Source organism: Panthera leo, chromosome F2 (genome assembly GCF_018350215.1).
Source record: "Panthera leo isolate Ple1 chromosome F2, P.leo_Ple1_pat1.1, whole genome shotgun sequence".
NCBI lineage: Eukaryota > Metazoa > Chordata > Mammalia > Carnivora > Felidae > Panthera > Panthera leo.
In genome coordinates, this window is record NC_056695.1 from 60,535,495 (window position 1) to 60,679,673 (window position 144,179).

Genomic DNA, 144,179 nt, shown 5'->3' on the forward strand with positions numbered 1-144,179 from the left:
TCCTTCGCCTTCAAAGTGCAACCCCCGCCTCTCTTGAGAAGTCTTGGCTGAGCTGGGCTGAACGGATGGTTGACTGTAAACACTGTAGCACTCAAACTCCTAAGCTGAGTCCCAGCCTTGAGACTGACCAGCTGTGTGGCCATAGGCGAGTCACTTCACTCCTCTGTGGCTCAGTTTCCTCATCTGCTTGATTCAGTTTAAATACTGACGACTAAGCCAAAGAACATCACAGCCCTCTGGACCCAATAACGTAACAATGCCTACCTCACAGGGTTGTTTTAAGAAATAACTGTGCTACCCTCTGTGGAGAGCTCAGAACAGAGCTGGTGAGTAGTGAGCGTCACTGAAATGTGTGCTATTATGTGCAGTTACCTTAGCTTCTAAAAACTGTCCTAATTAGCTCTGTCTTTCCAGATAGACTTGAATGAAGTCCTAGAGGGAGGGATTCTGTGTGTCTTACTCATCTTCATATCCCTAGCTCCTTGCTTGGTACGGAGTAGGTTTCTGGGAAATATCTCACGTCTGCTAGTTGTTTTGAGGCTCACTCAGCCTCTCCCGCTGTCCCACACTTGGGCTGGCTCCACCAGCCTCCTGGGGAAACAGAACATGTCAGACCCCTTTGAGGTATGACAGACCATGCTGATCTGATGACAGCTAACCCACCCAGGCACAGTCTTCCCTTCTGGAGACAAATCATCACCCTGCTACTTTAGCAGCTCCTGGGTGGATCACGTTTGCCGTGGTGCTGCAGAGGCCAGGAACAAAACACATTAGAGTGCACCAGGACAGATGAGGACAGTGGCAAGCAAGCAAATGTGTGCCTGACCGAAGAAGGTAGCTCCTGCTCACCTCCAGCTCATCACTGCCAGAAATGTCTCCTGGTCTGATGGTGCCACATCCTCTGAGGTTTCAAGAGAAGCCACATGCTTATGGGCCATCTCCTGATGTTTAAATACTTGTGACAAGGTCCAAAGGTTTAAAAGTATTTTGGAGATCAAATAACACACATCTAGAAAAAAATATATAAATATGTGAGATGATAGATGTGTTCATTAACTAGATGGAGGGAATCCTTTTACCATATATATGTATATCAAATCACCACAATGTATGCTTTAAATGTCTTACAATTATATTTGTCAATTATACTTCAGTAAAGTTGGAAAAAAATAACACACATCTGCACCAGTTAGCAATTTGTGATTTAATGGCAGTAGCTACCAACCAGCCCTAGGTACAATCTGAGTCCACAGCACCTACTTCGTAGCACAGGACCCGACCTCAGGTCCAGAGATAACAGTTTGATAAGCTAGTTCTGAAAATAGCTTGGTTCTGCACTCAAGGTGCTTATTCTGTTCTGTGGCATATAGCCCCTCCCAGAAAACCCCAATGATTTTATTTACCTTTGTTCACAGCCCCATTTTTCTCTCACTCTTTATTTTGCTAAGTATTTACTGAGCAACTACTATGTCCTAGATTTTAGAAACTAGGGATGTAGCACTGTACATGACAGATGATCTCTTCCCTCAGAGAGCTTACACTTCCAAATATTAGTGTCAAATTCCTGATTTTTAAATGTTGATAACTCAATAAAAAAGATTAAAAGCACTCTATGAACCCAATATATTTGTTCAAATCTACAATCTCAAAAATATTTCCTGAAATCCTAATACATGAAAAAGGTGGGAAGATAGATTTTTCCATGGAAGATATAATCATAAACATCCTGGAGCTTCTTGCGATAGGGTAGCATAAAAACCCACGAAAAGGGTTATAGAAACAAAATAGGTTTTGCTTTGTTTAATCCAATATTTCCCATTTACTTCTCCAAGGAACTCTTCTTCCCTTGAATGCCAGTTAATTTTTGATGCATATCAATTCATCCCTGAAGTGACGTTTTATTTTCTTAATTTTAATTTTAGTATATTTTTTTAAGAATTCTTTTTTAATTTTATTTATTTTAGAGAGAGAGAGTGAGCAGGGGAGAGGGGCAGAGGGAGAGAAAGAGAATCTTAAGCAAGCTCTGTGCTCAGCACAGAGCCCAAAGAGGGGCTCAATTCCATGACCCTGGGACCATGACCTGAGCCAAAATCAAGAGTCCGATGTTCAACCGACTGAGACATCCTAGTGCCCCGAAGTGACATTAAAAAAAATTTTTTTTTAATGTTTACTTATTTTTGAGAGACAGTGAGAGACAGAGCGCAAGGTGGGCAGGGGCAGAGAGAGAAAGAGACACAGAATCTAAAGCAGGCTCCAGGATCTGAGCAAGAGTTCAGCACAGAGCCTGATGCAGGGCTTAAACCCACGAACTGTGAGATCATGACCTGAGCTGAAGTCGGACACTTAACTGACTGAGCCACCCAGGCGCCTCACCAAAGTGACATTTTAGACAAATATTTATTTATTTTGAGAGAAAGAAAGAGGGAGATGGGGGCAGGGAGAGAGAGGGAGAGAGAGAATCCCAAGCAGCCCTGCCTTGTCAGCACAGGGCCAGATGCAGGGCTTGATCTAACCAACTGCAAGATCATGACCTGAGCCAAAATCAAGAGTCAGACCCATCCAGACATCCCCTGAAGCATCATTTTTAAATAATAACCATTGATTTGGTTGGTGATTCTGCACATCAATAATTTGGGCTAGGCCTACATGGATGGTTCCCATCTCACTTGAGCTTGTTCATGGGACTGTGGTTACCTGCCAGGTGGGCAGGTGGCTGGTTGATCTAGGATGGCCTCAGTGGGAACAACTTTTCTTTCCTCCATGTGATCTCTCATCTCCTAGGAAGCTAGTGCCAGTGACTGGACAGGGTTCCATAGAGCACGTGGAAGCGTGACAGGCCTCTTGAGACATAAGCTCAAGACTGGGACAGTATCACTTCTTCTGCATTCTAGGGACCACAAAGCGAAGCAGAAGGCCGGTCGGTGCAAGTTCAAAGCAGGGAAAAATGCATTTTCATCTCTTGATGGCAGAAGCTGCAAAGTCACATTGCAAAGGACATGATACAGGGAGGAGTAAAGAATTATGGCCGTGTTTACCCTCTACTATATCACACCATATGTGTAAACAGGTCTTGACATTTTGTGGAACCCATATTGGGAAACCCTCATCTAACTCATTTTCAAATGAAGTTTTGATATATAACTATTCTGCTTGGGGCCAGTAGTTTTCAACCACACCCAATAACAGCTTAAATATTCTTCCACCCTATCTGCTCTAAAACACATGTGAAATAACCCTGTGCACAAAAGAAATACATAATCCTCAATTCTTTTCTGTTGGAAAACATTTTGGTCTGGCTGATAGCATTCCAAATAAGCAGACGTATAACTAAGGGAAGATGCAGTGAAGAAACATAAGAGCTTATTTTCACATTGTGCTTATTTAAAAAAAAAATTAATGGAACACAGCTCAGGTTCGTTATTGTATCATTTCTCTCAAAGGTTTTATCCAAATTTAATATATGATCTGAAAATCGAGGAAAGTATAACTCTGACTCAGGAGGAAGGGAAACGATATAACATGTACTGACTGCTAGATATGTACAGCCATATGTCTATAATCTCCCTTGATCCTCAACAACTGTGAGAGTAAGATACTATTGCCTTCATTTTACCAATGAGGAGTCAAGGTCATGGAGGCTAGGTAACCCCACAGTGACACAGCTCCTAATCTCACTACTGCATACTCCTGCCCCAGTACAGACCACAAGGCACCAGCCATGCATGTGCCATGTCCTAGGCCACAACTGTCCTCAGGGTGGTAAGCCTCATGGATACCTGCTAGCTGCCTGTGGTCAACCATGCTGATACTCAAAAGCATCTGATGCTCTTCTTGGAGGACTATTTATTTCCTTGCCCCACTGGCAGCAGCCTTGGCCATGGGAATTGATTTTTGCCAGACAAACATGAGCAGAAGGGATGTGTGACACTTCCAAGCAGAAAAATCAGCTTAGAGTTCACCATGCTCTGCTTCTCTTACATTACAAACAACACAACTCTCAAGGTCGAGGCTGTGCCATCAGCCTGGGTCATGGAGTGATGCCAACCACAATGAACATGCAGCATGACTGCAAGATAAACCGCTAGCTCATAGGTCACCAAGCTGGGGTCACTCGTCACTATGGCATGACCTAGCCTATTCAGGCCTCTGAAACTCCAGTGGGCAGATCCATCGCCTGACATGGGACAGTATCACTGACATTTGTGATGTTTTTAAATGTCTGATAAATCCTAGAGCGGGCCAAAGGTCTGCATTCAGGTTGAGTTGGGTTGGAATCCTGACCTTGCCATCCTTGCCCTGCGCCATTTTGGCAAGCGGTGTAGCCTTTCTTAGCCTTCATTCGCCCATGTCATATAAATGAGAGTAATAAAGCCTGCCACATGTATATTTGAGGTGAAGTCTAAGTGAGATAACAGAGGTAGAGGCCCTTGCTCTGTCTCTGGTACTCCATAAACATCCCCTCAACCTTGCTCCATCTCTAAGTGCAACCCCAACACACAAACATGTGTGTGCACACCCTGGTTCTCACAGCACCTCCCCATCCTGGTGAGCACTTACTCCCCAGCATATCCTAATGACCAGTGCACAGACCATCCCCATCTTCCTCTCCCCTGCATGCTTTCTCTCGGGTAGACTCTCTCTTTCCTAGCACTTCGCAGACCCCTGCATGCACACCCAGACACTCATCTTCCTTCTGACACCTTCCCTTTCTCCCTCCTCCGGCAACAACTGTCTTACTTGAGAGCCTCGACCTCCTTCCCTGCATCTGTAATCATCAGTGAAATGCTGAGCACAGCTGGATTTTCAAAGCCAATGGTTAATTGCAGGGAGCTGAGGGTGACCCAACGGCAGTTTCAAGTATTTGGAGTGTGAAATAATGAAGACGCTGGTGAGCAGACGGCCTGAAAATCAGCGTATGACCCCCCCTGAACAACTTCCAAGGGCTCTGATGAAAACGCCTCTCCCCAGCTGGTAAGGCTTGTGCTTGAGCTGGGAGGCAGGCAAGAGCCAGAAACCACCCGGGAGAGATGCGCAGCAGGAGAGTACATCCTCAGCCCTGCAGATTTTGATAACGTCCCAGTTACCATGGCAGCTGGGCTCAGAAAGGATTACACAGGAACTAAGCAGCAAAATCTTTAATGAGGTGGTGACCTTAAGGCCTAGGTGTCCCCCAGCCACAACAGTGATCTCTTGACCCCCATCACTGTTAACGGGCGACCCTCACTAATAAATACCCTCACACAAAGAACAGGCCTGTGACCACGTCATCGATGACGAGGGAAGCCATGTCATTACCTCGGCTCAGTACTCTCAAACCCATGAGGACAGTCAGTCTTTGTACCCCATCATGTATCTTTCTTTGCCCAGTCCACAATCCAGATGACAGTGGGTACATAAATACCCAAGAAACCACTCTACAGGCCATCATGTGGTCCCATGGGTTTGTACACACAGATAGAATTTCCTGAAGAGTCTTCAACTTCTAAAATAAAGCATTTTTTTTTTAAGTATTCACTTTGTGCCAGCACTGGGGACAAAGCAATGAAAAACTCTAGGTCCCTGTTTTCAAGGGGTTTATAGTCAGAGGGGGAGAAACACAAAGCAACCAGCAATTTTAATAGTGAGGTAAGGCCTGGGTGTTGGGAGAGTGGAGAGGCAAAAAGTGCTGATCATAAGATAGAATCAACATACCAGGAACCTCCTACCAGAGGACACTTGTACCTGCTGCCCCTCTGTCTGGAACATTCTTCCCATACCTGTGTATGGGCTTCCCACTGTTGCTTTACCAACTCCTAGAAGGGCCACCTATATGCCCATCCTCACATCACTGCAACGTCTTACTTTGGTCATAATATCTCCTACTACTGACTCTGACCTTTTTATCTCCCTCTTATAAGCATCCTTGTGATGCCTTGGGCCCACTAAGAGAATCCAAAGTAATTTGCCCATTGCAAATCTTTAATATAATCACACCTGCAAAGTCCCTTTATCATGTAAGGAAATAGTCACAGATTGCAGAAATTAGGATGTAGACATATCTGGGGGGCGGGGCATTATTAGGTATATAGCAACCCTCAGGACTCCTGTCCTGAAATTCTTTGCTTAGACACTACTTATTTCTCAGGACTTCTTGGCCAATGTAGCATAAAATACAGGTACACCACCGATTCGTCTGGCATTCCCAGTCTTCCCCACCTTGATTTATTTTTCTCCACTCTTATATCCCCATCTGAAGTACTATTATTTGCTCATTTCTTTATTTTCGCCCCTCACTTCCCCCCAACCAGATTGTAAGTTCCATGAAGGTGGACACTGGACTGGCTTTATGTTACCAGAGCCTAGAACAGTGCCTGGCATTTAAGAACATAACCTACAGATGTAATGGCATTGGTGAGAAGTCAGCTGGGCAAAGTGGTTGTAAAGCAAAAAAGGGGATGGGGAGGGTTCCAGGCAGAGAAAACATGAACATGCAAGAAACACAGTTCCAGAAACTGAGATTCAGTATCACTCTGAGGTTGGACACTTTTGGTTGCCCAACCACCATCCATTTCTCCACTCCCCTTCTACTCGAAGCCCAATTTTGAGCACATGAACACCACTCACGTACACACACACCCAATGCAACTCAACCCAACACTGACCCTATGCTTTGTCTTTATCACACAGGCCCTGACCCCTGGAGGCTGCATTTCCCAGGTTCCCACGTCAACCACCGCTTTGACCAATGGGAGGTCCTGGTAGGGGATAGGAAGTGTTATGGACTGAAGTTTTTCCCATCAAAATTCAGATATTGAAGCCCTAACCCCCAGTGTGATTGTATCCGGAGACAGAGCCTTTAAAAGGTAATTAAGGTTAACTGAGATCAAAAGGGCAGGACCTTAATTTGAAAGAACTGGTGATCTCATAGGAGGAAGAGACACCAAGAGCGCGCACTCTCTCTCTCTCTCTCTCTCTCTCTCCATGCACAGGGGAAAGGCCAGGTGATCTTGGACATCCAGCCTCCGGGACTGTGAGAAATAAATGTCTGTTGTTTAAGCTACCCAGTCTGTGGTATTGTTATGGCAGCCTGAGCTAACCAAAACAGGAAAGAAGGAGAAAGAAAAATCCAGAATATTTCTCTCTCTCATTCTCTGACTTAGGCAGCTCTGTCTCATCAATGACTTCTGCAGGAAAGGCCTACATGATCCCTGCCTCTGCCAGGTGACCAAGGCCCCATTTGTGGCCTTTGTCTCTACACCTATGCCTTTCTGTTTGCTAATCTGACAGCCACATCAACACCTGTTGTCTTCTCAGCCCCCCTTTACCTGGCTAATTCCCTGCATTCAATCCCTTCTGTTGTGAGCACTCACAGAGTTACTATTTTCCTGATTGGACCCTGCTTGCTACCTCATATGGTGCAGAAGGTGTGCCTGAGGGAAGCAGCACAAGATGTTGAAGGGTATCTCAGGGGCCAGTTCTCAAAGTTCCTTGCCTACCAAATTGCAGGGGGGCAAAGTCAGAGCTCAAAGTGGGGCATATCCAGAGGGCAGTAGGGAGTTGACAGAACATCTTCAGCAGTGGGAGGGTTATTTTGAGGGCTCCATTTCAGAAAGATCACGTCATAAAAGGCATCTACCTGCACCACCTAGAGAATTATTCTGTGGGGCTTACATTTTCCATATGGTTTCTCTATTGGTTCAGAGACACTACCTAAGACTTGTCTTCCAGAAGGAATGGTAGTAGGAAGGGGAAAAGAGACAACAAAGTGAACGGAGGTAAGAGCTGGCCCACCTATCCTCTCTGGATCGAGACTCTATCTAAACCACCATTTACATGGTGGGGTGAGCCACAGAAACCACGATGGCCCCACACTCACCCTCCTTCCCCTTACAAACCCCGGACTTTTGTTCTTCTAAGCCAAGTAGGCGCTGAGAAAATGCAAGCCAGAAACACCCCAGTCAGCACTTTAAATACAGAATTTATCTGTTCCAAATAAGGGTGTCATATGGGTGATGCAGCGAGTGCCAGCTGGTAGCTGTAACTCAAAAGGCCAGCATCTTGGTCTGCACAATCAATCATATACAGCAAGAGGAGGCCTATTTGTTCTTTGTCATTCTTCAGCAAACTTCTCTCTTTCTCTCCCTCTCTCTCTTACTTGGTTTGCTTTTCTTCCTTTCTTCCCTCTTCCCTTTCATTCTTTTTTCTTTTTAAAATATTCTTGGAAACCCTTTTCTGCCAATCACTGTCAGCGGCTACTCAGGCCTGGGTAAAGCAAGAGCAGATGCACAGTGAAATGCACAGACTTGGAAACAAGCTATGGAGGGAGTGTGGGAGGGAGTATTCCTCTCATGAGAGAGAGCAGATAAAACACTAGACGTTAATACAGCCTAAGACAGATTGTAATCTAATAAGAATCATTCTTCAGGTGCACAGACTGGCAGAAAACCGAATTGAACGCTTCACCACACAGAGCCGATTTAAGTAATATTAAAAATGTTATTCTCCCATGAGAAGGGTGCTGAGAGTTATACATGGTGGTAATATATTTAAGGCAGAGGTGGAAAAGACAAAGTCTCCAACAGGGGCACGGAAGCTAAATGGAAACAACGTCAGCACTCAAGATACGTCTCCTGTCCTGAAAAGCCTGGAATCATCAGAGACACTCTTATGACAGGTGTCCTTGATTATCCAGGTCAGAGGGTCCAGCTGGGGCAGTCAGGTGAAGGGAAACAGGTTTTAAGGACACTAGCCTATTTTAGAAGTCAGTTAAGGTTTCTAGTGTTTAAGAAAAGTGATAGATTTCAGGGAAAGGCTCATAGAAAAGTCAGGAGATCTAGATCTCTCCTGGCCCCTCTCACTCAACATCGACCTGCATGAATCTGTGTTGGTGCACACAAGCCATCCTCTGTCATCTCCATGACCTGCACAGAGCCACCCACACACAGAAATTTCAGTAGAGCCTATGGCTAGGAGGCAGTGTGGGGTGTCCCATCAACCTCATGTTTAGACTCTTGCTGTCCATCTCCAAACATTCAAGTGACATATTGTGCACTTGAGATGCACTCACAGGACTAATTTTATAACCTGTTTTAGCATTTCACCATTTTCCAATACAGTGGAGATGACTGGGACCTCTCCTCAACATTGAGATGTCCTTGGTATCAGTGGCCTGATAAATTCTTTATCAATAAAGCCAGTATTCCCAATCCTCCAAGAAGTAGATAAACCCTGACTTCTTTGAAACTTGATGTAAAAAGTCTCAGTTGGGTCTTCTTAAGAACGTATGCATGGTGGGGAAGGGGCCAGTTCTTCGTCCCAGAAAAAAATACAACCATTGAATCCCAAAGGAAAGAACATCAGGAAAGAATATAAATGATCCTTTTTTAAGGCCCCAGATTTTTTTAATGTTTATTTTAGATAGAAAAAGAGAGAGAGAGAGAGAGAGAGAGAGCGAGCGAGCAGGGGAAGAATAGAGAGGAAGACAGAGAATCCCAAGCAGGCTCTGTACTGTAAGCACAGAGGCCAAAGTGGGGCTTGATCTCACGAACCGTGTGATCATGACCCGAGCCAAGATCAAGAGTTGGATGCTTAACCAACTGAGCCACCCAGGTGTCCCAATCCCCCAGAATTTCTATGACAATTTGCTAGACATCAACTCTATGATCTCTCTGTTTCTCCCTGGAATGCTCCTGCCTCTCATTCTGTCTGGAATATGCCTCCAGCCTCTCTTCACCTGGCCCAACCCTGCTTGTCTTTCTAACATCAGCCCCAAGAAATCCCTTCCTCCAGGATGGCTTCCCAACCTTTCATAATGGCAGGCTCTATGTGATACCATCGTGTGGCCTCCTGTAGTTCCCTTCCATGGCTCTAATCACAACTGCAAGTCATTCATTGTTTACGTGATTATTTAATACCTATCTCCCGCTCCAAACTGTAAACTCCATGAAGGCAGTGTGGTGGCCCTAAAAATTTGCCACTCAGGTCTCCTGCTGCCCAGGGCGGGGCCTGGGTGTAAGTGACAACTGGTGCCAGCTCCTGTGCCCTTAACCCACCAAAGTGATGTGCTAAGTCCTTGCTTCCCATAGGCTATTCCCAGCCACTAACCTAGGATAAGCACTGAATGCAGATCATTCCTGCCAGATGTGGGGCTCCTCCCACAGGCCAAAACTTTCTTAGAACAGGGCCGCTGTCTGAGACTCTCGCTACCTATGTTCCTCCCTACTCTCTCTCCTTCGCAGGGCCATCTGAAGGTTCTCTCCGCCTCCCTCCACCCCAGGTCCCTCCGCTTTTTCTCCCAAAGGGCATCCGCTTCCCTGAGGACCCAGAGGACTCAGGCTGATGTGGACAGTAATTCCCACTTATTCCCCACTGCTTCTCCTGGGCCTGTCACAAGGCCTGGTGTGTAAGAGGTACTCAATTAATATGCATAAAATGAATATATGCTTGCAGACATGCAAGAGAGTGTGGATGAAGCAGAGCAAATCTAACTCAACTTCTGGAAAATCAACTCTGAGAACATACCCTACAGAATCAGTATCAATGTCCCATTCCTCAGAGCCTTTGTATTTTAGGTAACCATGCCAATGGCTGAAGGAAAAACTGTTCTCAACACTGCAACATCAGTATCAACATGGCTACTTTTTATGGAGTACCTTGTACATGTAAGGCATTGGCTATATAATTTATAAGCATTAATTTATTGAATTCTCACAATAGCTGTATGAGGTTAATCTTACTCCATTCTAAGATGAGGATATTGAAACTTAGTAAGTCAGGACAGTTTAAGTTTTGCTGTGGTGACAAAAAACCCTAAGTCTTGGTGGCTTAAAACTAGTGTATGTAAATAGGAGTTTTGCACCTCCTTCTAACCTTTCAAAGAAAGTCAAAACAACCTTTGAACAGCGCCAGATGCTAAGTGTGACCTTGACATGTAGAGCTGGTGAGGCCCTGCCTCTTGGACCTCACACCACCCAGGAACATCTATGACTTATTTACTTGCTGGAGTTAAGCTTCGGGGACCTTAGGTCCCAGCAGCAGGTCTGCTCTGACATTTCCAGCTCTCACCAGGTCTGGCCAACCCAAGTCAGTTGGCTTTCCAAGCACAATGCAAAGCCTACTCACTAACCAGTCTTGTCACTGATGAAAGCTGGGACGGTCCCCTTTCAAAGACACAGCACTTTATTATTTTCAGTCTTCACATTATTGCTGTGACTGTGTCCAGAATCCCCAGCTCTGGGCTGGTCGTCTCAGCCAGGCAACTAGAAAAGAGTCTATTTTTGTCTCCTTCTTTTTCCTTAATAAACATTAAAATCTCCCAGTCTTCCCAACAATTTTTAGAATGACTGCTTACCCCAAGTGGCCAAGAAAATGTGAATGAGCTTCCCTTTTGGTAGTTCACTTAGACAAATGCCAAGATGGGCAAACTACAAAACCAACAGATTCTCTTTTTATCACATCCAAGGTATAAAAGTAAACTCTAGTATTAAATAAGCTCATTCAAACGATGCCTAACACTCCCAACCTCCCAACCCCCAGGGCCACTTTGGGAGGTTCTAGTTCGCCCTCAGGCTTGACCACCACCACGACTGGGTGAAAGAGTGAGACATCTTGCTCCACCTCTGCACGTGCTCAGTAAAACTCAAAGTGGCAGATGACATCACAACCATCTAGGCAGGAATCCACTTTGCTTCCAGGATAGGTCTCCACCGAGAGGCAACCTCGATATGGGCCACTCAGGGGACATTAGAAAGCAGCTAGCGAAAGGAAGAAGAGAGGCCCTGTTTGCACATGTCCTGCACGTCCCTGACAGACTGCAGCCTAGGACTCACAGCTTGGATGCTGCCAGAGCTCTCTGGCCCTGAAGCCACATCTGGTTTCCTGATTCAAGCCTCTCCTTTGTCAAAACAGGTTCTCTCCCGGCAGGGTCTCCACTTGAGCCCCTCTAATATTTCGTAAGCCTAATTGGAGATGGGGGTCTGAGAAGCCTCAGCCATTCTTGAAAGTCAGGGAGTCCCAGGGAGGGAGACCTTGGTCTCATTCCTAGGACCTGCCAGTTGTGTTGGCCAGAGTCCTACATCCAGCTAGTTGTGATCTGAGCCAATCCCATAACCAATTTCAGTACCTCAGTTTCCCCACCCATAAAACTTAGCTCTGGGACTTGGGAGCCTTAATGAGCATTGGCCTTTCCTGGATAAATTAACCAGGTGCCGGAAACATCTGTGGCTAGAGGCAGAGTCTGCTGTATAAACAGAATATAGTATTCGTATATACAAGACTGTAGCTAAAGCTCAAATACCAACTAAGCCTGACTTCATCCTAAGTCCTATTCAGTTAGTATCTTGGGAAAAGTCAATCTCTTCTCTGGACTAACATTATATTTGAAGAACTCACCTTCTCATTTACCTTGCTCTATTCTTCTCAGGGCAAAGGGTTTTCTGTAAAAGGTGAATAATCAACAATTCTTATAGCACTTAAATCCTAACAATGTTCCAAAAATAAATACCCAAGAAGAATATATGCTTCACATGGACACGGGCAATATCTGTCTTATTCACAAACATGTAAGTACTGATCCACAGAGGATACTAAAAAAGAGCTTATTGAACAGATGAATAAATGAACAGATAATAGCCTTAGAAAAATGCTATATGGTTGCGTAAGTTTCAAACTGCCTTTATGGCATCTCCTTCCATGCTATTCTTAGTTTATAACTCTATCAGAGCACAAAATACAAAGCCACTTGATAAACCAGGTAAGACTCAAAAAAGTCAACTTCACAGGCAGTAGCAGATCTGGAAACAAAACCTAGGTCTCCAAATACCCAAGTCAGTCTTATCTTTACAACTCACTGTTTTCCTTCGTCTAAAGTAAGTCAGAAAACTACAGCCCATGGGCCAAATACAGACCTTCACCAGAGTCTTATAAATAAAGTTTTAGTGGAACACAAGCCACACCCATTTACTTACATACTGTCTGTGGCTGTTTTTCCACTGGAACAGCAGGGCGGAATAGTTGCTAGAGACCTTATGGTCCACAAAGCCGTAAGTATTTACTACGTGGCTCTTTGTAGAAAAAAGCTTGCTGACCCTAGCTCTTTAGCCACACTCCCTGGAATCCCATAACCGTCCAGGAGCTACTGCTAGAGACAAGGGCTTGTTGGTCATTGTTTGGGTCACATAGTCTACACAACCACCAGCTTGCTACTTTGAGTGCAGAAAGTTTTACACACGTCACCTTATTAAATTCTCCCCACAATCATATAAGGTGGACATTATTATACACACATGGTGTGTTAATGGAATTAGGCTGAACCATATAAAATTGCCATTTATTGTAGGTCAAATCCTAGAAATTTCTATTTTAAAGATATGAAAACATCAACACAGTTAAGTGAAGGTACTCAGATGCTACCCAGCTGTAGCTGTAGGGCAGCCACTGCTGCTTAAAACTTTATACTTCGCTTTAGGTATTAAAGGTTGTGCAAATCTTGAGGAGCCCAATCTAATGCTGTTAAAGCAAACTTTTCCCGAGGTTATGTGGTCAGGAAAGTTTTTGGGGTTCTTCCCCACCCCAAGTAGCACCTATAAATATCCCACAAAACTAGTCTTCCTTGGGACCCATTTGGGAAACACTTCAGTCCCTCCATCCCCACCTGAGAGGTTGCAACACTTCACAGGCACTGCAGTCCCCCGTTTCCCTGACTGCCACCATCTCCTGTCCCCTCCAAACGGCCACACAACTGCTCTGGGCATGCCCAATTTGAGACTCACTGTACCTTGCTACATGGACAAATGAAACTCCATTTTCGCTAAAATAACCTGAATAGTCCATGCTGCTGCTGCAGGCTAATTCCATTTACAGGAATAATGAAACTCCATCCTTACATGGCACTGGATGTTCATTTAATACACGTTAACCATCCCATACCTCCCATTTGTAATGCAAATAAACTGCGTCTCCCATCAGAACTGCTCACTCTCCCTCTAAGTCAAAGTTCTTAGGATTTATGTGCCGAATCAGTCGCAGGCTCTTTTCCAATAGTAGTATCCAAAATCTGAGGCTGCCTTTTTTTTTTTTTTTTTTTAAGTCCAGGTCAATTAAGCAATGTGCTTGGCTGTTTTCCCTCCCTGCACCGCCCCCCACCCCCCCCTTTAAAGAGAATAATTGCTAGTATATGTAAAGTTTACAGTCAGGGCCTCATTTATTACAAATTTTCTCCAGGAATAATATTTAAGTCCACAACTTGTCATAAGCATCCTCCCCTAACCCCTCCTAAAATATTAACTTGGTAGGGAGGTTAGAAATCTATCATAACCAATGACAGACATCCATGCACAAAAATAGCAAGTCTCAAGTTTAATATTTTATTGCCATATTTTGAAACAACTGGTTAGGCAGCTGCTACTGTTATCTTCCAATTATTTCTCATTTTTCCAGAGTTTTAAATGCAAGCTGTAACAAATTAAATCTAAATTTCTATATGCTTCTTAAAAAAAAAAAAAAAAAAAAAAAAAAAAAGCATTTCAGAAAACACTACCAAAAAAAAATTGAAGTAGAGAGGAAGAAAGGGAATATTGGCAGTAAGAAAGAGAACTCTATTTTTAATGTCTCCAATGATTTGTTTCGATTGCCTCCAGGTATGCGGATATGGCTTCCCCCAGGCGGTCCATGCAGCCTCTACTCTGAATCTCAGGCTGAGATCCTGCAGTTTGCTAAAAATGCACTTCTCCCTGCCAATTTTGTAAAGGTGCTCAAGAAACCCCTTCTCTGAATGCCGAACATTTTGCATGCTCTGGTCTAACACTACCAATGGTGCTCAATGCACAAGAAACTTCTCCAAAGATTAAATGGGTCCTACTTTGGAGATAACAGTTCAAACAGAATTGCATGTGATTTCGATTGAATACAAAGGCAGAGAACAGTGTGGTGATTTTATTCCAACATCAATATACTTTTCACCATAAATTACAGGTCTTGTGTTTAACAATTACATTTTTGCTAAAGAAGAAATAGTAACAATACATATTTGAACCTTTTCTTTTTTTCCTTTTTAAAAAATCCGGCTCCTTGACCCTAGTTAGGGGAAGCTGAGGGTGAAGGTAGGAGGCAGATTGTCACAATTCCTCTCCATCCTGCTGCCGAGATTCAACACAGATTTCATGTCACTAAGGCTTTGTTTGGTGCAACGCTATGAAGCGGCCCACTCTTGCTGTCCTTTCTGTTGTAGTACATGACACCGCGGCTTGCAGGTGGCTGCTGCAATCACAGTTGGGTAAACAAAGCCCCGCTATTGAATCAGGCTCCCTGCACACCTGGTCTGCCCTGCTGGGAGCCAGAGACTCCCTCTCACCCCCCACCGCCCCGACATGGCACACAAGTCCCTGGACCTGTGGCTCCATCCAGCCTTTGCTTCCTCCTCGGCAAGCCTGGGTTCTCTTGGCTCTGTTGGAATGCCTTTCCTTCTCCACGACCTATTACTCCTAATTTCTAATAAAAGTGGTCACTTGATTGCGACGCCTTCCCAAAATCATCTCTGGCAACTTAAAAAACAAACAAAAACAGAAAAACAAAAGATTCCCGGGCCTTATTTCACGATCTAACTTTTCAAAAACTCTCCAGGCATTAATGACACAGAGCCAGATCCAGGAACCACTATTCCAGAACAAACCAGCAAGCACAGGAATCACCCAGGGTGGCTGTTAAAGCGCAGGTTGTGAGGCACCAACCAAGAAGCTCCTTATTTGGTGTGTCTGGGTCGAGGCCTGAGAATCTGCATTTCCAACAAGCTCAGGGTGATTCTACCCCAGGGGCCACACTTAGAGAACCACTGCCCTTGGGTAAGCCCCTTGAGGGTCAGGGCTTAGTGCACTTTCATTCCCAGTATTGAACACGGTATTTGGCACATTTATCTGCTGAATGAACACCCTTTCGAAAGTGTTAAGTTTATGTTCTACTTTCATCCCACAATGATTCTCCATTTGCAGAGCTAAAACCCAGTTGCCGACTTCGACACAGAGACTCAAAAGTGCTAAACCAACAGGGTAAGTAGCACTCAGTTCTCTTTAAGGAAAAATGCCACTCTTACTGGTTGGCTGGTAGGTTGGTTGACTTTTCTTCTGAAAGGTAATGAGAGGCAAGCATCTAGTACTAGAGAACATCAGGAGAAAATCATCTTTTTGTCCAAGTGCACTTTCAATCGGGAGCAATGATTTACTGCTAACACTGAATTTATTCAGAATCCGTGGAGGATTTGCATGGCCAAGCTCTAATCACTTTCAGAAGAGCGCCCCACAGTTGCCACAGTCCGTTGAAACAAGATGAGAGATTGTCATCTGAGATTTGCCACATCAGGGCTTTGTCAAAAAACAAAATCAACACCTTCCCTTTCTTCCTCTCCTACCAGAGATGATTTCTCAATTTCTGTACATTTGTGAATTCACAGAAGCATGAACAGGATGACGTGAACATCACAGATGCAAATGTCTTTGTTCCTAACAAATTGCTCTTGCTTCCCTCCTTCTCTAAGTTTGGGAGTGGGAGGGAATGGACTCTACACAGCATTCTATCTCAAGTTTAGAAGGCAGAGGCAAAGGTGAGTTATACTTTTCCAAAGTGTTCTGTTAAGAGTAGCTGTTAAAAACACATACACACAAACACCCTCAACTATTTTTTTTTTTTGCAATGCTGCTTTATACTTTAATAAAACTGACATCTGCATCTCTAAAGAAGTAACTTTACTGTCAAAAGAATCTAGCTTAGTTTCACTTGCCTGAAATGTTTTCATCTCGGACCAAATTTAGAATACCCCACCACCTGCTGACACCACCAATCTCCAGCAAAGAAGCAAAAACTCACCTCTTCCATCCACTTCCCAGATGGAACAGTCAAGATGACCCAGATATCCAAGAGGTTTTTAATTAGCCCTTAACTCCTTGTTCCTTCTTGAGAATGTGCAACCTTTGTGCTCCAAATGTTGTAGAAAACACACCTCAACTCCATGGTGTCATCAGAGAGCATCTCCCTACCAGAAAGATTCAGTGTATACTGGGCGGCATTTGAGCTCTTTAAGAAATGCTGACGGGGGTTGCAGGGTGAGCAAAAATGGGTATAAGAAATCCTAAAGTTATAAACTTCCAGTTATTAGTCATGGGGATGTAATGTGCAGCGGGGTAGCTATCGTTCAGACTATATTGCATATTCCAAAGATGCTGAAGAGTGGATCTTCAAAGTCTTCATCACAAGAAAAAGATTCTGTTAACTAGACTTACTGTGGTGATCGTTTTGCAACACATACAAATATCAAATCAAGAAAGAAAAAATACTGACACATAGAATAACACTAAAAAGGAGTCAACAATCTAGGCTATTTTGGAAACAATAGTGAAAGCTCTTGGAGCCTGTTCCCACATCTCTGGATGTGAGGTTTGTGGTGGCCGTGACATCAGGCTAGGTGCCCTCCTGCTCTAAAATTCTATTAATGTATTTGCCAAGTTACTTTTATTCTCCTGTTACCTCTTAAGTTTGTGTCTTCTCAAATCGGTTAGGCCTAATAGCAAACAAGCCTTGGCATATACATGACTTGGGTTAGGTATTTTTGAGGTTGAAAGCAACAGAAACCAACTCTAAGGTGCTGAAGAAACAAAAAGGCAGTGTTAGTAAGAAGATTCAAATATGCTTTTTGAGACCCAAGGGCAGGAATGCAAACAGGGACAGAAAGGGACTGCAAACAGAAAACCCAAGTGTTAAGGACATGGAAGCATGCTTTCATTTTTGCTCCTCTCGGCTTCTTCCCCTACACTCTGCTCTGCTACTCAGCCTTATAACACAAATGGTTACAAGAGGTTAGATATGCTCTACTCGAGAAATGAGCCTGAATGGACACTGGAACCCCTGATTCTCATTGTCTTGTACATAATCAGAAAGGGTTCAATTACAAACATGGACACTGGGAGCCTATAAATTTAGGGGGTGTGGTGAATTACCGCAGTAGAGGGTGAAACAGTTCCCTGAAAGTGGTGAGGGGAGGGAGGGGAGTGGTTCACCACAGAGGGGAACCCATGTTGAAATGAGAACTACTTTCCTTGAGCTGTGTTGAGAAGGCAAGTTATACCAAGCACTTGCCACCTAGGAGCTGGTCTGCTTTAGTCAGTCACCTTTTCGGTTTGGTTTTATCATCTTTAAGCAGGAATTATATTATGTTTCTCAGTCCCTTAGTATTTTCAGATTCTCAGTACCAAGTACATTGGCTTCATAATGCGTCCTCCTTTCCCATGCTAAATGAGAAAATATACAAGTACTTTGTGGACTGTAAAATAATATATTAATGTAAGAGATCATCCTTAAAAGCTATTTCAAATGCAGTGTAATTAGTCTATTCACTTTCTTCAAGTATCTGAGTCTTTTGCCTCCATAATAAAGGTCCCCGTCGGCAAATATGGACTAAACACCAAAACAATACCACCCGTCCATTAAGACCAGACTAGATATTCTACGTAGGCAGCACATGCATTTTGTATTTCTTTGGCCCATTGCCTCCTGAGAGTGCATTTCTGTTATAGTACAGTGGGCTAGAAGTGGAAATCATCAGCTGCAATTCCTCTCTGTATCTCATTAGAGGTCTAGTTTCCCCTTAATGCACATGAAGACCTTTCATTACCAATAATGGGAGCTGCACGCATCAAAGAGAAAAATAGACCCTCACCACTGTGATGTAGGAGATGAGGTTACAGGGACACTTGCCTGCCTGATTGGAGGATTATAACATTCAGAGATACATGATCAGATCAAGGAAAAATTAAAATCTTTGTGACTATTTTAAAAAATAAAATGCAATTTAAAAACCTCAAACTGGAGAAGGGCAAGAATCAAAACTAACAAATCATAGGCAGATTGAATCTAGGAATGAGTTAAGCAAGTGAAAGCCAAATGACAAGATAAACAAAGGTGGGGAAAGATTACTCGGGGGATCTGACAAAATAAGAGCTGTTTCCAATACATACAAAGTAAAACATTGGCAACAGAGACTACAGTCCGAGAAGAAAAGGCAAGGACCATTTACCGTCAGAAGCGGTAAACACTGCTGAAAAGTTAAACAAATCCTTTGCCTCCATGTTCACAAAGGAAGATGGAAGGTGCCAGAAATGGCTGTGCCCTGGAAAGGGGTCAATGAAAAAAAATATTACTGAAGGAAATAGAAGTGACACCTGAGTTTATGTCTTGCGGTTGACACAGATGCCAGAAGCAATATTTTCCTACTGCAATCAACTAAACTTTAAATAGGGAGAAACAGGCCACCCTGTATTGTTACGAGTCTGATGAACAAGTGCTAGAGTCCTTCACTTTCGTCCAAATGTAGAAACAGTAATTTGGGGATTAAAAGAGAACATCATTTTTACCTTTTTTATAGTATAACACCAGTGGATGAGAATTTTCTTATAGTTTGTTTTTTTTTTTTCTCCCTGAAGGGGAAGATACACTTAGAAACAAAACTAAGTATGTATCTGCAACCTACTGAAAAGGGCTTCCAGCAAACCCTACTGTAAGGATGGATTCAGTACCCCATCTACTATCCCCTCAATTCACGAATGTTCCAGGAGATATTTAAGTTAGTAAGACTCTGAGGCTACATCCTATCTTTAGTAGACTGCTTGCCATCAATTCAATCAAAGAATTGAAAATGGGTTGCCTAACCCACAGTTGTAAGAAAATCCAAATATTAACATCAGTCGTACTGAATCAAATTGTGACGCTAATAAACTAATCATGTGACAGCAGATGTGAGGGCTTAACAGCCTCTGAGAATAAGAATACAGGTAATCAAAGAATTGTCTAGGACAGCTCAAACCCCTATGGATTGGCCCAAACTCCCCAAACTGGTAGCGGTGGCTCTTGGAAACCATTTCTGCTTGCAGGATTTTTATCCCTAAAATCACTACTGAACTTTTGGTATAGCCATTATGTATGTATTCTACTGTAAGGCCAACCAGGCTTTTTTTTTTTTTTTTTTTTCTATGTAAAAAGAAAGCTCAAGTCAACGGGTATCAGGCCACAGCTGTCTGCTCCAGCAAACTGTAATTTCCCGGTAGCTCTGGCTCCCCAGTCTCTCCCTCCCTGTCTCAAGAATCTGGAATATCCCTGTTCCAATCCATGCAAAGAGGTTCAGATTCTAATTTGGAAGTCACCACACAGTAAGCCACTTCTAACTTTCCCACTGCGCAGTCTTAGACTACGGGATGCAGAAACCACCCACTGCTTTTCTCTCATCTTTGTAAACATTAATTTAAGAGGCTCAGGATCTTCATTCTTCCCCTACTTATCTACTAACCACTGTCACAACAGAAGGAATCCTCTGTTGAGAAGGACCAAAGCACTGTCCAAGGCACTGACGACTTGATCATGCTTTCTACAGATGGGCACTTGAGTCATTTGCTAAAATAAGCCCTACAACTATCTGGCTTGACCCCAGTTTAGTATTTTCTCTTTAAACACCCTTGCCCCATTTCTATGATAGATCATAGAAAAAGAGGCCCAATGAGATTAAGGGAAAAAATTAATAAATGGTATACATCTAATATGAATGAGAAAATGTTTACTATAAAATGGAGTTTAAAATTCAAATAATTCTCTCACAACACTCCAATATCCACTCCAGCATTCAGTGCCAGTATGGTTTGAAATGAAGGTTTCAATTAGGTTTTCCAAAGACTGTGTTACAAAAACACAGTGTGAACAACGTAGAAACATTTTAGAAAACATTAAAATTTGAAATTAAAACAAAAATAATTAAGTTAACATTAGATAACCACATCCGAATTTCCAAGTTTCCAAAAATGGAGGAAAGGTTATTTTCGTTTACCTCGGTATTTTAAAAAACAAGGTATCTGGGGTAGGCTAAAGACTCATTCTCTCAGGTATTTTCAATTAAAAATAGTCCTACATCTACTTGAACCTTACAAAGCATTATCAATGATTATGGGGTCAAATTCAGGTATATTTTACTTTTTTGATTTGTCACATTTAATTTTCCATTAGATTAACATGCTAGCTTTTTCTGTCTTTTTGTTCTTGGGTAAGTGAGTGATTTATTAGACCCGGTACTCAGTTTATAAGCTTTTCTCATTTCAACGTGAAGAAACTGCAAATATTTATAGAAGATGAACCATACGTATTTGTTCCTGAAAAATGTCAGAATATAGCACTCAAATCAAACACCGAACAGAAGCTCTTCCTTAACACTACATACTGTGCAGATTTAATTTCCATTGACATGTTTCCCTAAACAGTTTTTCCCAATACAGTAATTCCTAACCCGAAAACTACTGAAATCTTCCATTAAGTGTGTTACTCTGAGTTATGTGTTACTCTCAGTTATGTGTATTGAAATAATCATATGGAATGTAAGAAATAACCACACCTTTAAAGAATATAATTGAATCATGTTACATTAATCTTACACCATGAAGAAAACAGTAATTAAGTTTACGTTTGAAAGGACTTTCCTTTTAGTTTGCTCTTTGACACTTCAAGGGTGCTTTGTTTAACTCACAATAGAATTCCAAATCTAGGCAACTCGAATGCAAGGAAATAAACCAACAGAGTATACAATCCACAAGGACGGAGACCAGGACCAGTTTTGTTTATCAATACCTCTCCTCTACCTAATATGACCACACTCAAGCACGGGTTGACTCCAATCATCAGGCAGCAGCATGGGCAGGAGTGCAAACTGCTTGAAGGTAATTTGGCAATACAGTTAAAAAGCCTTAGAATTTTTATATAATCTTTGACCAGCAGGTCCACTTCTAGGAATTTATCCTAGAAAAATTAATTCATGTGAGCAAGTACCTGAATTCGAGAATGTTCAAGGGCCACAGCTTTTTAAAAGCAAGAGCTTGCTAACAACCCAACATCCCAGAGAACTTGAGAGTATGTCCGTCATCACAGTCCATACTGAGCCTCCACTACGTACCAACCACTGAACATTCTGTGCACTTCACCCGAATCTTCGATAAATTTCTTCAGTATTCACACCCGCCCACAGGGCAATATGCCTGTCCCCTTTTCACATCTTGTTTGGATGAGGAAAGTGAAGCACATGGAGGTTAAGCAACTTGTTTAAGTACACCCCAGAGGGAAAAAGGTCAGGTTTCCATCCAGCTGCCTGCTCCCAGAGCCTCAGCAGTACCTCCAGAACAATGCTGCCAGGGGAAAAAAAAAGACTTCTCAACTCTCCTTATCCCTAACCCGTTCTCTCTGATCATCTTCCGATGGGCCATGTCTTCAAGATGAAAATCACTAAATAGAGTCTCACAGGCACACTTCCGCCAGTTGTACCCCTCACGGATTTTGGTGTTACACACAGCAGGATTTCTGATTATCTTTCAAATCTGAGATTAAAAGCCCCCCTCCCCCCATGGAGTACTGTTCTTCCAATTCTTCTTTCCCCACTTATAAAACACCATGTCAGCAGAATTATACTTCATGGTATGGAAAGATAAACATGAAGTCCTAAATAAAAAATAAATACACAGAATGAATTTCTTTTTCATACGAAATACGGTTCCTTTGGTGATTTTTTTTTTTTTTCCCTTAATTCTAGTGGCCAATTAATGACCTGGCATTAATGGTACTGGCAGACCATCACCTGTGGAAACGAAACAACAGACCAATAAGAAGCACGCCCAGCAGTTTGAGGCTTGGGGATGCGGGCTGCCTGGGCAAGCACACAAGGCCTGGCCTTCCAGGGGCACCAATTTGGTAGAACGAAGCACAAGAATTCACAGTGTGCCAGGGCCTCTGGGTCAGGAGTTGGGACAAGCAGCACTGGACTCTATGTTGAAATGTGGCACCTCAGAGGTAGTAGAAAAGGTGACGGAGCCTGCAGGTCTGAGCCTGATGAAGCTTCTGATCAAATCTGTTTTATCTTTTGGAGACAAACAGCATAAGCAAAACAAAAATAAAAGGCTAGATGTGTCTAAAATCAAATGAGCAGGCAGTCAAGGTTGTTTTATTATTTTATTATTAGCTGGAAAGACTTCAATATGCAAGTGTATTTCTTCCAAGAAGTGGCCCAATGTGATCTCAAGAGTCCAGGTTAACTCCTTTTCTGGAAACTTTCTTTTCTCAGTTGTTGTATTCCTGAAGAGCCTGGGCCATGAAGAGTTTGCCTAAATTTTGGGCAGTGAACTCCTTGATGTTCTGGCAGTAAGTGTTAATCTGGCCTGTGCATTTGGGAAAGTGAGAAAGAGAGTCACAATGTTCCATAAATTATAATGACCTAAAACACTAGTCAAGCAAGAAAATCAGAATGCAGGATCATCAGAGTTTTGTTTTGTTTTGTTCTGAATCAAGAGTTTATAAGAATCAATTCCATTTGTCCATATCCTTATAATGAAGAATGTAAGTTCTTTTGAAAATAGGCTATCTTCCACTCCTGGTTGCACGGAGAATGAAGAAAAACAGCAGTTAAGTACATATTAGCTATCAATCAAAAGGTAATGACTATGTTGATCAGACGCACGTTGTACTAAGACAAGTGAGAAAACAGCACTGGCTCTTCTTAGCCAGGCACAAAAGAGATCCAGATACCAAATCACAGAACTGCAAACTAAATGGACCTACCTGACCCAGATATGAACAAGTACAGTAGTTTTCAGTCTGTGCTCTGGAAATACTAAGGGTTTCTTCCTCTTCTAACCCAAGATAGAGCAGAAGCAGAGAGTCCATGTGAAGAAAGAAATACATCACTGCTCTTTAAGTCTTAGAATTAATGATCTAATCTAATGCAACATTTGTGCAATGTGCTTTGAAAATATAATAAATACAACTCTGCTTGAATTGGACCTTAAGTAAGGAAAACGTGTCCCAGTTTCCCAAATTTAACTTATATGTATTCTAGAAAATCTTAAGGAATTTGGAATTCTCCCCCCACACTGAAAATGTACCAACAGAATTAATAAATTGTGGAAGATCATCTTTTGAGTAGGATTTTTACTCAAATATATCTCACAGGCAACTAGCTGATCGAATCAAACAGTATTTAACAGCATTTACACAGAAATCAGGTTATCATGGCTAAATAAGAGCACAATCAAGTCGTAGCAAAGGACACAAGACTCCACCAACCACTGAAAGGCAGTGTTAAATGGTAAGTACATCCACACAAAGTACATCCAGAATTGCATTCATGTTGCTACAACAGAAGTCAAAGTTAAGGGAAATCCTTTTCAATTCAAACACCCACAAACAGACATGGGCTCAGTGCTGGACTGGAACATGAAAAGTAAGCAGCTCGAGTTAAATGATCTTCTGCATTATGAGAAGGTAAACATTTTTTTCTTGGTTTCTATGAAAGATGACTCAAATAAAACCTTTCCACTTTAGAAAGTTTATAATGCCATCTCAAAAAATGCTTAAACAAGGAGTGAAGTGCAGAAAGAAACTTAGAAATAACAAAGACTGACATGTTCATAAGTTTCAGAGAGTATATGTGCTAGATTCAAATTCATCATTCAACCATTTTAAATACACTAGCTTTTATGATGTATTTTTCTGTTGATAGATCTTTCCTTGTCTCCTGCTTCCTAAGGAAGAGAGAAGAGTAGCCATGTTTTGCACCAGCTGACAGTACCTGCAATGAGCAGAGAATCCATCCTGGCTGGCGGCTGGGGTGGCTTAAAGAGCTTGGACAGATCCTCCTCAGGCAGTGGGGGCTCCCCTCGACTCTGGCGCTGCATGTTCTCCTGCTGGCGACGCTGCTGATACTAAAATTCAGAGGAGAAATTATTTGGTTATTTGTCCCTACCTGAGGAGAAATACAGACCCATTGTCAATTACGCGATCAGCAAAACTCCATTGCTCTGAATTCAAACTTCAGTTTTAAAAATGGTAACCCATGGTAACTCCTGCTTCTAAGAAGCTAATGAATATGGCAATAAAGAAAATGCCTTTGTTGGAAACTCAAGTGTCGCTCTGAGAGTCTATAATGATATGCAAAAAGCAAACTGGTTATGTAGGAAACCGGGGGCTTAAAAGATAAAGAAGTTCATAATTGGTGAGTGAAGGGGAGTGATTTTACCATTTATGACAATAGGGTAAATGACGGCGTTACAAGTAACATTTATCTTAACTGTAGTAAGTAAAGGAATCAACGATCACATTGGGGAATTTTTTCAACTTTACCCCTACTGACCAAAACAACAATAATGCTGATGATGTTAATACTGTAACATCATCACTGCTATTATTACAGTAGTAAGCACTTCTCCTGATCAGCTGTGCTTTTAGCCCTATAGCTAAGAATGAATATTAGCTTAGATAACGCTTCAGAAACTTTCCAAACGAAGATTCCCGTGATTCTCTGAAGAGAAGGTGAAGATACATCTAAAGGTATGGCTTGACTACAAACTCACAGAGCAAATTATAATCAAGAGGTAACACTTGTGGGTTGCTTACAACAGCAGAGCGAAAATATCCCACACGTAGCCCTTAAAATGTCAGGTAATGAGAAACCAAGGTGGGCCAGTAAAAAGTTTAGGTCGTTGGATTCTTAAAAAGGGGGAGTACCTTCCTTTGCAAAGATTTCTATACTCATTAGGGGATTTGAGAGAAGTCAGACAAATCTAAAAAGGGTTATGAATGGTGGTGGTGGTACAAATAAGCATCATGTGCAAAGTTTTAAGACATATTAGAATTGTAAAAAATATCTGTAAGACTGGTTTCCAGAACCAACGGTCTCACAATTTGATACTCCAGGCTGCAACCTTCACCTACAGGAAGCAGCAGCAGGAGGACAGAATCATGCTTGGTCTTTTCTGCTGTCGTCGTCCCCTGCTACCCTTTATAAGTGTTTCACCATCGCCATTTTTACTACCCATCATCTTTTCTTTTAAAAGGTATATACTTTATAGATTTATATGTGTTTTTAAAATTCTAAGTACAATAGAAACACAAAGTACTTAAATTTCACTATATACGAACAACTGATATTAAAAAAAAGTTTGAGTGTAATATTCTCAGAACCCCTTAGTTATACTTGTGCTGAGAATTATACAGTTAACAACACCTAGTTTCAAGTGCATTTTAATGAAAACACAGTAGTCACATACAAACACTTTCACAGATGAACATTCTGGAATCAACTTATCTATGAATCTATAATTCTATAATCTTATAATTATCTATAAGAACTCCTCAGAACAATACAGTCCTAAAAACAATATTCCAGGAACTGTGAGAATCATGTGGCCTTCAAGCAACACTAATAAAGAAAAGGCTAAATGGCCATAGCAGTGTGTATGTGCATGTGAGAATATTCAGGTAGTTCTAGGGTTTTTATCTGTATTATACTATCTATTTCACAGCGGTTGGTCTATTATTTCCTATCAAAATTGCTTGCTCTTAATCACAATTGCTCAGTTTTTCAAATGAACTGAAGATTGCTAACTATGCTGCAATGAGCCACTACCAAACCAATTACAGTTAGTAAAGAAATGAGCTGTGACACTCCAGAATCTCTTCTGCCTCTGATTTTCTCAATAAATGTATCTCTTATTTGCATAACGCTGTCATCACAATCTGAGCTTAATACACCAGCATTCTTTAAGACAGGTATTTTAAAGTACAACTTAGAAATAATATGTGAGGAACATACTATATAAAGAATAACCTTTTTAAATATGATATAGTTACCAGCTAATAGTCAATGCGTTATCAAATATAATTTCGATAGTTTTGAATATAACTCTTAAAGCACCATACTTAGGAATGAATTCCATGTCTGTTGAATTTTTCCATAACACCAACCTGATGTTTCTGCTGCTGCTGTTTACTCGTGTTCCTCATGTATGTGTTATATTTAACTATATCTTGGCTCATTTCATCCACTCTGTCCATCAGCAACTGTAGATTCTTCCCCAAATGATTGCTGAAATGTAAAGTAAATATACTGGCATGTCATACTTTAAAGTTATAGCTCTGCCACTACTCTAAACACTTCTGAGATATTAAACTGAGCTGCTATTTGCTAAAAGAATGAGAGCACACATACACATAACAAGGGTCCAGGAAAGAATGTGAATCAGATTGTTATTAAACTTTTCATATTGAACTCACACTGTAACCACCAGAGCACCTGAAATAGCTCAGTTTCTTACTGTCAGAGCATACATACATCAGAGTAGAAGCTGTTAAACATATCTAGCAGGATATCTATAATGTTTATTTCCTGAACAACCAAGTTTAACCTAAGCTCAGCACTCCTGCACCTTTTCCCTTAGCACCACCCCCTTCCCAACTGTGTTCCAGAGCATTTAAATCAGGACGCATGGAAAGGAAGAACCATGCAAACACACTAAGACTTCTGGTACACGATTTCTCTATCCAGCAGGTTCTAAAAGAACAACAGCATTTATTCTGTAAAGCTACATGAGGAAAGGAAGAGGGCTCCTTTCCCCTTGCCCTCCCTAGAATGTGTAGTACAGTCATTCACACTTCTTTTCCTCTCCAGAAATTTCTACTGCAGCTAATTTACCAAAATCATCTTAGAAAATGATGCTCATGATTTGTAAAATGACCACCATATTCATTGATTTCTGCCTGCAACTAACTCCTACCATGGTAAAGCCTACTACTGCATACACGTACTCTAAAAATAACTAGTTAACAAATAGTATTCACTCATTCATTTCAAACAAGTATTTACTAAACATCTATTATGTTCCGACTTCAGTGTTAGCAAATAGAGACAATGATGAATGAGACATTCACGGTCTCTATCTTCACTGAGCCTACAAATGATTAGGTGTGGGGAAGCGGGGAAGGGAAGGTAGAGACACTTTGGACAGTATGGTTGCACTATCCCTCTGAGGAGATGACAGGCTGAAAGCAAACGATCAGAAGGAATCAGCCAAACAAAAGTCTTCCTGGAGAAGACAGCATCAGTGCTGAATGCCTGTGATGCACAAGAACGAGGCCAACAAAAAGAGGAGGTCTCGGCCATGGCTGGAACACAGAGGTCAGACAAGCCCACATGGGAAGTCATCGGCTGCACCACAAAACACTAATGACAGTTAAAGTGAATGAGACCCCTCAACACCAATTAAATGATGCCCTTGAGTTGTTCATGTTTGTGGTATATTTTGCCTTAAATCTTAAAATGACCACTCTGGCTGCTATGCAGAGAACAGACTGGAGGGTACAAACCAGGAGATTAGTTAAAGAGTCTATTTTGGTGTGTTGACAAAGATGTAGAGAAACTGGAACACCCATAGACTGTGGTGGGAAGGTAAAGTGGTACAGCTGCTATGGGAAACAGTTTGGTGGTTCCTCAAAGAGTTAAAAGTTACCATATGACCCAGCAATTCCACTCATATTTATTCAAGAGAACTAAAAACATAGGCTCACACGAAGACTGTGCACGTATGTTAATAGTTGTATTATTCATAAAAGCCAAAAGGTGGGAAAAAAACCAAATGTCTATCAAAATATGAATGGATAAGTTGTGGTATGTCCATACAATGGAATAGTATTGAGCCATAAAATGAATGAAGTCCAGATACATGCATAAACCTTAAAAACAATATACCATGTAAAAGAACCTAGATACAAAAGGCCTCTCGCTATATGGTTCCATTTATATGAAATGTACAGAATAAAGAAATCCATAGAGACAGAAAATAATGAGTGGCTGCCAGAGCATGGGAAAAGGAGGGATGACATGACTGCTTAATGGATACTATTTGGGGTGATGAAAATGATTTGGAATTAGTAGTAAATGTTTGCACAACATGGCGAATATAGCAAAAGCCATGATATATTGAATTCTTTTTACCAAGTTTTGGCTCTTTCCTAAATGAAAGAACACAGAACTGGTGTGTGTGTGTGTGTGTGTGTGTGTGTGTGTGTGTGTAAATAAATTTACCTTCTAATCTCAGGTCTGGAACTACCTACATAACCTTAGCCCAGTTGACCTAATGACGCTTTTTCAAAACATTCAAATGTTTCGCTTTTTTGCAAAAGTGTTTTTATCAAATTAAATTTTATTTCATATTTATCTTAGCCCATTTTAATTTCGTGAATCATTTTTAACTTTAAAATATTTCTTATTCTTTGGAAACAAGATAAGTATTTGTTTCTGTTTTCTTCTAATTACTTAACAGCTTGATTCTAAGTCACCTCTAATTAAATGTCTAGGCCAATGGTCAAGATGAGTAATTAATTCATTTTTTCCTCCGAGTACTTAGTCCACATCCACTGATTATACAGTCACACTGTGTTCCAAATACAGTCAAGATTAAAATTTAACAATACTCTGTCATCTAAATGTACTCTTTCAATACACACTTTTGAGTACATATTTTGCCAGTCACCCTGTCAGATGCTGTGTATTGAACTGTAAAAGACATTGTTGCTCTCCACCCATCCTAGTGAGAAGACAGGAATGTAAACAGATAAACACAACACAGGGATGTAACAGAAGCATACAAGATAGTCTGGTAGGAGGAGATGAGACTTTCCAGATAATGTGACAATTGAATTTTGAATTTTGAATTTTTGAAGAGGAGTTGGAGACAAGGAAGGCAGGAAGGGACATTGAAGATACTGGGCACAGGCAACATGTTCAGACACTCTGGCATGAAAAGCATGATGCCTTTGAAGAACTGCACTGAGGGCAAGATTGGGAAAAGAGAGCAGTGAAACTAAGAGGCAGACAAGGGTCACAGCACAGTCTTGGAAGCAAGGACTGTATGTTTGGATTCTATTCTAAGGCCAATGGGGAACCAGCCAGAAAGTTAAGCAAAGGAGTAATACGAAAGTACAATTTGCATTTAGCAAGATTACTACAATGAAAGAGGAATAGGAAGTTTTGCAGGAAGTTAAGAGACTGCGAAAGTAATCAGGAATAGAAATAATGAGGCCCTGGCCTAAGGTAGCAAAAGACGCAGAAATAAAATGAAATCACCCCAGGAGTGCCCAAAGGGGAAGACAGACCCTGAAGAACACTGAAATTAAGGGATGAGCAAAGAGGGCTCACTGTGGAGAATGAGAAGTAACCAAAACAGTTGTAGTTTTAGAGGCTCCAAAGAAAGTATTTCAGGAAGAAGGGGGGACATCAACATACAAAAGACTTAAGTGTCCACAATCTCCAGTAATACAGTGATGAAGTCCTCTGTGACTTCAGTGAGAGCTTTGACAACAAAGAACAGATGGAACACTAAGTATGACTATAGAAACAAGTGAGTATGAAGCAACAGGTGAAAGGAAATGGATAATAGTGGTATGACGTCAAAAAGCATTCTTTTTGTAATTTTGTTTCTTAAGATAATGGAGACTTAGGGGCACCTGGGTGGCTCAGTCGGTTAAGCGTCCAACTTCGGCTCAGGTCATGATCTCACAGTTTGTGGGTTCCAGCCTGGAGTTGGGCTCTGTGCTGACAGCTCAGAGACTGGAGCCTGCTTCAGATTCTGCGTCTCCCTCTCTGTCTGTCCCTGCCCCACTCATACTCTCTGTCTTTCAAAAATGAATAAATGTTAAAAAAAAATTTTTTTTTTTTAATTTAAAAAAAAAAAAGATGATGGAGACTTAAACAAGTTTAAACGTCCTTTTTAGGAGATGTATGTTCAAATATTTAGGGGTTAAAAGTCATGCCAGCAATTCTTTATTTAAAAAAATTTTTTTAATGTTTATTTATTTTTTTTGAGAGAGACAGAGTGTGAGCAGGGGAGGGGCAGAGAGAGAGAGGGAGACACAGAATCTGAAGCAGACTCCAGGCTCTGAGCTGTGAGCACAGAGCCCGATGTGGGGCTCAAACCCACAAGCTGTGAGATCATGGCCTGAGCCAAAGTCCGATGCTCAGCTGACTGAGCCACCCAGGTGCCCTGCCAGCAATTCTTTCAAATGGTTCAGGAAAACAAAAAAACAAACAACAAACAACAAGCCATGCATTTATGTACATAGATAAAAAGAGAGCAGGTGCAAATGTGGGAGGATATACCACTGGTAAATCCAGGTGAAAAGTTTATGTGTGTTCATCAGATTTAACTCTTTCCATTTTTCTGAGGACTTGAACATCGTCAATTTTTTTTTTTAATGGGAAAAACAAGTCAATAAATAAATAAATAACAGAAAACAATACACAGAGCAACTGAAGAATGGAGTCAGATCCCCAGAAGGCAGGAGGGACAGGGATGGGACAGCCCTCAGGAAGAGGGCACTGACCCTTCCATTTTCACCAATGAAAAGAACTGAGGCCCAAAGAGCTAGAACAAATACAAGAAATGCTACAATCAACTATGCAAATAGTTGTTAAAAAAAAAAAAGTCATTTATACGCTAAGTGCAAAAGGAATTCAGAGAAGAGAAAGATCACCACAAACCCTATTAACTGGGTGATGGTGGGAAGGGTAATGACACTGGAGAAAACCATAAGGGAGAGTTATTGCCATATGAAGAGAGATCTATTATTTGTTCCCACACCTTGAATCTTGAAGAATGACTACACTGATTTGAGCAATTCTACTGGAATAGACTCGCCCTCTCTACCCCAAAAGGTCTTTAATATAAAGCACTAATGTTACGTATTGTTAAGTATATGTAATTCGTGAAAGAACACAAGCACAGATCTGTGGCCTCTAAACATTTGATATCATTTATATTACTACAATGTTCTTCAGAAATATATCCAATAAGAAATACTCAAAAATCTGCACAACAGGTCTTGAAGGGCAAAAGGAATTAAAATAATATCTAACTATTTCACAGATAACATTCACAGGAAATCAGGTCCATTACCAAGAGCAACTGTACAGGGATTTCTTCAGTACCAGTTCAACTAGAATACTGAACCAGGGAGGTATTATTAGGAAATTCAATAATATAGCCTTTTCTTTTATTGTCAAGGTAAACAAAGAACTGAAAACAGCTCACTTAAACAGATGTGAACCAACACATGCAGAGATATGCTGTAGTCTGCTCTGGCTGTAGTATCAATTTATCTTTATCCTTAATGTATAATGCCCACCTTAGTTTACTTTTTTAAAGAGGAAATAACATAATTACCTTTTCAAGAGTGAAAAGCTGAAGGCTTGTGTAACACATTTTTAAAAATTAATGAAGGCTGTTATGAAGCAGCTATTACCAGAACTTCCATCCAATAAAATTAAAATTAAAAATCAGAATTGTTTTAAATGAAAGGAAATGCAGTATGTTTTATTCACAGCCTAGAACCAATTTATCAGGTAAACCAAAGAAGTGGTATCCACATATGGGTTGTGAAAAGCAAGACCACGCAAAATGTTTGAGGAGCTGCTAGAGCATGATTTCTGATGTGGTTTCTTAGAAAAAATTTCATGGCGACTGACCTGATTATCATCAGCATGCTATTAATGTTAGAAATTAAAATCTGAGGGGCGCCTGGGTGGCTCAGTCGGTTAAGCGTCCGACTTCAGCTCAGGTCATGATCCCGTGGTTCATGATTTCGAGCCCCGCATCAGGCTCTGTGCTAATAGCTAGGAGCCTGGAGCCTGCTTTGGATTCTGAGTCTCCTTCTCTGTCTGCCCCTCCCCTGCTCATGCTCTGTCTCTCTCTGTCTCAAAAATAAATAAAAACATTTAAAAAAAAAAAAAAGAAAAGAAATTAAAATTTGAGATGTACGAAGGTTATAGTTCAGTCTGTTAAAATAGTATTATCAGTTTGGGTGAATATAACAGTCCATTAGTACAGGTACTGCTCAGGGTTGCTTCATTTTTTTCCCTTCCAACAGGAACACAAATTTACCTTTTAAATAATTTCACATTTAAAGAAAAGGACCTCTCTTTCTATTTCACATAAAATACAGAAGATAAAACTATAATAAAATATTTGTCTAGAACTTAGTTGCTATGGCAAACTGGGAGCATTTTCTTGGCTATTATAAATGCTGTTCTGGATAAATAAGCATTACAGACCAACTCACTGGTAATGTTAAAGCACAAAAGGGCTATATTTGTTTTGTATGCTCAATAAGCTTGAGAAAGGGTGAAGGCATAAATTATATGAGCAAACGCTTTCACATAATAAATTTAAAATTATTGTGTAACTACATATATACTTAATGTATCAAATTGTAACCTTGCATGCTAAAGAATGTTCTTGGCGCAATGCTTTAAATACAGGTGTGCTGAATGTGTTTGTAAAAGTAATAAAGAAAAGTATGACCTTCTAAAAGAGACAAATTAAAGGACTATTATGAATATATGTTTGCAGTCCACAGTAACTCTTTAGTGCCAAATTAGCCTTGTAAGCTGGCTATACACTCCGTTTACCACGCAGTTTCCATCTCCTTCCTCTGTACAGGCTTTCTAGTGGCCTCTATGATGGATTCATCCAATAGAAGTGGCCGTTCAACCACAGTCCTATCCATTCCAGAGCATGGAGAATACTGGGTTCTCTGGTCCTCCCGGGTTTATCCCACTCGTCTTATAACAAAGAAGTACAAGGTCTGTATGTTCTTTTGTGCAAGCCTCTACTGGAGGTTATAGAAATATGACAAATAACTGAGCTTCGGTTCCAAACTGTGTGCTTAAGAAAACACACTTCGTGGTCATTCAACAAATACATACTGATTGAGTACCTACTCGGCCTATTTAATTTCTACAGGTCTGCTGCTAGCACCCTTCCACCACAAAACAATCACCAACATCAAGCTTAAAGGGCATTTAAGAGGAGCTACATAGACGATTCCGCTTATATTTCTGTTAAGAGCAATAAATGACAGGAAAAGAAACATTAATTCCATAAAGGAAATAATGTGTTTGGAACACCTCAGTGAGTACTTTACCAACACAATAAATACCTAGCAACTAGATAGCTAAAGGAGTCACAATGGAGGAGATGATGTCACCACTGTCTAAGACAGCAAAAGCCAGGGTCATGTTTGGAAAATTCTAATTTTAGTTGAAAATCCACACTGGAAATTCACTACTAATACAGTCTGTATCTGAACAAGGGCAAGTGCCACCAGTAAAACAAATAAGCATTTTTGTTTTTCTCCTGAGTATTATTAAATATCCAGACATAATACCATAAGCCTCTAAGGACAGTGTACAATAAATAAAGCTAAGCCCCAAAAGAAACAAACAGACAAACAAACTCCTCTCTCATGGGCATTTACCATATCAAAGCAAAAATGATACAGCAAAGGCATCAGAGCATTCTTATAATAGGAATTATTAGTATTCAAACATTTTCATTTGATCAGTTTGGCCTTTTTCCTGGGATCTTAGCAGGGCTGGATAAATACTACATGTTGTTATGTCTTAAGAACCTCAAAGTGTGCTTGGGTAATTTTTTTCTTGATTCATGGATTTAATTCTGAGTGAAAGAATCTTTTGCAGAAAGTGATAAAAAGGGACTTTTCATGAGACAGGGCCACTTACCTGCTAGCAAGACTGAGCAATTCATGTTTATCTGCTACAGCTGACTTCTTCTCAAGCTCCCACATTAGGACGTTGATCAGATGTGAATTTTTAATTACAATCGGCACTTCTTCAAACATGTGCTCAAAGGTGATATTTCCCTTTTTCAATCTGTGAAGCATGTTAAAAATACTTTAATCTGGTGGTCAGAAGTAAGTGTTAAATTGACTATTTCATACATTTTCCCTAATTACAGGCCCTCTCCAGGATCTCTGTTTCATTAGCACTCTTTTAAAAAAGGAGAGAAACGAGTTTCACAGAGTCCAGCATAAGTCGAATGATTTGAATAACACTGAAAACGATCCAAGTTTGAGTTATAAAGCTCAGAAAACAAGATTCATGGCAAAATAAACTATTCTTTCTCCGTAATCAAGTATCTTCAAAATTTCATTGATACTAAAATGTAAATGCCATAGGAAGTAAAGCTATATAATCTATATCTAAAACAATTCCCTAGAAAAGGGAAATACTCTAGTTGCTGGAAAGTTCATTTTAAAAGCCGACTGAACAACTAAATTCACTACTAGCAGAACACTCACAGGATATCCTATATACAATGGTTCAGAACACAGCAAAAATGCCATTTCTCATAATTTAGTTATAACCACCACTCCCAGGAATTGTTCATGAGTTAGCTTTGAACATTTTTTGCCTTAATTTCTTTAGAAGCTATTAGGAAACCAGCAAAAAAAAACCTACCTGTGCTAAATGAAGTTAAAGCTACTAACTTTAATAAGAAATCAAAATTCCCATAATTAATAGGAAATGAAAGAATTCTGAATTTTTTTAATTTTAATGTAAATATTCCAATGCCATTATGTAAGATCATAAAACAGCTGTACTAATTAATTCTGTTCATACCATCAACCATAAAATTTCCAAAAACCCACATTCCTTATGGATACCTTAAACTGTTTGTATCTTCCCCACCCCCAAACCCCAGCCCCACAAAACAGGAGTTCAGAAAGTAAGACCTACATCTCACAGTCCGCCTGACACAGAGCTCATACTCTGACAGCCGCCGGTCACTCATCTAACCTCCCTTTATTAATCATTTATTTCCTCAAATCCAGTAGCTAATTAATTCCCACTCCAAATGAATTCACCCATAGTGAGAACAGACGGGACATTCCATACAGAACAGTTTAAACATGGAAAGGGAGAGATCAAGTGGCACTCGGCCATGCAAAAGACGTCTACCGTCCACACGGCAGAAGCATTACCACGCCACCACCACCATGGATTCAATAAATGTGGCAAACTAAAACCTTAAAAGAAAAAACAGCCAATGCTTTACCATATGCCTCACAGGCCCCCAAACACTTACGCTTCAGGAGAAAAATCCTTCTCTTTACAAACTTCCATCAGTTTAGGAGTCAGTCGGTATGCTTTCAGCGAGAGAGACCCTTGGGCAGTTTTTATGGGATCTCAAATAAGGAAAAGAGAAAGAAATTTACTAGAAATTTTGTTACTACCAGTGCTGGAATGACAATGGTTCTAGGCACATTGTCACTTATCATACAATCTTTGCAAAATGAAGATCAAAATAAATGATCAGAACGCAACATGAAGCAGATTGGAACCAGCAAATAGTTAAGTGAAAATGTAGGAACCCTATCGTCCTACTTGTAATTGGTAGAGGAACTTCCTCCCTGAAGTAAAAATAAAGGATTCAAAATGAAGCGATTCTCATATCTATTCCTCAGCTTGAACAAATATTCTTGATGAAAAGTTGAACTTTTCAAGAAGAATACTTGAACAAGTATTCTTGATGAAAACATCTCATATGTTCTAAACCTTACATTCATCCCGTATGACAAGAAAAATACTAATGAATATTAAATATGAAAATACACTGCATGCACTTGTGCAGTTCAGTCGACTACTTTAAATGAATAACCCTGCAAACGAAATGTATCCATCCTAAGAATCACTGCCCAAGTTTAGTAAAACAGATTCTAAAAACAAAACAACAAGAAAGTGCTATCACAAAAGTGTCTTTTTAGTTTCAGAGAAACTAATTTTGTCAAAAACTAGCTGCTTAAATACTCCCTGAGTAAGGGAGCTTAGCACTTGCTGCATGATAACGGCTCCGGCACGCCAATATTCGCCTAAAACCTGTGTTAACATTCATGTTGTCTGAAACTTAACACAGTGAAACTTTTAGCAATAGGTGATAAAATGAAAACCAAAATAGATTGAAACAAGTGGAAAATTCATCAAGGTCTGATGATGCAATGTTTCCAGCCAATATAAGTACACTTTAACAACTTGTTCTTTACTGTAATCCAATTGTTAACATACTGAAACAATTTTGGGGCAGCTCATAAGATTGATCGTATTCATTAGTATTTTTTCTGACAGATACTCAGGACGTTACATTTACTTCTCAGCTGGAAACTATATGCAAGTCTGCCAGATATGGCAAACTGTGAGTGTTTGGGGAGGGGGAAGGCTATAAAGCTGTTAAATTGCCTACAGTTCTGATACAGCACAGAACATCTGGTCTGGAGAGCTTGAGGAAACACCATTAAATAGGCCGAAAAGAAAAAAATCTTTGTGCTAAGAAACAGTCCAGGTTTTGTACGCTGCTGTCAGAGGTATAAAAAAAAACTTGGCACACTGTGTTAGGATTGGTCAGTCACGTACAGAGCCAGACACTCTAGCAATTGGGGTTTGTTAGACATCTGGTCGAGTTCCACCAGCCCCTTCAAATGAGGGAGGGGAGACGGAGGAATAAAAATGAAGCAGCTACTCCAGCATTCCAAAATGTACACATCAGGGCTCTGATAGCAAGAAAAATAAACAGAGAGAAGGAAACCCTGTCTAGACTTAGCTGCTGCTGAGGCTGCTGCAGAAACAGGGTTGGTATTTACTTGAGAAGGCCTGCCAGGCTGCTCTTAGAGGCAAAAAGACAGAAAGCAAAAATAGTAGTAATAACATTAAGGGAAGAAAAGAATAATAAAGGAAACTCCTACTAACCGTAAATGAGAACGACAGATTCCTCAATGGCATGCTGGTAACTGAACTGAGAATCCAGGAGTGCTCGGGTGACGAACGAGCCATAGTATGTGGACTGATACCAGCCCACGTGGAGATGATCGATGTTGACATGGCGAAGGCTGCGCATCATTTCCATCTGATATTGGACTAGACGATACAGAGAGGAGGGGGTAAAAGAAAATCTATTTAATGACGCCACAAATATTAAAAACAAGCCTTTTTGGAAATGAGTTGTTACACAACAACTTATTAGCTACAGGGAACAGGTTTCCAGATTTAAAATTCATTCAGTTCACATATAAAGAAAATGAATTTAAGCTTTCAAATCATTTCAAATCCCCGAAGCTTTCTTTTTTTCATTGATGAAATAACATGTTGTAGAAAAGTTACTAAAAACACAATAATAATGCCTTGTTATAAAAATGAAATTCTTTATTAAATGTGGTTTCCACTCCCTTCTCAAAACTCTTAACAATAGTCAATGTTTAAGAAAACAATTTGTGTATTTGCTATACTGGTTGGTTTTAAGAAATTTCATTTGAATTAGTGAGAATAGTTATCAATGTCTTCTTCAACACAGATTTTAGAACTGAGAAGTTAAGATCATCAGGAAAATGAATGGGGAAACAATTAACTACCACATTATTTAAATACGAACAGAATACAAGCTGTAGCTGATTTAAAATATAAGAATTCATTTTTGCCTTCATTTGGTGCCCCCTGCTGCATATGCTAAATTTTAAAAAGAACTCTTTTCTTGTGTGTTCTTTTGTGTTAACTAATAGATATTAATTTTTCATTAGAGTTATAAGTTAATCACCATGTGTAGAATGAAAAGGTTGAAAGACTTTTACTCCCTTCAAATTAATAACTATAATGTGCATTATTAACTTAAAGCAGTATCATTAGAAAAATAGGTGCAAACTGAGAATATAATAAATAAAAGATTAAAACCTTTAAAAGCAATATAGCCCAAAAATGAGTAGCAAATAGGTAATACAGGAGAAAATTTTATAGTCAACCTACTATCCAGGCTATTTCTATTATAATGAATGCACAACTATGTGGAATAAATATATTTGCTTAACTCAGAATCTAGTCATTTCATTTTTAAAACTCTTAATCAGGTTTTAGCAAATGTAAAGTTATATGTTTGTCATTTCCTTGGTTATAGCACTATGGTTTTATAAAGCAAACAGGATTCAGGATCATAAAATACAAAAGAACCTTCCTCAGATGGGCACAATCTTACTTTTCAACATTTGTTACTAGGCAAAGAAATTACAAATCTGCTTAATTTCAAAGAAAGTTCTATTTCTCATGATAAAATATGGCTGTCAACTTGTAATTATTCAAGAATTATATGTTTTTTAGTTTTTCTTTTTACATACAATATGATGGCCTCAAGAAGAAGTATGAAATATGACAATCTTATATCAATTTATCTTTTATCTTAAATTTTTGTATCTCTGGCACATAACAGACTTCCTTCCCAGCTAGTTTAACAGATTCGTATCAAACACATAAATATGGCATAGAATCACTGCGATGGTCTCTCTCTGCTTTAAAATTCCCTCTTTTAAATTAAAATAAAATCACTAACTTGGCAAATGAGATTTAATCACAGTTAAAAGTTCTAATATCACAAACAAAATAGGAGCCAGACTAAATTTACCATTCATTTTAAAGGGACAAGGAGAAGATGGGGAGAGAGTAACAAGCAATTGACAATTGTCAACACATGACTGGATAGGATGATTTCTTTAAGTCAGTACTTCCAAAGTATCGGTCAATGTACAATTTAGCTATAATATAAGGAGAAATTAGATTCAATTGGCAACAATAGAAAAAGAGAAAAGACTTGGAATCTTGAGATCTAGGTTCTCATACCAGTGCTTCGCTTTTTCCCATGGGGAGTCCTGCCATCCAGGTAATGACTTTTTTCTGATGCTTAACTTTCCCATCTCCAGAAAGATCTAAGAGCTCATCACAGTGAAAATGTTGTGACTCCACATTGTTCACTGAATATGCTAATTATAAGTAATAATTTTTCTATAGACTAAAGCATAGCCTCCAGCATGCATTAATACTTAAAAATGAATTTCTCTGAAAAGCAGTCTGTAATCTTACTAAGTCTCTCCCCAAATAGCCTGAATACAATAGCTTTTATAATAGTATTTTCAGGATGCAGGAGGTAAAACAAAACAAAACAAAAAAAAAAACCTCTATGAACAGTAGTGAGCCTGCAAATTCCTTCTTCATCCGGAATCTTACGCACTTCAAGCCCCTTGGACAAAAATGAAAATAAGTGTTCCTTTTAGCTAGGAAGAGACTGAGGAATAGGCGGCTTGTAGCCCTATAGAGTTAACACTGCTCCAATGTATTTTATTCTGAGAACTGAGAAGTGGAGAGACAGCTTCTGTGCTGGTAGAACTTGGGGCAGGGGGAGAGTTGGTGGGTGAGGAGACCACTTCCACTTTGCCATTCTATAGCTTAGAAAATCATGACACACAAGATTTTGCAAAGCTCTAATAAAAACTTATTTTTTTACAAGTATTTATTTATTTTGAGACTGAGAAAGAGTGCACGCATTGAAGGGGCAGATAGAAAGGGAGAGAGAATCACAAGCTGACTTCGCACCATCAGCGTGGATCCCAATGAGGGGCTCAAACTCACGAACCCTGAGATCGTGACCTGGACCAAAATCAAGAGTTGTATACTTAATCAACTGAGCCACCCAGGAGCCCCTAATAAAAACGTATTTTTAAAGTCATAAGCGTTTTCACATGACCTAAATATGGCAAATAAATATTAAAATGTAAGGGGTATGAACAAGACAGGTAAGTTGATAAAATTGCTGTTCAAAATCTACAAGGCACCGGAATTTCACTATTATACAAAAAATATATTCTGGGCCTATTCTGTGTGAAATTTCTGGATAGTCTCTATTTTGGTTTGGACTTACTACCCCAACTTTAAAAATTAAAAACCACAACTTAAAGAATGTCCTCCTGGAGGTGTCACACCCAGAAAGAAAGATCTAAAAGGACTGCAAGGGATCCGTGAAAAGAGGAGCACAGGGGTGGTGCTGGGGCTTCCAAGTAAAGCTGGGTACACTGAGGCCTAGTCCTCACCAGGACTACTCACATGAGCCTGCAGTACACAAAGAGGTACATTGGATTCAATAGAAAGAATGTTTAAGTGACATTTTTTCTATTATATACAAGCTGAGGAACAAGAAAAAACTCACAGCCAGCCAAGTGAATTGCTTTCTCTGCAGACTTTTAGATCTGTGTCCTCCCTCTAATGTTGACACAGACACGTGACTCTTATCTCCCTTCACCCACGCAGTGTTTCCTTTCCTCTTCCTCCCACCCACATTTTCAAAAAGCACAAAACCAAACCCTGCAGAAGTACCCTGGTAAACTTAAGTAGGGATAAGAAATGCAAGCAGACCGTCCTTTAAATGGTCTCAAAACCATGCTCCTGGCAGCTACCACCACTCAACTGATCTGAGCTGCCACACCAGCTCACACCTTTCACCCCTCTGGACTACGAAAGACACGAGGGAAAAAATCGTGAAAAGGTGACGTGCGAGGGAATTCTACACAGGAAATAAAGAATGGTCCCGGCAGATGCTCACCTTCCAGGTGAATGCCATCATTGCTTTTGTGGCTATGCTAGTTTCTCTAGGGAGTCATAACAAGGTGGGTGCTTAAGGCACACGCAAGAGACCCAATGTAGCTACAACACAAAGGTAACAGGGAAGGGGAGGAAGCTCATGCTTTCGGGAAGTGGCTGTGATGATGCCTTGTTCCAGCCCACAGACTCTGGGTGAGTGGGAGGTAGAACTATGTTTGCCTTCTTATGCCCAGCTGGACTCACTTTACTGGGCTGGAGTTTTAACAGGAGAGCATACAAGATATGCCCAGGCAGAGATAAAGTTCACTCCTATTTAAGGAGTGCCTCACACCTCAGAACAAAGAGAATCACAACAAAAGAAACAAAAGGAAAAAAAGAGAAGGAAAAGAAAAAAAATAAGGCTCCTTGATACCACAAACTCCTTACTGCAGAGTTAATGCAGGTCAATGAAATAAGAAACAAGCATTTAAAGGCATCTTTGTAGAATTGGTCCAAAGTTAGGCACGCTCTCACTTTTGTTCTAAAATTCTCTTATTTAACAGAAAGAAGCCCAAGTAGCAATTTGATCCAATGATACTCACTTCTGAGTTAATATAACCAAATATTCCTCGGGTAGTTCCCAAAGATGAATAGAAAGAGGAAAACTGTTTTGGAGGCGGGGACTATTTTTAAATCATGGTAATATCCAACAGAAAGCTCAGAATTGTATAGTGAAAAGTTTAAGAAAGAACTTTTTAAGCATTCTTAGCTTAAAAAGCAAACACTTTACAGAATGAGGAGATACAGAGCACAGCAAATGAATTTCGAAAACAAACTGATAGCTACCATTAAGCCAACTCCCATTACTAATACAAAAGCTATACGTAAAATGCAGTTGAGGTAGTGCTACAAAATTTGGAAGGATTATCAAAATGAGCTGAAGTTTTATAGTCTCTTCAATCTTTACAAGTGTCTTAATTGGTTAAGCCTCTCCCAAGCAAAGGAGAGCCTGGTTTACAATACTGAATAACTGTTCAAAGTCTGGCACCAGGATATTCATATTCACTTTTTCCAGATATCCTCTTTGCAAAACAGTCGATTTTAAATTGCCTAGAGCTAAAACTATCTTAACTGAGGCAGGCTGCCCAATAACTATTCCTTTCAAAAATCCACCACATTTGCTAGGCTTTCTCTTGTTTTTATCTCCAAGTATGAAAACACTGAAAATAATATGTTGTTTTATATTTAAATGCTGTATCTGGAGTTATGCCGGCAAACAACAAACAAGCTTGAGATATGAGTTCTCCTGAAGATCACTGAGAAGGACAATGAATGGATTAGAAGCTTTTTAGTTCAGTAGAATAAGTAGCCAGCATTCTTTCCCCTTCAATTCCTCACCCTTGTCTTTAAAATCATCTTTTTTATTTTATTATTTGAAGTGAACCCTATTAAAAGATAACTTCTCGGTGAAAAACAAGAACAAAGAAGTACCACAGTTGGCTAGTTGGGATGACTGAAAGCAGAAAGTTAAATCTGTAGCATAGTTTAATGTCTGTCAGATTAAGGGGGAAAAAAGTGTTTTATAGATGTCTTATTAACTTTGAAAAGACAAAATAACCTAATTTAAACTTTAGAAATTAAAGACAACTTAATGGACATACTGTCTCGTTTAGTGACTTAATACTATATCGAATGAATCCAAATTATTTTAAAATATATTGTCACAGAATTATATTAAAAATATCCATATATATAGGCTGGAGGGAAAGGGCAGAGCCAAACCCCAGGAGAGAAACTAGCACTTAGTGAGCACTTATTATGTCAGACTTCCCACTAAGTGGTCCACATATGTTCTCTGACCATATTCCTCACAGGAACTCTAATGAGCTAATCACCATTACTGAAATCCTCTTAGAAAAACTATAAAGTGGCAGGACTCAATCTGACTTCAGACTCTGCGACTCCAAAGCCCAGGCAACCACCCACTTACAGAATTTCATCTCTTCTTATTCATAAAGTGTAAATTATTTCTGAGCCAATAAAGCACAACACACAAAACACAACAGAAATACTCAACTTCTAGGTTTTGAGAAAACAGTTCATACATGTCTGACCACTAAATCAACCAATAATTTAGCAATACCAGTAAGATGTTAAGTGATAAAACTACCTTCAAAGGTTTTTAAATGTCAAAGTCTGTAGTTATCACAAATACATAATCAAACTCCTAAAAACACTGCATTCTATGTCACTATTTGAAACTTATGCCAATGCTACTTTGTAACTAAGAGGTGGCTTGGATCAAAGATGACTCACACAGCACAAGTAGGGGGACACAGACCAGATGCAGCACATGCTCTTGGCAGCAAAGAAAACTACTAAGCTCAATCAAGAGATACAAATGGCTTTAAAGCAAGCAAGCAAACAAAAGCCCACAGCTCTGTACAGCAGAGCTCAATGATTTCAACAAACATGACAGGGAAGTGGAATACATCAAAACTTCCTATCTGTTTTAGCATGAGGGCTAACCTAAGTAGGACTTTTAAGAAAATAATTATAAGCCTCTTTCCCAGCAGCACCATGGGACACCAGTAAGCACTGACAAGCTATGAACTCTGAAGGTATTTACCTCAGTATTTAATAAGACCAACTACTCTGTGCTTTCCTCTGCATATCAGACTTTCTGCCAAGCTGCACATACGTTGCAGGAAGTGTTCGAAGCCAGTAGCAGATGCAGATTTAAGCAAACAGAATGTGCATTTGAAAAAAGACTTAAATAGAGTCGACTCTGGGTGGAGAGAACTATGGGGTACATGTGTCTTAAAACTTCCATATTCTCTTCACCCAAGTCTGTATCATATATTAATTCTCTTTTTTTTTTTTTTTTTTTTTTCAGTTAAAACATCTGTTATTAAGGCCACCCCTGTGAATGCTTAAGGGTTTTGGTAACAGTTCGTTTTTCACATTAAGTGCCTGATATATATTCTACTCTACTTAAAAACTAATCTGTTTTATTTTTAAAAGAAATAAGAAAAATACTGCCTTTCTTTATAATCTTACAGAAATGTTTTTTAAATAGTTCATTTGCCTTGGGTGGTTTAATTTCTTCTTTAGAGTATTTATGAATTCTGACCAAGAATTCCTTCTAAATGCCAACCTGAAGATAAGGGAAGTGGTGGGCGGGGGGTGACTCTTTTAAAACTAGTAAGAGCTTTGAAAATTAGGGGAAATCAGGTTTTTTGAGGTTTTAATATGTCTCAAAAAGTCTTTTATGAAATAAACTGGACTCTTTACAGAAAATAACGTGTACATCCTGTAACAATTTCATATAGTTACCCTCCTAACCAAATCATGAAACACAGCCAAGAGATCCTATTTCTTTGAGGTTATGAGAATTTATATATATACGTACATATATATATATATACACATATACATATACATGCATAGATACACATACATGTATGCATGGAAATATATATATATACACATACACACACACGTATGCATGGAAATATATATATGCATGCCCTTGGTCATGAAAACACATGCAGGTAAGCAGGTAATAGAGAGCACAAGTTCACTGTATGTCATCTAAGATCTATTTATACCAAGTGAATTCACCTCGACAGGACCAAAGGCTATAGACCTTCTCATCCGACACCATGAAGAATTCTCTCTTGAAGAACAGCCTATTGGCCAATGCTACCTCTTCTACAATTAAGAGCATGATATGTTAGAAGATCAAAGGAGATTTAGAAAATCATGTATTTCATTCTAGGTTACAGGCTTTTTCATAAGGACAGGGAACACCCCTGTCATATTTACAGCAATACATCAGGCACTACTTTAATGCCAGCCCAAAGTTACGTCCTCACTCAACGTATTCAGGGGGAAAAAATGGAATATTTCAAAAACATGATTGCTGTTAATGTACTAGAAAGGTCACAATTATTAGGAAATTATAGATATATATCTTACTATGGATCACAAAGGACAGGAAGTAGCCTGCTTTAAAACACAAAAAATCATCAGTAAATCGGGACTAGGCAAAGTATAAATTGGAATATAGAAAGAAGAAATTGCAGGTGAGGCAGAGACCTGAACAAAATAAAGCAAGCCATAGATATTTTTATTAAAATACACAAATTTGGCTCTGAGAATCCTGACAATCAAAGCAACAAGGCAAACATGGTTATTTATATTATCCAAAGGGAGAAAAACATCAGATCTCATAGTAGGTTAAGACTTTCTCTAGTACTTAACCCTAATATAAAGTTTTCATGTAAGGTTTCAAAGCAAAATTCCTATGTAATTTTTTGAGAAACAGGAGACATTTCCATAATAGAATAATCACACTTGATTTATCTTTCCTATAAATCTACATTTTTAAGGTAAAACAAAGAAAGAATGGCCTCATGAGTGTTTTTTATAACACACAAAATAGTCTGTACAAGTTATCAAAAAAAAGAAGGGCTGCCAAAATGAATAAAAATTTCATCCCCTATCAATTCAAACTCCAGTTGTTCAGAAATTAGAATGAGATGCATTAGCAGTAGGCAGTAAATATTCAAAATAGAGAACAAATTTGGGGAGGTACTATTTGCAGTGTACAAACAAAACTGTTCGTTCTGAAACCATTTGCTGAGAACCACCTGTGCTGGGAGCCTCAACAAGTTATAGTGACACCATCTTCTAAAAAGTGGCCTCTTCAATATGGCTGCCCAACAAGCTGGTGGTAGTTAATACATTCATCTCTCTGAGCTTTAATTTCCCCAGCTGGAAAATGGTGATTTCCACTTCCAACCATATGATGATGGCAATTTAAAAAATTTACCTTCCATCCACATGGCTCTGTGCTTACTGAGCATTTTCAGGGGAAAGGCCCATAGATACTACACACTATAAAGGTATACACTGGCTTTATCCATCCCGCCCTCAAACCCTACTACTTGTATGTTTCCTCCCTATATGGGGCACTTTGAGTCATCTTCCACACTCAACTCACAGTCATCTATCTACGTTCTGAACTGGTCTCAAATTTATTTTCCCCAAGGCATTTAGAATGCTTCTAAAAAATCTCTAAATGGCATGGGAAAATGCTCATGAGATGCTACTAAAAAAAGCAGATATATAAAACTATAAACCATATAAACGCCAATATGTAAACAACCTGGGTTGCTTCCTCTTTGTAAGGAGAAAGACTAGAAAGAAATATGCTAAAATGGTAATGGCAATAGTTCTCCAGGGAGTGATACTGTGTATGACTTGTTTTCTTACCTATGCTTGCCCTTGTTTTCCATGATTTTTGGCAAAAGAAGTGTGCAATAAATATAATCTTAAAGAAATGTGTACATACATATCAATAGAATGTTCTACTGATACTAACTTGCCGGCATTTGCCATGGTCACCAAATAACCTAGATACCAGCACTCCTGGGAGCAGGGAACAGAACACGGTACCAGGCTATCAGAATCTGAAGTAGCCAATCTGGTCTGAATACCATTTGCTATAGACTGATTATGACCCACCCCAATTCTTATGTTAAAGCCCTAACCCCAAATGTTACGGTATTTAGAGATGAGGCCTTTGGAAAGTAATTAGATTCAGTTGAGGCCATGAGAGTAGGGTCTTCACGATGAGATTAGTGCCCTTTAGACACCACATAAGAAGAGATATCGCAGAGCCTGCTTCTATGTGCTCACGCGCACTCTCACTCTTTCTCTCTCTCCATCCACAGGCAGTACTGAGTACTTTGGGCCATGTAAAGACACAGTGAAAAGTGCCAACCCTGCTGGTACCTTAATCTTGGACTTCTAGTCTCCAAAACTGGGAGAAATAAATTCCTGTTGTTAAACCACCCAGTCTACTGTGTTTTGTTACGGCAGCCCAAGCCAAGATACCATCTTTTATCACATTATTAGTTGTGTAATCTACAGCAAAATTATTTTGGCCTAGGTCTCCTCTGTTATAAAATGAGAAGAAAAACACTACCTACTTCAGAAAGTAGTTAAAAGAGGATTAAATGAACTCATTTACAGCAAGAGCTCTGTGTACTAAATAATCTCAAGAAAAACTCAATAGGTCTTTACCATCACCTGTTCTTCAGAAATGCAATTTAGAATCCAGAAGTCATGTATGGCATTTATCTCGATCAATGTCCAAGTTTTTGGAAAACTGCATTTGATTAACTTGGTCACCAAGTGTTGTATAAACTCTCCGTGCCCATCTCCATATGGGAGTAGGGGGGAATCAGAACAGAGAAGGGGATTAGAGGTTGTATGACTACAAAAAAGAAAGTCTATGAATCTGTAACATCCATTTCATGAAACCGAATTCTTATGTCCAAATATGAATATGATCAAAAACCAATCTAGCATGAAAAAGGATGACAAAATAAAAAAAAAATACTTCTTACATACTATAACTATAAGCTAATTATATTCAGTACAATAAAGAACAGATTCAATAAAGAAAGAGACAAGCTACAGAAATTAGATTTCAAGAAAAGGTAATCTTGGGTGTCCTATTATTACTATGCATGTAACACTATAATTGCATTGTACTACAGAAGTTTCTTTCTCCTGATTCCATTTATAACTCTTCCAAAGAAAGGAAATCAGCTCCCTGTCCCCTCCCAACGGGTGACTTTAAAAACAACACTGAGGATGAGGGTCGGGATGGGGAGGAGTGAGCAGTAATGCCAGCTTATATGGAGACTAGATAAAGGTTACTGGGAAAACTGCCACCCCAAAGGAAAATAGCTGAATTCAATCAGATACAGCGAACAGCTTTACAACATGCCCCTACTGGATCCACTCTAGCAGCCTCATCTGTCCAAAGACAGTTTCCTTTACCTTCAAACATCAGGACAATTTAGATGAGAAAATAGTATTAAAGGTGCTGTAAGAAGAAAGTCAAAGAGACACGATCTTTTAAGAATAACTATAAACTAAAGACGGGACAGCTGGCAAGAATGGCAAATGACCAGACTTAAAGGAAAGGTTAGGAAGGGAAAATAATTTCCTGTATATTACTTAGAGAAACAGAAGTACTTATAACCATACTGTCCATTCACCCCCTTTTTTGTCCCCCGCCTCTTACCCTACTTGCTCTGCTTTGTCCAAACTTATTTTTATAGGATAAGGAATACAGAGTTCTATGCTGAGAAAATCATCAAGCAGAAATCCTTATAGCAGCCACAATAAATCTGGGGTTTAGAAAACCTGTGGCTTGTTTTTAACAAGGCCATGTTACCTTTCCCCTTAAAATCTCCTTATCCCAAAACCACATACATCTGCACTTTTGGGCAGAGACGGTCTAAAGCCTTCACCAAATTCTCAAAGGGGATCAAGAGCGAAAAGAGAGTAACAAGTACTGAGACGCAGTAGAGAACAAGCCAATGTGGTCCCATTTAGGGATTCATTCCTCTGTATGTATATGGGGAGAGGGGAGAGGGGAGAGGGGAGGGGGGAGAGGGGAGGGGGAGAGGAGGAGAGACAAGGTGTGAAGCAATAATCAATTCACTTCAGGGATAGCCAAAGAGTAGCAGGACAGCGCTGAGATCACTAAAGGTAACAACACTATCAGGAAGAGTAAGAATGACAGGCCCAAGGACCAGCGAGGAAAGCCCAGCTTTCACTAAGATACACAACAGAATGTCACTCTTACCCTATCCTACCAAGACCAGGAAGTCCGTCATGAGGAAAGCTGGATGGAGGCTTCACCTAAACTACTCTGTGTCCAAGACTAGTAATCCCCAAAGCGGGTAGGAGAAAACATATGCCCTTATCCACAAGGTGATAATGAATGGGGATTGTAAGCTAAGACTGTTGTAAAGGCAAGGAGGGAGTTGTGATTCTAATAGAGAGAGATCCCTTCTCTATTTGAGAAGAATACACATTTTGGGGAAAGGCTGGTCTTTACCAAAACTATAAAAATACACTTAGCACAAGTCGTATTCTGCTATGTTACAAATGCACCTTGGAGGTACACAGCTCTAAAGACACAGAGTAACACCATCCTCAAGCAACTCAGTAACCCTGTTATCTTTTACAGTTTTTACAGAGATCTCTAGAAGCCATTACTGAGACATGTCTAATCAGCTGTCACTATGTAATCTGAAGCTCCTAAAGATGTGTTCCTATGGACAGCCTCTTGGATTAGAAAGAAAGATGAAATACCATGTGTAGGGGGGAGTAAAAAGTCATTGAAAGGCAAGAAAATTACTACAGAAAGATACTAGAAGGCTACAAAGCAGACCAAATAATTCTCTTCTGCCATTGGCAGGAAGGATCCTGCCAGATGTCTGAAATAGAATTAACCTCTGTGGGCTACACTGATAGAAATAAACTGCCTAACTATATATAAATAAATATCTAGGGAAGCATAAATAACTATCTAGGGAAGGGCTATCTTTGTTTCACTTTCCCTGAACTTATTTCAGATTATTTCTCCCACCCCATAAAAAAAAAAAAAAAAAAAAAAAAAAAAAGGTTGTCCCTCACAGCAATGTCCATAGATACTGAGCCAGCAGCTTATGCCAAGGCTTTTGAAATTGTGCCAAAAGCAAACCAAACAGTATCTGCTTTAAAAGCTGAGTTTAATCAGAGTATTTGCAATGTTTGAAAGCATTTTCAAACCAGGTAGCATCACCTTAACAACAACAACAACAAACTCTCCTTTTCCCCAAAGGATGTATGTATTTCCCCCCACCTCACAGAGAAGATTACAATACTCCGTTAGATAAAGGCATTACAAATGGCTTACAGATGCTTCCTCCTCATATTTTGGGGGAGAAAAATCTTAAACCGTGAATTCATGCATTCATTCTTTCACATAGTCACACAAATTTATTCCAATCTATAATATGCCAGACTTTTAGGTGCTGTCCAGCACTGGGAGAGGAAGACAGAAAGAGGTTCTTGCAGCTGACATTCTAGTGGAGAAGAGCGGGTAAGACACACAGGATGACAGTCGGCGTTCCTGAGCATACACAAATGCTGAAATGATCCCTAAAGGAAGAATCTGGGCAATCCTATACAGTTCTCTGCATTTTTTAAATGAACAAACTATCTCTGTTAATAACAACCAGGAAATCAAGTTTGGGAGTCAAAGACCTGGCTTCCTACCTTGCCAAAGAATGCAGTGCAAAAGAATAGTCACTGGCTGAGAAAACAGGAGACCTGAATTGCTATTTTGGCTCTGCCATTAAATATAATAATATAAAGCAGAGGAAAGCATCCAAACAACCAAACTGCCCTTAAAAATAGAGTTTTAAAATCATCTAGACTTTATCTCAAATGAAAAAATGATTTGGTTTAATGCTTATAACATGGTAATTATAATAAAGAGTTTTAGTGAGGACCAGATAAAAATCTTCCACGAATAAAATTTTACATGTTTCTTTGCTAAGTTTTGAAATTGGAATCATTAATCTCTATTGTGCTTGTAGGTACGAATATTCTACAGAGATAAATGAAAAACGTCAGTTTCACTAAAAATTATGGACTAGAAACCTAACAACAAGTGTGGTCAGAGAGTAAGGGCAGGAACAAGGATCACAGCTCAAGAAGGGACAAGAGTTCTAGACTAATGAGTCTATGTGGGTTCCCCACACAGAAAAAAGGCCTCAGACTAACCCCGAAGAAGGAGGAGGTTTGAAAAGTCATGAGATTTTCTCCCCCAAACCTTATTTTACTTCAGACAATGAAGTGTGTCTCTCAAATTTGTATCATCTGCAGATCATTTAACAGACATCTGGCACTCACGGACACCACCCATTTCAAGTTTTAAAAAAGCTGTTATCCTACTTTTAATTATACAAATAAAAGTTTAATAAAATTAAAATTAAAACCATAATAAAACTGCTACGTATCTATGACACAGATGATGTACATGATCTCCAGGGCTTTAACACACAATGTACAGATGGAGGGTGACGTGGGTCATAGGCTGTGTTCTAAGGGGCTGCTTTTCTTGTTCTAGTTCTACTAAATTAGAAGCTCCCTATGCAGACCCTATGCAGGGTCATAAGGTAAAGCAACAAGCATTTTGTTACTGTCAGATGATCCTGCATCTAGGCCTGCATTTATTCATACATATATAAACCTCTGTCCGAGGAACACATTACACCTAAAAATTACTACTTCAACTAGGGAAATTCTGGGAACTAGATTCTAACCCTTGATGTTACTAAAAGCTCTGCAGCTATTTATAACCTACTGCCATATTTAGACTCAGTTTTTAAAATATGCACAGCAATCTCATCAACTTCTTCCTCAAACAAATTACAATTATCAAGGCTTAGTAAAGTGGGAACACTTTACTCATCCCACTATCACAATCTCAATGTTAAAAATTGTGATTTTACTCACAACTACCACTGTAAAGCTACTTGGAATACTATATGTTTAGCTAAAACATGCCACTTTAGCAAATTATTTGAAGGAATGGCAATAGCTTTCATTGGCATTGACTGTGTCATAAAGAAGGCATAAAAATGTAATCTCTTCTCTAATGTCAAAGATTCATGCAGACATCTTTCTCCTCATAGGCAGTACTAGAAAAGCATGGTGAGATTTTTTCATTCAGCATATTCTGAAGGCAAACACTCAGATTGAAATTTTAATTTTATTATTTTCACTATTTTCCTCTGTACCAAATTAAAATTAGAAAGGAAGTAACATTATTTCATGAAGTCTAAAATTCTGAGTATAAAAAAAGAAGGAAAGAGGGCTGGCAATTTTAATAATAAGACACCATGGAGTCAAAAACTGCAACCCACTTTCATAGATGTTCAGGTACCAAAAAAGGAGGGCATGGAAGAAAAACTCTAAAACCAATGAAGCATCTTCCTGTAAATAAAGAAGTGTGTGGGTGGGCACTGTGGTAGCAACACCCTTTTCCTGCTGAAAACACAACTATACTCTACTAGTACTGATCCTAACACACTTTTTCCTGTCTATATTACAGTTCACAAAATAACTGTTAAATAAAAACTCTCTCCTGTTCAACCATGGGTTTTCCATAATGAAGAAGAAAATTACCTACCACTTCCCTTTTATATAAGAACAGTATACAGGCTAAGAAGGAATGCTTCTTTGCACATCAATTGCAATCAATTGTGAAGCTGAATATATAGTAGCATGCACATTTAACAGTAAATGCCTAATCAATATTAGGCAGTATTATTTAACAGTCATTTTGTAAAAGAAACAACATAGGTACCCTGCATTCTCCCCAAACACAGTGTTTACCATTACCTTTGCAGCTGTTTTACAAGGTTCCCCTAATAGTGTGACATCTGCTTGGTTGTGCTTTAAAAAGAGTAAGAAAGTGGGGCGCCTGGGTGGCTTAGCCAGTTAAACATCTGACTCTAGATTTCAGCTCAGGTCATGATCTCATGGTTTGTGAGTTTGAGCTCCATGTCGCTGACCTCATGAGCCCACTTTGGAGTCTCTGTCTCCCTCTCTCTGTGTCCCTCCTCCACTTGCTCTCTCTCAAAAAAAGTAAAAAAATAAACATTAAAAAACAAAAAGCAGTACTATCAATGATGCTCTGGCAGTTGGGAATTGCCCATTTTTAGTTACAAAATACATTATTTTTGGAAATAATTCTTTGGAAGGTATTATTTCAAATCTGTCCTGGAAAAACTATCGATTTACCAAAAAAAAAAAAAAAAAAAAGTCACCATATATTTTTATACACACTAATGTTTTGATGACATGATGCCACCACTTGAAAAAGTTTTATGAATGACCAAAAACTTCGAGGAAAAGGGGAAAATGACACAAGAAGTCAGTAAGGGGCACCTGGGTGGCTCACGTGGTTGAGCATCGGACTCTTGATTTCAGACTCTTGATTTCAGCTCAGGTCATGATTCCAGGGTTGTGGGATCAAGCCCCATCTTGGCCTCTGCACTGAGTGGGGAGCCTGCTTAGGATTCTCTCTATCCCTCCCTCTGCCCTCTCTCCCACTTGCACGCTCCCTTTCTCTAATTAAAAAAAAAAGAAGTCAATAAAACCTACTTTCAGGCAGTCACAGTAATAATAGTTGTCTCATGGTAATTCCTAATTACTTACTGAGCACCTGTTAAATTTCAATGATTAAATCAGATACTCCCCATATTTCATATTAAGGTAGGTATTAGTGTTTCCATTTGTCCCATGAGTAACTTGTTCATAAAAAAGGTAACCACCAGGACTCAAAGGTGCCTTTCCCAGGTAACAAACTCACATTCTTTTCAATTTGCCATAAAAATATTTACGCCCTGTAACTGATTCCTCTGCTAGAAATCAGTGGTAAGATAATTCAAATTTTGAAAAACAAAAAAAGTTACGCTATTAAGTGGCCATCAAAAATTAGAAACTACTTAATATTTCTGGTGACAGAAGATTTAACTGTGATACCTTCATGCCTTTAAGAGTTTTCACAGTACAGCTTTAACAACAATGAAGATCATTCAAGATCACTATATGTGCTATAATATAAAACAGACACAAAAGGTAAAAACGCTAAAATTAAAATTTTTAAGCTTTAAATTTTAAAAAACATTCTAAGTTGAAGGAAATATACCATATCATTAACAATCACTATTAGAGACACAAGAAGAATACCTTTTCCTGTTTTCCAAATTCTCTAAAAAATTATTCCATAAATTTTATAATTCAAAAAAACATTTAAAAAAGAAAAACATTAGCAAGAGCTAAAAGTTCAAACAGAGTACATTCTGTTCTTCAATTCATAACAAAATTCACATGCTCACAAAAGTGATAGTTAAGTTTAAAGATACAGATAAGATAGGGAGAGAAAAAGCAAAAGAGATACAAGAATTTGAGGAGTTCAGTAACAGAAGCATTTCAAGAGGTAAACCAGATGTTCCTATGGAACTGCAGCAGAGGATCCAGAAGACAGAAATTCATAATGTCAAAGGCTATATTCAGATCAAAGAGCATTAAGTAGGGTCCATTTACTACAGAATTGTCCATTACACTGAAGGGATCAAGCTACACTAAGCTCTCAGCAAAATGCAAAATTAAAATCAGTCAAAGGTTGTTGAGTAAGAAAGTACTGGAAAGATGAGAAGAGTGCTTCTCAAGCATTTCACTGGGAAAAGGAAGTTTAGCAATCAGGTTGAAACACAGAGGTCAAAAGCATAATTTAAGTGAACAGTGTCTCATTTGAAGCTGTAAAAAGTTAGTAACGATAATTAGCAAATAGCCACTTTATTTGATTTCAATACCACCATGTCTTTCTTTCCAAGCATCTCTCTCCTGCTTTACTTTTATAGATTAGGCAATGTTTGAGACACTTTCTCCAAGGACTTCTCAAAACCAGAAAACAAAAACTCCTTAAAAAGATGAATTCCTGTTGGGACACCTGGGTGGTTCAGTCAGTTGAGCATCTGACTTCAGCTCAGGTCATGATCTCACAGTTTGTGGGTTCAAGCCCCACATCAAGCTCCATGCTAACAGCTCAGAGCCTGGAGCCTGCTTGAGATTCTGTGTCTCCCTCTCTCTCTGTTCCTCCCCTACTCATGCTCTGTCTCTGTCTCTGTCTCTCTCTCTCAAAAATAAACATTAAAAAAAATTAAAAAATATATATTCTTGTCTCCAGAGGCAGCACACATCAAATGCCCTCACAAAACATTTCGCAGGTCACATTTCAAGAAAGTAGAAGGTGCATACTCTGGTTAAATTACTCACAATATGTAAAAGGTAAAAAATATTCTAAGTGTTTGTACCTAATAAATTTACCTTCCCTACAAAATTAAAATGGAATCTACTAATGATTTGCAGAGTGGTATGAAGCCACTTGAGCAGGAGATATTTGATTTCTTGGGAAGAAAATCTTAACCTTCCAATCGCCTATTACTTCTATTCAACAACCTGATCAAGGATCTACAAAAATGAAATGATAGGATATGTTGTTTGCTATAGGTGTGATGCATGAACTTTTCCAAAGAGACCTGTTCAGATGATAATCATGTGACACTGAATTATGACTAGTACATTAAATGCTTGTCCAGAGAAATTAAACTTGCATGAATATTTAAGGTGAAAAGATCTCACAGTACCTATCATCTACTAAACAATAACTTTTACAGATGGCATCATAAAACAAAAACATCAGTAGACATCTGCTCTATCAGAAATAAAAGCAGATAGAGCTATACCCCAAACAGTAAACAGAATGCCCTTTCATTGTCCCAATGCCCTTTCTATCCCTTAGGATGAGAGATTACCCTACTTCATACCTGTTTACTCCAATTTTGAGCTTCACTTCTTTATATATTATTTTGCTTGGGCACCCATAACAAAATACCACACACCAGACGGCTTAAACAATAGAAATTTATTTTCTCACAGATCTGGAGGCTGAGAAGTCCAAGGATCAAAGTGTCAGCTCTTTCAGTTCCCGGTAAGAGCCTTCTTCCTGGCTTGCCCTACTCCTCCCTGTGTCCTCACATGGTGGAGAGAATGAGTGCACAAGTTCTCCAATATCTCTTCTTGTAAGGACTTGAATCATATCAGACTGTGATCCTAGCCTCAGGATTTCATTTGACTCTAGTTACCTCCCAAAGCTCGTATCTCCAAATACCATCAGGTTGGGGGTTAGGGCTTCAACAAATAAAATTTAGAGGACACAAACAACATATAAAATTTGTTAGCCTGTAACAATTTCTACTTAACTTTCTCAATTTGGCAATGGTGTGTGTGGACAGGAATGGAAGACATAATCTAAAAATGTTTATTTAAATCATACAATTTTTTAATTAGAAAATGACTGACATCAATATTCACAGAAAAGGATAAAAGAAAACAATACCAAAAATTGGACAAAAGCAGAAACATAATCTCTGGCTATAGTGAAGTTGCTGTTTTATAAATGCTAAGATCATACCTGCACTGAGTGATTTATAGAACCATGCAGGTTACATATGCTGGACTGTTTCTAATTTTAGCTATCTGTATTTATTTTTTTTAAGCCACAAGATGACTAGTAATAGCCCGTATTTTTTGGTAGCTTACATACTTCACATATATTTGTAATAATCCTCCCAACAGTTCTATGACGTGGATACTGTTATTATTCCCATTTTATAGACAAGGAAAGTATAAGCAATTGTCCACTAGTGTAAGTACAACTGTAAAATAGAGTTTAAACATGTAAAGTATGACTAGTCTCTAATAACTTCCTATCTGGACAAAGAACTAATCACAAATCTATAAACTTTCATTTGATTATTAACAAAAAGCCTACCTTTGTTCTGTTTTAATCTCATAGAGAAGCTCTTATGCTACAACCACTGGAGAGAGCCAAGATAAAACTGGGAGGAAAGGATCAAGTTCTCACCAGATGGAAGTCTTGCAGCCATGAGGGCTTTTTCCAAAATATTTGATTCCAAGTGAAAGAACAGAGTGTGTATCTTCTGAAATAATACATCTACTTTAAAACTATTCTTGCTGAATTTCCCCCTAAAGTGAAGATGTACAATGAACACAAATAAAGCAAAATTTCCAAAAGAAAAGACAGTGTGGTTCTTCCCTTTTCTCAATTAATACACATTTTAAAATTACTCTGCGGCTATTTTATTCCTATCTTTCCAAACAAGATGATACGTTTCTCCTTAGATGCTACTGCTATTTTTATAAAACAGCACTCCTTAATGTTACATAAAACTGCTAGACCATTATTGATGGGAAGGAAAAACACAGAAATGTGGAATATCACAAAATCTTTTCTAGACTCAAAATTATGACTAGTGCTAAAATTCAAAGATTGAAGGAAATAGATAAGAAAATAATTCTTTTGAACTGTAAGCATACACTACAGGAAGTATGCATAGCATGAAAACAACACAGCATTTTACAGTGTTTATAAATCAACATCCTGCAGATGTTATGATTAAGAATATCCACAATTTGTTCAATTATAAATTGTTTAAATTGTCAAATTAGCAAGAACTCCTATCTGCTTCAAATGTTCTTTTGAAGGAATATGCAAATCATAAATACATGCAGCACAATCAACAAAGAATACTAATTTACTATTTGTTTCACAAGAGGTACTTCTTGAAATATACATATTTCCCAAACTTTTCCATAAAGAAAGCAGACGCAATATCAACTAGAAAAATAGTTACAAAATGTAGCTCCAGCACAACTTACTTGATGTTATGCAAATCACCCAGTCTCTCAGGTTATAAAAGACTGTGCCTTTTGTTTCTCTTATTTATAAACAACCAGAGTATGTCTAAAATAAACTTTAAATTCTGATTCCTTACAGTGTTTTTGATACAAGAAACTAACCAGAAGTTTGCCCTAAAGAGAAATGGAACATCTGGTAAAATGTATAACGTGCTTCAGGATCACATCTGTTGCTAAGGTTAGTATTCCGATGTGATAGCTCTAATCTCCATGTTAAGTAGTAAAGGCATAAATGAGAATAAAAAGGTACTAAATAAAGAAGCACCTTCTTCAGCCACAGTGCTTTCTTTTTCTCAGCAATGTGCTAACAACCAGGCCTCGCAGAGTACGTGGAGAAATATTTCTGTAATAAGTACACACTTCAGTTCAAAACACATACCTATTCAATACACTCCTTCTACTGTGCGAATGCTGATTACATCCTCCCCCAGTACATTAACCTAGGCATTAATCAAGACAGGATGTGTGCTAATTCTTGTCTGTGATTCATCAATCTATCCTGCGTTTATTTTCAATTCACCAATAAGAGAATCTGGAGTAGAAGAAACAGGAAAGGAAAACTAAAAAGTCCAGATAATCAGAAGAGATGACATTATTAACTCAAAAAAGGCTGCTTTCACAAGCACACCATGCTCAGCAGCTTTCTCCTCCATTTACTTTTAACTTTCAATTTTCTGCCATAAAAAGCAACAACAAAATTCTATGCTTACTACAGTATAAATTGTCTTACATTTGTGACGCTTTTAAAAGCCCCTACTGTGCCATCAAAGGTTCCCAAACAAGGAAAGATCTGCACAGCAGGAGAGGAACCCACTTACATTTTCTAACAGCTGTGAAGGATCAGTCCCCTAGAGTAATAGAAATCAACTGCAAACTGAAAAGTGTTTAGAAATAAAATGTTTCCATCACCTCACACTATCAGCTACTTCCATTAGTACCCAGGAAAGAGACACTGCATTTTACCCAGCATTTTAATATAATAAACTTTACCGACAGTAGAAAAGAGAATACAATTACAGACTAATCCTACTATTAAACACAGGAAGTCATCAATGAAGGGAATGAATACTTATCCATTTCTGACGCTTAACTACTGGACTAAAGAACTAATCACAAAAGCCTTAGGGGATAGTTTACAAGTGTGACTTATGAAACTTATTTTGGGTTCCATATTCTGGATTAATACCACATTACTTAAAATATAAAACATTTACCATGACATCAGGAAGTGATTTTACACCAAGTTCAAAGTCAATGATAAGCCCTGTGGAGTGAATTTTGTTTATGGTGTGGTGGTTCTGTGCACATCTTGACTACCTACTAATCAGAAAGAATAATCTACATATCCTAGAAAATAAAAGATGAATGACCAAATGGGCTCAAATCACCCGTGCTACATTAAAAACAGGAGAATGTGAAAAAGATAATCAAAATCATTAGAGTGAGTTCCAACTCCAATTCCAGATGATTTCCACCAGTATTTTCTGAGCACCCATCTCTATTTCTAGGCATTATGGTAAAAGCTGACAGCCAGCCTTGAGCTGAGACACAGGCCTTGCCTTCAAGCAGTTCACAGTAGATAAGAAAGCCACATCAATGACACCCCGTGACAAATTCAATAGAAACACAGGGTGCAGAATTAATGCACAAGAGACTATGGGAAGATGGGCATTAGAAAAGGCTTTACAGAGGTTCAAAACCTGTGCTGGTTTCTGAAGGATGGGCAAGAGCTTCACAGGCAGAAAAAGTGAAAGCAATATTCTGGCCTGAAAAAACCACTACACAAAGGGAGAGAAGTGTGAAAAATACAGAATTTGGGGGGAACTCTATAAACAATCTCATAGCATCTAATGTGCAGAGAAGAAAGTACAGAAAATAAGGCAGAAACATAGGCCTGAGACGAATCTCAAAGGGCCACAGGCCAGGGAGAGACTTGGACTTTATTGCCGTGCAGGCAAGAAGGTGCCAGAGAAGGGTTTGGGGGGGGGGGGGGGGGGGGGGGGGGCAGGGGATAGTGACACTCTCGGACTTCTGTTTTAAAACATCATTTTGGAGTGGAAGATGGACTAAAAAGGAAAAGAAAAGCCTTGGACAAAGAAATCTATTATGAGGCTACTGCAATAATTCAGGCCAGACATGATAAGGAAGGCCTGAAGTTAGGTATGTGGACAGACTGAGCAGTTAACATGAAAAATGGAATATATTCAACAACTTCACATGTTACCTTTAAGGGGGGCTCATGCAAAAAGTAAGTGTGCCACTGACAAAATATCAATTCCAAAAAGCATTTTAGGTTGTATACTGTATTAAAGAATTATCCCAAAATAATTTTAATTAGTAAGAATCAACAACGTTTACATACAATAAAAGAACTACAAATCTACATCCTGCCTGCCCTAACCTTGGAGCTCTAGCAAGAGACACAAATCACTAACTGGTATCATAAAATCCACAAATCAACAGTGCAATCAGCAAGTTTTCAAATACACAACTGCTACAATTTATAATTACATTATTTTGTTATTATATCATCTAAAGACAAATAGAGGAATTCAAGAAAAATTAATACAGCCATTTAACAGGCTTTATGAAGTGTTTTCTACTTGGCTCTTATTTATTTATTTTTTTTCACATTAGGAGGGCCAGGAGACATTTGTTTAATCTGGAGTACTTTTATAGGGTTTTAAAACTACATCATTTCCAAACTGTTTTTCCCATTGCTGCTTTCATTTCTGGAATAACTTTCAAATCTATTGAAAACCACCTAAATTTTTAAAAACTTCTAACAATGAGGGTCACTAAGTTATTTATGTATTTCATGATTCCATTTAAAGTTATAATAGAAATTTGGTCACAAAAGCAATCACTCATTCAAATAAGAAACCTACACTGCGCAAGACACTAATCTACAGTGAATCAGGTCTAACTACTACCCACATACTCTTACAAGTTAAGGATAGTTAAAAATAAAGTACTTCAAAAGGCCAAGAGACACATCCTGACCACAGCTTAAATGCAACACAACAAAATGTTACTGTCCGTGCAGAGCAATAAAAAATAAAGATAAATACCATATTTAGCCAGTCCAATGTAACTCCCTATTTCCCTCACTTTTATCTCTATGATATTCATATCATTGGGAAAAACTAAAGAAACATTTGAATAATGGGGGGAAGTTCCAAAAACTTTATAACAAGCAACTACTGTCAAACTCACCACAAACATATTAGACATAGCAGTGAGATACTTCTGAATATGCTCAAGTACTAGCTCTGACAACATACGATAAAAGACAGCAGTGGAAAATGAATAAACTGCAGAGGATGAACCTCACAAACATAATGCTGAGTAAAAGAAGACAAAGAAAATGCACACTGTCATTACATTTATAAAGTTCAAAATCAAACAAAACTGAATGCATAATGCATATAAACATAGTTGGCAAAACTATTAGTCAGAATACTAGTTACTTAGGGGAAAACACAAGGAAGATGTAATCAGGCCATAACACTAAGGGAGATCTGGTGTGCAATCCATGTTCTATTTCTTGTCCAAGGTCGTGGTTATGTGAATGATGGCTCTATAATCATTCATCAAACCACATTTGTTTTATGTCCTTCTGTAAATATATTATCCAATAAACATGCTGTTAAATAGGATATGGGAAGTAATATTATTTTAATGACGCAAATAGCTCAAAATTAACAAATACCTTGATTTAAAAATAATAATGTGTAAATGTTCCAGTCACTTTAGAAAAGTCTGATACTTCCTCAATTGATTACATATGGTTACCATACAACCCAGCAATTCCCTCCTAAGTATATACCCAACAGAAATTACTACATAATGTCCACACAGAAACTTGTATACAAATTTTTATAGCAGCATAACAGCCCAACGTGCATCCACTAATAATTAAACAAATGTGGAATATTACTCAGCCATAACAAAGAATGAAGTTCTGATATAGGCTACAATATGAACATGAAAAAATGCTGAAGATGCTGAAAGCCAGACACAAATGGACAAATATTGTATGATTCTACTTATAGAAGGTGGCCAGAAAAGTCAAATTCATATAGACAGAAAGTAGATTAAAGGTTATCAGGGGCTGCAGGGAAAAGGAATGAGAAGTTATTGCTTAGTAGGTAGAGTTTCTGTCTGGAGTGATGACAAAGTTTTATAAATAGTGGTAATGGCCGTACAATATAATGACTATAATTAATGTCACTTAATTGTACATTTAAAAATTGTTTAAATGTACAGGCCACCCAGGGGCACCTGGGTGGTTCAGTGGGTTAAGCATCAGACTCCAGCTCAGGTCACTATCTCACAGCTCCTGGGTTTGAGCCCAGCATCAGGCTCTGTGCTGACAGGTGAGAGCCTGGAGGCTGCTTCAGATTCTGTGTCTCCCTCTCTCTCTGCTCCTCCCTCACTCGCGCTGTGTGTCTCTCTCTCTCAAAAATAAACATTAAAAAATTTAAAAATGGTTTAAATGACAAGTTCTGTCATAGGTACATTTTACAATTTAAAAATATGTATACCAAAAAAAAAAAAACCAAAAGACTGAAGTACTAATACATGATACAATGGGGATGAACCCTGAAAACATGCTAAGTGAAAGAAGTCAATCACAAAAGACCACACAAAATATGATTCCATTCATATGAAATGTACAAAACAGGGACATATGTAGAAACAGAAAGTAGATGAATGTTTGCTTAAGGCTAGAGATGAAAGGTTGGGGATAGGGAGGTGACAGCTAATGGTACAAGGTTTCTTTGTGAGGTGATGAAAATGTTCTAAAATTGACTGTCGTGATGGCTGCACACATCTGTGGATATACTAAAAAACCAATGAACTGTACACTTTAAATAGGTGAATGGTATGGTACAGGAATCATACTCCAAAAAGTTTTTAAAAATGAGTAAAATCCGGGGCGCCTGGGTGGCGCAGTCGGTTAAGCGTCCGACTTCAGCCAGGTCACGATCTCACGGTCCGTGAGTTCGAGCCCCGCGTCAGGCTCTGGGCTGATGGCTCAGAGCCTGGAGCCTGTTTCCGATTCTGTGTCTCCCTCTCTCTCTGTCCCTCCCCCGTTCATGCTCTGTCTCTCTCTGTCCCAAAAATAAATAAACGTTGAAAAAAAAAAATGAGTAAAATCCATTAATATAGACGAAAACAATTTTTCTAGCCTCATCTGTTTAGAGGTAATAATGCAGATGATAGAATAACCCTAATTATATTTTTAAATTACTATAAATTTCTGAATTAAACAATCAAAAAGAAAAACAGCTCCTCTCTTCCTTCATCCCTCAACCTCACCAATAATAGCACTTGTTGGAAATATGTGGGGGGGGGGGGGGGGGGGTGCACACAAGAATTTTGAAAAGAAGTTCTAAGCTGAAGTAACTTATTGAAGGTTGTGTAGCAGACATTTAATAAGCCCAGGAAAGGAAGTACTAGATTTATTAACTCTTCCAGACTGCTGAAACATTACTCTCATCCTAACTACCATTATCTAGACTGATTTACATTGGGATTTAATCATTACCTACTTTTCTTCAAATTTTCAATGTATAGAAGAAAACTGTCTAATATAATTAGATAAGCAAATACTCAAAGATTAGTTCTGCTCTCTGCATTCATCTTAAAGAATGTGAAAACACAGGTAGAAAATGTTTTAAGTATATTTGTTACATGAAGCAAGTGAATGCAAAATCCATTATTCTCAACACATTAAAGGCTCTGAGAAGCAAATAAATGTGAGAACAATATGAATATGTATCACGGCTAAGTCCATAGCAGGTTTCATCAAAATTAATGATAGTGTTGTGTCTCTGAGAATATATTCAACCCCAATGCATATTATTCAGGTAAACTTTTTGTTTCCCAGCATTCTTTTTTTTTTTTTTTTTTTTTTTAAGTTTATTTATTTATTTAGAGAGAGAGAAAGAAGGAAAGCCTGTGAGCAAGAGCACAAGTGGGGAAGGGTCAGAGAGGGAGGAAGAAAGAGAGAATCCCAAGCAGGCTCCGTGCTGTCAAGTACAGACCCTGATGCAGGGCTCAATCTCACGAACCAAGAGATCATGACCTGAGCCGAAATCAAGAATCAATGCTTAACTGACTGAGCCATCCAGGCAGCCCATTTCCCAGCATTGTTAGATCAAAGAAAAACAGCCCTGATGCAAACAAAGTTTACTACATTAAGAAGTTTGATGGGACACTCCTAAAGAGTTCAAACGTTTGGTTAAACTAATTCAGGATAAGAACTTTCATTTTCCATTTATAAATAACAACCCATCTGCACATTTTATCCATGATATACATACATACTATACATTTAATGAAATGCCACTAATATGGACTCCGGTTCAAGACCAAATGTCACCTTTCAGTTCTGACTCACTCTCCATTCTCTGCCAACCTGGTTTTCAGTAGGGGGAAGGTGTGTTTAAAACACCTGAGGATACTCCAAGTGTATGTACTCTCTTACATTACTTTCTTTTGGTTGCTCTACATGTACTAAACTTTCATTTCCTGACTACCACATTATATTCTTCAACTGTTTAAATTTTCCCTCAAAACACTACTACTAGGAGGCCCTACCTACTAAAACTTTTTTTTTTTTTAATTTTTTAATGTTGATTTTTTTTTTTTTTTTTTTTTTTTTTTTTTTTTTTTTAGAGAGAGAGTGCAAGCAGGGAAGAGGCAGAGACAGAGGGGGCAGAGGGGGACAGAGGATCTGAAGCAGGCTGTGGGCTGACAGCAGCAAGCCTGATATGGGGCTCAACTCACAAACCTCACAAAACGTGAGATCACAACCTGTGGCAAAGTCAGATGCTCAACCAACTGAGCCACCCAGGCTCCCCAAAACATAAAACGTAATAAATCAAAAGATTACAAAAGAAATACCCATCTTAAAAGTGGGAAGGTGTATACAGTTTCTATTTTGAAATTTACGGTTCAATAGATTAGGCCCAGTACATTTTTTTCTTTTATTTTAAATCCGGTACAGTTAACATACAGTGTTATATTAGCTTCAGGTGCACAATACAGTGATTCAATAATTTTATACATTACTCTGCTCATTAAGTAAGTATACTCTTAATCTCCACCTATTTCACCCATCCCCCATCCACCTCCCCTCTCTCTGGTAACCAGCAGTCTGTTCTCTATAATTAAGAGTCTGTTTTTTGGTTTGTATCTTTTTTTTTTTTTTTTAATCTTTTTTCTTCAGTTGTTCTTCTTAAATTCCAGGAGTAAAAGCTTGTGGTATTTGTCTTACTCTGACTGCCTTATTTTATTTAACATTATACACTCTAGATCCATCCATGTTGTTGCAAATGGCAAGAGTTCATTCATCTATATGGCTCAGTAACATATACATATACATACACACACACACACACACACACACACACACACACACACACACACATATGTATATAAAACACCCCTTCTTTATTTATTCATCTATTATTGATGGACACTGGGCTGCTTCAGAATTTGTCTATTGTAAATAATGCTGCAATAAATATAGGGGTGTATGTATCTCTTTGAATTAATTTTTGTATTTTGTGGGTACATACCCAGTAGTGCAATTACTGGATTACAGGGTAGTACTATTTTTAACTTTTTGAGGAATCTCCATACTGTTTTCCACAGTGGCTGTACCAGCTTGCATTCCCACCAACAGTGCTCAAGGAAGGGTTCCTTTTCCTCCATGTCCTCATCAACCCTTGTTTCTTTTGTTTTTTAATTTTAGCCATTCTGAAAGGTGTAGATAATAGCTCAATGTGGTTTTGATTTGCATTTCTCTGATGATTACTGATGCTGAGCATCTTTCCATGTGTCTGTTGAGCATCTGGATGTTTTCTTTGGAGAAATGTCTGCTCATGTCTTCTGCCCATTTTTCAACTGAATTATTTGCTTTTTTTGGGTGTCAAGTTGTTTAAGTTCTTTATATATTTGGGATGCTAACCCTTTATCAGATATGTCATTTGCAAATATCTTCTCCCATTCTGTAGGCTTTTAGTTTTACTGAAAGTTTCCTTCACTGTATAAAAGTTATTTATTTTGATGTAGTCCATAGTTGATTTTTGCTTGTTTCCCTTGCCTTAAGAGACATATCTAGAAAAAATGCCGCTATGGCCAATGTCAGAGAAATTACTGCCTGTGCTCTCTTCCAGGATTTTGATGATTCCAAGTCTCATATTTAGGTCCCTAATCCATTTTGAGTGTATTTTTGTGTATGGTGTAATAAAGTGGTCCAGTTTCATTCTTTTGCATGTAGTCCAGTTTTCCCAACACCTTTTGTTGAAGAAACTTTCTTTTCCAGATTGCATATTGTTTTCTGCTTTGTTGAAGATTAATTGGCCATATATCTGTGGGTTTATTTCTGGGCTCTCTATTCCGTTCCATAGATCTATGTGTCTATTTCTGTACCAGTATCATACTGTTTTGACTTCTGCAGTTTTGTAGTATAACTTCAAACCTGTGATTATGACACATCCACTTTTGTTCTTTTTTTACAAGACTGCTTTGGCTATTTGGGGTCTTTCGTGGGTCGACACAAAGTGTAATTAAGATTGTTCTAGTTCTGTGAAAAACGCTACTGGTATTTTGATAGGGATTGCATTAAATCTGTAGACTGCTTTGATAGGGGCAGTATAGACATTTTAACAACATTAATTCTTCCAATCCATGAGCGTCTTTCCATTTATTTGTATCTTCAATTTCCTTCATCAATGTTTTATACTTGTCAGAGTACAGGTCTTTTCACCTCCTTGGTGCAGTTTATTCCTCCGTATTTTATTATTTTTGGTGCAATTGTTAATGGGATGGTTTTCCTAATTTCTTTCTGATGTTTCATTATTAGTGTATAGAAAGTCAATGGATTTCTGTGTATTGATTTTGTAGCCTGCAAACTTACTGAAGAAGAGTGATCTTTGTCTTGTTCTTGAGCTTTTCCCCATCGAGTATGATGTCAGCTATGCGTTTTTCCTATGTTAGCCTTTTTATGTTGAAGGATGTTCCCTCTAAACCTACTTTGTTGAGGGTTTTTATCACGAGTGGATGTTGTACTTCTGTCAAATGCTTTTTCTGCATCTCTTGAAATGATCATATGGTTTTTTTTATCCTTTCTCCTGTTGATGTGATGTGTAACATTCACTGATTTGCAAATATTGAACCACCTTGCATCCCAGGAAGAAATCCCACTTGATCATGGTGAATAATGTTTTTAATGTATTGTTGGATTCAGATTGCTAATATTTTATTGAGGATTTTTGCATATATGTTCATCAGAGAGATGGACCTGTAGTTCTCCTTTTTGTGTAGTGTCAGATTCTGTCAGATTTATCATTTGTGTAATATCATTTGTGTATTATTATTTGTGTAGTGTCAGATTATCAGATTCTGGTATCAAGGTAATATTGGCCTCACAGAATAAATTTGGAAGGTTTCTTTCCTCTTCCATTTTCTGGAATTGTTTGAGAATAATAGGTATTAACTCTTCTTCAAATCTTTAGAATTTACCTAAGAAGTTGTCTGGTCCTGGACTTCTGTTGGAGTTTTTTGATTATTGATTCAAGTTCATTGCTGGTAACTGAACCATTCAAATTTTCTATTTCTTCCTCCTTCAGTTTTGGGAGGTTATAGGTTTCTAGGAATTTATCCATTTCTTCTTGGTTGTCCAATTTGCTGCCATGTAAATTTTTCATAATATTTTCTATAAACCTTTGTATTTCTTTGGTGTTGTTATTTCTCTTCTTTCATTTCTAGTTTGGTTTGAGTCTCTTTTTTTTTCTTTTTTTTTATGTTTATTATTAAAAAACAGAGAGACAGAGCATGAGCATGGGAGGGGCAGAGAGAGGAAGAGACACAGAATTCAAAGCAGGCTCCAGGCTCTAAGCTGTCAGCACAGAGCCCAACACAGGGCTCGAACTCACAAAACGCGAGATCATGACATGAGCCAAAGTAGGATGCTTAACTGACTGAGCCACCCAGGCACCCTGTTTTGTTTTTTTTTTTTTTTTTTTTTTTTGAGTCTGGCTAAAAGTTTATCAATTTTGTTGATCTTTCCCCAGTAACATCTCCTGGTTTCATTGATCTATATTTTTAAAGTTTCTATTTCATTTATTTCTGCTTGAATCTTTATTATTTCCTTCCTTCTCCTGGTTTGGGGTTTTGTTTGTTCTTCTCTTTCTAGCTCCTTTAGGTGTAAGGTTAGATTCTTTATTTGAGATTTTTCTTGCTTTTCGAGGTAGGCCTGTATTGTATGAACTTCCCTCTTAGAACCACTTTTGCTGCATCCCACAGATTTTGGACCATTGTTTTTCATTTTCACTTGTCTGCATATATTTGATAGCCACTCTGATTTCTTGGTTGGCCCATTCACTGTTTAATAGCATGTTATTTAACTCCATACATTTGTGATCTTCCAGATTTTTTTCTTGTGGTTGATTTCTAGTTTCATAGTGTTCCAGTCAAATGTTGAGACTAATTCTGTGGCCTAATAAGTGGTCTATTCTGGAGAATGTTCCATGTGCACTTGAAAAGAGGGAGTATTCTACTATTTTAGGAGGGAATGTTCTGCTAGATCATCTGCTCCATGTGTCATTCAAAGCCACTGTTTCCTGATTTTCTGATTGGATGTTCTACCCACGGATGTAAGTGAGGTCTTAAAGTCCCCTACCAGCATTGTATTACTGTCAATTATTTCATGTTTGTTACTAACTGCTTTTTTGTACCTGTGTGCTCCCATGTTGGGAGCATAATTATTTATAACTATTATATTCTTTTTGTTATTATTATTTATTGTTTAATTTACATCCAAGTTAGCATATGGTGCAACAATGATTTCAGGAGTAGATTCCTTAATGCCCCTTACCCATTTAGACCATCCCCCCTCCCAAACCTCTCCAATAATCCTCAGTTTGTTCTCTATATTTAAGAGTCTTTTATGTTTTGTCCTCCTCCCTGTTTTATATTATTTTTTGCTTCCTTTCCCTTTTGTTCATCTGTTTTGCATCTTAAACTCCTCATATGAGTGAAGTCATGTGATATTTGTCTTTCTCTGACTAATTTCGTTTAGCATAGTTCCATCCACGTAGTTGCAAATGGCAAGATTTCATTCTTTTTGATTGCCAAATAATACTCCATTGTGTATATATATATGTGTGTGTATGTATATATATATGTCACATCTTCTTTATCCATTCATCCATCAACAGACAACTGGGCTCTTTCCAAACTTTGGGTATTGTTGACAGTGTTGCTATAAACATTGGGGTGCATGTGCCCCTTCGAAACAGCACACCTATATCCCTTAGATAAATACCTAGTAGTGCAATTGCTGGGTCATAGGATAGTTCTATTTTTAATTTTTTGAGGAACCTCCATACTGTTTTCCAGAGTGGCTGCACCAGCTTGCATTCCCACCAACAATGCAAAAGAGATCCTCTTTCTCCGCATCCTCACCCTCATCTGTTGTTGCCTGAGTTATTAATGTCAGCCATTCTGACAGGTGTGAAGTGGTATCTCATTGTGGTTTTGATTTGTATTTCCCTGATTATGAGTGATGTTAAGTATTTTTTCGTGTGTCTGTTCACCATCTGGATGTCTTCTTTGGAGAAGTGTCTATTCATGTCTTTTGCCCATTTCTTCACTGGATTATTTGTTTTTTGGGTGTTGAGTTTGATAAGTTCTTTATAGATTTTGGATACTAACCCTTTATCCTGTACGTCATTTGCGAATATCTTCTCCCATTTCGTTGGTTGCCTTTTAGTTTTGCTGATTGTTTCCTTCACTGCGCAGAAGCTTTTATTTTGATGAGGACCCAATAGTTCATTTTTGCTTTTGTTTCCCTTGCCTCTGGAGACATGTTGAGGAAGAAGTTGCTGCAGCCAAGATCAAAGAGATTTTTGCCTGCTTCCTCCTCGAGGATTTTGATAGCATCCTGTCTTATGTTTAAGTCTTTCATCCATTTTGAGTTTATTTTTGTGCTTGATGTAAGAAAGTGGTCCCGGTTAATTTTTCCGTATGTCGCTGTCCAGTTTCCCCAGCACCATTTGCTGAAGGACTCTATTCCATTGGATATTCTTTCCTGCTTTGTCAAAGATTAGTTGACCATACGTTTGTGGGTCCATTTCTGGGTTCTCTATTCTGTTCCATTGATCTGAGTATCTGTTTTTGTGCCCGTACCATAACTGTCTTGATGATTACAACTTTGTAATATGTCTTCAAGTCCGGGAGTGTGATGCCTCCAGCTTCAGTTTTCTTTTTCAAGATTGCTTTGGCTGTTCGGGGTCTTTTCTGGTTCCATGCAAATTTTGGGATTGTTTGTTCTAGCTCTGTGAAGAATGCTGGTTTTATTTTTTTTTTTTAATTTTTTTTTCAACATTTATTTATTTTTGGGACAGAGAGAGACAGAGCATGAACGGGGGAGGGGCAGAGAGAGAGGGAGACACAGAATCGGAAACAGGCTCCAGGCTCTGAGCCATCAGCCCAGCTCGAACTCACGGACCGCGAGATCGTGACCTGGCTGAAGTCGGACGCCCAACCGACTGTGCCACCCAGGCGCCCCTGGTTTTATTTTGATAGATGTTGCAATGAATATGTAGATTGCTTTGGGTAATATTGACATTTTAACAGTGTTTGTTCTTCCAATCCAGGAGCACGGAATATTTTTCCATTTCTTTGTGTCTTCTTCAATTTCTTTCATAAGCTTTCTATAGTTTTCAGTGTATACATTTTTTACCTCTTTAGTTATGTTTATTCCTAAGTATTTTATGGGTTTTGGTGTAATTGTAAATGAGATCGATTCCTTGATTTCTCTTTCTGTTGCTTCATTACTAGTGAATAGGAACGCAACCGATTTCTTTGCATTGATTTTACACCCTTTGACTTTGCTGAATTCATGGATCAGTTCTAGAAGTTTTCTGGTGGAATCTTTTGGGTTTTCCATATAGAGTATCATGCCATCTGCAAAGAGTTAAAGTTTGACTTCCTCCTGGCTGATCTGGATTTATTCCTTTGTTACAACTGTTATCTTCTGGTTGGAATGTTCCCTTTGTGATTATTTAGTGTCCTTCTTTTATTACAGTATTAAAGTCTATTTCGTCTGATATAAGAACAAACAATAATTTCTATATTATTCCTCTTGGATGAGAAGTTTATTCATAACTAGTGAAATCACAAATATGAATTTCCTCTTCCCAGTGCTCACTGTTTTACACTGGTGGATAAGATCTTGCTTTCTAGACTAACAACCTCCTATGAATCCTCCCTGGGATCCCACTCTAGCACCACGTATTTTACCTACTGGAGTAAACTATATCTAACAGACTACAATGATAAGAATAGAAACATTTACACACAAGTTTGCAAGCACTCTGAAAGTCTCCTTAAATCTAATAAAAGTTAAAAAAAAATCTAATTAAAGTTCAACTGATTTCAATAACATGAAATAAACTAAGAAACTGAGGGAAACGAATCATTCACTTCATAAAGACCTACCCGAGATTCCTTATCAGCAAATTCTCAGTACATTTTAAAATACCATGAAATTTACAAAAGTACAAATATATATTTTAAGACCACACACACACACACACACACACACATATATATATTTTTTAAACCATCAGTAAAGACCAATTTAATGATTCATACAAAAGACCACCTAGCTTATTACCTTTGACCAAAAAATATATTGTTTTAAAATTTAGCCTAACTCCAACTTAGGCAAAATATTTATAGAATGTTTCAGTACAACAGTAAGAATTAAACACAATTAAGGAGCACTCAGGAAAAAATACAATCTGTTCTTCAGAAAAGAAACCTTTTTCCTGACACTCTCACTGCATTTTCATTTTATATTGTGATGGACATTTATTTAGAAATACTGTTTATAATAATGTATTTAATAAATTTATTCTGAGGTAAAGTATTAAAATAAAGTAGTTCAATATCAAATTTAAGAGACACTGAGAGAGTAGCAAGTCTTCAACTGGTTTCTACCATCTCTTTTTAATAAATACCAAATTCTTCTATCTGGTATAAAGCTTAAATTAATTTTATCCTTACGTCAACACCTTAATTCCTTCTTACCTCTTTCTACTTGGGAATAAAGTGAAATTAATGTATATGCCAACGTAACCAACTTTGTAAAGAAGATTCCTTAAGGCCCAAATCTTTAAATATTCAAAGTTCATGCCCAGAAAAGCATGCAATTAAACCAAAATGTTATGTATCCTGAAAGCTAGGTAAGTTTTTGGCATCAGTAACAATGATGCAAGAATTTATTGGGAAGTCAAAATAACAAATTTGGTTATGGTACATAACCAAATAGAGGTAAAGTATATCTAAAAATATAGTGAATGTTTAGTTTGTGGAAAACTAAATGTAAATACATTAACATCATTTATATCAGCAAACTTCAGTAACTGTTCATAATTATAAGTGATGGCTTAATAGAACAGGCTCCCTAAAGAGTAAGGGGTGACTATTTTAGAGCCATTTTTCTAGAAAGAAACAAAGTTGTAATGCTTTTCAAATGGTATCACCCACAACATGATAATGAGCAGAGAATCACATTGCAGCATTGATAAGTGGATGTTGAATACTAAACTGGGCAGCCTGCTATGAGAATTCACTAAATCACCTTGAACCCATGATGGAAGAATTATTTATTTTTTACATAAATTTGTTTTATCTATTAAACCTCCTCCCAAGACACAAATTCAAAAAAATAAAGAGGTTCAATCAACAAATGCAAAGTCATCTACACTTAAGATAGACACTAGGCAATAACTTACCAAGGAAACAGCATGCAAGCATCAACGTCAGAGTAAGTCAACGTAAAATTATTTGCCCACTATATTAATTCTGTAGTTTTCCCCTAAATAACACATGCCTATCTTTCAAAATTCAGTACGTACAAAGTGAAAAATTAGGTCCTCCTCATGCTCCTATGCCCCTCATTTGAACTTCACCTTCTTTCCAGTGTATATATCCTTAAAGGGGCAGTCTATGTTTATACAAGCCTATTACTCGTAAGGATACTAAATTCATATATTTTCAATACAAATGGTGGCATACCACCAAAAAGTGCCTTCCAAACTGTTCCTTTAAAAAATATGTCTCAGGGTGGCTCAGTTTATGGTTAAGTGTCCAACTCTTGGTTTCAGCTCAGGTCACATTCTGACAGTCATGAGATCAAGCCCTCTCCCTCTACCCCCTTTCTCCCACACTCCTGCATGCACACACGCTTTCTGTCTCTCTTAAAAAAAAAAAAAAGTCTCAGAGATTTTCTACACCTGTTCATAAAGCTTTTCCTACTTCTGTACATCCCACTGAATGGATGTCAAATATTTTAACTAATATTTTTAAATATTCTCCTACTGGTGGACACAAAGTATTTTTCAGTCTTTTGATATTACACATTTCTATGATGAAATATTCTTTTATGTAATCATTTCACATATGTGTAAGGGAATAGGTAAACCAAATTCCTTTCAGGGAAATTTCAAGGTAAAGAACTGTGAGCAAATATTTCCATTTTTGACACTGGTATTCCCCACTTTTCAAAAGTTCATGTTATACCACTTCACTTTTACAAAAGACCTACTAAAAGAAATTTGAAGAAGACTGTCACTTCTACAGAAAAAAGGCAAAAAGTAAAAACCGCTCAGAATTTGTTTTGCAGCAAGCACTCCAAGCAGCAGGAGTGGGACCTCCAAGCTCCTTCCTCAGGACCTATATGGAGCATCTCAGCATCAAGCTGCCCTAGCTCTAAACTATGTGAGCATCTAGGCTATATCATGATTTTATGCATCCAATGGCAAGATGTGTCCTAAGGTATCAAAACAGCCTAAGAGATTACTTTTTCGGTATGGGAACACTCAGAGGTTTTTCCATATAAATTAATGGTAATTACTTTTTCCCTTCATATCATTTAGGCTTACAAAAGGTTTCATATAACACTCTACTTTGAGACGAGGGAAAAACTTGTACCGCCAAATTTCTCTTCATACAGTCAATTTACACCCACATCGGCAATGTAAGTGTGCCTGTTTTCCTACACAGTCTTGTCAAACTCAGTGTGCTACAAAACTTTTTAATCTTTGCAAATCTGAAGGGTAAACAATGGTATTTCGCTGTAATTTTAAATTGCATCTCTTACATTACAAATAAGGTTAAGCTATTTGCAATCTTTTCTTGTGAACTGTCTGAACCATCCTTGGCCCATTGTTTCCAGGGATCTACATGTTTTCTTTCTCCCCACCCATCTGATTTGTAAAAGTGATTTATACTTAATTTAGAAATTAGCTTTTTGTCAGTGCTGAACTATAAATATTTTTACTTTGCCACACAGATGTTTTAATTTTTACTTTTTTGAATTATCAATTTTATGCCTTCTGGGTTCTGTGCCATACACAGGAAGACCTTATCTAATCTTAGAATGCATATTAAATAATTCACTCATATTTTCCTTAGTTCTTTCATGATTTTATTTTTTGTTTTATTATACTGAAATCTTTGGCCTATATGTAAATTATTCTTGAGAAGTAGTTCTATTACCTCTCCCTAAAAGTTTTCTTTAAACTATGTTCAGATGAAATATACTATGTGATGCAGACAGCTTAGTCATTCAAATAAAGAAGTATGAGCTAAAACTAACTCATGGAGGTGTATTCCAACACAGTAACAGGGAATGAGAAAATAAAAGTTTCTCTCCATACTTCCTCTATTCATCCCGCGATCATGGCCACACTATCTTTAAACACTAAGAAAATCCCATCTAATGCAAAGGCCTTAAAAGGTAGGATCAACCTCATAAATTTTTGTGCTTACCTGTGCATAGTACATTTTTTCTAAATAAAAAGTCCACACCTCGGGGGCAGAGGGGTGTGCAATAGCCCTAGGCAGAGTGTTACAGCCCAAGCAGGTGAAGAGGGTGTCCAAGCCTAAACAGGGTAAAAAAAGCAGCCCCACAAGAGGATGGCTGACACGGAGTGTGAGGGACTCAGTAAAGTGAGGAGGGTAGAAAATGGTAGAAAACACAGCATAAAAAGTCAACTTTTGAACAGGGAAAGGAAGGGCAAGGCAACTCATAGATGGTACAGAGGCCACTTTTAGGCAACCAACTTGAACAATGGAAACCTGAGTAAGGTAGAGGGTCCACGGTGACACCCCCCCCAACACCCCTGCTGAATACAAACAGGCAATAAGTGACCCACCTCAAAATATCCACAAGCCCTAGCCGAGGAATGGGTTACCTACACCCAGACACAGGTACCAAAAAAGAAAAATTCTATACGTCCCCATACCTCCTCACCTTCCCCCTTTAGCTAGAGCCCCCCACCACCGCTTTGTGGCAGACAGTTTTTGCTTTGCTATCCTGCCCATGGTCTCCTGACAGTGTGTTCAATAAATTTCTATCTTCTTTGCTCTGCTTTGAGTCAATTCTTTCACAGCCCGCACTGCCGGCCTCTACCCAACTGGGTCACCCCACGTTTGGTGGCCCCATCCGATCAGGAAACCCCACAGATGGGTGATCTAGCATACAGTATCAGAGCCCAATGGAGGTGAGGAAGGTGTCATGAGTGTGGGGGATGGAGATGGTGTGTGCAGTGAGAGTCTGAGCAAGGTGAGGACATCTGCACAGGAAAAGGTATGACAACAGAGATAGATTAGTTACATAAAGAAGAAATTAACCAGGTAAGTAAATGTATTAAGAATAACATAGGCCAATTTTTTACTATCAGAGAAGGGATTACAAATATGGAAAGGGAGAAAACGAGTATAAATTAGTACACTAGAGTTGGGCCATTTCAGTGTGAACTCATAGTTTTCAATATAGATAAATAACAGAAGTATAGATCTAAATGTGTTGATCTGTACATTACTTGTGTACTTAAATACATACGTTCCCTAACTCCATCAGCATAAAAGTAGTGATACTCCAGCAGCAACGAGCACACTCAGGGCCCCGTTCTCACCTAAATACCATTCTTCTCAAGGAGAATAAAGACTGACTGAATTCAAAGTTGTGACAGGGAAAGTACAAAATGAGTCTGGAATACCATGTTGTATCATAGAGCAAGGGAATGATGCTCAAATAATTGATGGAGACATTGCAAAAGGCCACAGCTACCTTGAGCGGGATCCTGCTGATCAAACTGGTGATAAAATGAACATCAAAATAAATAATGATAGTAACATCTAATAACCCACTGAATAAAAAAGGAAGCCATGAGTACACATGATTAAATTGAAAAGTTTTTAAATAGGATGCTGACAAAGTGTCCAAATATCCCTCCTTACCTTCAGCCAAATACTAGTAAATGGTTCTTGCCTGACACTATTCAAAGTTTGCTAGTTCTACTATAATTGATAATTAGGAATACTGATTAAGATTTAACAGAAAATAAGCACAGTTCATGACATCACGGATTAGATTCCAAAGCACTACAGAAATTATTTCTGAAATAATTTGTTACTGCTGTCTCAAATACAGGGTTCCAAAACTAGGGCTTCAGAATATTTACAATTCAGTGTATTGTTGTTGTTTGAATGATATTGAATTACTATTATATACTCAAATATTTAATCCCTGTATCATGTTTAGTCTTCTTGAGAAACAAAAATCAAAGTAATTTGTGAGGTATGTAAATCTTACTAAAAAACATATAGAAAGAACAGCCTCTCTTTAAAAACAGAATGAAAAGCACAGAGACCAAAAAAATTTTTTAAAGAATCAAACAAAACAAAATAGTTAAGATTGTACACGCAGTCCAACAAAAAAGGCTAGGACACCAACCCTCCCTATATTATTACACATTCAAATAGTAAGGGCACAGAAGTAGTAGTCTCACTATGGCTTTTCCAACAGGTTGTAGATCACCCCAAGGGAAATACTGGGCCTAGATTAAACTTTTTTAAAAGAAAGGAGAGATTTTTAGAAAAGTTTATTTTTTTAAAATGCAGGCCTCTTTGCATATATACAGAATACTGAAGACTTGTTGCCTTCACCAGCCATCCCCAATGCTGACAGATTTGCTCCCCGTTCTCTTTTGTTCTACTACCAATAAATATCTTCCCACACACTGGGAACAAAGTGGAGCTCACTCCACCAGTGAGCCTGTGAATTAAACTGGCACAACCTTCCCCATCTGTACTCAAGCCATTGTCCCAATTAAAAAGCCACTACAAAAGGTGTAAAGCCACTACAAAGGTACACATTGCATTATGTTACAAACTTTTTTACCCCCCTTTACCAGAAACCTCTAGGGAAGCCTGTCCTCCTCGCACTGAATTAGTAATAGTTATGTTTCTTCCCTTAGGGCCTAAGCCTTTATTTGTTCCTATTAAATATCATACTGTTTAAAAATCTAAATTTCAACTTGCCCTGGTTACTTTGTATTATATATTATACAATGCAAATTAGTCTACTCAATAAGGTTTGATCTTGAAATTCGATAAGCAGAATCTCAACTGATTAAATTAAATTATGGTGGAAGACAAATACTACGTATTTCATACAGTGAACCCAAAATCACGCCCCAAATGTACCCACAATTGTGAAAAGTAACAGCAATATCTACTGCTCATTGACTGTTTACCAGGAACCAAGTACCGCACCTTAATGTTTTACATGCATCCTTTTTCTTTAAATTTTGTTATTTAAGTAATCTCCACATCCCATGTCGGGCTCCAACTCACGAACCCTGAGATCAAGAGTCACATGTTCTTCTGACTGAGCCAGCCAGGTGCCCCTCACACATTCTCACTTAATCCCCAGAACAACCATGAATGGCACACGGTATCACACTCATCCGATCAGATTCAAATGCAGTCTAACAGGAGAGCCTATTTCTCGACCTCTCCACCAGAGGGCCACTATCATGTCTACCTAGGCAGCTATGATTTCACACACCAAATAACTGTAACAGCAACTATTTTTACCACAGCTTTAATACACTGATCACTCTGATATAAAATAAACTTGACAAGGCTGATTATTCAAAGAACTAAACTACACACATTTCATTCAAAATAAGTTTAAGCCACAATATACCAGATCCTCATAAGCCTAGCCTGTAAATCAAGTTAGCTATTACTCACTAATACAAACTACCCCTTTTTACTCAGAAGACATCCAATTTCTCATATCTATCCCTTCTCTTCATTCTCATTACCAATACTCTGACTGATCTTCCTGTACTCTAATATTTTTTCTTAAAACAGATATGAACATTGTCATAATACTCAAAAGCCTTCATAGTTGCCCACTCTTAATGTTATAAAGGCCAAAGTGTTGAACAAAATAATCACAACTAATAGGTATCGACTGTCTTCCTTTTACGAATGAAGAAACTGAAGCACTAACTTGTACATATCCTGCATCACTTAGTGCCTTTGTTCATCCAACAGCCTCTATTTCCAAAAGGCTCCCCACCACCTACCTCTTCCCCCTCCCCAATTTTGAGAAATCCTAATCTCTCACGTTAATTCCTACCTCTTTAATGCTGTTTTCCCCTAAATGTCATTGTTTTAAGGTTTTTTGCACTGAGTGATACAAGACATTTGTTATCAGTAACAGAGATATAGCTATTAAGAATTTAGATATAAATTTGACATACACACATTTATATGTTATATAAATGAGTTATAGGTCCCCCATTCTTAAGTCATCCAACTGTATCATTTTATGGATTACAAAAATCATAATGATTTGATGACACCGATTTACATTTCCACCCACTTCACAGTTCTATTTCCCAACTTTTGTCATCGGTCACATTGATATTTGATGCCTCTAAATTCCACTAACTTTTCCTTATTTTTCACAAAAATTGCTAATTTAAATGAACACACAGGTGCTGATTATTCATTCTCTTTTAAAGGTAAGGACCTTGAGTCAATTGCAAATGACATGTAGATTTTTTTTCTAATGGCAATAATGAAGTAGAAGAATTTTTTTTTTTAATTTTAGAAAAAGAGAGTGCACACACGTGCCAAGCAGGGAAGAGGATCTTAAACAGGCTCCATATGCTCAGCGTGGAGTCCGAGGTGGGGCTCCATCCCAGAACCCTGGAATCTTGACCTGAGCCCAAATCAAGAGTCCTCACTTAATGCTCATCCAACTGAGCCACCAAGGCTCAGATTTTAACAATCTTAAACAGCCATTGATAATCTGGCCCTGGAGCAAGAACTGCTTAACTTCCTAGAGAAAAGAGAACACTCATCCCGGTGGGGTAGTGGCAACAGCAGCTGAAACAAAAGATTAAAGCCAACTGTCAATCTCCTAACGCTTTCAAGTTACTCTTAAAGAATCCTCTTCATTCTTTAGCTACCATTTAGCAAAAACGCCAATGGTCAAATGCAAGCATGGCTTACTGTTCTGGTTTCTAGTGGATCGACCAACATTCTTTTTAAAACCAGAAGGAAAAAAAACACACAAAGATTTAGACAGTTTGAAAGGAACCTAGAAAGGCATCCATAAGTAAAACTGCCATCCAATATGGAAGTTAAATTTAGCATGTTTAGGGTTCAGAGTCCATTTTGAATGCAAAAGCTAGGTTAAACATAACATTGGTACTTCTAAACACCTTTTTTGAGAAATGGGAAGGGATTTTTCTATCACTGCTAATTTACTTAGAATTATATGCTTTCCCAAGTTAAGTCCACCCTTCTAAACATAGGGTATGGTGAAAACATTCAACTGGTACCTTTAATCATAAAATAAGACTTCTGGTCTAAATTTATTTTGTTAAATTGCTTTACTCTAATCAGTATTCCTTCAAAGCTAAGAAGAAAAAATACCTTTTTCTAAATACGTTAAAATTAGGGAAGAATACATTCCCTAATCACAAACAAAATTAAAATAAAGGAAATGAGAACGAATTTTTTTATCACATCATTCAAACACTGTTAAACTGCTCCGCTCACTACTTACATGATCAAGCTTAACTACTTCAGCTTTGTAAGCAATTCACAAACTCCCTGTTTCAGTTCTAGCCATCCAACAAAGATTTTACTATTTACCACATGCCACTGTTCTACCTTCAAGGGAAACAATACATCAATGAGCAGCCAGATCGGTAAAAATAATAGTAACTGAAAAGATAATTAAGATATAGTGTGACAGTCCTCATAATATTTGTTAATTACTGGGGTACTTTTCACATACTCCAGAAATTCTCTGATACTCCTCCGATTGAGGGGTGGAACTCCCCTCCTCTTGAGTATGGACTGGACTTAGGATTCATTCTAGGGGAAACACTCACTATTGTCAGTGGAGAAACCTGACAGTCACCACCTAAACCAAATAACCAAGGTTAATATCATCAGTACTGAGACATGTGGAGTTAATGTACCCCCTATTATAAGATGAAAAAGGAACTTCACATGTATTCTTCCTCAAAATTCAAAATCTTAATCTGATCGTGAGAAAACATCAGACAAACTCAAAATGACAGACAACAGACATAACAGCTAAGAGTACTTTTCAAAAATGTCAGAGTCAGGAGAAACAAGGAAAAGATACAGATTGGAGGAGACTAAAGAGACAGGACAACTATAGCACATGGGATCCTGGGTCGAATCCTAGAACAGAAAACACGAGGAGGAAAACTGAAGAAATCTAAATAAAATCTGTATCAATCTTTAGTTTTGATAAATACACCATGGTTATATAAGATGTTAATATTAAGGGAAACTGATGAAGGGTATACAAGAACCCTTTGCAATTGAAATCATTTCAAAGTAAGAGGCTTAAATACACCAAAGTCTAATAAGTTTTACAGGGAATAAGCATATGACCTATGAGAATATGCAGCCAGGTTCTGTCTCAGGGATATGTATGGGATCTGAGGAAAATGTCTAAACTGAGTCCTGAAATACAAGAAGTTAATCAGCTAAGGTGGTAAAGACAATGGACAAAACAGGATAATGGATTATCCGGCAACAAGATAGATATTTGGTTTGGGTGGGAAAGGAGTGGTTTAATACAGCTGGCTTAACGGGGGAGAGGGCAAAAGGTAGTGCCAGGAAATAAGGTCAGAGAGAGAAGCAGAAGTCACCTATCTTCAAGAACGAGCTTCAATCCCACTGTTCAAACTAGTGCTGAGGACTCTTCCTCTCCTGAAATCTTTCCCTATACCAGCCACCATGTATTGCCTGGGAACAACTGCACAGTACTTACTTCATAAAGCAGCCATAGGGATTAAATGAAGGAATGCCAAGTGCCCGACACAATGCTTAGCACATGACAAGTGCTCAATAAATGTGAGGAATTACAATGTGGCTGACATGTACAATAATGGTAATGATGACGACGATGACAACATTCAAAGATTACTGTCTCCCCACCGCCACCTTTCAAGCCTGTTACTTTCCCAGTTAAAGAGGGAAAAGAAAGTTCCTTACTGTTATGTTCTTACTGATAGCTAGTAAAAAATTTCTGCTTTACTAACAAATAAAATTTGGATGTACAGTTGCTGTCTTATTCCATACATTGAAGAGTAAGGTTAGTCAACAAATATGAAGAGAGACCAAATAAAAGTTTTAAGAACTGCATAAAAGGAAACCAAAGGATGTCCCTAAAATTTCAATATATCCTTTCCTATTTTTTTAACTTTAAGAATTTAAAAAGTTGAAATGTTTTAAACATCCAAGAAAGAAACATGAAGCTATTTAAGGCTATTTTTAAGCAAACTATTTCAAGCATTTTTTTCTTCATCTCTTACTTTCTCATATTGTATGCCAGTGCGTACCTCTCACATTGGTAGTATACTCTAGGACAGAGTCTAGGTATATTTACCCCAAATGCAAACCTCCGGAGAGTCCGTTTGTATAAAAGGGAGCGTACAGTGGAAACAAACTATGCCAATAACACTCTGTAGCATGAGAAATGGGAACTGTTAATTGCTGCTATCAACTATTCCTGATATGGAAGTGCTGACAAGATACAAGGAATGTTCTCCAACATCTAATTCAGATTCAGTCAGAGAAAGATCCTAACCCACCTGTACGAAGTTAGATACCCAACAGTATGTCCAAGATGGTATAGTATACAAGCAAAATTTTCATCTGATCCATGTGAAAAATTACATAGTAAGGCACATAACACACAACATTCACCCATGTTGTTTAAATATTAAACTATTAGCAATACACTATAAGGAGGAAAATTATTCAAGCTATTTCTTCCAAGAGAGAAACTCTGATTTTTCAACCAAAACATTTGTGTTTTAATTATTCCTTAAGTTATACAGATTTCCAAGACAGTATAATTCAAAAAAGATGTCAAATACCACCTTACCACGAGATCAAAGTTAGCATCACCAGTGGTGTCGGGTGGGTATCCTTCTACCCTCTAACAGAATGTAATGAGAAGGGCACGTGATCGCTGTGGGGTTTTCCCTCAAAACCTGTAACTCTAGTCTAACCATAAAAACATATGCAACAAACTCAAACTGAGGGACGTTCTACAGAACACTTACAGGGTATGCCTCAAAGCTACCCAGATCATGAAAAACAAAGAAAGATTGAGAAATGGTCACAGACCAGAGGGTACTAACAGGACATGACTAAAGGGAAAAAACTGGTGAAATCTGGATAAAATCTGGATAAAATCTGGAGTTTAGTTAACAGTAATGTATCTTATGTATCTTGGTTTCTTAATTAGATTAATGTGCCACAGTAATGTAAGATGATAACCTTAGGGAAGCCTGGTTGAGGGCTACAGAGGAGCTCTTTGCACTATCTTTGAAACTTTCTAGTATATCGAAAACTATTCCAAAATGCAAATTTTAATAAAACATATAGACTGCAGACTAACTTTGTATTTTATGTTTGTGAAGGTTATCTAGTAGCCATGGAAAAACTTTCTTGGAATAAACACTATCACTAATGAATCCAATCACAAAGCTATGTTTCCACAAATATTTCAAACGCAATACTGAAAGTCTTGATTAGGTCACAGAATTACAAAGAATATGATAATCATCAATTCAACTAGATTGCTGCATATACTTAAGAACCTTCAATTCAATAGCCTCTTGCTGCTTAATTAATAAAGCCCAAACTCCTAAAAGGCTCTCAATGACATAGCCCCTTGCTTCTCATTTAGCAGGATTTATTCAGGCACACTCGCTTTTGGAGAGTTGCTGGACAATGCTAAGCTCATTCCCACCTCAGGTGTGGCCTTTGCACTTGGCTTTCCTCTACTCCAGGCTCTTCACCCGGCTAGCTCCTTCTTATCCTTCACCTCAACTGAATATACTTTATCCTTCAGTTGAATTTACCTCCATATCAGAGACTCTTTGCAGAGGCCTGTTTAAGGTGGGACACCACCCATTAAAGCATCTGTTTATTCCTTCCATGGTACTTAGCACAACTTGTAATTATTTGTAATTAGACTGTCTAATGTCTTTCTCCTCCACTTGTTCATTTTTCTATTCCTCAATATCTGGCAAAGCTCCTGAGATAGCTAGCACCCAGTAAATATCTGTTAAATGAATGAATCCAACAAGTTACAAAGCTATCAGTAAGTCAGAGCACAACTGTCTAAGGAATCCCATACCATGAATGAACTGTTCTGTTTAAAGAGTGAAGTAGATTTACTTTATTTCTATTTTTAGTTGATCTTAGTAGATCTTAGTTGTCCAATGGATCTTTATAATAAAAAAGATTAATCCTCTCAATGTCACCAGCTAGACTCCTAGACCTGACCTTTACTGCCCACCTGCTTTAACGAAGTGACCTTTGTCCCACATTTTTCCTTAAGCTTTTCTTTCCAGCTAATTTCTTAATTCAGACAAATGGAAACCAAACCCACACCTCAAGTGATAGCGACTGCCCTAAAACGACCTCCCACCAGTTGGCCCAGACCACCCAGACCAGTCTGAGGGTAAAACCCTAATTTACACCTGCAGAGATGGACTATGAAGTGACTTCTAGAATGACAGACAACTACCTTTACCTCATCTAATACTCAAATCTCTGCCTAAGGAGGAGCACAAGCCTTTCCTACATAACACACAATATATGCATAGGCACGTTTCCTTATGGCGCAGGCGCAGCCTTATGCCCATCTCTACATATGATGACAAGACTTCTCTATCTAAATATTCATCCTAATCCTAAATAAAACGAACCCATTCACCCTTGCTCAAGGAGTCATGACTTTGAAAGTCATTCCCCGTGATCTCCTTATTTGACGCAAATAACGTTTCCTTTGTGCGACAACTCCACCTGGTGTAGTTTTTACCTGTGTGTGACTCACTAAAGAGCAAACTCATATTGGTTAAGGTTACATTAAGACAGAACTAAAAATATCATTTCACATTTATCTCACACTGACTACTCCAAACAATGTATGTACTTTCAAAATGGACCAAACAACTCTCTCAATTGAAAAATCTTATTTAATATTTTAGTAATGTTAAATATAGTAATAACAATTATAATAAGAGCAGAAATCCCCCTGCTGGCTAACAACGGCTTACATTTACTATACCCATCTGCTCTGTCAAACGTACCATTATCACAGAACTAGTGCTTTTTACAAACTATGCAAGAAGGAAAGGGATGACAATAAGAAATTTAGTTCTAGAACATGTCAGATATTAAAGTTATTTGGTACCTGAAGTCAAATCCTCAAAATGTGTGTATACCCTTGATCTCAATTGTTTGCCATTTCTTCCATCTCTTTAGTATTCACTTTTCCATTCTTACTGCTACTGCCCATATTTCATTCAAACCCTCATTATCCATCTGTTTTTCCTGCCTCTAGCCATAAAATATTGATTTTATACTATCATACCTCTGCTGGGGAACCTAGAATGAGTAACAGCTGCTTCATGTCTATGCTTCTTTTTCAAGCATTCAGTCTTTCATAATCTGACCCTATCTATTATTTCATACTATTGCCCTGAAATAAGTTTTTGCTCTAATTGACAGACCTTCTCATTTTTCTAAGCCTGTTATCACATGCCTGTTCCTGCCTCTCTGCTTCTTATATGAGTTCACCTTTCCCAAATCAATGAGTCACATATCCTTAAAACTTACAAGTGCCTCCCTTATTTTCCAAAAATAACAATGTTATAAACTCCTGGTAAGCAACTCTTCCTACGTTCACATCTTTTTCCTATTTTTAATACTTTACTCCTTTGTCTTATCAAGGAAAAGAAAAAGGCTGTTAATTGCCACTTCCATATACTCCTTTCACTGCCAAAGGCAAATCAGATATATTAAAAGAAGACCACTATATTCTTAAGTGCCCTCAGCCAGGCTTAAAAGTTACACTGGGACATGGAAACTTCAAGCCAAATTACAACAGTTTTAAGAGTATTCAAAAAGCAAACAGTGAAAATTAATGAATACACGTATAAAGCATTTTAAATGTAAATTTCCAAAATGGTACTTAATAATGATTATTCTATATGAAGCTAAGAACAACAGTATCTTAAATTACTGTATCATCGCTGTCCTCTCCCTTTACTAGTCAAAATAAGTATTTATTTTCCCAAGCCAAAATATTTGCTTAAATACAAAAGAAAAATACCACTAAATACCTATGAAAGACTATTTCTATGGTAAAGAAAATTAGTAGATGGAAAGTCTGTTGATTGTGATGACGAAAAATTTCTTTCATCTGTATCAGACTATAAAGTTTAAAATTTCAAGTTCAAAGACAAAACAAGATAATTTATCAAACAAATTAAATTCTGTGATTATTATATAATTCATTCATTTGGGTGAAGTAGTTAAAATCTTTCCATAAATTCTCAAAGATGTTCATCAAAACCACTTACTATCATCTAAGGAAAACCGATAGCAGTACCACAATCTCAAAGCATGAAACATGTATTTTAAATGCACATATTTATATCAAACAATTAATTGAATTATGCCAAATGTCCTTATAATACTCCACTACCATATATGATAAACAAAAGTGTAATTATGATCCAAGCAAAAAGCTAAAGAAAAGCAAGGTCAGATGAATCTGATATTCAACTGCTATACTTTTAAGCTTTTAATCTTATGTTTAACAGGTTTTCGCATTCTATAGCTTGCTTAGCTGTTGAACTTGCACTTCCCTACAATTTTGGCTTGAGTAGTCTTTCTTTAAAAAAAAAAAAAAAATCTCTTCACAGTGAAAGAAATTATGGTCTAAATCACAAAGATGACAAGAAACCTTAGCAATTTAAATAGACAAGCCTTGAAATAATATTGTGATCAAAGTATCAAGCAGCCTAATAAAACCCAGGTGGCTCAGGCTTATCATATATGGTACTCATTACCACAATTGCACTATTTAATCTACTTCCTGGTGTCAACAAAAACTTTGTTATTAATCCCCCCCAGTTATGGATCTGCTTAAGTTACTGCAGTTTTCTGATAAGACAACTCTTTGTCCAAAAAAATTTAAAAAGAGACAGCAGTCTCATTTTAAATGTTTTAGAACTGGAACCATGGTTGGTTCCACAGAACCACAGAAACCACGGTGGCTTTGTATTATTAGTCATCTATATAAGTATATGTTAATTCCTAAGTAGGTACCAGATGACTCATAACTAACTATAAGAGCTCACATGTTTACATCAAAAAGGTAACCATACAGACATAAAAAGAACTGTTTACAAGTTATAAACCTCAGATTCAAATGAGAGATTTATCCACTTACATAGGCACACAGGTTAGATTCTACCAGTCAGTTCCTCTCACCCATACAAAACCTCTCCATCATTCACATGGTTCTCTGTTGCTTATAACTTGTAAGATTTTGAAGCTGTTTTCTTATCTATAGGTCTTACTTTTTTCAAAAGTACTTAAATGTTTCTCAGGAAACATGTCTTATAGCATAATTTGTTTCTAAAAAAATTCCATTTAGGTACAGTAAACATTCTAGGATTATTACCTCTACCTCAACAGTGGTACCAAACACCAAAGCAGCAAAAAGATTACATCCAAAGATAAAGAATAAGAAACGGGTAGCATGAGCACAGTTACAGTCCCTGGATTTCCTAGTTGCTCTCAACCACAGGTGCACACCAGGACATCCAAAAGATGAACTGTGAGAGCTGCACGTGGTGCACAACTCCAGTTTACAGACAGCTAGTTGCACTGGTTACAAAGGAAAACCACTAACTGCTCAGTGTTTCATGAGTGGCACCCAGCGTTCACACAGATTCCTTACAACTAACTGATCCATTTCCTTTCCATGTTCTCTTGTCTTTCATTCCGCTTGTGCAGATGGCAGTTACAGCAGATTGGAAACATCGCACAATATACCACTTAACAATGCTGTGTACTCAGTAAAGAAGGAAATTCACATGACAGTCTTTATCACTCCTGTCTGTTTAAGTCATCTGCAAAGAAGCAATGTATTCTAGAAAGTTTTCCTGTGTCAGTCAACACTGATTTCCTAAGTCAAATTAAACTATCTATTCAACCTATTGTTTGTAACTGCATTCAGTGGCATTTCATAAGAACACATTTGCGTCTCTTAATCTACCCAGATTAATCTATACTTACTTTCTTCATTCCATGTAACAAAATATTAGAAGTTGTACTTTCAGTATTTAAATGGGTTTCCAGTATCTGAGCTGAATGGATATATCAAACCACCATTAACTTTCTGTTGACCTGAAGATTAGAATTGCCCTTTATTTTTATTTAATACCGAGTATACGAACACAAACTTGGGAAACTCTGATGTTTAGTGTTAAATTCAACAATCATTTGATTCCAGTAGTGTTAACATTAACTGATAACACCAAGAAGTAAACTTTTAAGTAAATACATCATGCTTACAAGTCACAATTGCAGTCACCCATATCATTCATTCATAGTGATTTCGACAAAATACTCAGATTACTGACAACACTCCCAAATTGCAGTGGATTACACATTTCATTTTGGGGTTTCTAGTTCTGAATTTGCCCCTAATTTTAAAGTTGGGTCTGAGTCTCGGTTTCTCATCTGTTAAAAGAATTACAAAAGTTCCTGTTGTGATCCACTCTGCAAATGGGAAAACTGAGGCTAGAGAGACCCATGACTTCAATTAGTAGTAAGCCAGAACTTTACCAAAACTTCAGCCAGAACTCAGTCTAAATGTCCTTCCTTTTATCCCCTTCAGAAAAGTTTGCAAGATCTGTCTATAAATGATTTTAGGAATTCTCTCAACTAAGACTTATAATGGTATTTATGTGTGCACACATCATTTCCATATATGTGAAATTGGCTACATAATTTTTTACCAGGCTCCCCACAGGACAAACAGACAATTCGAAAGAAATTCAAGCCTGGATTCTGACAAAACAACATAGTCTCACTGTTAGTTATGTCAAATATCTCCTAAAGGAGCACAGAAACAACCCAGATACGGCTTACAGCGATCTTAATATTTCACATTATGTCCACACCATCCCATTCCTCCTGTGATCATCACAGAAAATGGTTAATTCTCTTCATAAAGCCTTTCACTCTCTTCTAGTACTAAATTTTTTTAGTGTTTTGTCTTGACTTACTATATTTTCAGGACAGGGGTGGTGATGGGAGTGATAGGAGAAGAAGAAATTTTAAAACTAAGGAGAAGTAACTCACATTACCAAAAGAGTCTCGGTAACAGACTTTTAAAACCACGTACATTTATTTATAGATTAAAATTATTGACAGAAAAACTTTCATCTAAAATCCTGGGAGTCACTACTGATATTTAAAATATATATATATATATATATATATATATATATATATATATATATATATACACACATATTTCCACTATGAAAGTAAAAAATACATGATGACTTATACATTTTTAGGAACAAAATTACTGTAACAAAGCAACAGAATCTCTGAGTTGCAAACTTGGAGATGTACAGATTTGTAGATACATACTTGTAAACCCAAGTCATTCTCCAACTACACAAAAATATCTTCTGGATACTTTCACCTGAATAGTAACATAATCTAGACTTTATACTAATAATCCAATTCCCTAAAATAACGTGCTAACAAATCTTCCCATGCTTCAAGTCAAACATACTGCTTAGAATAGTTAAATTCTTTAAACAATGATCACTTCAGAAAACATCCTTAGCAGAAGTACACAACAGCCAGCGGACATGCCTGGCACATAGTTCCCAACGCAATACTGATTTGATGAATGAATAACAAAGGGATAAAGACATATAAAGGAGAAGGTAAAGTGAGAGCAGAGGAGCCTGGAAGCCCCAGGGGCTTGCGGACACGGCTGCTGCTGCCTGCTGGGTTCTCCTCGGCAGGCTGCTGCAAGCCCAAAGAGCTCCACCTACGCCTCTGTGCTGCCGGACTCCCACAGCCACTGCTGCTAGTGGAGGGGTCCTGCCATCAAAAACTTCCTCTTTGAGGTCAGCACTGTCCAATTCTACAAAACAGGCATTTGACAGATATATTCTGCAAAGACCACTGGAATAATTTTGTGATCTTCTCACCAATCAAGCAGGGAAGAACGGTTGTCTATACGGTATAATAAAATGTCTGTAGGTTCGACATTAGAGAAAACAAAGGGTGAATGTGTCTGGGAGTGAGGGTAGTGGGGAAATGTAGGGTTGCATTATAAACTTATACTATTATGGTTACTTACGCCAAAATAAAGATTACCTTTGTTTTCAAATATATCAGAAAGCATCTAAAATGCACTCAGTGAAAATTACTACTTTAAAAAAAAAAAGCAGCAGCAAATAACCCTCAAGGTGGGAATAGATAAAGGTAGGAAAACACCACTCTGAAAGTGGTAATAACGTAAGTCATGAAGAGTAAAAGTTTCAAGGTGTATGAAAATTTCACCTACACAGATAAACGTAAAACAGAGCACGGCATGATGACGATACCACTCTTCTAATATAAAGGGCAGTTTGGAAAACTCAGCATTAGCACCAAAACATCAAATCTAATTATAATTAATCTATCATTTTATAAAACTTGCAAATCAGGCATAATATAGTTAATTGGGGCCAGAAGCTAGTTAGCACTTCTGGGCAAGATAGGAAGCAAACCTGAACTGTGTTGCTTAGGATAATTTTTGGAAAAATAGAAAGAGCAAGGATCTTTGGTTACACACTGTAACTGTAGATTTTTGACATTTTAATTAGTGCCCAAACAGTTCATTTTTAATGGTTATTACCTTAAAGTTCAGTAATAAATTCAAATATCTATACCTAAAGTTGCTGGGTTCAAAAGTAAGACAATTCTTATTTAATTAAAATGTAAACCACTGGGAATAGTAATTTAAGGATTACACTTTTAGACTTGGGAAACTTAGGAATTTTAAATACTATTTAAGTACTGTATCCACCTGTAATTTTCAAATCTTAAAGTATTACTTTAAGTCTGCACAAAATTTGAACACGTTTTACTTGGCTCCTTTCCAAACCATAGCACTTACACTTTAGGGACCAAGGGAGGGTATAGTGTAAAGCACTTTAATTTCTTTAAGCAGAAAAATCTTTTACCTTGACCACATTTTCAATAGTATATATCCTTCCATACGTAAGAGCTCCTCAACTCATTTAAAAGGGAAAAAAACCTAAATTTTGAAACATTAAACAAATGAACAAAATTTCGTCAAACTTTTAAAATGAAGCTAGACTTTATCCTCTTATATTTAATATCTTGAAATATCCAAATGAAAAGAACAAAAAGGGCATAAAAACACTGGGATTGAGGCTTCATATCTGGATTGTATGGCTCATATTCTAATCACTTTAGTAAACCAAAGACTAAACCTATAAAGTAAGATTCTCAAGTTAGTTTCAAATCACAAACCATAGGCTTTCTGAGCAATCAAAATAATTTAAGTAAGCAATAACCTAAAGTTCATTGCCCTGAAGATTCAGTGATAAGCCATTAAATGTGAATGGTTTAACATTTTCAAAATACTACCATGAATAACAACAAAGAGATGAGTACCCAGGAGAATTATATCATAATTCAGTGTATAGATTCTCTCTAGTTACCTACCTATACCTAGTTTCATTTAAAATGAAACATACATGAAATGTTTTTATTAAATATTTAAAATTCATTAAATAGCACATTTAAACATTTATTATTTTAAATAGAGCTAAGTGCAGCATGGGTCCCAGATTTCTATAAACATGGCACTAAATTATCATCAGGCATCCTTTATGTATCAGAAGAGTCTAGATGTCAAAAACAGCTTCTATACCTGGATATAGAATCAGCAACAAAATTTGAAAAATATTGTCAAGCAACATAACTGTCACTGAACAATAAAGATGCCAAGCTGAATACCTACTAAATAATTTGTTCTTTATTTCTAGAGATGCTTGTGTTATTTATGAGGGCCCAGAAATGTCAATAATTAGAACAAATTCACAAGACATTAACTTCCTTAAAAATTACTTAAAATACAAGCAACACCCATCTACAAAATCAAACTTCACCTCTCCTGTTAAGTCATCCCCCAAAAGGAATTAGTAGCTCATATCTGAGTGTTCCCATCACTTTTTGTCGTTCCTCACTCTAGACTCATCAATTCTGTTTCACAATTCTTTACATATTTCTCTCCCACTTAAAATCTTTCAAAGCAGTAACCAGGATTTCCTATCTTTGGATCTTTTCCACCAACCATTCAATGTAATTTGCTCAATAAATGCTGAAATGAATTATTAAGAACTAATTTTTTTCCTGAGATATTTGAAACATTTTATGATACCTCTTAATGATTTGAGGTCACGAAGTAAACATGCTCCTACTTCTCCAATAAGTTTCAAAACACCCTCCAAAACTGTCTGTATATATTTCCCAGATCTGCACCAAGGAAAGCTCCTTAGGAAAAATGCAGTAAAAGAAATAGGGTTTCTTAAAAAATGAATCTGTCGAACAGATCACAATGATCACTGATTATTCACACAAACAGAAGATAATACAAAATAATAAATATCAGTCTTGTCACACAATGTCCCCAGCTTATTTAAAAAAAAAAAAAAAAGATGAAAGTTTTTTTCTACCCTGACTCAACTCTTCCCTGAACTCAAAAGCAATACAAAGCCAAAACAGTAATTATGGAGGACGTTTCAAGCAGTTTTACCCTGGGTGTGGGCTGCAGGCAAACTAAGAAGAAAGAGAAGGAAGGTGAGAGTTCAGGAAGCAAGTGATTAAACAGAGATTTTCTCCAATGCAAACTATGGTTTAGTTATGTGGAAAGTGTTGCAAAAATGTAGTTAGACAAAACCTACTCTCTCTGAACCCAGTGGTACAAAAATATTACCTATGCAGTGAAAAATTATTCCCAATGCATTTTACTGTAATTACATTTTTGCCAATTCCTATTTAGCCTTTGAAAAGTCTGTTTAATACTCTACACCACTGCTTTTCTTTTGGAGGCTAATGATAACAAAATAATTATGTGTAACAGTCTAAAGCAATATTTCTTGCTTTAACACCAAACATGAGTAATAAAAAATAATTTTCAAGTACCTGAAAATGAACAAAAAAGCCATAAGCTATCTGTGTGTATATAATATCACGTCAATGTGTGGAATTACCTCAGAAATTATGCAGGCTGCACATGTTTATACTATCTGAGTAAATTAGGCATCATTTCATTCCCCTAACTGCATTTTAGTAGTACAACACAGTCTTCATGCTTCGTTTTTGAAAGAAACTTATTTGAAGTCCAAGGATCATCCTTTGGACTTAAAGAGAGCAAAATAAAAAATTTGTCCACTCCAAATATGAAAATTATGGATTTGGCTCTGAAGCAGAAAAAAAGTAAGCTTCTTATATCACCTGCAATATTAAACTGATTTAGTCGGCTGAAAAACAAGACAGTGAGTTATTGGATCTGTGTTTAATTCAGTGCACTTTATAACATATTTAAGGAATTCGGTTGTATAAAACAGTATCTGAATCTTATCAGATGAAAATATTTTTCCCTTTTAGCAAGCCTCGGGTTGCATGTCTAAGAAAACAAATTAGTCTCCAGTTCTCCTAAGCTTGATAATAGTGCCCCCTAATGGGAATTTTAATATGAGCCTTTCCACTCAATTTTTAAAAAGCTTATGTTCTCTGGTGAGAGTGAGTTACCTCACTTTTAACTAGAAAGTTAATCCTGCAATACAAAAGTATATCAAGATTTAAGCCACTTAAAGGAAAAGTTATCACATGTGGAAAAAAAAGGTGAATTCATGGAAAGAAACAAAAAAGAAAAACTTCATGCCACAAGTTTTCTTGGTTTTGAATCATGCTACTGTAACATAATCCAAGGTGGCATTAATCTCAATCTCATAAAGAAATTATCCTTCAGCTATGTTTCTAGTACTCAATAAGTGAGCAATTAATATGTGCTAAAAGATAGTACACAGTCAGGAAAAAACTAGTTCCGAACTAAAGTCACTCAGCGTCACACAGATCTCTACAGAGCTGAGGTTCCCACCCAAGTTTTCTGGCCTCATACCATTCATTACCTTTCCGTAATACCGGCATACCCTGCTTTTGGAAGTTCACAGTTCCAGACGGTACACCACTTCACTTTTACAAAAGACTGAATGAAAGAAATCCAAAGAGAACTTCCACTTTTACAAAAAATGGCGAAAAGTGAAAACAACTTTCAGTATTCGTTTCGCAGTGAACTGTTAGAGGCAGCATACAAGGCAAGCAGTGAGAGTGGCCCCGCCAATCCTCCCCAAGCACCAAGTCGCCATGGCTTAGAACTGTGTGAGCATCTGTGCTTCATCTTCATTTATTCTGTGTATCCATTAGCAAGATGTGTACTAAGGTATCAGAAAAGCCTAAGAGAGGTTATTTTTGGGGTCTGGGAATGCTCAAAATTTTTTCCATATAAATTAATGGTAACTGCTTCTTCGTTTTGTGACAAAGGTTTCACAGAAACACTCCACTTTCGCGGAAACCTGTACCTGATTCACAAGTCTACAACCGTGAACTGAACGTCTTTCTTCCCAGTATCTACACACAGTTCCCCTAAACACCAAGAGCTCGTTATGGCGGGGGGAGTACTCTGCGTTAAAATAAAGGAAACACTACATTTTCTGATACTTTCCAGATGCACAAACAAATACCTAATATCAACGTTTGTTTGTTTAATTTTTTTAACGTTTATTTATTTTTTGAGAGACAGAGCATGAGCTGGGAAGGGGACAGAGAGAGGTGGGGAGTCACAGATTCCAAAGCAGGCTCCAGGCTCCGAGCTGTCAGCACAGAGCCCAACACGGGGCTTGAACCCATAAACCATGAGATCATGACCTGAGCTGAAGTCAGCCACCTAACCAACTGAGCCACCCAGGCACCCCATCAACGTTTTTATTACAGTGCTCATAGTACATTCTAGACTTAAGAGTCAATGTTAAGAGCAGTATCTAGAAGGAATAAGCAACAAAAAAAAGTCATCTATTTATGATGGAAAGAGAGTACTATTTACTACCTTATTCTTTAACCTTATGACAGAAAAAAATAACAAAAAAAAGTATGTGTGTATATGTATGTGTGTATATATGTATACATATACATATGTATGAATATATGCGACTATATATTCATATATGATGCACATGTGTGTGTATATGTACATATATACACACGTATATGAATGAATATATATTTGTGTGTGTGTGTGTGTGTGTGTGTGTGTGTGTGTGTGTGTGTGTATGAAGGAAGTGGTCAGACTTTCTTAAGGGGCCAAACAGTTTAAAAAAAAAATTCAGGTTTGGTGCCCATATGGTCTCTGTCACAACTACCCAACTATGCCACTGTAGCAGGAACACAGCCACAGAAGAAAATACATAAATGAATGGGCATGGCAGTGTTCCAATAAAACTTTACATGCAAAAGCAGGCCCACAGATTGTAGCTTGCCAGCCCCTAATTTAAAACATTTCACATTAGACCACAGATTAAAACTCTCCACTTTACATAAGGCACCAAATAAAAACACAGAAACAAACACCTAAGCAACTCAAAATATGTAACCATTAAAATTATGAAATATTTTGTGAGTACTTTACTTCCAAAGAGTGAAGGGCAGAAGAAAAGATCTTTCCCTAGATATTAGTTTTAGTAGGCAAAAAATAACAACAACAGAAGCAAAACAATGGATGTTTAGAAAGATTTAAAGATTTAAAATAATCAATACTCAGAACAATTCTATTCCAAGACACATCCATATAATGAAAAAACTTAGCTCCTATCTAGGTATGATAAAAATCTAATGGTGACTACATACTAATGCCTATTCAGATAATTAAATGAATTATGTGAGAGAACCTAAAATTCAAGACTGGCTATACAAGGCTAGGCAGAAATATAAAGTATTATCTTAGACTTTTCATACATATAAGAAAAATGGCAAATCCTACCAGCTTCTAAAGATAAATCAAGAAAAACAAATTTAATTGTTTTATCCAAAAAGCAGATTTCAGACATAAAGTAATGATGCTCCCCACTCTACACCCTTTTAATCACTGGCTTCCACTTCACTAAGTGTCCAAAAGCAACAACATATAGCAGGAAAATCATGAGACTTGGAAACAGACAGCCAAAGATTTCAATCCCTATTCTATAAATTCCCAGTTAAATGACAAGTTTGGACAAGTTCTTTGTCTTATTGAGCATCAGTTTCCTAATTTAGAAAATGAGACTGATAAAACCTTCAAATGTGCAGAGTAACAACTAATTACAGGCAATGTACATACAATACACAGCACACAATTCCCAACAAATTTTTTATTATTTGACGCTAAATTGAAATTTCTTATCTCCAGGTTGTTAACATAACTTTTAATGAGCTTCTTAAAGTACATGTTAATGAAATAGCATATTGGTCAATTACCTGAAAGCCCATAAGAGAAGTCAGCATCCAATGATCAAGATCTAAAATTAATAATATATTTTGCTTTGTTCATCTACCATAATTGCACTGATTATTTCTTGCACATAAAACTGAGAATTTTATAAGACAGAATAAATTACCTGAGAAAACTATGTGACAATATAAACTCTGCAGGAATGGATTCTATTCCCAATTGTGCCACTAACACAGTAACTTGAGTATGTCACTTCAAGTGCACCTCTCAGACTCCTCACTTGCAAACCAAAAAAAACTATGTTAACAATCCTTTTGTCTTCTCCCCTGGTCTTCCAGCTCTAAAGGAGTTATTGCTGTAGGAGAGCCTGGGTGACTCAGTTGGTTAAACATCCAACTCTTGATCTTAATTCAGGCCATGATCTCATGGTTCATGGGTTCAAGCCCCAAATTGGGCTCCATAATGACAACTCAGAGTCTGCTTGGGATTCTCTCCCTCCTCTCCCTCTGCCCCTCCCTGGAGCTTGCATGCACGTGCACTCTCTCTCTAAATAAATAAATAAACATAATTAAAAATTTAAAAAAAGTTATGACTGCAATGTAATTAAGCACCCTCCAGATATGCTGGTAAAGAGAGGAACTGAGATATCTACTACTACAGAGAATCTCCAACCGTAATCCAGTATTTTATAGTAGTTCAGATGAAACAAGGAAAGCTCAGTCAGCTTTAAAAAAAAAAAAAAAAAAAAAGACACATACTGCACAAATACTCAAGTGCCTAGAATAAAATAGTCTTGGTTGGTTTCTAAAGGTATTACTTTAATGAAAAAAAGGATTTTTGTCGACCAAATTGCAATATCAAGGTACTAACCTTAGCAAGGTTATATTTGGTGTCTATTAATATCTTCAAGGTACCATGAGTATGTGAAATCTTACATTTTATCCAAGTGAAAAGTCATCAGTTTAAAGTTACATAGAAAAAAATGACAAAAAAGGAAATTTTTTAAAAATTTCACAACAGCATCAAAATGAATAAAAACAATTGGGAATAACTTGTACACTGATAACTATAAAACAGTTGGAAGAAAGTTAAGACAATACAAATAAATGGAAAGGCATTTATTCATAGCTAGGAAGATTTAATATTGTTAAAATGTACTACTCAAACTGACCTACAGATTCAATGTAATCCCTACCAAAATCCCAATGGTATTTTTATGCAAATAGGAAAAAAAAATACTAAAATTCATATGAAATTTCAAAGGACCTTAAATATCCAAAATCTTGAGAAAGAAAAACAAAGCTGGATGCCTCACACATCTTGATTTCAAAACATATTACAAAGCAACAGTAATCAAAGCAGAATGGTACTAGCATAAAATTCCTAGAAGACAATATAAGGAAGGAGCTTCCTAACATTGGTCTTGACAATAATCTCTTGGATGTTATACCAAAAGTACCAGCAACAAAAGCAAAAACAGACAATATGGATTACATCAAACTAAAAAGCTTCAGCAAAGGAAACAAATCAATAGAGTGAAAAAGTAAAAAGTAACCTATGGAATGGAAGAAAATATCTGCAAATCATACATATGATAAGGGGTTAATATCCAGAATATACAAAGAACTTCTTCAACTGAACAATCCTTAAAAATGGACAACATACCTTAATAGACATTTCTTCAAAGAATACATACAGACAATAAGCATATAAAAGATACTCAACATCGCTATAAGGGAAATGAAAATCAAAACCACAATATCACCTCACATCTGTTAGTACAGTTGCTATCACTATCAAAAAAATAAATAACCAGAAAATAACAAACGTTGGTGAGAATGTGAGGACGTTGCAACCCCTGCAAACTATTGGCGGAGAATGTAAACTGGTGTCACTACTTAAAAGGCAGTATGGAAGTTCCTCAAAAAATTAAATATAGAATTAATATATGATCCACCAAATCCCACTTCTGGGAATATATCCAAGAGAACTGAAAACAAGACCCTGAAGAGATAGCTGAGCATTATTCAAAAAAGTCAAGAGGCAGAAACAATCTATTTATCAACAGTTGAATGGATAAGGAAAAAGTGGTATTAAATTTTTTTTTAACGTTTTTTATTTATTTTTGAGACAGAGAGAGACAGAGCATGAACGGGGGAGGGGCAGAGAGAGAGGGAGACACAGAATCGGAAGCAGGCTCCAGGCTCTGAGCCATCAGCCCAGAGCCTGACGCGGGGCTCGAACTCACGGACCGCGAGATCGTGACCTGAGCTGAAGTCGGACGCTTAACCGACTGAGCCACCCAGGAGCCCCGGAAAAAGTGGTATTGCATACAATAGAATATTACTCAGCCTTAAAAAATGATATCCTGTCATATGCTATAACATGCACGAACCTAGAGAACATTAAGTTATGTGAGATAAATCAGTCTCAAAAAAGCCAAAAGCCAAATACTGCTAATTTCACTTATATGAGATATAAAGAAGTCAAACTCTCAGAAACAGAAAGCAGAAGGATGGTTGCCAGAGGCTAGCAAAGGGGGAAAGAGGAGCAGTTAGTCAACAAATATAGAGTTTTAGTTTTTCCAAGATGAAAAAGTTCTACAGATCTGTTCCATGACACCTACGTATAGTTAACACTATATATACTCAAAATGGTAAATTTTACTACTTGTTCTTATCATAATAAAAAAAAGTTATGTAGAAAATGATCCCTGAGTGTTGAGACAAGTGAGAAATTACTTTCAACTAGATTTTTTTTTTAAATCTTTCAGGTTATTGACCTTGGCCTTTGGTGTAAGTTTTATCTACTACTGGCTTTTGCTAACAAAGCTATTATACCTGTAGCACCAAAAAAACCCCAAAAACCTCCTGAAATGCTTAAGGAGTATCTTCTTTCTGAAATAGATAGCTAAGTTCATCTTCTCAAACATTAAAACAAAACACTACAGAAGAAAATGGATACTGGACACATAATGATGATCCTTGCCCTTCACGATGTAAGTTATTCGCAAGCTGATTTCATAATGGGAAAGTTTAACAACAACACAGTTTCTATCCAAATTACTAAAATCGGAATCTCAAATTCCAAATAAGGCCAAACTAATGAATCTTTTGATATAAATCCTCATTTCAAAGAATTTGCATAATCTGTTAATGTTTATTTATTTTTGAGCAAGAAAAAGCATGAGTGGGGGACGGGCAGAGGGAGAGGGAGACACAGAATCCGAAGCAGGCTCCAGGCTCCGAACTGTCAGCACAGAGACCAATTCGGGGCTCGAACCATGAGATCATGACCTGAGCAGAAGTTGAATGCTTAACCGACTGAGCCACCCAGGTGCCCCAAATTTGCCTAATTTTTTCAAGAAACTCTGAAATCAAGTGAACTAGACTGGCCTGATAGACTCCCAGTAAGAGATAATGAAAGGTTATGGTGAGAAATGTGTTAAAAATCATTTGTGTGCACTGCAAAGATTTTTGAAATGAGTACCCTTACCTTCATCAAAGTCAGCATCATCTTCTGTGTGTTGAGGGAAAGGAAAGCAGTTGGTAATTTCAAGACGATCTTCTACAACCAAGCCCAAAAGCACTCCCTGAACCACTTCAGTTCCTTGTCCTTCTTCTTGATAATGTTTGATTATTTTTAATACCACCTAAAAGAAAATACAGAAGTGAACTGAAAAATCATCCTTACAGGGGCTCCTGGGTGGCTTAGTCGGTTAAGCATCCGACTTCAGCTCAGGTCATGATCTCACGGTCCGCGAGTTCTAACCCCGCATCGGGCTCGGTGCTGCTAGCTCAGAGCCTGGAGCCTGCTTCAGACTCTGTGTCTCCCTCTCTCTGCCCCTCCCCTGTTCATGCTCTGTCTCTGTCTCAAAAATTAAAAAACATTAAAAATTTTTTTTCAAAAATCATCCTTACAGTTTTTATTTCCTTTATTTCAAGGGAAAAAAAATGAACCATACAAGTAGGTTTGCAAAAAACACAGAATTATATAATAGAACCAATTTTCTTACAAATCAATTCTTACTCTGACACAAATAATAAGCTCACATAATCCAAACGTACACCTGAAACTCCTGGAGTCTGAAGACATGTCCAAAATGTCCATTTTTGACTTCAGGTCATGGCTCTGAAAGGTCTGGAATCCAGGAGCAGCTTCAAACAGTTTCGCCTCAATTCAAGGTCATTATAGAGGAAATGATCCTATTAACTTTTGTTAACAGGAGGATAATTTCCTGACACAGATGATAAAACCATCAATAACATAGAGATAAAGTCCTCAATTACCTGAAAACCTGAAAGCAGGCCACTCCCTTGACAATTTCTTAAATTCTCAAGATGGTTCCTGAACAAAACATCTCATTAAGTCAAGGGAACCAACAATGGGAACAAGTATCCAAAAAGGATCTGTTTGGTAACAGAAAAATCAAAGAGAACCCAGACTCCAGCACTACCTAATTTTCCTCAACCAGAAGGATATACCAAATAACCTCTAATAGAATAGAGAGGAGAAAGGTCGCACATCCAGGAAGTGGAAGAGCCAAGATTTAAACCAAGTCAAACTCCAAAGCTGTGTATTTTAACTTTAATCACAAGGAGACTTATGTTCATAGCAGTAATTCAGTAATTAAAACAATGGATTAGTCATAGACTTTGTGATGAACAGACCCCATAAAGGTACTATATCAACAAGATCCAGACCTCTTAAAGATCGCAAGCAGGAGGGAGAAGAGGGTTTTTTTATTATTATTTTTTTTTTTTTACATTTATTCATTTTTGAGAGATAGAGACAGAGCACAAGTGGAGGAGGGGCACAGAGAGAGGGAGACACAGAATCCGAAGCAGGCTCCAGGCTCTGAGCTGTCAGCACAGAGCCCAACGTGGGGCTCGAACTCACAAACCGTGAGATCATGACCTGAGCCGAAGTCAGATGCTCAACCGAATGAGCCACCCAGGAGCCCTAGGAGGGAAAAGAATTTAATGTGGAAGAACCTCAACTGATTAAGACCTTCAAGAGTATGAAATGAAGAAAGTGCACAATTTTACACATTCCTTTAGAAAAGACCTCTCTATTTAAAAGGCACAGAATGAGCTTTGAGAGTCGTGCAGGCATGGGTAGGAGTTCCAGCTCCAACACTTACTGGCTGTCACCTTGCAAAAGCTATTTATTCTTCCTAAGTCTTTGATTTCTAATTTGCAACATGGAGCTGTCCAAAGCAATACTGACACCATTAAAAATGAGATAATGTATAGTAAATACTTCACACAGGGTCTGACATGTAATAAATGATATTATTGATTTTTGTCAAAAAAAAAAAAAAAAAGCAGAACTATGGGGCTCCTGGGTGGCTCAGCTGGTTAAGCATCTGACTTCGGCTCAGGTCATGATCTCATGGTTCCTAGGTTCGAGCCCCAGCTGTACTGACAGCTCAGAGCCTGAAGCTGATTCTATGTGTGTGTGTCTCTCTCTGCCCCTCCCCTGCTCATGTGCGCACTCTCTCTCTCTCTCAAAAATAAACATTAAAAATCAAAAAAAAAAAAAAAAGGAGAACTATTTAACTCCTATTCAACTTACCTCTTGGCTACAATTATTGTCACACTTAAAAAAGAAACACAGATGACCAAGAAGGGATAAAGAGAACTAATAAAAAGTTATTATAAACACACCTACCAACTTGTCTAGGTTGCCTAGGTTGTAGATACTTAATCCTATTAATGAGATCGCTGTACCACTGTTGAAATCAAAGTAAATGAGAGATGCTAGAAGACTGCAAAGCTTAATGTAGATGTTTGGACAAACTCCAGAGCTGATTCCTAAACAGCTGGTGCTCGTGTGTGCAAAAAGGAGTGTTGCTGACAAGTACCCAGCAGTTTCACAAAGAAGCCAAGCCAAAACAACCTTATTTCCTTTTACAAATAAAACTGGGATGTGAGGAAATTATTATTATAATTGACAATGAGTTATCACAGTTCAAAAATAACTTACACTGTAACACTGACTTAACGCTAATAATAATGAACTATAAAGGGATGGGGGGTAGGAGGGCAATGTAACCAAACAGCACAGCAGCTTGACATGCCTGGCCAAAGAGTCAATGCAACTTCATACAGCATCAACAGAAGTACAGTGCTCCAACTAACAGAAACCATCATCTCTTTTCAGCATCACTGACCTATTCTAGTCACTTCTCTATATGATCAGAGAGAAAATTTACAGTAATAGTATCCAACTGAGAGAAAGGAGAAGCACATGGTTTAACTACCTGCTAAAGATGATCAACATAAGTAAGTGTACACAGGAAGGGGTAATTGTAAGAGAGAAAGCTTAAAACCCTATGATGAGAACTACTTCAATAAATTCAAATCTCTCTCCACAGCAGGGACAATCACAAAGAGCACTTTCTAAACAGTGAGGCACTAGAGGATGTGTCTTACTTTGAAAGGCAAAATAAGGGCCACAGATGACAGTATCAGGAAACAAGACTTAAATTTTAAGGGTGAATTCTCTCTAACATTTAAGGTTATCCAAAATAAAAAGACTTAAGGAAAGGCTTGGTGATCACTAAAGTAATTTCAACTCTAGTATCTGTCATCTTGCCATTGTAATATAATCTCATAAAAGAGAGCATTCAAAAATTAAAAAAAAATTTTTTTATCAAAACTAAGCTAACTCATTTTTCACTTTGACATTTTATGCTCTTATTTCCTATATACATGCTAAAATCTCAATTCTTTAGTTCAAAAAACAATGCAATGGACTTGCAATTCAAACTTGAGAGGAGATATCAAAAGGAAATTCCTGATCAGAAGTAACAAATTTACATACAAGCTTTTGATATTCTACAGAAATAACAAGAATTTACTGTTTAAATAAAAATGTTGCATAATTTTTGGTATTTACAACACAAAAATCCATGTTCTGCTCATGGTCTCCCCTCTTAAATATTCTCATAAAAATGAAGAGACGTTTTATTCGCCCATCTTCAACATCCAAACAGGTACTGGCACATAAAAGATAACTCAAAAAGATCTGCTGAAGGACTGAATGCTGAACATTTATCAATCACTTCTATCAAACACTCCAGTCAGTGTCTTACATGCAATGACTCACTTAATCCCTAAAAGTACTCTATGAAGTCAGTAATATTTCTTCATTTATTTGACAGATGAGGAAACAGATATTCTGACACAAAATTATTAAATCAGGGAGGGGAGATAGGATTTCGAATTTCAAGGTACCTTTAATTACTTCATAATAAGTGAGTAACTTTGTAGTAATGAGGCTGAAACAGACAGAATGCAGGGGCAACAGCTCTTGAGGAAGCCCCTGTAACTAGGTTGCAGAAGCAGAGTTTTGTGCAAGAAGTAGGAAAGTTCAGTGTAAGGTTACAGGGTCAGGCAGCAAAAAGACTCTAAGAGAATGGTGTTAGAGGTCAAATGTTTTGTGCCCTGATCCTAGAAGTAGCATCAACAGGAAACCGCCATTAGTTGCTAGAATGCAATACAGCTTCTAATCTTTAAACAGCACTATTCTCACAAGCCACAAGATGGGAATGTTCTACCACAAAAGTCCTGTTTCAGTCAAGCTCATCCCCCTTTCACTTCCTTGCACTCCAACCAAACCATATGCCTCTGTCCCTAAAACAGTGCTGGTATATTTTTAATTAACCCTGTTTGTCATGCTTCCTCTTACTTTTAAAAACAGATACACGAAAGCTTAATATTCTCCAAAACAAAACATACTCCTATATTTTGTTTATTAAGTGTTCACAAATGACCCCACATACTCAAGAGCTCTATTATCACTTGTTCGCTTACCAAAATGGCCCGTGAAGTTTGTTTTTTTTTTTTTAAATAAATGAAGAGAAGTCTTCACCCTGGCTACATATTAGAGCCGTCAGTATTAAACACAAAACAAAACAAAAAAACAAAACCAAAAACCACCACAGACACAAAAAGCTGATGCCTGAATCCAACCTCTGAGTTAATTGATCTGGGCTGAGATTCATATATTGGTTTGTGGGGATTTTGTTTCTTTATGGTTTTGTTTTAGATTCTCCAGGTGATTCTAACATCCTACTTCATTCTAACTTTTAATGTGGAAGTATGGGCCAGGCTTCCTCTTTTTAGTTCCTCAGATGACTGAAATGCACACAACTGGTTAAAACAAAGTTTCCTTTCCTGTTTTAAGACTCCCTGTGTTGATAAACAGTGAGAATACTGAGAAACACAGACCCAAAAGTGAACATTTTATTTATAAAAGCAGAAATATAAATATAAAATATAAATATATTTTATAAATATATATTTACACATATAAATCATATAAATTATATAAATATATAAATTATAAATACAAATATAAAAAGGAGAAATATCCTCCCAATAAGAGGAACTCAAGCCCTACTTGGAAGAATCTCTACAGCACAGAGATGAGAAGGAAGGAAGGTAATGCCAACAATCCATGCGAGAAGTATCAAGTGTTCTCTAAGACCTATGCCCCCATACTTAAAACTGCGTATGAACTGGGACGCCTGGGTGGCTCAGTTGGTTAAGAGTCTGACTCTAGGTTTCAGCTCAGGTCATGATCTGGAGGTTTGTGGGTTCGGGCCCCACACAGGGCTCTGTCGCCTGCAGCGGAACCTGCTTGGGATTCTCTCTCCCTCTCTCTCTGCCCCTCCCTCACTCATACAGCCTCCATCTCTCTCAAAATAAATAAACAAACTTAAAAAAAAAACAAACGAAAAACAAAAACCCTGCTTATGGGCTACTGTTGACCAGGTTTGTTTATCCTATAAATTCATGGGTAAATAAAAATTTTCCTACAAATTAAGCCTAAAGGATGGAAACATATTGGCCAATAGAATTACCAAATTCTTCTACACCCCCAAACTTTGCCATACTCTGGGTCTAAGTGTTTAATAACCTACTTGATTTGCCCTGCGAAGTAAGTACTGGTCTCTGAATATGACAACTCTCCCTAGAATGGGTCTCCTAGCTTTCTGAGGTTTGCACATTCTCAAGCTGGGTGGATCTTAGAAAGGAATCTCAACTTGCAAGATAGTAAACAGATGTCTCCTCTGCTGAAATTACCCTAGAGGAAACATTTTTTCCACTATTGTTTATTATTCAGTGAAGATAATTTGAAAGAGCAAAGTAAACTAATTCATCATCTCTAATGAACACAATACTAATTTTTAAAGTGTCTAGCTTTCTAAAAAAAATGAAAACCTAACTTTGCCCAAAATGTTATACACAACAAAGTATTCTCAATATTATAGGATAAAATATGAACAATCTAAAATATGCAAATAAATTAATTATACCAGAAGTCCACAAACCTAAAATCTGAGTAATAAGTATGATGGATAAAATCTTCCATCCTCCCTGAAAAGAAACATTTAGCACAATCTCTAAGACCCATCAAAATCTTACCAAACTCAATTCCATACCAGGGAACAATTTAAATCTGACCAAAATAAAGATTATGCTGTCTGATGAATTAGAGTAATTTTCTATCAAATATGATATCTGCAAAGACCAGTTACTACAGACAGATTTGGAAGCTGTGCACAGAATCACCAGAATTGTTATTTTGGGCTTCTTTCATTCACTCATTTATCCATTCACCTAGGTATGTGCTGAATGACTTCTACAGGCCAGTTACCTCTGACAGGCCAACTGGGAAAATGAAACTAAAATCAAACACATAAAAAGTATTTACTTTGATAGGGTTTATATTTTGGAATAGCAAATATCAAAAGTTTTTAATCCGAAAGTTCCTTTTAACACTCTTAGAAATTACTGAGGACCCAAAAGAATTTTTACGTTGATATTTACATATTAGAAATTCAAAATGAAAAATGTTCAAAACAATTTATTCACTTAAAAACAATAACAGGGTTGGGGCGCCTGGGTGGCTCAGTCGGTTAGGCGGCCGACTTCGGCTCAGGTCACGATCTCGCGGTCTGTGAGTTCGAGCCCCGCGTCGGGCTCTGTGCTGACAGCTCAGAGCCTGGAGCCTGTTTCAGATTCTGTGTCTCCCTCTCTCTCTGCCCCTCCCCTGTTCATGCTCTGTCTCTCTCTGTCTCAAAAATAAATAAACGTTAAAAAAAAAAAAAAATTTAAAAAAAAAAAAAAAAACAATAACAGGGGCGCCTGGGTGGCTCAGTCAGTTGAGCGACCGACTTCGGCTCAAGTCATGATCTCACAGCTCATGAGTTCCGAGCCCCACATCAGGCTGTGCTGACAGCTCAGAGACTGGAGCCTGCTCCGGATTCTGTGTCTCCCTCTCTCTCTGCCCCTTCCCCACTCATGCTCTGTCTCTGTCTCAGAAATAAATAAACATTAAAAAATTTTTAGAAAATAATAATAAATAAAAACAACAATAACAAATGTATTACATGCTATCACAAAATACATTTGTTAGAAAAATAACTTTTCCAAAATAAAAGCAATCGGGATATAAAAAATGACAGTTTCACATTTCTGTGTAACATTCACATTTTCAAAAAGAAATTTTAATCAGGATAGAACAACATTGTTTCACATTTCTTGTGAATCCTATTAATGTCTAGTTTAATAAAAGACAACAAGATTCTCATATCTGCTTCTGCATTCAATCTTTTAATATCACACATCATGTAGCATCCAGAAACTTCCATTAAACACTCATTCAAGAGTGAGAGTAAAAATGACAAATAATGTTTAAATATTACTATGAAAATAGTTTAGACTTCAGAGGCCCTCTATATAAAAGTGTAGGGGCTTCCCCCACTTTAAGAACCAGAACAACAATTAAGGTGAATGTGATTACAGATTGTGAATTGCACTCTGAAGAAAATAAAAAGGAGAGTAAAAGGTAGATAACCTTAAAGAGCATGGTCCAGGACAGGCCTCTCTGAGATGACACCTGAGCAGAGAAAACTGAAGAACAAGCAAGTGAGCTTGGGTGAAGCCAATATTTGCGAGCTATGGATTTTAAATAATAGTTTAAACAGAAATGCTAATATTTACTTTTCATGAAGCACACAAGTCACACTTCAGCAGAACAAAAAGGCCTAGAGATGGATGAACACTAGCACTGTAGCAGCACACTTGCGTGTTTTTACCAAAAGCACTGGCATAAAATAATAAACCCAAACAGCTATGTCTTAAGATACCATTACATAATTCAAGATGAGCAATTTCAATTAATTTTTGTTAATTATAAAACAATATATTAACAAAATCCTTTCAAGAAATATTACCAAGACTTTAATCAGCAATATTTCTAATACCAGTGTCAAAGGTAATCTTTACCTGGTAAAATTATGTCTATGAAGCTACCACACAAAATTGCTCTGTCAAAGGTAGCAACTCTAAGAAAGTTCAGGGTCAAAAAGTAAACTACTTAAGAACTATATCTGGAACTGTTAGGCCTTGCAATATGCCAATTTGAAGAACCTGAATATGCCAATTTGAGTACATGAAAGATATGTAGAAATGTTAAATATGCTATATTTCTAAAAAAGTCTAAATAACCAACCAAGTGAGACAAAGAAATCAACAACCAGAGCATTAACCTGTGAGTTAACACAGGAGTGCCCAAAGGTGCATCAGACCTGGTCTAATACCCAAGAGCTAGGAGCTGAATTGCAATCCAATCTCTGTCCTGGATCATAAGATGGTGTCCTGAACTTCTAAGTCAGGAAAGTGGAAACCAAGACCTTTCCAAACAGTTACAGCTCCATGAAAAAGTACTGGTGGAAAGGTAGAAAACAGTAATTGCAGTTATCTTATAGTTAAATATAAACTTACTACTTGCTACATGACCCAAATTCCTATTCCTAGGAATTCAAAAGAAATGAAAACACATCCACACAAAGATATGTCCACAACTGTTCACAACAGCATTACTCATAACAGCTAAAAACTGAAAGCAACCCAAAAGCCCACCAAACTTAGACAAACAAATTCCAATATATCCATTCTATGTACTACTACTCAGCAAAACAAAAGAGCAAAAGATCAGTACAATAGAGAGGAATCTCAAAAACATTATATGAAATGAAAGAAGTCAAACAAAATGCTACGTACTGTAAGATTTATTTTTATGGAATTCTGGAAAAGGCAAAACAAAACCCCTAGGTAGTTAATCGCCTGAGGCAGGTGAAGGCCTACTGACTGCAGAAGGGCACACTCTTTAGGGTGAAGCAACTATTTCACACCTTGATGTGGTGGGGACTATGTAGTTGTTTACAGCTACAAAAGTTCATCACACTATATACCTAAAATAAGTGGATTTTATTCTGCATAAATAATACCGTAACTTTAGAAACCTGTACACATTTGTAAAAGTCTGATGAAGAAACAATTCATTTGACCCACTACTAATTTTTTCTCAATTTAGAGTTCAAAGATCCCCTGAAATGCTTATAAGGAGCTAGGTTAAAAACCACTGCTATATCCCTGCATTATGTATAAGATAAGTTTTATATAACTATATATAAACTCAAGTTTATAATAACTCATGTTTACAATAAGCCCAGGCAATCAAGAATTAAACTGTACTGTTTTAGAAGCCAAAAAAGTGTAATATTTAAAAATTTCCTACTATTTTAATATTTTGAAATTTAATGAGATTAATTAGGTATTTAAGAGATATTTTCTACATATTTAAGGCATTTTCCTGGAAGAAAAGTCTGTGGCATTCATCATACTCCCAAAGATGCCCATGACACACAAAGAGTTAGAGTTTTCAAAATTAATTACAAAGGTATTATATACATGCAGTTATGCTTTTATGTTTGCATCAACAAGAATGGTGTGGAAGGACGTATCTTTTCTTATGAATTTCTGTTACTGCTTACTTACTTATAATAAGTATGCATTTGTTTTCAATTCAAAAAACATCAAATAAAGAAAAAGTTAACAGAAAAGACTTTAAAATCCAGCAGTCACTGCAATTTACTACATGAAGTCTCACCAAAGAAACCTAATTTCTTTTTGACAGTGCTACTGAGTTGACACAATATGGACACATCTTGATTTAAGTATATTTTTTTAGGTATGTTAAAAAGGGAGGGGGTTGGGCTGAATAAGTGGCTTTGAAAGGAGAAGATGAAAAAATACACACTATAAAGCCTGAGCACCTGCTGACTTTAAATTCTAATCTCTTGCTGATATGGTTACACTTCAACTCTATTCACAGATGCCATTGCACTCACATACACAAATGACTGGACAATATGCATATACACACACCATCAAGGTGAAAGAAGTAACTTCTGGATATACAGACTGGTTTTCAACAAACAGATCTGTTTAAGAGAAGCCTAATGTAAACCAATTACAAATCAGCAAACTATCAATTCAAACTTTGAGCAAATAGCAATAAAGCTTCACCAAGAAAAGCAGCATGTTTCCCACTGTCCCTGGAGTAGACATCAAAAGGATCTGTTTAAAGTTCAGTTAGAATTAGGGACATAAGGAGTTTTAAATTGTTAGAACTATACCATCATGTTTAACCTTCCTTTATAAAGTTAAGTTCATAAGGAATGTTCACAGGTTGCAAACTCTATTATGTGTACCTAGAATAAGAAAACACTAAATCCACTAGTTCATCTTTTTAAACAGCTAGTGGTATTTAATAATCACAGTAATATTTTAGCTACAGTACTATTAAATAAATTAGACTCTGGTTATAGGAAGATGCTATTAGCTAAATAAAATAGGTATCCAAATCGTTTGTAACAGGGCTTCTCAGGCAATCAGTGGTGAAGAACTCATTTTCCTCCAGTCCCTCACAGACCAATACCGTAGTAAAAAAATAAAACTTGTAAGAAAAGTGACATTTTAAAGAAAGACACAGAAAATACAAGCCCAAGGATCATACTCTGGCTATCACAGCAACATCATGCTGCGATACAAGTTTCAAAACAATCCCAATCCTGTGCTTATCTCACACAAACCACAAACAGTTCACAAACCATACCCTTACTTTAGGTAGCACTGGGTTTACAGAGGAGGTAGCATTAGGCAGATAGACCATTTCCTCTTAACTCCAGAAGCTGGAAATTCAGACTTTATAACCAAACACTTCTTAATTTATGTCACTGATATGAAGTCTCTCAAAACATGACAGTATTCCAACAGATGGGAACTCCAAACTGTGGGGCTATCAAACCCATAGTTTCTCTACCACTCCACACTGCTTCTATAGGAGAGAACAGGCATACCCCTTAGATGGCGTCAAACCACTATTCTCTCAGTTCTGATTCCACTCTGAACAATATATTTCTAACGGGTAAAAACAAATCTATTTCAGCAGCAGGAGCCCACTTTCAATCGTAAGCTCTATAAGACAAAAGAAAGTAAATTATCCAGAGACTGTGCCCAGCTGAAGCCCCGACATTCACACTTGATTTGCTGTCTTCCATTTGTTGTACAAAGTAACTCTAAAACTAACCTTTATTTCTTTCAAAAAAAAATGTTCAAGTGAGAGAGAAAACTTTAGTAAAAGCTTAAAAATTAATTCTTATCAATGTATACACAAATGTGAACCTCTGGTCTGTACAAACAGAAAAATCATATAGCACAGTTGAGAGGCTGGGGCACTAGAACTCAAAGTTTGAGTGCCAGCTCTGTGGCCTTAGGCAAGTTAACTAGATAGGATCACCTACCTCCTGGGGAGATAAGTCAGTCAGTCAGTGCCCATCTCACAGCACTGCTGCAAGGATTAAAAAACAATACACCCAAAGTACCCAGCCCACAGGCCTAGCAAATTCTCGGTAAAACTTTTGTTAGCTACTGCTTCAATTACTATAATAAACATTTCACCTAACCCATTCACTCATCCATCCACCTATCCAACAAATATTTAGTGACTAGAACATGCAAGGTATCTTCATGGCACTGACACCGGTTTCCCCAGACTGTTCAGTTTATTCCTGAGATCTTCTTTCAGTCTAGTAAGATGTAAATATAGCTCATTAAAAATCAACTACCTGACAACAAAGTTCCAATTCTGTTGACTTATCAGTCATCTTGATCTAGAACTATCTGTATATACCACAAGGTTTCAAAAGAAGATTTTTTGAAATCTGCTTTAAAAAGGCGAAGGTAAGAGTAAATTGACTTCTTTGAAACAGCGGTGCATGTTGGGGCACCTGGGTGGCTCAGCTGGTTGAGCGTCCGACTTCGGCTCAGGTCTTGTTCTCGCAGTGTGTGAGTTCAAGCCCCGCTTCGGGCTCTGTGCTGACAGCTCAGAGCCTGGAGCCTGCTTCAGATTCTGTGTCTCCCTCTCTCTCTGCCCCTTCTCTGCTCAAGCTCTGTCTCTGTCTCAAAAATAAATAAAAACATTTAAAAAAAAATTTAAAAAAAAGAAACAGCGGTGCATGCATGTGTTTATGTATGTACAGAGGTTCCCTTAAAAACATCATTATCCGTGGGGCACCTGGGTGGCTCAGTCAGTTAAGCAACAAACTTGGGCTCCAGCCACGACCTTACCACTTGTGGGTTCGAGCACCGCATGGGCTCTGTGCTGACAGCTCAGAGCCTGGAACTTGCTTTGGATTCAGTGTCTCACCCTCTCTGCCCCTCCCCCCATGCACACTTTCTCTCTCACTCTCAAAAAATAAATAATAAACATTAAAAAAAATTTTTTTAATTAAAAAAAAATCACTATCCTGCTAAAAGTAAGGACTAGATCCCCTCCATAAGAGTTTCTTAGGTCTGAAATAGAAAGGCAAGGCCCAACTGCACCAGTTGCTGGCCATTTGGAGAAGAGGTCAGGCGTTCCTAGGCTGGCTTTATTCCAGTTTTGTAGATTCTGGGAGGTAAGGTCCACAGCCTGAATTTCTCACATCAATCACTGTCAAAGAACAGCTAGTACCATAGAAGAATTTTAGTCTCAAAGAAACTGTAATGCCACAGAATCTCCCCTTAGCATATTCTGTAAAGTCAATAACTAGACTTTCATTTAATTCTGGCTTCTTTCACTGACTGACCTGTGAACTTGGCAGTTTTCTTATTTGGTTAAGCCTAGATCATTTTTTTCTAACACTGAACAAAGAAGGTAGTTACTGCCAAAATGTAAATTCAAAAAGCAGAAAGCAGCATTAGTCTTAAATTTAACACATTTTATGGCTCAAGTGGGATAGGGGTTCCATTTCATAACTGGCTGAGTCAAATAATAAATAGGATTTAAATCACTGCTGTTCAGTTTTGATGTGAAAGAAATTTAAGTAACTTCAATAGCAAAAAAAAAAAAAAATTTTTTTTTTTTGCTCCTGATACATATGGGATTAGTTGCAATGCTCCAAAACACTTAATCAATATCACCTCTATAACATTTCAGTTGAAAGAGCATACTTCATTATTATTCTCTTGGATCTAATGTTCATCGATGGTCCACAGTTTTGAAGTTAAATCATCTAATAACTTGGGAAAAGGGGGAGAAGGGCAAAGCAGTCTCAAGAATTTTAGCAGAGTAACACTGCTCTCCTCACAAAAATTACTCATGAGAAAAGTACAATGATGTAATCAAACATACAAAAGTATAATCGCAATTAAATGTTAAATGATGAGGTTTTATTTTTAACATTAAGTTTATACTTTACCAACTCAATATACATAACCGATCTGCAAATTTTCCCACGTGTAGCTGGAAAGGAGTTTTTCCAAAGTAAAATGAGTGATAAAAAAGCTAAGCTGGAATAAATTTATGTCCTCTCACATACAAAACAAACCAAAAAATTTCAAAACTGTTCTCTACTTCCTAACACATTTACATTTGTTATCCTGGGGAGCAGGAACCACAGTTTAATTAGAAGGCCTTTAAGTGATCTAGGGGCACCTGGATTACTATTTATTTCTGCTTCCTTAACAGGAGGCAGTGCTGGCTAAAATAAGTTGAGAAGGAAACACTAAAAAGAGTAACTGTGACTGCCTCTGCGAAGAGGGTGGTTGAAGACAGGAATGAAAAGTGAGAGCTTCTTTTACTACATACTCTTTTTGTCTTTTAATTTGTATACCATATGCACCCAATTGGCTGTTTAATTAAATACGCTTAATATATTAAAAGGACTTCAGTTTTCCAGTATAAAAAATACACCACAGTGATACCAGGAGAAGGTGATTATTCACCTTCTCTCTCAAGAGGTCTCTCAGAACTGAACTGAAGATTATGCATTTCTGCACAAAATATAAAACAGGGGTTTTCTTCTATCCAAAAAGAAAAGATTTTGGTTTTAACTGTTTTAAAGGCTACTCTTAAACCAAATTTGAAAACAGTACTACAAGCCCTCATTTGGAGGCCAACAACAAAAGGTAAAGAAGATCTTAATAGGCTATCAACTTGGATTTTATTTTGTAATGGGGATTTTCCGAAGGGTTTTTGCATTACTATCCTTTACCTACTCAGCACCACTGTGTGTGATGGCCAAGTACAAAATAGATTCTGTAAGACCTGTCACATGAGAGTTTTGCAGTAATTCAGAAAGGAAAGTGAGAAATGAATAGTGCAGACAACACAGTTACAGACTCACTATGTAAGTGAGTGATCTTAAGAGAATCCGAGGGAAAGCCTACAGAGCAATCAAAGATGATACCAGAAGCCTGGGTGACTTGGGCAGATGGTGATGGCACTAACAGACAACAGGAAGTATTTTATTGACTTGAATCATTGTAACAAGTATGTTAGCATACTAACATGCACACTTAATTTGCACACTTAATTTTAAAAATAAAGACTAAGATCTGTAAAACTCTTAACTTTCCATTAGTAACAGTGCCAAGAAGCAGCACTCCAATAGTCTGTACATGGGAAAGAAACTGTACTATGCAACTATTCTGGAATAATTTGGCAACATGCTTTAAAATCATGCATAACCTTCAAGCCATTAACTTCAGCTCTAGGTATTTATTAAAGCACAGGAAAAACACTAGAAAAGTAAACCCCAAAATCCTAACAGTGCTACCCATACTCCTATTATGAGCTTATAAACTGAGTAATTTTCTTTCTGGGTTTTCTTTATGTGTAATTTCTCCAAACTTCCCTTACAACGAATATATACAGTTTTTGGTTAAAATAATCATAGTTTAGCACATTACTATTGTCCCATAGATAAACAAACATTTTCTACTTACATCAAATGAAGCTAGTTGGGGACAAGGATAGAAGTATAGAAGGTACTGAGAAAAATAAAATTCTTATTTATCATCAGGACACAATGAATACCTGTGATGTTTAGGTACTATTTGGGGTAAAAAATAAAATTTTATGCCAAAATACAGTGGCTATTCAGACTCAAACAGTAAAAGTTTTATATTTTGACTAAGTTAATACTGAATTACCACTATTTTACTGAATCAATTTTTTTCTCTTCTATTTTTGGGCTTGGTACCAACATTAACAAAAATACAGGGTACTACTCTGGCATAAGCCAGTCTCCATTTCAGCCCTTTCAGTTTTATTGAAACAAATACAGTTTGTCACCATATAGATGGAGATGTACATTACACTGTACTTTTCCTATTAAATCTAATCTTTACGGGATATAACCATTTTACAGAATAACAGTCCTTTATGGGAACAACCAGGGCTATTTTCTCTTTAAGTATATTTTCTTATATCTTGCCCAAGGAAATAATATCCAAGTACCATAATTTAAATGATATTTTACAAAAAACATTTATGAACTAACGTCCAAGAGAAAAGCAAATACCACCAAGTTTTCATGTTAAGTGCTGAAGTCAGAAGCTTTCATCTTAAGAAACTAAGGTAGACTTGGTAAAGTACAGGTGAGAATATCTGACCACAAAATAAGAGTGGCAAAGACCCTCACCAAAGCCTAATGCTTTGTAGAGGCTTGTCTCCCCAGTATGAAGACTAGGACTGAGCTAAAAGCCCAGAAAAATGTTGCCGAGACTTAAAATACCTGGTGTTGCTCAGCAAAGCTCTTGAAATCTCGGATATTAAGCTGAAGATCAGAATTTATAATTATATAGGGGCTAGCTGAAGCCAAAGGTGACAAGAAAACAAAAGATGAAAAACCAGTAAATATCGTGCACCCACAGCCTTTTAATGTCAAAACAGGCATTTGAAGAGTTAACATATGCCATCTCATCTGGGCCAGATATACTACAACTGAAGTTAAAATCTTTTGTTATCTTCCATTACTTGGCAACACATGGAGTTTGGAATCCCACTGTAACTAATACCAACTATTTAAATCAATACCAACTACAAAAACTGTCACTAGCAATAATTAAACATCAATAGGAAATTATATATATTAAGCTGCTATTTATTACAGTAAGAAGGCCATGTGTTATCCTCATATTAAAGAAGAAATTAAGGCCCAGAGATGCTCATTTATTATCAGTTATTAAATCAGGCGATCTCATGGATCACCTCCATGAGAAATACCATGTAAGCTGGGCTCCTTAAACTATCCCAAGGCAGCTACAAGAAACAACATTACTACAGCTTGTTATCACTAATGTATACGCCATAAGCTAAGAAATCATGGTCAGAAAGTTTTTTCAGAAAGAAAATGGATTTCAATAAGCCCTGGGACCTGAAGGGAAAGGAACAAAAGTCCAGGATGTCTGCAAGATTATCTAAATCTTAAAAGCATCCTGAGAAGTCAGGCTTAGATCTGCCTACCCTAAGGAAAGTAAACTACCTTACTTAGGAATACCTACCAACACTCCTCTCAATTCTCTTTAACATTCCTTCTGTTTTCTTCAGTGTTGATTCCCCAATGTCTTAAGTCTGTGTGACTGGTTGGCTAAGACTGCCTTTTTCCAAACAAGAATATTTACTAAGTTGACTTCTTTTAGCTACAAATAATCTCCTCAAACATGACAGATTATTGGGGCGCCTGGGTGGCTCAGCCAGTTAAGTGTTTTGACTTCGGCTCAGGTCATGATCTCACGGTTTGTCGGTTCGAGCCCCATGTCGGGCTCTGTGCTGACAGCTCAGAGCCTGGAGCCTGCTTTAGATTCTGTGTCTCCCTCTCTCTCTCTCTGCCCTTCCCCTGTTCATGCTCTGTCTCTCTTTCTCTCAAAAGTAAACGTTAACAATGTATATATATATATAAGACAGATTATTAAATCTAAAGATTCCAATATATTAGCTTTCTTGTGCATTTTAAAGTTTTAACTCTGTAAGAGACCCAAGTTTTAGAAAATACACTTCCTGATGCTTGAGCAGGAACACTAGATTCATTATATTGTGAACACTGTATTTCTATTTCCCCTTATCCTAACATTCATCAAGTCACATAATCTATATGTATATGAGCTTCCTCATTTATAAAACAGGGATAATAATGGTTCCCAAATCAGAGTTGTTACAGGGCTTCAATGCTGTAATATAAAGTACTTTAAATAGTACCTGGCACATAAGAGCAAACATCTACTGAGTCCTTACAACGTATGAAGTAGTTGTAATAATGGAAAGCAAAATGCATCAAAGATGCCAATTTGTGATATGGGTCCAAGCTCTAGAATAAATTCACTGTATGCTCTTGAAAAGCCACTCAGTTTCTATGAGTGACTAAATCATATGTATAATCCAGCTAATCCTGGTTCTATCAGCTCCCGGAGTTCCTAAAATATAATAATGTATGTCAAATTTTTTATCTACTATAAAAAGCTATTGCTTTCGATTAGGAACACCTTACTTGCCAAAGTAAAAATACAACTAAGTGGTCAAAATGTCAGATTGCACACTTAATTTAATCTCATTCAGAGTGTGTGTTTGGTCTCACTTTAAAAATAATGCTGGGGCGCCTGGGTGGCTCAGTCGGTTGAGCGTCTAACTTCAGCTCAAGTCAGGATCTCACAGTTCGTGAGTTTGAGCCCCACATCGGGCTCTGTGCTGACAGCTCAGAGCCTGGAGCCTGTTTCAGATTCTGTGTCTCCCTTTCTCTGCCTCTTTCGCACTCATGCTCTGTCTCTGTCTCTCAAAAATGAATAAACGTTAAAAAAAATTTTTTTTTTTTAAATAATGCTAACAAGACTGCTTATCTGGTTTTCCGTTGTAGCAAATGAGAAGCTGGAAATAAAAAGGGTAAAAGCCATACAAGTTTAACAACAAAAACAAAACCAAAAAAAAAAAAAAATGCAGCCAATTAGAAAGATAAATTACTCAAGGCACCTAAATTCAAAAACAGGGGGGGCACCTGGGTGGCTCAGTCCGTTAAGCGTCCGACTTCGGCTCAGGTCATGATCTCACGGTCCGTGAGTTCGAGCCCCGCTTCGGGCTCTGTGCTGACGGCTCAGAGCCTGGAGCCTGTTTCGGATTCTGTGTCTCCCTCTCTCTCTGACCCTCCCCCGTTCATGCTCTGTCTCTCTCTGTCTCAAAAATAAATAAATGTTAAAAAAAAAAAAAAAAAAAAACGGGACATTACAGAAATAAACACATGTGAATACCCATAGGGATTCTGGAGGACTACTGTCCAGTATGGGGCAATAAATTATGTTTTTAATGATACTACTAAGTCATCAAAACATAGCTAAGTGATACAAGCCACATTCACTATTCTGACTAAAGAGGCAGAAATTTACGTAATACACTGCAAAAAGATTTATAATTAAAATGTCTAAAATGTAAACGTTTTGGTGCTTGAAAGACTTTCAAGTTACCTGGCTGAAATATACATAAAAAGCAACTTAGTTATTCTTTACTGAAGTCAGAAAACTGAAAGAAGCAGCCAAGAGCCACACAATTTTTGGGGGGCCAAACTGTGTTTTACTTGAGCCATGGACTTTAGACAAGAGCTTCCATTTCATAGTTTAACAAACTGTTATCTAGTCTTTATAACTTCATGTAGTCTCACACACACACACACACACACACACACACACACACACACAACGTACAGACATACATGTCATAGCACAGTACAAGCCCTTTACAAATTTGAATTATTCATTTCAGTTCACATAGCACTTCCACCAACATTTTCTCATTAGATCTGAATCACCACCAGGTAAGTAAGGCAGATAACATCAACCCTAAAAGCTGTTGTGAGAATCAGACATAGTCTCACCAAACCTTCCTTCACAGGGTCTTGTAAATAGCAGGTGCTCAAAAAACATTAGAGATTTTTCTTATAGGTATGACACTGATGCTTAAAAAGAGGAAGAAATATGGGCAAGTTTATAAAGTTCACTGGTCTCACTCCTGTGTTTCTCACAAACACACCATTAATCTCTACAAAGCATTTACTGACCCAGTTTCCTCATGATTCATTTTCAAGAAAATTTCTTGTACCACAGAACTGTATTCACTCACAATATCTGAGTGCTTTCTATGGGTCGGTCACTGTTCTAGACACTTGTAAATATTGCAGTGAATAAGCCTGACATTGCTCCTGCTCTCCAGAAGTTGGTATTTTAGTGTATTTTTTAGTGTGAGAAGACAAACAAGCAACAAATAAATAAGAGACTTTCAACAGTAACAAGGGCCTAAAAGTCAGATAAAAGGGTCAATGAACTGATGTAGCCTCTTTAGAGTAGTCAGAAAGTACCTGTGAGGTAATATCTGAGCTGACACCTGAATGACAAAGGATACAGAACTCTTACTTTTTCATTTACTAGTAACATCCTCTACCTTACTTCCAATAAAAGAGAAATGAGGTAGCCAACAACTTTAAATAAGGTAACTTTTTGCCTAAAACAGAAAAACAAAATTTGAAAGGAAGTAAATTTCAGTGGTAATCATTTTTAAGCACCAGAACTATGAAAAGTACAAGTATTTTATAATTTTACCTTCAAATGATCATCTCAGTGAGAAAGGAAAAATAAACAATAAACTATCAATTAACAGTCTATGCTCACATGCCAGGATGAGAGATACAACTGTCATAAAAAGTTCAGATAAAGGAAGAGATCAATGTGAACCAGAACAATACTTTTCAAACATTAAGATTCTATACAGTAGATCAAGAAGGGGCCCTGAGATTCTGAAATACTGTATTTCTGCATTTCTAACAAGGTACCAGGTAAGCCCAATTCCACTGGTCTTGCTGGTCTTGCTGGCCCATGGAAAGATTCAAACTGGTCTGGGGGAACAAGGTAGCTTTTACAGGAAAAGTTCAACAGGAACAATTAGTTTGATCTTTTCTAGGAACAATGAGATCACCTGACTGCAATAAAAATCCACTCTTCCATTCCCGGAGGATTCACTTAGCACCAACTCTGTGCAGGGTACAGTAAAAGTCAAATTGACAAGTCTAATGGAACAGATGATTAAAAGATTCTTGAAAGATACCATTTCACACAAGGAAAATAAGCCATCTATAACTGTCCATTATCAGTCAGATGAGGACAATTACATCACATTCATACAATGAGATGCTCTATAGTAATGGAAATGAATTACTGTCACTTAGTCTAGAATGGACTAATCTCAAAAACAATGTGAGATATACATATATATGACTCAGGACATGGGAGAACATGTACTATGATTTAATTCATATTTTATTCATTTTATTAATATACACAGGCAAAACTAAACAGATTATTTAGGAATACTCTATGGTGAAGCTATAAAGAAAACACAATCACTGAAACAAAGTTCACAATAGTGATTACAGGATGCAAAGAAGGGATGGGAGGAAAGGATGAAATAAGGGAATCGGCTTCAAGGATTTTCGTAATGTCCTATTTCTCACACTGAATGGCAGGTAACTGGATGTTTGTGATTATTTAAATTGTGTATTATAAGCACTATTTTTCATGTATGATATATTTTGATATTTTTTATAGTTCTTTGCTAATGCTATCAATGATTTTTCTGAAAACTGAATCAGGGAATTAGTAGTAGTAGAGATTCTAACAACAGTGAGTTGAAGCAAAAATGGAAAAATACAACTATAGACAATTCTTTAACCATTGACTTCAAGAGGGAAAAAAAGTGGGGACTAAGAATGGAGCGCAGACTGTTAAATGAAAATGAGACAGAACCGAGCATTTTAATACAGGAGAGTCCTGACAACATTTACATGTTAAGGGGAAGGTAATATTAAAGATACAGAAGATTTGATGAAACAGGAGCAAAGGAAGGAAGGGTTCAATACAAGAAAAATTGGTCTTGTCCATTAACAAAATGCCAAGAACAAATGTGATTAAACATGAGGTCAATCATAGTTCTGTGTGGCTGGAATGTACACTTAATAAGAGGCTTGGAAAATTAACCTGAACACAAGCAAGGGCAACATCACTGAAAACATTTCAGGAAGGAAGCTAACAAGATCTAAACTTTCACATTAAGTGAATGTTTTAAGGAAAGTACAAAAGATGGACTGAAGAGGACTAGGAGAACAATTCGAGATACCACTAAAATAATCTGTAAAAGGTATCAGAACATGAACTAGGAATAGTATAAGAATAAAACGAAATATTGTATTCATTCATTCATCCTGTCTATGTTGGTTAAAAGGTTCTGTATTGAGAATATACCACATAAACACAGTCCCTAGCCTGCCCTCAGTAGCTTACATTTCTGTGGGGGAGACAAGAAAGCAAACAAGACAGTTACAGGCAGTGGAAAATGCTATGAAACAGAGTGGTGTGATGGAGGATGATGCGGAGGGAACTACATTTGACAGGGTTGGTAGGCAAGACCTTTCTTAAAACGGGGCATTTAAGTCAACAACCTAAAGGAAAAAAAGAAGCCACCAAGTAGGAAGAAATACTTGAAGTATTTCAGGAAGAGAAAACAATGAATTAAAATGTCACTGTGAATGCAGCCTAGAAAAAAGGATGAGGGGAGCTTGGAGAAAGACACAAGAATAGCAGGACCTTGAAGGATGTGGTAAGAAGTCTGTATTTTATTGCAGGTGAATGTGGTTGATGGCATATAGATGAGAAGCAAATGAATTTGATATATTTTGGAGATGGAACCAACAGGACGTGCTGAGACTGAATGCTGGGGGTTGGGGGGAGAACAAATATAGGTTAATGCCGAAGTTTTCCGATTTGTTCAAATGGGTAGATGGTAATCCCATTTACTACTATGGGAGAGACTGAGGTAAAACCAAGGAGGGGGAGAGGGTAAGGAACGGGGAGATAGCAATAATCTTATTTTGGACAAGTTAAATTTGAGATGCCTATAAAATAGCCAAATAGCAATGTCAAGCAGGCAGTAAGGTATTCAAGCGTGGCATTCAAAAACCAAGTCTGGCAAAAATTATAAATCAGAATACAAGTAATATTTAAAGCCACAAGAAGGGAACTTAAGGAGTGTCTACTACTGTAACTTTTTGTAACACAAGTAATAATAATTAAGCAACTACAATGAAATGGTAACTTACAATGTCCCAGAGACTGTTCTAGTTATTGACACATTTTTCGGCCAATTTTAATCCTCAAAACAACTAAAATGAGGAAAATAAGTATAAAGAGGTTAACTTAGCCAATATTATTCAGCTAATTTTGGAGGTAAGACTCAAACCCAAGCAGTCTGGCTCCAGCAGTGTGCTATTACCTACTTTGTTACACTATCTCAGGCATAGACCTGATAGAATGATGCCTAAACCCAAATCCTGAGGAACTCCAACATTCATAGATGAAGAAAGGAGACGCCAACACAAAAGATGTTCATTCCCACTGCATGGTTTCAGTAAACGCTGAGCCACAAACTCAGAAGTGTCTACAAAGTAAATCTCCACTTAGCAAGTTACAGATGTCAGGTCCCAGCAGGGAAGCAATGGAGTTTACTTTATCTTCCAAAAGCCCTAGATTCCTAGATCCTTCTGGACACCTCCTTCACCTATTTGTCTCCCCGAAGAGTCCTTCTCCAAATCCAAGCATCTCAAAACAAGACCTCAAAGATCTGTCACACTCACCCCTAGTTTCTATTCCCTATCTCAGACCTCAACTCCCCCGATGGATGGCAGAGAAAGCTGTCGCGCCTCCCAACAAAAAGTAAAGACGAAAGAGAAAGGTCCAAGGGGAAAAACTTGTCCCAGTCTCACCAGGCCCAGTGGCGAGGCTGCCAAGCAGCACGTCGGGCAGGACTCGACTAAGAACTGAGCTGCCCACGTGGGCCTGGGGAAACGGAACCCCACTCACCAAGCCATCTATCTGCACTTGTTTCACGGCCGAATCTCCGGACCCGCCTTTGCTTTTGCCTTTCCCCGCCGGGCCGGTGGTGGAGCTGGAAGAAGCGGCGGCGGAGCCGGTGCCTTCCTTGCGGGACGCCATCTTTCCAGACAGACAGGAAAAAAGAGAAACGTGAGTGACCGGAAGCGGAAGTACGAGCTTTACGTGACGTCATGCACAGTCCGGGGCTCGAGGGGCGGAGCTGAGAGGAAAAACTGGAGTGGGGCTCCGCCTCCCTTTTCTTTTTCCAGCCTCACCTCCTTCGCCGAAGTAATCCTCTGCGCATGTGCGCTATGTGTTTGAGGCTTTTTTTCTTCTCTTTGAATGCTGTAAGAGAGAAGTAGACTTTTTAGAATATTTTACACCTTATGTTTAGTCAGTGTCCATTAGTCAAGTAAGTTGATCATAACAGCATTTTATTTCACATTTTATGTAGCGTCTCGCCTAATCATTTTTCTTTTTTTTTTTTTTAATGTTTTTATTTATTTTTGAGACAGAGATAGAGCATGAGCAGGTGAGGGGCAGAGAGCGAGGGAGACACAGAATCTGAAGCAGGCTCCAGGCTCTGAGCTGTCAGCACAGAGCCCGATGCGGGGTTGGAACTCACAGACCACGAGGTCATTACCTGAGCTGAAGTCGGACGCCTAACCGACTGAGCCACCCAGGCGCCCCTCACTTTTCATTTTTATTAATCCCCACTCCTGATCTTGTAAACTATGAAGAGCTGTACTAAGTCCCATCACACGTGCTTGGAAGCTGAGACATGATTTGTCCAACGTCATTCTGTTAATTAGTGGCAAGCTGGTATTGCTATTTGTCTTACGTAATTTTAGATAGCAGTCTCTAACCACTTAGATTATGCAGAAATTAATTAAAACATGGGAACTTTGATCAGAATTATCAGAACTGATAGCCCTTTGCTGCTATGTAAATCATACAGGATTTACATGAGTAATGTACAAATAAGTTATTTTTATGTACAGTGTTCCAGGATGATGTAGAACATACTCCTTAAAAATCATGTTGACCTAGGGGCGCCTGGGTGGCTTAGTCGGTTAAGCGGCTGACTTCAGCTCAGCTCAGGTCATGATCTCGCAGTCCGTGAGTTCGAGCCCCGTGTTGGGCTCTGTGCTGACAGCTCAGAGCCTGGAGCCTGTTTCAGATTCTGTGTCTCCCTCTCTTTGACCCTCCCCTGTTCATGCTCTGTCTCTCCCTGTCTCAAAAATAAATAAAAGCATTAAAAAAATTTAAAAAAAAATCATGTTGACCTATAACATAGTTCTCTGAAATATAGAACTCAAATCTTTAAAACAATACTTGACAGCTGTCAAAAATCATTTTATATAAGGAATTTAAGACATTCTTTCTATGCTTCATACTTTGCCTATTGCTTATTTTTCAAATGTTTACTCATTCCATAGATGTCTATGCAGAACTGATGATTCCCAAATTTTTTTTCCCTAGATCTCTCGACTGAAGTCCACACCAGCATGCACATCTGCCTATGCAACACCTCCACTATATGTTCAACATGCACCTGCAACTTAACCTTCCCACAGCTCCAAACACTGCCTCCCCTCCTTGGTCTTCCCCATCTGATTTGACGACAGCTCGATTCTTCCAGTTGATTAGACCAAAAGCCTTGGAGTCATCTCTGACTTCTCTGTTTCCCTCACACCCCTGCAGCCAACCCTAGCTCAAAACTATACAGAAAAGGGAATTCTAAAAAGTATGATTCCAGCTTAGCTAAGTTGATATAGTACAAACCCACCACAGTCCACCCAACTATAGACTGTCTAAAAGAAACTCATTTCAAATATAATGATATAGGCATATTGAAAGTAAAATGATAGAAAAAATATCACTCAAACATTAAGCAAAAGAAAACAGGAGTGACTATATTAAAATCAAATAAAGGAGAATTTGGAGCAAAGAAAATAACCAGAGACAGAAGGAGACATATAATGATAAAATGGCCAATCACAATAACACATAGCAATTCTAATTGTGTATTCCCTAGCAACAAAGCTGAGGTTACATAAAGAAAAAAATTCCTAGAACTCAAAGGACAAATAGACAAATACACACTCATAGTTAGAGACATCAAGTCCCCTCTCTCAACAATTGACGGAAAAACTAGAGAGAAAACTAGCTAGAATATAAAGGAACTCAGCAATACCATCAACAGGATCTAATCAACATTTATAAAACATTCCACCCAACAACAGAATACACATTCATTTTGTTCTTTCCAAATGCCCATGGAACATATAAACCATATCCTGAACCATGAACAAAACTTGAAAAATTTAAAAGAATTGAAATCACACAGAGTATGTTTTCCAACCACAATGGATTCAAACTAGAAGTCAAAACAAAAAGGTAACAGAAAATTTTCCAAATACAGTACTTGGAAACTAAACAACACGCTTCTAATAACCCATGGATCAAAGAGGAAGTCTTGAGGGAACTTTAAAAACACACACACATTGAACTGAATGAATATGAAAATGTAAAATGTCAAAATCTGTGAGACACAGCTACCTCAGTGCTCAGAGAAAAGTTTATAGCTAAATGCATACATTCTGAAAGAGGAAATATCTCAAATCAATAACGAAAGCTCCCTCCTCAAGATACTAGAAAAATAAAAGCAAAATAACCTAAAGCCTGCAGAAAATATTAAATAACAGATTGCAGCAGAACACAGGATATTCTGTACTGATCACCCAAAGAAGGTTGGTTGCAATCATTAAGTTGTGTTTCTGCCCACACCCTGCCAAAAGCAGTTTGATATTGTGAGTATTAAGTCATTGTGGCTATTCATTTACCAGAGAAAATAAATTTACCCTGTATCCCTAGCAATACGTTCTCCATTCTTTCTGTCAAAGGAACTAAAGTTTTTAGCATACTTCTATATTTGCTGGAAATATTTCAAATTTAGTCAGAAGCAAAAAGAGAGAGGATGGTGAGGGCCTTCCAAAGCAAGCTGTGGACTGTGCCCATGGGTGACTACCACCTAGGGACAGGAAGCAAAGAATAGCCTGTCATACCTGAATGAAAAAATGAAAAAATAAACAGTCTGACTGGTTCTGCCTTTGTGGCATAGTAACTCTACCCACTAGGAAAACACAGCCCAGTGAATGTCAGACTGTGACCAGTCCGTGCCTCAGAACCAGCCAGTGTTGGAGCTGCTTTCCCTCACTTGGCAAAGGCTTTCTTAAATCCCTTTCAATGTGTGAAATGACAGTCAAGACACCAAAGATGAGTCAAAGGATTTTTTTAAATGACACTTTATTCCTATTTGGTGTACAGAGGAGCCAAAACATTTTTTAAAATGTAAATATATTCCTATTCAGTTGGTGCCTGCTTCCAGACCTCTATGGAAAGAAGCTTCCTTTGATCATCTGACAAGTCTTGGGTTCTGAGCTGAGCAGTGCCCTTGGTCCTGGAGTTAGATAGGCAGAGAGCGGGCTCTGTGTCTGTGCCTGCCAGGGGCTCACAGATAACCTCTACAGGACCAACCTAGCTTTTGTTCTAGCTTTGGTGTGAAGGAAGAGGGTAGAAAGTAATCTGATCTTTCTATTTACTGCCCCTCTCAGAGGTAACTGTATATTCATGATGCACAGCTCAGGGGTTGTCCTCTTCTAGTGTCCATTAGAAACAAAGAAGCAAGGAAAATTTCAGGCAAAGCTTTCAGCCAAGGATTCTGTAAAGAGTGTATGTTCTTACCTCTTCTGTATACATTATTTTCTAGGAAAGAAGCACAGAGATCTTTTTTCCCTTGGGAAGAAGATGTGGTTATGTGATGGTTATGAGATCTCCAAAAATATCACATTAGCCCTTCCTTCTTTCAGGAGTCACAAGTAACAGAATGGAGAGAAACGGGGGCCTACCCTCCAACGACACTCATGAGGAAGGGATCAGAAACTCCCTATTCTACAGAAATGGGAGGAAAGGGAAGTTTCTACCCCTCCACAAGAGACTATATGGTGCCATTATAATTAACAAGCCAGGTCTACAATACAAAAATTAGATGTAAGCAAAGCCAGAAAAAACAACATATAAATATTACAATATTTATACTATAATATAAATATTATAATATATTTGTATGATATATTATATAAAGTATATAATATAATATAAAAATATATTTATATTATATATTATATAAAAACAACATGTAAATATTATAAATAAATAGGGAAAAACTAAAGTTCTGGATGAAGCTAGTATACTGTTTAGAAGTCCACAAATATTCATTAGGCCAGAAAAAATCATCGGGCTTAAAACACAAAACACTTTGCTTAATATTTAACTAGAGTGGAAAAGATGCCTTTGGGAGATGTTGAAAGCAGCTAATAGCAACAGTTACTTCCACATCCCAGCCTCTTCATGGTGTTGTCCAGGATAAAATAAGAACATATGCAGAACATCTTAAATTTCTTTAAAGCATGGTATTATACAGGTAATGCTATCATTTTTCCTTTTATTTATTTATTTTTTAAAGTAAGCTCTACACCCAACATGGGGCTCAAATTCACAACTCTGAGACCAAGAGTCACATGCTCCACCAACTGAGCCAGTCAGGTGCCCGTGTCATTTTTCTTTTAAAATACATTTTTGGGGGGCCTGGATTTAACAAATAAACATCAATTAGGTCACTTGGGGCTGCAAGTAACAAAAAACAAGTACACACCAAAAAACAATTTAATTATTTTAAACAAGAAGGAAGGAAATGTACTCTATCACGTAACTAAATGTCTAGGTTGGGAGTACATATTCCAAATAAAGTAGCATAGAGTCTCCAGTTCCATGTCATTATGATTCTCTTGACTCTGGCTTCTGACATGTTTTAGTTCTGTCCACAGACTGGCTACCTATAAACTCAAAACTGCTGCCAGTAGCAATGGACACAATGCACTTCATTTTTTTTAATGTTTATTGCAAGAAAAAGAAAACCTCTCCCCAACCAAGGGGGTAGAAAGTTCTCTCTCTCTCTCTCTTTTTAATTTTGGGAGAGAGAGACAGAGCACGAGCAGGGGAGGAGCAGAGAGAGAGGGAGACACAGAATCCAAAACAGGCTCTACGCTCTGAGCTATTAGCACAGAGCCTGACGCGGGGCTCAAACTCACCAACCCTGAGATCATGACCTGAGCCGAAGTTGGACACTCAACTGACTGAGGCAACCAGGCGCCCCCTAAAAAAGGTCTTTCTCTTTAGTCTTATTGGAATCAATTTAAATCATATGCTTCCTTCTGTGTACATGTGGAATGAAACTGTGAGCCTATTGTTTGAAGAGCTAAGTGATTTGTTCAGTACTATGAAAGGAACAATAGAAAGGGTAAAGAGAGAGCCAATAAAAAGAAAATAATATTCATTTATACATAAGACCCAGCATGTGGTCATTTTCTGTATGTTTGCTAGAATAATAATTTTAGAAACAACATTTGACTTTCTCATCTCAGTATTTTGATTTATGAATTACCAACTAATATTAAAACAAAGTGATCTAGTATTGAAAACATTTGCACGGATTCTAAGAATGACTTTTACTTTGTATAATATCATGTAACTAATACCTTGTATTGATGTGATTTAATTATAAATATGAGACTTTGAAATAATATTCTACTGCATTATTGAAAGTTTGTTTAATTTCTTGCCACCAGTAGTTCAGTTTCTGCTGTGAAGTCCTCCTGCTGCTTAAAAATATATACCAAAGCATGAGCAAAATGGTTGTCTTCAGCATTTTGTTTAATGTAAATAAATCGTGTTTTTAGAAAATCCTTTTAATGCCATAATCTGACGTAATTTTTGATCTTTAAACTCCTTTAAGTAACAGTAATAATATTTGTTTACCTAGAGTAATTTTACAAGGATTCATTAATCTAAAATGCTTTGATAAGTTAAAATGAAAGACCCTGTACGATACAAACTTCTCTACCACTTTCAGTTATGATTTAATTAAATTTCAAATGGCAGTTTGTTATGCATCAAAGTAAAACAGTTTGCACATTGCTGCCACTTTTTAACTTTTCCTCCTCTCTACCAGTTTTTGGTTTTACCACTTTCATTAAAATCATTAAACATTTTATAGTAACATCCCAATGTAGAGCACTATTCAGATCTGTTAACGGTAAAAAGTTGAAAATTCCTTTCAATTTAGTTCACATGGCAATATGTGTTCTCTGTATGATTTCATTCAAAGAGACTATTTATTATAGCAAGCAAATTTGCTAGTCTAATTTTATGGCCATCTGATAACCAATGGTGGATACTTCCTGATTACTGTCTGGTTTAAAAATATCCTTGACAAACAGAAATCCCTTGAAACTTTTTTCTAAGAGACAGTTTCTTTATTGTCATTTACCCTGGAGGGAGAGCTCACTGGTACTAGCTGGGCCAACAGACAGAAATCCTGCTTGCTTGCTTTCATTGACAAGTACGTTGACATTAACATTTCCTTGATATTTGTTGCCCAAGCAGTTGGGGTTCTTCATATTTAACTAACTTTATTCAACAGGAGATTCATCCCACTGACATATCCAGTTCAAATCAAATTGTTTATACTTTCAAAAGAAACAAATGTCAAGATAGCTTTTATAGCAAGTAAAAAGGATTTAATTTATTTTACTTTGGAAAAAGAGTCTACCTTTTACAGAAAATATGAAACTGAGATTTTGAACCTGTTCAAAGAAAGGGTAATTGTATTGGCAAACACTAAGCAACATCAAAGTTTCATCAAAGACATCTGTCAAAAGAAAATTCTGGCAAGTAGTTTTAACTTTATCAGTTAGGAGTGGGTTTGGCTGCATATAAAAGAAACTGAATGTGCCATTGTAGGTTCACCCTCAGGTAAAAAAAAAAACAACCAATCAACCAAACAACAACAACAACAAACACATTCTGGTGAGTGGTGTTGGTAATGAGGGAGGCTGTGTATGTGTAAAGGCTGGAGGTATATGGGGAATCTCTGTATCTTCTTTTTAATTTTGTTGTAATCCTACTGCTGCTTTAAAATAAAGTCTCAAAAGTGGGGAAAAAACTTAAAATAATATTTTTTAAACCAAGGTAAAAGTTTGTTTTTCTTCTCATGTAAAACAAGTCCAGACATAGAAAGTCTAGATTTGGAAATGACATAGATTCCTTCCTTTATCTGCTTTCCAGCTTAGCACATAGCCTCCATTCTCCAGGTTACCTCATGGACTAAAATAGGCGTCTAGTGTTCCATTCATCACATCCAAATTCCAGAGAGTAGAAAGGAAGAAAGTGGAAAAAAACAAAAGTGCCAATTGCTGAGCCAAGTTGGTGTCTTTTAAACAGCCTTCCCAGAAGGTCTTTGTAACATTTACTCTTATGTAGCCTTGGCTGGAACTTAACCATATGACTATACTTAGCTACACAGAAGGCTGGGAAATAGATTCTTTTCCATGGGCACATTAATGTCCAGAATAAAATCAAATTTCTATTACTAAAAAAAAGAGAGAGAGAGAGAGAGAGAGAGAAGAGATATTGAGTGACGATTCACAGTCTGTGCCACATCATGTTATAAGTGATGATTTTGTGGGGAATGTCAGTCAGCCATTAAAAATAATGAATGAGAACTATGCCAATTGACTTGGGGTGTAGAGGCAGGAAGAATTTCCACAAGGATTGTTGGGTGAGAAAAGCAAAATGTATAGAAGTGACAAAATATGATGCCACGTTTGAATAACATAAGTAGCAAAAATCTCTCCATGTATGTATGCAAATGATGTATAAAGTATATGAATATGGGAAATGGCTGAAGGACAGCAGGTTGTTAGTGCGTTATCTGAGCAAGGAGAGAAGGGATGAATATCTTTGTGTTGTTCCATTGTTGCACTTGTTATAAAAGGCATTTTTGTACTTTGAAAAACATAAAAAATGTTTTAAAAGGAGGAGAGGCCTCTGGATCCAACCTTCAAAACACTGCCTGCCTGCCATGTATGAAAATTCACAGTAAGCAAATCCAGGATGCAGTCTATCATAGCGGATCCTACTGAAGGATTTAGTAGGCCCTCAATACAAACCAGTTTACCTAAGTTGTTTTAAATGATTTATTTAGGGAAATTACCTATTTAGAGCACATGTTAGCTACATAATGTTAGAACATTGTATTCTTTTTGAACTAGTGGGTGTTAACAAATGTTTATAAATATTTAAATATGATTGTAAGGTAGAATAATTTCACAATAGAAATCTCTGTGAATTATCTGGAATCCTAACATTTATGAAATTAAACAAAATAACCTTTATGAATTGTATTTAATGTTTACCTATTTAATTCCATTTAGGCCATGAATCTTTCATGAAAAAGTCTTGTTTGGGAATTAGTCACACCTTGCAAAAATAAATCATTCTGTCAACTTGGCTTCATCAAAATTTCATGAAGAAAAATCTTCAAAATCATGTACAACAAATCGCACTATAAATTATATTTGATCCAGACATAATAAAGAATATGAAGAGCATGAAATAAATAAAGAAAAATAAATTAATTCCCTACCTGAGCTGAATGTCTATTTGGCATGGAAAATGTCCAGTAAAGTGACCTAAGAAAAGAGCTAGTAGCCAGCAATGCTGAGACGTTTGACCATAAGGTCAAAATTATTTTCAATGGCTATTAAAATTTTTAGCAAAGATATTATAAGAATAATTTAAGATGATATAAGATAATTTAAGAATCTTTACTAGTTCAACAAATAACGGCAATATTTGTCTTGTGCCTAGGTTGTGCCCAAATATTGATGTTCTAATATCAGGTCATTGACCCTCAGATCAGAAAGTGTTTGGTGAACTACCTACTGAAAATATCCTATTGGATGAACAGTGATGCTCTACTGCAAACCAATCTTCAGGAACATTAATATGCATAATAATGACTTGGGAAGATTGTAATTAAAGGCAATTCCTTTTAATTTTTTTTTTTAACGTTTATTATTTTTGAGAAAGAAAGAGACAGAGCATGAACGGGGGAGGGTCAGAGAGAGGGAGACACAGAATCCGAAACAGGCTCCAGGCTGTCAGCACAGAGCCCAACACGAGGCTCGAACTGACGGAGCGGGTGATCATGACCTGAGCTGAAGTCCGCCGCTTAACCAACTGAGCCACCCAGGCGCCCCAGGGCAATTCCTTGTTGAATAGTATCCCTATCCTTCAATACTTGTTCAGAATCAGAAATCGGCATTTTAAACAAGCATCCTAAGAGCTTTTTCTGCATATCCCAGGATTATGTTTTGAGAAACACTGCTGTAGTAGAAAACTCTGTTTTAAAGTTGCTAATCACCATTGTAAACCGTCTTCATGTTTGTGAAATAAGGATCCAGTATGCAAATGGCACTGTCATATACATAGAGCTTGAAAAATAATTATGCTATAGTTTAGTAAGTTAAAAAAAATTGAAAAAATAAAAAACACAAAAAACAACTTGGACTCAAAGCCCTAGTCCTGCACCACATTTTTCTCATTAGTTAACCTTAAAAATCAAACCAGTTACTTTAAGCCCGTTATTTCACCAAGAAAAAAGCATGGTTTTATTCAGCAATATCAAACAATTACAGTACCAGACAAGTGAGATACACCAAAACCATAGGCAAGTCTGGGGAACAAAGAAGAGGTACTGCTCTTTTATAGATGTAATCTAGAGGTTGGGAAGGCTGATATAAACAAAACGTCCACTGGAGTAAACTGAAAACCTGAAGTATAGTGGCTTCTCATTGGCTAAGTTGTGACTGTATCTCATTGGCTGGGCTGTTGGTGGGATTGGATAAGAAAAGTCTTCCTTCCTACTGCTGGGGTAGTAAAGTGGTATCCATCTACAAGGTCTGTCTCTTCTTTGTGGGGTCTGTTATTGAATAAGAGTAGTGGGGTGTGAGAGCTCCCTCTACCCAGGTCCCATCTCCATTATAGTGAGGTTTCCCTTTATTAATTATCATAAGTGAAATATGATCCAATGGAATGGTGGTGGTAGATAAATCTGTCAATCTATTTTTTAAAAATATTTTAATTGTTTTTGCAAGGCTGGGGTGGTATAATTTCTGTGGTGGGAGTATAGCTGGGGTAAGGAGTTGGCATACAGAGATAAAGAGGAATCAACCTGGATAGCAGTGAGCAATTATACTTAAGAACCATGCATCCAATCCCATAATAACATTTTATAGCTTCCAATTCCTAAATTAATTTTCAGTGAAATAAAAGCAGCCATCTAAGTGATGTGCTGGGAATCAGGACAGGGCACACATTATAGAAATTCTTAGTTCCAATTCCATAAACCTATATCTTCAAATAAAAACCCCAATGCAAATAATACATCTCCATCACTTTGTAAATCAATTTTCTGTGTTGTTTCTTTCTCTCAATAGCCAGAACTAGATCTGGGACAGATTCGAGGACCTGGGACAAAAATGCAAAATTCTATTCTCCCCATTCTCTGATTAGCTTGTTCTGAATTGAAGTGGATGCTTGGCAATTAGCTGCTAGGGAACAAAATTCTCTGATTAACTCGATCAACGAAGGGTTAGGCTATCTTCTTTCATAAGTTTGGTTCTCAGTGACAGTAGTTCCTTGGCGGGGGGGGGGGGGGGGGGGGGGGGCGGAGATGGGTACTGGTGGGTAGCAAGATCATTTGAACTACAGGCGGCGTTTAACTTCAGTCCTGGCTTCCAGTGACAGTTCTAACACTATAGAACCACGTGCCCTTAGCAAACGTGCCTAACTTCTTTGAGGGAGGGCAACTAGTACAAACCTGCCCATAGTTGTCCAGTATACTCCAATCCCTTTCCTTTCCCCACTTGAAAATTATCAACATTAAAGGGCATAATATATGGTAAATTACTTAGAATACTGCCTGCAGCATATTAAGCTTCAACATTATCGTTGATTATCATCACACTGCCTATCTTTGAGAGGCTGACTGCACGCACGATAACGCAGTAAGCTTGCGTATTGCCGGGAGGGCGAGCATCTTAAACCGCGGACACCAGGAGCGAAGCGCGCGCTCGTCTGAGCGTGGCACAACCACTGGGCGTGCCCAAGAAGTGGGGGCGTTTACTTCCGGGGGCAAAGGGTGCATTATTTCCGGGAGGAGCGGGCTGTAGGGTAAGCGTTTTCTACGGGCTTCTGGTGCCCTGGTCTCGGTCCCGGTAAGCCAGGCATGAAGATCACGAGGCAGAAACACGCCAAGAAGCATCTCGGCTTCTTCCGCAATAACTTCGGAGTCCGCGAGCCGTACCAGATCCTGCTGGACGGTACCTTCTGTCAGGCGGCGCTGCGCGGCCGGATCCAGCTGCGGGAGCAGCTGCCCCGCTACCTCATGGGGGAGACGCAGCTGTGCACCACCAGGTGGGCCCGGCGGGTCCGGGGAGGAGGCCCGGGGATCCTGCGGGTGTGGTAGAGACGAGGCCACGACGTGCAAAACGCTCCACCCACGAGGAGTTGACAGTGAAGTGGAGGCACTGAGGAGGTCAGGCGAGTGTCTACCACGTAGGTAGAAAGTACAGTGCACTGCGAATCTTCGCGTGGTTGGCCCGGCGAATGAGACCCGTGCTTTATGTAGTGCGATCTGGCTTCGAGTCTTGGTCCCAGTCCTGCCAGCTTTGTGGCTTCCGGCAAGTTAATCTCTGTGAGCCTGGGATTTCTCATCTGTAAGGAAAAGACCGTGAACTAATAAGGTTGCTTTAAGGATCAGACGTGTGGAGAGCACTTGCTGGTATCCAAAATCTACCCGCTTCAAGTGGTTGCTCTTATTCGCATAGCTGTTTCTAGTGGAAATGAAAAATTCTCAAGCGTCACAGCTGCCCTGCGAGCTAACATCTCCGAATCCCAGAAAGATAATTCACAGCTCGAGGCTAAGAGCCTTGCCCATGGTCATTTATTTATTGAACTGTCTTTATTAAGTACCAGCCCCATGCCAGGCATGGCTGTAGCCACTGAGGATAACTTGGTGAACAGGACAAACGGCCAACCTTCCGGGCGCGTTTTGACTCGTGCGTGTTGTGACTTCCTCAGCCTGGGAACCTCCCGGGGGTGGGGGTGGGGAGATGGAATCATGGAAGGTTTCATAGAGGAGGTCACTTTTGAGACCAGACACCTTTCAGTTCTGAGGGGAAGGACTAGTTTGGGTGACAGACAAGAGAGAAAGACCTCCTAAATGAAGAAATGGAGTTGTAAAATGCCTGAAAAAGAGATGAGAGCACAGGGTGTAATTGGAAATGACGCTGGGGAAGAAGGGAAATCGAACCTACGACAGGAACTATTAAGAAACTTAAGGGTTTTGGGGCGCCTGGGTGGCTCAGTCGGTTAAGTGTCCGACTTCAGCTCAGGTCGAGATCTCGCGGTCCGTGAGTTCGAGCCCTGTGTCGGGCTCTGGGCTGATGGCTCAGAGCCTGGAGCCTGCTTCCGATTCTGTGTCTCCCTCTCTCTGCCCCTCCCCTGTTCATGCTCTGTCTCTCTCTGTCTCAAAAATAAATAAAACGTTAAAAAAAATTAAAAAAAAAGAAACTTAAGGGTTTTGTTGTTCCCCTTGTAGATTATTTACTTTGAAAAAGTAAAAAAAAAGGGTGGGAGATGGGCATGGGGGAGGGCACTGGTTGGGATGAGCACTGGGTGTTGTGTGGAAACCAACTTGGCAATAAATTATATTTTAAAACAAAGTAAAAAAAGAAAATGTAAATGACCCGTAATACCACCCCGTGACCACTGTTAACGTGCTGTACCATCCATCCAGTTCTTTAGACCTGCACATGCACACAAAGGAATGGGCTCTACTGGGAATACAATATTATTGGTTTGCTTTTCGCACATATCTGCTTTCCATAGTCAAGTAGTGCCTCACAATGGTTGTGGGTACCCCACAATTTGTTACCCCTAGCCTTCAGCACTGCCAGACAAGTCCTTAGTTAGCTTGTGCCCCTGAGTTCATCCCTCCTGGCTACATACCACCTGTCCCTTAATCCCTGTGCCATAGAAATACCAACATTTTTAACATGGTGCTGTAACAAAAAAGTCTGGCAAGTACTATATGGAATTATGTTCTGTAGCATTTTTTCCCTAAAGAATTTATTTTAACTTCCAGAATATTTTATTCATACACAACAGTAGACTAGTATAATTAAGTGTGTGTCACCCAGCTCTGGGAATTCTTGAAATGGCCAATCTTGTTTCCCTTATCCACCCTCCCACCTTATTTTATATATATGTATATAATATATATATATGCTATATATATAATATACATATATATAAAATATATATAATATATATTCTATATATAATATATATACATATATACTATGCTTATTTTATTTTTTTTAATTTTTTTTTAACGTTTATTTATTTTTGAGACAGAGAGAGAGGGAGACACAGAATCCGAAATAGGCTCCAGGCTCTGAGTGGTCAGCACAGAGCCTGACGCAGGAATGGAACTCACGGACCACGAGATCATGACCTGAGCCGAAGTCGGCCGCTTAACCGACTGAGCCACCCAGGCACCCGTACTACCCGTACTATGCTTATTTTAAAGCATAGTATTGTGTGGGTTCTTGGTGTGCATCATGAAGAGATAAATGCTATCAGACCTGATAACTGTCTTTTAGAGAAGCTGATTGTAACAGTGTGAGGGCTGAGTTGGAGAAGCAAGAGGGTGAAGACCGGCGAACTCGTTTTGTGGTTGTCCAATCAAGAAATAATGGGAGCCTAAACTTCAGAGAAGAAAGGCTGGAGCCCAAGGGCTGTACAAAGAGGCATTCCTGAGACAGATACCAACAGCCGATGGGGTAGGGTTATGGGTGAGGAAGAAAAGGTCAGTTAGGATTTCTGACTTACACCCAGGAGCTTCGTGATCTAAATCTTCATGATTTTAGACACGAATTTGAAGAGATGGTGTACATCTGTAGGAAATATCCAGTACATACATGGGAGTTTGGGCCTGAAACTCCAAAAAGTTCAAAACTGATGAATAAAAAGCAAAATCTCTTTTCTTAAACAAAACTAAATGGATGATAAAGGGAGTGAGGCAAGGTAGAGTCTGGCAAGGGCTGACTGGAGTTTCAGAAATCTTTAAGTAGTTCTCATAATTTTTTATTTTCTTTATTTTTTTCTTTAGTGTGATAGAAGAAGTGCCTGGAGAGCTTATTAAAATGCTGACATTTGACTCCTCAAGAGGTGCAGATTTGGGGATGTGAAAAGGAGTAGAAATTAATAGAATTTGTTATCTCTGTGTCATTTTGATATGGGTAGTTTATAGCTGACATTTTAAAAAACATTGGCTTATATTAATATGAAAACGCAGAGAGAAAAAGGAAGTTGTGATTGTTATTAAACCGATGACTTAAATTTTTACTTCTCTGTACTGAGAATCGTTTAAAGGTGTACCAATTTGTACTTGAAGTAGAAGCATCTAGCGCTAAGGTTGGGGCAAGGTATCTGTTGTCAACTACTTGGATTCACATTTCGACTCTACCACTTATGAGCTGTGTTTGAGCATGTTACTTGGAATCTCTCAGAGTGAGGTACTCTAAAATAAGGATAACTTTCAAATTAGGTGCCTGATAGGGCTGTTTTGAGATTGAAGCAAGAATTTATGTAAAGAGCAATTAGCATGCTGCCTGACACATAATAAATGCTCAGTAGATTTAACCGTTTTTCCTTCAACTTGGTGTTTGTGTTTTCCAGGTTTTTATTTATTTTTTAAATGTTGATTTATTTTGAGAAAGTGAGGGGAGAGGTATAGAGAGAGAGAGAGAATCCCAAGCAGGCCCCGCGCGCTGTCACCCCACCCCTACGCCCACACCCCGGATATACTGTGAGATCATGACCTGAGCCAAAATCAAGAGTCAGACACTTGGGGCCCCTGGGTGGCGCAGTCGGTTAAGCGTCCGACTTCAGCCAGGTCACGATCTCGCGGTCCGTGAGTTCGAGCCCCGCGTCAGGCGCTGGGCTGATGGCTCGGAGCCTGGAGCCTGTTTCCGATTCTGTGTCTCCCTCTCTCTCTGCCCCTCCCCCGTTCATGCTCTGTCTCTCTCTGTCCCAAAAATAAATTTAAAACGTTGAAAAAAAAAAAATTAAAAAAAAAAAAAGAGTCAGACACTTAACCAACTGAGCCACCCAAGTGCCCCAAATATTTTCCAGGTTTTTAAAGAGTGATACGGCTACCATATGTTTGGGGCCAACACATAACACATTCAGATCGTGATGGTATAGTTTAAATTTCGTAAAAACTGACTTTTTCTATACTTATGTGAACACTGAAATGTATGTTGTAATTGTGAGCTGCTAATAACATTTTTTTTTTTTTTCAGGTGTGTGTTAAAAGAGTTAGAAACTTTGGGAAAAGACTTATATGGGGCAAAACTGATTGCACAAAAATGCCAAGTCCGAAATTGTCCCCATTTCAAGAATCCAGTGAGTGGATCAGAATGTCTGCTCTCCATGGTTGAAGAGGGAAATCCTCATCATTATTTTGTGGCAACACAGGTGATACTGCTTTTAAAATTAGAGTCAATTTTAATCATTTCTGTTTCTATTTCATATGGAGCTGCTTATAATCAGAAAAAATTAGATGGAAGTGGTTTGATAGAATGTTTCAACTTTTTAAAATACAGGCTTTTAAGTTGATTTGCAGTCAATAAAAGCAGTTGTCATGCCATTAGAGAATTTGAGGAGAGAACCTTAAGCATATTGATTTTTCTTAATTACTGAAGTATTTTTGACAAAAAGATGACAAAAAGTATATTGACAAAAAGATGTGATGATATGTGTCAGCATTCTTGAAATATTTTACATTCTGTGTTCATCAGTGTTTTTGCATGTTCCTGTATTTTATACTAGTTCTCAAAAAGTCATGTTTTATATTATTTGAAATTGTACCACCAGTATAGAACTGTTTCTGGCTTTTAAAGACCAGGAGGGGAAGGAGAGACTTTCAGGGTTGATATTAACGAAGAAGTTCACATACATACAGATTTGGTTACGTATTCTTTTAGAATTATAAAATCACTAAATTAGATGCAGAGCTCAATCTAGAATCTGAGTCCATGAATTCTTATTTTATTTCTATCCCTTCAACCTCTGAACATTCTTGACCCTTTTTGAAGCATGTCTTAGAGTAGAAAGTGGGGCATTGCCTAACATTCTTACCTTTGTGACAGTTTGTAATTCCTGGTGGTAGAATCTTGATAGATCCAGTGTCACATTGTTGCCACTTATCTCTTTGTGCTCAGATTTCTTGTTTATCTTCCTTTTTTTAAATCATAAAATTTACTCTATTAGTGAGACATATCAATTTGAAAAGTAAAACTTGTGATCTCTTCTATTTTTTGCACTTAAGGCATCTTATTTAATTGACATATTTGAACTGAATAGTGCTATTTTTCTTTTTAATAGGATCAGAATTTGTCTATGAAAGTGAAGAAAAAGCCTGGAGTCCCTCTCATGTTTATTATTCAGAACACTATTGTCTTGGACAAACCTTCTCCCAAAACAATTGCTTTTGTTAAAGCAGTAGAGTCAGGTCAGCTTGTCTCAGTGCACGAGAAACAAAGTATCAAGCAACTCAAGGAAGAAAAGGGTTTAGTGAAAAACCCTGAACAGAGGAGAAAGAAAAAACACAAGAAAGTAAGTGGCCCCAATCCTCTTAGCTGTTTGAAGAAAAAGAAAAGAGCACAGGATACAAAATCATCTGCCTCTGAAAAGAAGAGAAAAAGAAAAAGAATCCGGAATAGATCTGCCTCAAAAGTACTTACTGAAAAGCAGAATGCAGAATGATAATCCTTTGAATACTTTTAAAGACATTTAAATGTGAAAAATAAATTTCTTTTTAAAACTGTGGAAGTACTTATAATAAAAGACTATTATTTTTGTAAATAAATATTGACTCATAGGCCTTTGCCTAAAATTATTCGGCAAAACAACAACTCAGAGTGGATGGGTTTAGGCATTTTGGAGATTGTTCTTCAATGTAAAAATCTTGTCTTTTTTCTATCTCACCATTGGCCCTGTACCCCCAGGATATGCAAATCATGTAAAAAAATCAAATCGTACAAAAGGCTTGTGACAAAGTGGGCGTCCCTTTTCACATTTACAGTGGAACATTCCTCATTCATGTAGTGGTTGTAGAATTTATATTTTCAAATAATATGAATACGGTGCTGTCTTTTGGTCCATCCATTATTTGACTTTCTACTAGAAAGTGGAAATTTTGCTTACTTGTATTACTCCTTCATTTTTCTAATATATTAATATTTCAATCTTTATACATCTCAAAGTATTTTTTATTATGACTATAAACTTTGTTCACCACTGACCCAAGTAGCATGCTATGATTGAATTTATTTCTTACACTATGTTGTTATTCCAAAGTTTATAATGTCCTCATTTTCTTTTAGCATCTGACTGGGTCTTGCCACATTCTCTAATAACTGTGTTAAAGGAACTTAGAATTTTCTTCTTTTTTTAATGTTTATTTATTTTTGAGAGAGACAGAGCATGTGCGCATGAGTGGGGGAGGGGCAGAGAGAGAGGGAGACACAGAATCTGAAGCAGGTTCCAGGCTCTGAGCTGTCAGCACAGAGCATGACATGTTGCTCGAACCCATGAACTGTGACATGACCTGAGCCAAGGTTGGATGCTTAACCCAGGTGCCCCAGAACTTACAATTTTCTGTATAATACTGTAAGGGTTAAATTGTAGTGTAGAGCTAATGCTTAGCTTGAAAAATAACAGCTTTGTGTTGACACTGAAGGTTAAGAGATAACAGCCGTGCTTTGCTCTGGTAAACTACGCCTCGTACCCTTGTAAGTTAGGCTTCACCAATTCAGGAAACAAAAGTTCAAAGAAAAGAGCATCAGAGGCAGTGTCAAGGAGATCCACTGGTTGCAACTTAGAGGCAGAAAGTCTAAAGTAAACACCTCATTAGGCAACTGTTTCTAACTCATCTGGAACCTGTTTGTTCTGTTCCCAGGTGATGATAAAACGATGTGATCGGTTATAAAACCTCTGTCCCCCGGCTGTTCGGGGCCGCACTCTTATCAAGAGTGTTGGTCCCGATCGGTCGGCCTTGCCTCTCATTATAATAAACTTTGTTGTGACTGTCACTGGTGCCCGTAGCATTCTGTTTCAGGAGTCGTGTGGATGCAACAATACCAGGTAATTCCTCACCCCTGGAGATAATTCTACAGCCCTCTGTCCTCCAATGTGGAAAAGTTTTCGAAGTATGTTTCTCAGCTGTCATCCAGACATTTCTTGCCTTTATCCAGAAATTTACTTTGTTATTTGTTTCTTAGATTCTTTGTTTTCCTCTGTTTTCTTTTTTGCTGTAGTGAAGCATGGAGTGTGTAGGAAGTACATTTTGTGAGGCTCCACAGGTGTTTACCCTCATATTTGTTGCATTAATCTAGCAATATAATTTTCTCTTTAAATTTTTTTAAGCCAACGTGGGGGCTCAAACTGATGACCCCAAGATTAAGAGTTGTGTGCTCTTCCAACTGAGCCAGTCAGGCACCCTAGTAAGATAATTCTTGATTGAAGATCATTTCACTTAATTCCCCTGGAGTCTCTTAATTGCTTATAAGGCCCTAGGGGAAGCAAACAGATTTGAGTTTCATTTGTCCAACAGGGAGGGTGATTTTCTTTTAAAGCAAATATTAAATTCAAGAGTAAAAAATCCAAAATAACACTCTCTTTAAGATGGACTATGAATATCTTATTTAAAACGTGTCTAGGGGTGCCTGGGTGGCTCAGTCCGTTAAACGTCCGACTTCAGCTCAGGTCATGATCTCGCAGTCCGTGAGTTTGAGCCCCGCGTCAGGCTCTGTGCTGACCGTTCAGAGCCTGGAGCCTGTTTCGGATTCTGTGTCTCCCTCTCTCTCTGACCCTCCCCCATTCATGCTCTGTCTCTCTCTGTCTCAAAAATAAATAAACGTTAAAAAAAAATTTAAAAAAATGAATAAACTTTAAATAAATAAATAAAACATGTCTAAAGGGGGGGCGCCTGGGTGGCTCAGTCGCTAAGCATCCGACTTCAGCTCAGGTCATGATCTTACATTTTGTGAGTTGGAGCCCCACATCGGGCTCTGTGCTGACAGCTCAGAGCCTGGAGGCTGCTTCAGATTCTGTGTCTCCCTCTCCCTCTGTTCCTCCCCCACTCACACTCTGTCTCTCTCTCAAAAGTAAACATTAAAAAATTTTTTTTAAAAAGGTGTCTAAAGGGTCACCAGAATTTAAAATAACAGATTATGTAGTAAATACATTTTATATTTTGTTTATAAAATGTTTTAAGGGCCGATTCTATTAGGAATTGAATAACCAAGTCATCTTTTTCAGCCCTTTTCTCAAGTGTTTTAATCATCCATCAGACCAAAATTACAGTGTTTCTGTGCTGAGATCTTGAAGTATAATATGGAAAAGGTGGGATCTGCCCATTAGCCCCTGACTTTGTGCTGCCTGTGACACCTCTGAGTAGCGGTTCTTAATCTGTATTGTTAGAGTGTCATGATCAGGTATGAAGTATATCATGAATAAATTCTTGTTAATGACTAAACTAACTGCTCTTAAATTTGAGACCATTTAAATTTTTCTACAGAAATATTATTCTCAGTTGAATTCAGAGATGCTTTTCTGGATCGACAGTGAAGTTCTAGCCTTAACTACAGTAGGAACAACACACGGGGGTAGGCAAGCCAGCTTAGTGCTTGGGTTGTCCTTTCATGTTTCTGTTTTTTCTTAACAGGAACATTTTTTAAAAAGAAGGCAAAGATACTGGGAAAAAGTGAATATAGCTGTATAGTTCCTGTGAAGAAGAAAAAATTCGTCAACAATGATAAGAGGATTACTGGGTCAAATGTAGACAAAGTGATAAAGCAGGTGAAATGATGATATTTTCAATATGCTAAAATGCATAACTATTAGGTATTTCTCTTTTTAACAAAGCTTAATGTGATATTGTTATTAATAAGTACATATATATTTGTTTTTTTATTCATGGTTCCGGACTCACCGCTCCCAAAAAACTGTTGGAACTTCCTAACTAATGAGAGCTTAAAGGTGTCTTTTATGTTAATGAGATGGTTTTGGAAAACATCTAAGGATGGCATCTGGTTACCTTTGGAGCCAATCCTGTGATGGGAGGGTTGGAACTTTAAGTCTCCACCACACCCCCAACCTTTGGGGAGGGGAGAGAGAGGAGAATGGCCACTGATTCAATCAATTGTGCTCATGTAATAAAGCCTCTATAAAACCCCACAAGGACAGGGTTTGGAGAGCTTCCGGGTTAATAAACAGGTGGAGATTGGGGAGAGTGACCCACCTGGAGAGGGCTTGCAAGGTCCTGCCCTTTCCCTGTACTTTTCCCTGTACATCTCTTCCATCTGGCTGCTTCTGAGTTAATAGCCTTTTATAATGAACTTGCAGTAAGTAAAATGTTTCTCTGGGTTCTGTGAGTCACTCTAGCAAATTAATTGAATGGAGAAGAGTGTCATGGGAATTTTAAGATTTATAGCCAGACGTCAGAAGAGCAGGTAACAGCCTGTATGGGTCTGAAGTGTGTTGTGAGGGGAAAGGAGGTAACAGTCTTGAAGGACTGACCTCTTAACCCGTGGGATCTGATGCTATCTATCTCCAGGTAAATAATGTCAGAGTTGAGTTGAATTGTTGGTGTCAGAGCACTGCTTATTCTATGTGTAAAAACTACCTCTGCCAATACACATTGAAATTGGGTCCAGGAACCCGAAATACTTACTTACCAGTGCTATCTAGCCACCTAATAAGAGTGTCTGAACTGGAGAGCTAGAAAAGTCAACTTATTTTTATAAAATAGTAATTTTTTCAATTAACATATTAAAAATACAATGTACTACAAAATATAGTATTCAATATTTTAAAACTTTGATATTAGTCATATTACCTTAAGAAATATCTTGGGGCGCCTGGGTGGCGCAGTCGGTTAAGCGTCCGACTTCAGCCAGGTCACGATCTCGCGGTCCGTGAGTTCGAGCCCCGCGTCGGGCTCTGGGCTGATGGCTCGGAGCCTGGAGGCTGTTTCCGATTCTGTGTCTCCCTCTCTCTCTGCCCCTCCCCCGTTCATGCTCTGTCTCTCTCTGTCCCAAAAATAAATAAAAAACGTTGAAAAAAAAATTAAAAAAAAAAAAAAAAGAAATATCTTAACGAAAGGATCTCCTATTTTGTACTACAATCTTTTGTGAACAGTGCCCTCATAACACCACCCCAGATATCCTTAACACTACTTGCTTTATTTTTTCTATAATAACTTAGGGAAGAAGGCATGGCACCATGTATACACATGCGATTGTAATCCGTTTTGCAGTTTGGGGAAAAGAAAATGTTGACAACCGCTGCTTTAGAGGGTAGCTGCTAGCTTTGTTGGGGATAAAGGTAGAGTACATGTGCTTTTGAACTCTGAAGTTTGCCAGACTCAACAACAGTGTTTCAGAAAATTGCTGTTTTTTATGAACACTTCAAAAATAAGTATTTGTAGTTGAGTTTGGGGAGGATTCTGTATTACCTACATTTTCGAAGCCCCACAGCCATTTCTCATCCCCCACAAGTATGTAAATTGAAGCTAGAAGTCTTTAAAGAACAGCCAAGTTTCAAAAGTAAAAAGATTATCTGTTTTCTATTTATGCATAGAGTTAAGATATTATATTTTATGTCTTTGCCTTTAGTAAGGCAAGTTGGCTGTGATTTGACAGGTTTAATTAATAGATTTTCATGAATGGAGAGAATGAATAGTTTGTATTGTTTAAAATGTTATAAAAATATGTCATTGTGCTGTAACTTTTCTTAAGAATTCTTAGTTTAGATGTAAATGAGAAAATACAGTAATTTGGTGTAACTCTATATAATTTCAGATCCAGAACTAAGTAGGAATAAAGGCAAAGGATTGGGTGTCTGGACTGAGCTTAGGAACTGATTTCTCATATGGACGTAGATTGGTGGCCTCTGAACATTTAATCATATATCCTTGTCAGTAAAAGAATTGTGTGTCTACCTATAAATGTATGTTTATAAACCATGTAGATTTATTACTGTACATTATAAAATATACACAGGAAAAAAACCCAAAATGTAAAGGATGGTGAAGATAAAATATTGTAAAATCTTTGCCATTAAAGGGCTTCATTAGCTAATATTTCAAGACATAAGGTTTATCAATAATATTGAATATGAATCCATTTGAAGTACTTTTTTTTAAATTTTTTTTTTAAATTTACATCCAAATTAGCATATAGTGCAACAATGATTTCAAGAGTAGATTCCTTAGTGCCCCTTACCCATTTAGCCCATCCTCCCTCCCACAACCCCTCCAGTAACCCTCAGTTTGTTCTCCATATTTGTGAGTCTCTTCTGTTTTGTCCTCCTCCCTGTTTTTATATTATTTTTGTTTCCCTTCCCTTGTGTTCATGTTTTTTGTCTCTTAAAGTCCTCATATGAGGGAAGTCATATGATTTTTGTCTTTCCCTGACTAATTTCACTTAGCATAATACCCTCCAGTTCCATCCACATAGTTGCAAATGGCAAGATTTCATTCTTTTTGATTGCTGAGTAATACTCCATTGTATATATATATATATATATATATATATATATATATATATATATATACCACATCTTTTTTATCCATTCATCCATTGATGGACATTTGGGCTCTTTCCATACTTTGGCTATTGTTGATAGTGCTGCTATAAACATTGGGGTGCATGTGTCCCTTCGAAACAATACACCTGTATCCTGTGGATAAATGCCTAGTAGTGCAATTGCTGGGTCGTAGGGTAGTTCTATTTTTAATTTTTTGAGGAACCTCCATACTGTTTTCCAGAGTGGCTGCACCAGCTTGCATTCCCACCAACAATGCAAAAGAGATCCTCTTTCTCTGCATCCTCGCCAACATCTGTTGTTGCCTGAGTTGTTAATGTTAACCATTCTG

At 37.9% G+C, this 144,179-nt stretch overlaps 2 protein-coding genes across 3 annotated transcripts; one reads left to right on the forward strand and one right to left on the reverse strand.

The window, feature by feature from the left end:
* Positions 1 to 22,978: 22,978 nt before the first annotated feature.
* On the reverse strand, positions 22,979 to 121,355 carry EIF3H (eukaryotic translation initiation factor 3 subunit H). 2 transcript variants are annotated; one of them, XM_042923117.1, is made up of 8 exons: positions 121,190 to 121,355; positions 98,610 to 98,766; positions 37,412 to 37,579; positions 35,757 to 35,856; positions 34,391 to 34,540; positions 26,782 to 26,902; positions 24,608 to 24,740; positions 22,979 to 23,198 (listed from the first exon to the last, which is right to left on the reverse strand). In XM_042923117.1, the coding sequence occupies exons 1-8, from the start codon at positions 121,319 to 121,321 to the stop codon at positions 23,101 to 23,103; spliced, it is 1,059 nt and encodes a 352-aa protein (XP_042779051.1). In that variant the 5' UTR covers positions 121,322 to 121,355; the 3' UTR covers positions 22,979 to 23,100. The 2 variants fall into 2 exon arrangements, with proteins under 2 accessions (XP_042779051.1, XP_042779050.1); XM_042923116.1 differs by lacking the exon at positions 121,190 to 121,355 and adding an exon at positions 114,037 to 114,226.
* Positions 121,356 to 132,322: 10,967 nt separating this feature from the next.
* UTP23 (UTP23 small subunit processome component) lies at positions 132,323 to 138,709 on the forward strand. The gene is made up of 3 exons (XM_042924293.1): positions 132,323 to 132,583; positions 136,540 to 136,714; positions 137,624 to 138,709. The coding sequence occupies exons 1-3, from the start codon at positions 132,396 to 132,398 to the stop codon at positions 138,002 to 138,004; spliced, it is 744 nt and encodes a 247-aa protein (XP_042780227.1). The 5' UTR covers positions 132,323 to 132,395; the 3' UTR covers positions 138,005 to 138,709.
* Positions 138,710 to 144,179: the final 5,470 nt, after the last annotated feature.

Bases quoted from the DNA above. Each gene is read 5' to 3' on its own strand.
- UTP23 (XM_042924293.1), top strand. From the start codon at position 132,396: ATGAAGATCACGAGGCAGAAACACGCCAAGAAGCATCTCGGCTTCTTC. The intron at 132,584-136,539 runs GTGGGCCCGGCG...TTTTTTTTTCAG, and splicing joins ACGCAGCTGTGCACCACCAG to GTGTGTGTTAAAAGAGTTAG. The intron at 136,715-137,623 runs GTGATACTGCTT...TCTTTTTAATAG, and splicing joins ATTATTTTGTGGCAACACAG to GATCAGAATTTGTCTATGAA.
- EIF3H (XM_042923116.1), bottom strand. From the start codon at position 114,225: ATGAGATGGCATATGTTAACTCTTCAAATGCCTGTTTTGACATTAAAA. The intron at 24,741-26,781 runs GTTGGTGTTATG...TCTGAATTTTAG, and splicing joins AGCAGCAGCAGAAACATCAG to TATCAGCAGCGTCGCCAGCA. The intron at 23,199-24,607 runs GTACTGTCAGCT...CCAAATGCACAG, and splicing joins GGATTCTCTGCTCATTGCAG to GCCAGATTAACACTTACTGC.